Source organism: Meleagris gallopavo, chromosome 3 (genome assembly GCF_905368555.1).
Source record: "Meleagris gallopavo chromosome 3, MGAL_WU_HG_1.1, whole genome shotgun sequence".
In the NCBI taxonomy this organism is placed as follows: Eukaryota; Metazoa; Chordata; class Aves; order Galliformes; family Phasianidae; genus Meleagris; species Meleagris gallopavo.
In genome coordinates, this window is record NC_139406.1 from 3,633,484 (window position 1) to 3,755,379 (window position 121,896).

The window sequence follows — 121,896 nt, forward strand, 5'->3', positions numbered from 1 at the left end:
AGACAGAAGAAAAAAGCCAAACTGGCAGCTCTTTGAGGACACCTTTCTGACTGCACTAGAGCTCTCCATCCCACAGGACAAGAAATTAAGTGAAGGAGGCAAGAAATCAGAATGGCTGATCAATGATCCAGTGGTCGAACTGAGGTATAAGAGTGACACGTACAGGTAATGGAAGCAGAGATGTGTGGCCTGGGAAGAATACAGGGATGCTGTATAGATGTGTAGAGATCGGGTCAGGAAAGCCAATGTATGGAACTGAAATTTTACACTGGTTGTGAAAAATAACAAGAAGGGATTCCACAGGTACATTGGTCAGAAGAGACCGGCCAAGGAGATTGTCCCCCCTGTGATAAATGAAAAGGGAGAACTGACTACAACAGACATGGAAAAGGCTGAGGTACTGAGCAAGTTATTTGCATCTATTTTCACTGGCAGGCAGGCTTCCCAGAGACCAACTCATGAGACTGAATGTGTACATCTCTGCTGTGTCAGACTACATGCATCCCAGCATCTTGGAGGAACTTGCTGATGTGGTTGCCAAGCCACTCACCATCAAATTTGAAAAGTCAGGCAAAGTCCCCAGTGACTGGAAAAATGGAAATATCCTTCCCATTTTTTAGAAGGGGAGACAGGAAGACCTGGGGAACTACATGCTAGTGAACCTCATCTTTGTGACTGGGAAGATCATCCTGGAAAATCCTCCTGAAAGCACATGTGAGATGAGGAGGTTATCCAAGACAGCCAGCATAACTTCACCAAGGGAAGATTGTGCCTAATCAGTCTGGTGGCCTTCTGTGACAGTGATGGCATTGGTGGATCAAGGAAGGACAACTGATGTTGTCTACCTGGACTTCTGCAAGACCTTTGATATGGTCCCACAGCACATCCTTATCTCTAAATTGGACCCTCAATATAATCCTCTAGTGTTAGGGTGAAAGTGGTACTGCTGTATCTTCAGGTACTGGTGCAGCTCCTGGGAACCCTTAAATACAAGCCATTCTCTGCAGCTTGCTTGCCTTAACAGTCAGAGATCATATATGCAGCTCACTGAGGTGTGTGCAAAGCAATAAATATGCTGACAACTAAGCTAGTGAGCTAGGGAAGCTGCTGACATGGTACAAGGCCAAGTGTGCCTTTGTGCCACACTACAGGCTGCTGTGGTAGAAGAAGGTGAGAAGAGAGGGGAACACCAGGCACTGTTTGGATTTATCTTCCAGCTGAATATTGGTACAAGTTGACTGCTTGTCAGAAAGGCTTACATTTGTTTCTAGTCATGCATGGCTATGAAATACAGAAATCCTGGAAATGAAATGAATTATGTAGTGCCTTCACCAGTATAATCTAGTGTAGTGTTGTGTGACTTGCTGGTTTCAATAAATGTGAAGCTTTATGTGCAATCAGTCCTTCCAAGCTCAGTTGAGAAAAGTCTAAGATCTTGATTTCCGTAAGCGTTATGGTCCTCAGATAATCTCAAATAGTGTTGACCAAGCACCCTGATAGCCCCTGCTTGCCTGTAGGAGCAGGTCAGCAGCTGAGGTGCCCTGATCTAGGAGGCCATGTGCCCTTCTGTGAGGTGCCCTCAACTTGCAGATGCCCAGCCAAGGTAGCCATGAGAAGGTGGATAGAGCACGAGCAAATTAAACTTCAAAGCCCACAGTCAGGCTAGCTTGTCGTCTTTCCTTTTGACCCTAGTGGTTCAGATATTAAGCTGATAAAGATCTTCCTAGAAAGAAAAGGCCCTTCTGTGTTTTCCATCACCCAACAGTGCTGGCAGGAGCTATATTCTACAACACTGTACTGTAATCTGAATCGGGACTGAAGTGCGTCAGCAGACAGCATATGGTATGTTTATTATTCTACTCTTCACAGCCCTGCCTGTGGGGAAAGGGAAATGTTGGGGTTTAGATCAACCACTGGACCAGTAGGCAGCACTGATAAGTGACATGTCATCACTGCACAGTAACTACTGCTTTATAGCTTAGATAGTGGTCTAAGCTATATATCACCAGAAATGTATATACTTCAGGCAAAAAATGTTTTAGGGATATGTTTTTTTATATAAGAAATTACTTAACATTATTAGTTAATCAAACACTCTGTTTATTTCTTTAGGCTTGTAAAACTCATACAAGCCAAGTACATAAATGTAGTAATTCTTTTCTGCTATTATTTTTAGCAACAAGAAGTTTTACTTCTACACTTAACTTTTGGTACGTGCATGTATTTCAGAAGGAGTTAGGTGGAAGGAAAATTTGTACTGGATCTAAGTTCTTATTATTCTCTTTACTGTACTGTATCTTGCTTCACTGAATATCCTCCTAAAGCGGTGGTTTCTGGCCTTGTTGGCTGCTGGTAGCAATAAATACTGAAGGGTTCATCTGCCATCCCTCCATACAAGCAGGGCTGATTGCAGAAAGTCCTGCACCTGTGAGCATCACCAGAGGCACCCTGTGTGCCAGATGATCACTGCTGCTGCATGAGCACAAGGAGGTCTGAGTGATCCTCATTCCAGGGGCGTGATGGAGCCCACTCTTCTTCCCCAGGGAGCTGCACTTATCTTCCCATGAAGTTCCTGGCTCTCTCCGGGCCTCTCTGGCTTATAGATTTAAACTTGAAACTACTGACTTTATAAATTGAGAGCGAGAGTCTTCTGATCTTACTTGTAACTCTACTTACTTGTAAATCTACTTTCTGAAGTATCATAGCTACCATACCCTGCAGGGAAAATTGAACCTGAAACTCCTACGTAGGCCTATATCTGCACACAGACACCCGGCTCGTCATTTGCATGGCTGAGGTCAGTGGCAGATGCAAGTGGCTTCACCAGAGCACTCCTAAAGTACTCAGCACCTCCTGCTTATGGGGACACTGTTGTGCTGGAAGCACGGTTTGGCTCCTGAGGACCCAGAGTGGCAGAAGAGTTCCTGGCCTGCCCCCTCATCGTCCTCTGTCCTGACCAAGTCATGCAGTTGGAAAGTTGAAGGTTTCATACGCCCACTTGTGCAGACTCATCCCAGGAGTCAGGCAGGGTTTGCTCCCTCCCACATGCTTTTGCTATGCAGCCTCGGCCCTACATCCCCTTCACCCTCAATTCCTGTGCTGCCAGGTGGAGAAACTGTGACTGAGGGAGATGCTGGGCCATGAGGCTGGAGCAGGGTGGTGACAGCAGCCTACCCAAGGCACTACTCCGGAGCATGCTGGTGCTGGGTTTGTTCCCACAGGTGTGCTGAAGTGTAGCTGATCTCAACCCACACTGCTGACCCCTGAGCTGCACCTCTGTGCCTCTGCTCTCTCTGGCAGCTCTGCTGAGGGGCCCTGTACTGCACACTGCTGTGGGTAGAAAGCACAGGAGAACCTCGATCAACCAACCAACGGATGCGTGCTCAGTGTAGGATCATTATCTCATTAGGGCTAATCCATTTTATAGGATAAAACATACATGAAAAAATGAAAAAAATAAAAGGTTGCTAGGATAGTGAGAGGAGTGGGCTGGATCAGCACAGCCCAGGCAGAAGCCTTGGAAAAGGTCTAGGGAGGTAGGAAAGATCCATGTGGAGTTTCCTGCAAAGAAATCATTCAAGAAATCGGGCAGAGGCAGCAAGTATGTGATGACTGTGTTGCTCTGCTTGGGTGGGGGGAGCCACCGCCTGGGAAAGCAGCCCAGCCTGGGGACTTGGAGGGGAGGAAAAAGAGAAGGCTCAGTTTGGATCAGTCTGATTCAAGATAATATGTGGTTTGTATTTTCTAAGCAGAAAGCTAAAAATTAAAAAAATAAAAAAAGTAATGTTGGAGGAAATGTCATTTTTCCCATTAGAAACCAAAACAAACCAGACCATAAAAACCCCAAGCCTTGCAGTTAAAAAGCCAAGCACTGACATCTTTTCTGGTGAGGCACAGAGAACTCTGCTCTCCCTCGGTACCATGAAACCAGTGTGACTGGGATGTCCCCTGGCTGGACAAGGCCAACACTGTGCTGAGTTCCAGGACTCCAATATGGGCATCCTTTGGCAGGTGAGGTTTCACATTCAGCACTCAGCCTTTGGCACCACAGCCAGCTGCCCCAGCAGTATATGTAAAGTCATAGAATCAAAGAATCATAGGGGGGTGGAAGGGACCTCTAGAGATTATCGAGTTCAACCCCTCTGCTCAATCAACCTCCTTATAGTAAGTTGTACAGGAAAGCATCCAGGCAGACTTGTAGGGCATTCACAGCTGGGCAGACTGAACGACAGCCCTTGGGTTGGCTCAGTCTGGATGCCCTGGAACAGGGCTTGGATGGCTCTATCTCTGGCACTGCTCCCTGCCTGACTTTATGTTATTTCCAGTCCAGAGGCCCTGGGCCAGTGATGCTGGAAGGAGATTGGGTACAGGAGCTGTGGGTGTGAAATCAGTTCAGAAGAAGCACTGGAAACTGATGCTGACGGCATTTTTGAAAACTTTTTCCCTGTGTTATTATAAAAAAAATAAAGGATTTCCTAAAATGACTGAAAATGAATTTGCCACATCTGCAAATAATGGCTTGTGGGTTGCCTGTATCTGCAAGTTCGTAGGAATAACTACGGTCAGCAACTTTCTGGTTTAAATGACAAAAGCCCATGTGCCCACAGGCTGTGGTAAGTGCCAGGTATACCACCAGTCGCCTTAAATCCAAATGCTCAACCATTGAATTGTTTAAGCTCCATGAGCTTGCACTCTCTTTGGCAAAAAAAAAGAGTTGTTTTTGGAACTGAGAATGGTTTGTAATTAAAGCCAACAGTATGAGAATCTGTAACTGATCTGCACTGAACAAATTATTTGGCTACCTGAAGAAAATCAAAACCTTCTAATTTTTTTGGAAAGAGGCTCAAAAGATTAAATAAGAAATATATTAACTTGCTGAGAAAGAGGACACAATGCAGGCAAATTAAAGAAGGCAAATGTAATGAGTGTATGCAAAAGTGGGGAAAATAGGACTAGCTTCAGTTTGATAAAAAGTCCATTCAGTGATCATGGCATAAAATTAGACCATTGTTAAAAGAAGCTGTTATAGATACTAAGAAGATCTTACGCTGTTGACCTTGACACTCCACAGTCATGTGCTTGATGAGAGAGATTTTGTTTTATTTTTACTGAAACAATTTTCACAGATTTACAGTGATGATTGCAATTAAAATACACACACATGGTGAAGGAGAGCTCAGGCAATGCTTCAAGGCAGTGAAGTTCTTTCCAAGAAATTTAACTCCTTGAAATTTGCCATTTTCAGCTGTAAAGAAAATGTCAGAGGCATGACTCCAGGAAGGGTATTCAGTCAAACAGTACCAGATGGGTGTGTGGGATTCACCTTATGCTTTGGTTATGAATGAAAGTAGTCAGCAAGGGGTTTGCTATAAACTCTTTTCGCTTGAAGAAAAGGGCAAGATGTGGTTAATGCAGCAGTGCTTGGGCCTGCTGTGTTTTGACGAGGAGATTTGTTGAAATGAGAGGAAGCTCACAGGAAGCCAGGTAGCACAATGACTGAAGTATGTTGCTCAAATGAATTCAGCATGTGACCAGACATTTTGCTCTGGTATAAAGGATGCCACTGTCTCTGGAAGATATAAAGAATGTGTGACAGCATTTTCAGTATTTTCCTTTTTCCAGGAACCTCATCAACAACAAGGCTTATGCTGTCCACATGAGGAGTAATATCAGTATTTCCAACCCGCAAACAGGGAAGCAGAGAATTCTGACTGATGTCTAAGGAGTTGGGCTGTGTCTGGGTTCGAAGAGGTTTGGAGCATATGTCTCTCCTTAAGGGAGGAGGGATTCAGCAGTGGACTCACTGAAGCCCGGTGTGATAGTGAGCAACGTGTGTCACCCTATACTCACAGGAAAACAAATGCAAGACAGAGGAAGGCCCTTGTTCATCAAAGACTTAAATAAACATTTGTGTCTTCTCTCATGGTGTGGAAGGGAATTCAGGGAGTGTCACCCATCACACTTGTCACACGCACCTCTAAACAAGACATCCCTCTCTGCCCGTCTGTGAGCAGCCCTCCCTCCAGCCTAACCAAAATGTCTCTTGAATGTGCTGCATTGAAGAATGCAGATCCAAAGCCTACCCTTAGCAACCCACACATTTCAGAAATAGTTCAAGGGAGAGCAAAAGAAATTATTGTACAAAGAGTCTACATAGATGCAAGTAATTTGCTGCATAAGGTAGCTTGTTTTACCACTTAAAATTCATCAGAGCGCTGTAAGAATTATCTATGGCAAAAGTCTTTTTGAACATGACTGTAAGGGCTGTGCTTATATTCAAAGCATTGTGGCTTTTTGGTTTTGCTTTGTTTTCAAAAGGGGTCAGTGAAAAGTGTTTTCATAAATTGAGAACAACAACCATAACACACGTTTGAAAACAAGATAGTCTCATACAGGAAATATTTTTGCTTTCATTTTATTTTATGAATACATATACAAGAGATGCATAATCTTCCATTATCCAGGCTTAAAGGTAACAGGGTTTTTTTTGTTTGTTTTGTTTTTTATATAGGTTAAAGAGGAAAAATAAAAATAAGGGTGAAGGAGATGCAACATATCCAAACCATACAATTGAAAGCCTTTCTAAAATTACTGCTGAAATGCAAACATGATGGAGGATGTGTCTGTGTTTGTCCTGTACCAAAAAAGCCTCACCCACGGTATTTATGCACATGAAAAAAAAAAGCTTTGGCATAACCAGAGAGTCCTCCATGCACACTTTGTCAACAATTTTGAAACACTGAAATAATAAAATCTGATAATTATATCATATATCAATTTCTTTCCTTGGCAGCAATGTCTTTAAATGCAGGGGGGAATAAAGAAGAGTCTGTTGACAAGAGACTTTTCTTCCATATTAAGATGATTATATTAGCAGGATGCAGAAGGATGCTTCACATAGAAGAGATGGATTTATATGTTCATATATATGTATATAACGTAAAAATGCATATTTTATATGAGAAAGGAAGATTTGTCAAGATAACGTAAAATGAACCACTCTAAGACTAGCTTCCAGCAAAACATTTTGCTTTATTGGATCTATTTTCTAGCTACAAGTCAAGCTGACGTCTGTCAAGCTTTTTACTTTTCATATGGCAGTCTATAAGAAATGTTTCATGCAATGTCTACAGTGGTAAATACAGGGTAAATAACTGGGATTAAACAGGTGAGCAGTAACAGACTATTATAAGGACCAATAACAGCATATTATGTACATATAGCCATATTATATTCTCATGTCTTCACAGTAATGTGCAAATATGACAAATATGGCTTTCTTTTTTTTTTAATAAAGAAAGTAAGACATAATTATGCAGAATAATGTTTTAAAATGCTTAATAGGGTTTCACCTTTTTGTGAAACCTGTTCCATCTTTACTGTGTCGCGGTTAATGAGTCACCTCAGCACGGAGGTGTAGTTCAGGCCTAGTTCCAGAAGGGGGCACAGATTCCTAAGGCACAATATTAATGTTAAACATTTTTAATTTAAGTCATGCTATTTTATTTATTTTTACTTTTTGGTTATACGAAATAATAGGTTGTTGCTGTTTATATAATAAGCAGTTGATTGTAAAAAATACAATGTTGAAGGCTACACTACATGCCTATCTGTAGCTTCAGAAATATTAGCTAATCTGAAAACACACTATACAGCGCTGCATATTAAACCCTTGTGGTTTTTTGGTAATATTCTTTTTCATACATGTAGCAGAGAATTATAAGGCTTCTGCGGAATAATAACATTATAACTGAACAAATATTTTACACTCTTCCATACTGCTATTTACAGTTACTTTAACTCATAATTTGCCATTTGGTAAATAACGTGTATTTTGTATGCATCCTCCTTGCCTATGTAAAGTGCTTGCTTAACTGCATGAGGAAAGAAAATGCATACCTGCTTTAGGTTCAACAAACCCTCAAAAGAAGTAGCGGAAATATTTGTTGTGGATCTGAAATGCATTATCAGAAATTGAAATTATTGCTAAACTCAGTGCCCTGACCAGGCAATCATCTATATTATTTGTCATATATAAATATATGCATATATACTAGTATGTATGTACATGCATACACATTCATCTATCATGTAATAGATAGATTTCAATTTTTTGTCCATCAACCTTTTTTATTTTGTGCTATTCAACTCACTTGTGCTACGACTGAAGCCAGATTAAAATTAAAACCTTAACATGCTACTACTAACAATCCTATGATTCATTAGCACATAAAGACAATATGCTAAAGAAAGCTGAGATGATGACGAATGAAAAGAATTTGAAATGCACTGAGAATAAGGCAATAAGATATACATTACAACAAAGAAAATGCAAAGAAATCCTGGAATTCATAACCACATCTTGCTGGATAGGGATTTCACTCCCTACTTTGCTGCACAGTCTTAAGCATCTTTACAATGTCACTCCCAGAATGCAAGCTCTACATCTCTACCTACCAACACTTTTAATGGTAGCAAATTCAAAGCTTATTTAAAATGCCCTGATGCCACAACCTGGTAAAATAAGGCACTTCCAGGGCTCTATTCCAGTGGAGCCATGCTGAAAAGATCAGCACTGGGAAGAAGCACTCAAGGGTTTGCTGAGTTTTCTAGTTTTGTCCCATGAAACGAGCAGTCTTGGAGTATACTCCCTCCTTTTTCTTTTGAGATGATTTTCTTTAAAGCTATTTCATCAGCTGAAGTTGAGGAACTACTTCTTTGCAAGCAAGAGGTAAATCTTCAGTTCCTGACATTCAGTAACGTGGAAGATCAGAGTGCTACCAGGTTAACATCTTCAGTATTTTCGGAGTCTCTGCACTCGAGCTGACATGCCAGCTAAGTCAAAAGTGTGTGGATTTCATAGTAGGCCCGTATGGAAAGCTATGAATGGACATTGGTGCTGGAAAGGTCATTCCTTATAATTTCATTTACTGCAAAGAAAGAACACAGGAAAAAATGACTCAGTTAGCATCACAATGCTGCAGGAGCAGAACTGCCCTGCAAACCTGCATCCACTTGATAGTTTCAGTGCAGTTCTGAACATTAAGCAAAAACTTGATAGTTTCAGTGCAGTTCTGAACATTAAGCAAAACATCACGAGATAGCTAGTAAAGGCTGATCACAGTGCAAAACAGCAAGATTAACCAAGGTTATTGACATGCTAAATACTCAGTAACACCAGACATCACAAGAACAGCAGCATCCTAGATCCTTGATTGCACCAAACATATTTAACATTTTCAATCACTTACATTTCCTCTAGAATTGGCTCTGAAAAATAAAGAGAACCACAGGAAATCACAGAATCGTAAGAGCCCTTTGGAATGTATGTTAGACAATGTATGTGCTAATGGCACAAAGCTGCCAGCTGAACTGGGCATTTGAGCAGCAATGCCTAGGTAGGATACCATTTCACATGCTGATTTTTTTTTTTTACTGTAGGCCGGCATTAAAAAAAGAGAGAAAAGAAACTCATGTGCTCCCCCATTCCCCATAGCTGATAACGTCTGTAAATGCATAAACTCCTTTCATAGTGCCCAGCACACATGGACATACAGTCCTTGCTCCCATCTGCACAGACAGGTAGGAGGAGCGAGCACATTAAAACCCTTGGCAAGAGTTAGAGAAGAGATTAAACGACGTCCACTACCACAGCATCAAACAGTCAAACTGCATCTCTGATAAAGTGATGTTTTCTTTATTCACGAGCCTTCTTTCATTCTTTTCTCCCTCCCCTGTTGTCATCAAGCAATACAGTTTCCCACACTCACATTATTTCCATTTATCAGCTTGTGATTTTTGGCAGATGGACAGGAAATGACAGAACCTGGCAAAGGTCGTCTACAGTGGACTACACAACATCCCTTTTATTTCCACCCCACCTTCCTGCAGCGACTGCCGCCACCTGATTTACATGAAGATAGAGCAAATGCCATCAGCCACGCTATCACTGCTTCTGAGTGAGAGATGCTGGGAGTGGGAAACACATGCTCACGTCATGGAAGTGCCACGGAAAAGCCCAAGTTTTCCTTTGCCTGTGGGCTGCTGTTCACAGCCATCCAGATAACTCCATGTGTTTACTGGAAAAGACCGAGCCCGCCTAAAACCAACTTCCTGAAACGAGTGGTCGGTTTTTATTTTTTATATGCATATGCTTTTTTTTTCTTTAGACCTATTGCCTATTTTGTAATTTTAGCACATGAATCAATCAGGATTAATGTCACAGGTCCTGGCCAATGCAACCACTTCTGCCAGTGCCATACTTAAGAAAGAAATATCAGTTGCATTTGTAACTAACTACATATTTCTGGCAGCAGACTAAGCGCAGCATGGAAATGAGATGTAAAGGCAAAGTAGTTCATGAGAGTGTTGTAGGGTTTATCTTTAGTATTTCTGAACAAGGGAAACAAATTTAAGCAACCAGCCATTCTGTGTGACAAAGACTGCCCTGCCATCTGAACACAGCAAGAAATGCTACTCCATTTACGTGCTGCAAGGCGTTGGGCAACTTCCTGAACTGAATCTCTACCTTGAATGCAGACAGTGCACATTTTCTCTGGGACAGTTCTTCCATGATGCTTTTGTAAAGATAGATTCTTTGATAAACTTCTCAAACTAGCACTGGGTACAGAGCAAAACTCACAGTGGTATCTTTGTGCCGAGTGCAACGATGAAAACAAATCCTCATATGGGTCAGTCAATATTACATTTTTTCCTAACTTTGCTATTCAGGGCAATTATCAGACGTTAGATAGCAAATCTTCACAATGTTTCTATACAGTGTGAAAGTAAGTATCACAACTGTGAGGACAGGGAGGTGGAGAAACAGAGGTGATCACGACCACAGTGTTTGCATTCAGGTATCTCAAATCTCAGGCTAAATGCTTAGACATAAGCTGGGGTGCTCTAGATTTGTTCAATAAAATTCTCACATATAATATCCCCCAGCCTAACAGCACAAGATTCTCCCCATTAAAATTTAGAAAAAGCAACTTGGTGACACAAACACCTAAAAGCTAGAAGTCCATCACCAAAACCAGCTTAGGCCCTTAGAGGCAGCCTTTCCAGCCCTCAGATGAATCTTCTGTCACTCAAGCCCTGCAGACATGACTTACTCTAGAGGTGACATGACTGTTCATCTGGGAGCCCACCTGCTTTGGTTCATTGCTCATGCCCTCTTCAGCTCTCAGCAGCCAGATAAAGCTGTCACCAACTGGTAATTTAGTCATTGACCTCAACAGGATACAGATCGGATCTTTGGTTTTATCGTGCATTCTTATTATATACTTCCTAACAGGTAAATTTTTGCTATGTTGATGAGTAAGTCAAGTTTGGTATTCTCACACAACAACATCTGTCAACTTTTCAACATCAGTCACTACAAAATGACAGCGCTGAACTGAAGTGTAGCCATTGCCACCAAATCTCACAGAGTCAAATTAGCTATGAGTATGCTCAACATCAGCTTCATCCATGTCGGCTCACAGATAGCAGGGCTCAGACACAGGTCACTGCTATTTCTTCCCTTTTACCCACCATTGTGCTTAAGATGCAAAAATTCCCGATAGTGAAATGGAAACAAAGTCACAGAGATAGACAAGGTGCAAGCCCCAAGTGGGGGGACAGGTAACTCAGCAGAGCAGCTGATAGTGTAGAGGCAGACTGCGCACAGAGAGTGCTAAACACAAGAGCTGAAAGGGGAAGTGCGCCTAGAGCGGGCTTCCCCAAGCTGCCCACCAAGGCACCTGAAGCTGGAAGGAAATGCCTCCAGAGATGGGGAGCCTACAGAACAGGCAGCAGGCACGCGTGGGCTGTGCATTGGGTGAAGCTCTCTGGGCTCAGCTTGAGACATGAAACCTGTCTGCTCTAGCACTCACATGAAGATGCTCCACTCTCACTCCAGGTCCGACAGACAGAAGTTGGGCCGAAAATGCAGTTTAGTCAAAGTAACATGCAAATTTGGATGACATTCCTCAAATGGTTTCAGTTTAGACATAGAAGTGTCTTCAACATTTTTTAATTTTGAATTTCTGGAAAATTTACTTCTTTTATACTCCAAATTATATTAACCCTGCTGGATGTTAAGGGAAATATTTTATTTGGAAATTCTGTGATTGAAAGACTGATTTTTTGAAACATCCTGTATGTCCATCTGGTCTGTATTTGACAACTGCTAGAAGTCCATTATTCAGGAACCAGACATGCCTCCAGTGATGCTTTCTTTAACACCCTTACACCTCCTGACTGCTGGAGGGCTTCAGGAGCAAGAGGAGCTCTGGGTCTTTATTTCTTAGGAAGTTAGATGGACTTTCTTCCATGAAATCCTCTAATAGTCTTCCAAGGCTGACCTGGCCTTCTTGGTTTCCTGCAGCAATGGGCTCAGGGGGATCCCGTTGAAGGATGTGTTGATGGAAAATGTACTTCTTCTTGTTTTAAATTTGCTTCTTGATAGTATCGTTCATATGCCATGTGAACAAGTTGGTCACTTCCTGTTTGGCAGTGCCTTTGCCATCCATCACTTCCTTTCCCTATAGTATCCTCAGGGCTCTGCTTGGTCCTGTAGGACCAAGAACTAAGAAAGGTAAAGTATGCTGTTGTTACAGAGAAAGTAATTTATATTTTTCCCTTTGCTCCCACATTACTAACAAAATGTTTATTAAAAAATATCCTTGCCTTGAATGATCTAGTTTTGGCTTACAAACCTGTTACTACAACAGGATTGTGTGTGAGACACAGAACAATAGCATTCAGTGTAAGCAACATGTTGGCCTGGGTTTGAATTTCTTTTCTAAAGCAAGTGCTGGTCTTTGATTCAGCAGCTGCTTGGATACATTCATATCTGTAGTACCATTCCAAGACTAGTTGTGTTTTTCAATGAGTGCAACATTTTTCAAAAAAAAAGGTAGCAAAGTTTTTACACTCATTTTTAAAACATAAACTGAGTATTCATAATCCTCAGTGTTATTCTTGGCGGAGAAAATGGGCATTGTTGCTTTTGTCACTAAAACCTACAGTTCCCCACAATGCTTTCCCTCAACTGATATTTTCCATCATCATGTTCAGCTTTTCCACTGATATGAACTCAAGAAGTAATAGTGCTGAGAAATGCAGGTAACATGTGACCTCTCTACCTGTCAAGGCGTCTGAAAGCGGAACCTTTCCTTTTCTAAACAGCAGATGCCACAGTAGCAGGATGTGGTGAGCTGTTACACCACATTTTAGTTTAATAGGGAGGATTTTTTTTCTTGTGTTTAATTTCTCTTTAAAATGCCCTTGCAATGGAAACTTTTGCTTCACTAATTAGCAAAATCAGTGCCTTATCGATGCAACAGTTCGGGTTCCTGCACTAAACAGGACAACCAGATATATCTATACGTGGATTCTATCGACTGGAAAAAGTTCAAATTTCTACAGACTTCTGCTCTCCTTCTATCTGATGACTAATTTCCCTATAGGTAGCATTATGGCTTCTTGTTTTAATAACTGCTCCTTTGAGACCCAGTTCTGCCTTCCATCTCAGATATTGATCCCACTGAAAACAAAGAAGTTACAAGGTCAGAGAGGCAAGAAGTGGAGAGAAGCTACAAATGGTGAGCTCTTTGGGGGTATACAAAGATGAGAGTCTGGAAGACTTAGCCATGTGTCATTTAATACTCCTAAAGGTAAATCTTTCCAGGAGTCTGAAAAAAAAAACGAAAGGTGAGCTGAGAGACAGGGTTGAAACCACAATTATAAAGAAATGCACCTACAGTTTTGGGAGGGAATGTTGGCACTCTGAAAACATATTCTATCTCTGCCCACATTGCTAATGGTGATAATCCCTATGGCTGCACTCTTGAGCTTCTGCTGTGAAGTTACCAATATTCTTACATGGAAATGGATCTACTAGGCAAACACCAGTGAGTGGGCCATGGCACAGGTGTTCCTCTTCCACACTTTGGAGGACAGTGTGGCAGAACTGGCCTCTACCGCACGATCCTGAGGAGTAGTCTATGCTCCAGTCTGACCTTCCTGCAGCTCCTCTTGCCAGGCAAATTAAAGCCAAATTTAAACAAGAAGCAGGTCCTTTGTTAACTGTCTGAAATACAAACGTGCTCTCTATTCACAGCTTTTCTTGCAAAACCAAAAAACAAACAAACAAAAAAAGCACACCTTTTAAGTAATCTTGAGAGCCTTCTGAAAGCGAAACTCTGATGCTATTATGGATCTTCCTCTTTCACCCATTATTTTTCTCTCCTTTCTTAATTAAAGCTCTTATGTCTGGTCAGCAGAAGCCTCAGACTGCTCACACATCACACCCCAAAGACTCTGGAAATCAGTGACCATCTTTTTGTTGACTTCAGTCCACTTCTGCAATGTCCCAGAGAGGTTTGGACAATGAGTATGGGTAACGGTGCTGAGGCTGTAAACGCACAGAGTTCTTTGCAAGATGCATTTTTTTTTTCAATGACATCAATGCACAAGTATAGATTAATGACTGGGATGCAGTATGACAAACTAAATGGAGTCCTGGGGTCTTCTTTTGTCTGCTGCAAAAGGAGATACAGACTGATAATTTTAATACAGTCCTGTGTGAAGACACAGCCAGGTTGACTCCACTCCCATGGACTCATTCACACTGCACAAGTGTGAATGTTTCAAGTTGCTGGCCTTGCTGCAAGCCATGTGTACTGCCATCCTCATGTCTGCCTCCTGCCCATACTGCACAGGACTCATCCAGAGACTGTCAGGTCACTGGGAGAAGAAAGAAGTCCAGTGGAGGTTTCCAAAGGAAAAACTCGAGGGCTCGTATTCATCGGGAGAGTTTCTGCTGTTCTCCACATCTCCCTGGGCAACCCGTTCCAGCACCACACCACCACTCTTTCAGTAAAAAAACTTACCCCTGATATCTGATCTAAATCTCCCTTCCTTTAGTTTAAAACCATTCCCCCTTGTCCTATTCACTGTCTACCAATTTTAGTTTCTCACTGGTGGGAACAGCCAAGGCACCTCCACAACTGACAGACCAACTTCTCCTCGTTACTTCTTGCCCACCTGTGACCACTGTAGACCACTGTCTCCACGATGGCACAGAACTGAAGCAAAAGGTTCAGAATAATGTAATGCTCTCTCACCAAAAAGGAACAAAAAGTGACCTGCTCTGCTCTGACTGATGCACTTGTCATGGAAAATACAAATAATACCAGCTGCATCTTTCAAGATACATGTGTGAAAAGCCTATGTGAATAATACTCTTCATTACTCAAGTGGGCAGAACTAAGCAGCCAATGCAGTGCCATGTTTGAACTCCATGGCCTGGCTCTGGTCAAACTGCATATCTATGTCTCACATTTGAACAATCTTCAGAAAAGAGGTGCAGTCCAGACAGCAAAACTAATTTTTGTCTTTCAACAGAATCTATAACTGTTAGTCAAGCTTTACAACTACAGAGGCTCCCAGGCCAGTGATCTTCATGTACTACTTTGCACAGTGCAAACATACTCCTGAGTGCTTTGCCTCCAATGGTTCATTGGCCACAAGCGTCTTAGAGAAAGAACCTTGTTTTCCTCTCCATTAAGCACAGCTCTGAACACGCTGTCACTATGCAGCATATGAACGGTTATACAGAAACAACTCTGGAGGGAGTTTAGGAGTGTGACATTAACATAATGCTACCTGTAGCACAGTATGGCATTCACTTTGATGTCTTCAATTACTGCCCTCAGATTTTTCCACAAATGATGACACACCTTGCTTCATCAGGTTTCTGTGCTTTTGTAAGCCATTTATTTCAGACCAAATGCCAAATATTAGCATCACTCAAGAGGAATTCAAATTCACTAAAGAATCCAGATCACATGAGTAAAATCCTAGTTTTTATCTGGGTCCCTACTTTCCCTTTACTAATAAGCCTCTCTGACGCACAAAAGTTGCAACACAGAATACAGACATATTACTTAAGTCATTGAAAAAAAGAGAGTTGTCTTAAATAACTAATATTTTCAAATCTACTATTATGCTAAGAATTAAAGACAAATTCTTAAGACGCCAGTTTGCAATGCAAAACTATAGATCGTGTTGAAGGTTACTGAATTAAAACTGAAACAAAACAAGTCCTGTGAAGCTATGGAAAATATAACTTTACATGTTCCATAAGAAGTCAGATCTTGTGTTATCTCAGGTGTCCTGGATGTGTTAAAACCTTAAACTTATTTTTATCTGTTTAATCATAATAAACTATCACCACAAGCCATGCTATTTTTGGAGACTGAGAATGGGACAGTGGAGCAAGTGAGTGACAACAAGTAGCACGTTTTTTATAAAATGTGATCCTCCCATACGAATGTAGGCTTGACAGGATGCAGGGTTTTGTGCTTAACAGCCAATAACATGGAGCCATTATCCTACCTGCTCTGTCCTTTGCCTCGTTTATTTCAGTAGCTCCAATCTCCCGTAGCTACTGTTCTGTGGAGGGGTAAGGATCCTCCCTGCAGTGTGGTGACAACACTTGTGGCAGAGTCTGACTGTGGCTCTTGATTGTGGCTCAGACTAAACGAATCTCATCAGACTGCACACTGGGAATGGATTGTTCATCCCTCCCATAAGCAACCCTGCCAATGTTCTGCACCTCCTGTTCTGCATACACTTAGGGCTGAATCCCTGGCTGCTGGTAACTAACACAGGAATCAGCAGAGAGGCAGTGATTCTCAGAACAGTGGGTTCCAAACCTTATATTGTTTTTAAGGCAGTGCTCACATTTAGCATTTAAGCCAAAGAATCTAAGTCTACAGGGAATTTCTCAGTAGCTCTCACTGAGTCTATCCTTGAGCTGCTGGGCTGCACAGGGGTGCAGGACTAGCCCTGCTATGGTACAAGCTGCATTTGACACACACATGCACGTATGAGGGAAGGGCTGGGCAACAGACCACATTTTAACCAAAATTATGTGTTTACGTTCCTAAAAGCATCTGTAAGGGAAACAAAACAGACGTGTTTTACATTTTACGCAAAATTTCCACACAACAGAAGAACTATGCAAATACTACCTAAGACAGCCAAAACCTGAGGTCACTATTGTGGAAGCTTTGTGGGTATGAGAGGGAAGAAGAAGGAAGAGCAGACACTGTTTTGCTAGAAACAACAGAAATTTGCCCCTCTTGTGTGAAACACAATGATACGAACTCACTGTCATGATCAGTGTTACTTTCCAGTTTAGTGCCCAGCAGTAAAATAATACTGTCAGATGCTGGTGCTCAAAACTCACGAATCACGCCCTGAAGCATGACAAGAGCGCATACAAAATCGAGAGAAATTGAAAGCAATTCTTCATTTGCCTGTTCTTAGCCTCCAGTCATCTCAGGCAGCATCTGTCAACCTCAAACACAGCAAAAGGAAACTTCCTTTTCTTTTTACTCTCATATTTCTGATCCCATCCCATGATGGTACCACCCAACTGGCAGACAACTGAGCTGAGGGCTGCACTCAAGACTGTGCAATCAGAGCATACCAGGGCTGGAAGAACAAGGCTGAATCCAGCTGGTGGTCCCAAAGATGGCAAATGGAGAAGGGGCAGCAGGTCAGGAGCAAGCTGTGATGCCCCAAGCCTGGCGCAGGAATTGTCTACCAGGGAAGCTCCCTGCAGGGTGGGGGATCTCCAACATGCGTGGATCAGCCCTCAGTGCTGGCCTGGAACATGCTGCTGTGAGTTGCACATGAAGCTTATGCCACTTGGCTTGAGAGAAACAGTGAGGCTGCTGACACACTCCAGCACCTGGAGACACTTCACTCGCCATTTCTGGATCGATTTATCATTTCTAGCATTTCCATTTTACATCTAAGTTATGCTCTGGGAAAAATACTTTCAGTCTAGTTTACAGAGCTTATCAAGAAATCTCCTACCTCGGTGCTACAAAGACAGCTGAGGACAGTTATGCTAAGAAAAGAATGGACCTTTATTTCCAGGTTTCAGTAGGAAGGGTTTTCTCCGAATTTAGAAGAAATGACAGATTAGCTGTAGAAAAAAAATCTGGAGGTACAGTAGGAAAATGGGGAGCAAGAAAGAATCCAAAATCTCATTTCAGAGTTTTAAAAAGCCTAATAAGACTGAATTTCCATATTGATTATACAATTATAAATCTTTATAGAAGCTTTTCAGCATTGCACATGAGCAATTCATCAAAGCATATTAGGTGCCAGAAAAGTTGCATTCAATATAAAGGGGTCATTAAGTTTCTTGTAATTGCACATTACTGAAACTTTCATTAGTTCTAAATCAAATAAATGGGATTAGCACATATGCTCTTAAATTGACTTTATAGAATAATACTGTGGACCCTTGTGATCATTTGGAATCTTCCAAAGTAAGCCACTTTGCACTACTGTTTGCAAAAAAATCCCCAGCTCATGTTCAAATAAAGCAAAGAAATAATAACTGGAGGGAAGAATGACACCTTGGGGTTGTGCACGGGCACTTGCTGAGCACCCCTTTTTTTCCACTGCAGAGAATCACTGAAAGAGTCGGCTCTTTTTTCACTGAATCAGCCTCCAAGTCTGATGGACATCAGTCAGTGGGAGAAGCATTGAGCCTCAATACTGGAAGTGTCCTGGCAACAGGTTAAAAGATAGACTGTCTGGTCTGATTCTGAGTAATGAGGGTATTGGGTTTTTCAGGAACTGGACTCTGCTTGTCCCATTATCATCACCGTCATCAGCACCTTTTTCCTTTATAACCCTTTTCATCAGCAAACCTCAAGATGCACCCAGAGCAGAAAAGATCAATGTGAAGATGAAAGACCAATGTCAATATCATTATTTTTACCTTTTAGCAAAGTGGGTACCAATGCAGGGACAATGCTAGGGTGCTCTATGATCTATGATGTGTCTGTGTGCTTCTTTGGGGGCAATGGGAAATGTTGTGAGCCCAGACTGGGTCACATTCCCACACAGGCCTGCTACAAAGGCTGAGCTTTGTTTTCACAGGGCTTTTTGCTCAGAAGATACAATGATGGATGTGATGTGACTCACTGAGCAGCCACACTGCTGATGGGAGATGAAGGCTGGGTGGGGCTGACAACATTTTTAAGACCAAGATGTGTCTGTCAGCTTTACACCTCACTAGCTACACTAGGAGAAGACCTTTTCTTCATAAATTTTCCAGTTTCTCTGGGAGGGTTTGAGCCAACAGTTGATTCCAGAGATCTATACTTGAGGCCTTTTGATGCAAGCAGAGCCAAAGAGCAAAACTAAACGTTCCTGAGCTGCAGTGAGTAACCACCAGCAAGGTGTTATGAGGTGTTCTGCCCAGCACAGGAGGCACAGCAATGAAAGCCACCACATTTAGGCAGCTGCTGAACTCTCATACTGCTTGGATGCTAACACTGCCTATAGCAAGCAGCTTAAATTAGAGCAGCTGGAAGAATACTCTTATTTACACGTGGTCCCAGTGTGACAGAGCTGCAAATATGGCAAAACATACTTTCTTCTCCTCCTCTCTCCCACACACTACGTTAAGCTACAGAATTGTTCTTCAGAATGGATTGATAGAGCATGGTCAACAGACAGGCACAGCTGCAGGAGTGCAATAAGAATCACAGGTGCATTCCCAGGGAAGGAGAAACTCTTCCCCCTTGCAGCTTGATTCGTGCCACAAAAGCTGCATTGAGCTCAGTGCTCACCACTAGAGAGGACCTCAGCACTCAGCTGTGGGCCTGCAGATGTGAAATATTTGGCTAAGCATTCAGACACAATGTTGTGACAGGAGCCTGCAAGGACCTGAGCTTGCTCAGGTCACCCTTCAGTCTCTGGGCTTAGGCTGGTGGCCTCGCACAGTAAGGGGCATTTAACTGATGTAACAAAAGGAAAAAAGTTAACTGCAACAAAGGTTTGGATGAAAGGCTGTGCAAGCTGATTGCTGCTCATTCTGCACAGCAGCCTTTCCAATGCACCACACCTTTCGTAAAACAGTTACATGAAACAAATGATTATCTCCAGTAGCCTCCATCCACACACATTTCTGAAATACTTTCATTCCAAACTGTTTTGAGAGGAAACATTATAAAGAATGGAAACCTGGCATTCAATCGGATGGAAACCTCTGTTTCCATTTTACAGAATAGGAAAAAAAAAAAACAAAAAACAAAAAACAAACAGAAAAAAAACACTATAGAAAGAATACCTAACATTAACTGCTAAGTAGGGAGATAAAAGATAACTTGAGGCTGGTGTCGGGGAGCACTCTGAGGCTGCATGCATATACCTGCATTTGGACAAGCTTCTGAAGGGTGGGTCAGAGCTGTGTTTGCCACATAAACATCTGGTTAGAAACTGGAGTTTGACAGACAAAAATTCTGTTTTCTTAAAAACTCACAAAATAAATACTTTTTTTTTCTTTTTCTTTTCTTTTTCTTTTCTTTTTCTTTTCTTTCCCTTTTCTTTTTCTTTTCCTTTTTTTTTTTTTTTTCTTCCCCAAAGCATGGATGAAAGGCTTCTCTGGTCAAGACACAGAGCAAATATTTACAGGTACTGGGGAGACACCATTTCCTCCCTTTAGGCTTCAAACTAGTGTCTGCCACATAATTTCATCCATTCAATGATTTTTTCTTTCCAGCCATCTGCCAAGAGGAAATAACTTTGCTGTATTGGGAGTCTGGGAATCCTAGAAAACAATCTTAAATCCATAAAATAATAGAAGTGCAGTTTTACTGAGCTGTTCAATTCTATTCTGATTTTTATTACAATGTCAACAAGAGTTTAATTTGTTTTAAAGTTTAGGTTCTTAAATCTGAGTGATATACAGTAGTTTACGGCTTGCTGGCAACAGCTACTGTGGAAAAAAAAAAAAAAGGAAAGTGCATATAAAGGCAGTTCTAAGTTTGACATTGTGAAAGCAGGGAGCAGTGCCAAGAGCAGCAAACAGCATGGCTTTCCCAATCCTGGCTGGCTTTAGGGACTGCTTGCTATTGACATCAGTCGCTATGGGATACATTTCCCTGCTCTAACAAATTTCATCTGGAGACTGTAATTAAAAAAGAAATGTCTCAAAGTGTAATTTCTTTCCCTAAAACATTTACAGATGTTAACTAGATTGCTAATGGTGTGAGATGTCTGTGGGCAGAAATCTTCCTCCTTATCTGCTGTGTCAGAGAAGATTTCTTTATTAAAACCAGTCGTGAAGGTAGTGTTTTATCTGTGTGTGTCACTGTGGGTGGGGTGGTAGTGGTAGTGGTGGTCGTTTTTTTAAGCCCCTTGCTGAACTGAAGGCTTAGGATGTGTTTTTTTCTTTATCATTTCTTCTTTTTTTTTTTTCTTCTTCTTCTTTTTTTTATTATTTGGAAGTCATTTCCAAAGTTAGCCTGATGGAAAAGTGAAGGTACTCAAAGTGGCTAGCCTAGCAGCCGTCTTTGCCTAGCAGCTAAGAATTATCCTATCTGAGCTTTGCAATTATAATAATAATAGTAGCTGTAATAATAATAATAGTAGGTGACGTAAGTTTCTTGCTCCAGTGACTTTTCATCAGTCCCTTTGGCGGGTACTTCTTCCTAAGCACTGCTAAAAGCACTTATGGGAGCACACCAGACAAAGGGGAAACCACGAGCGGGGGAACACAGGGGTGGCTGAGCAATAAGGATGCAGCTCCTTGGGAGCAAGAGGTTTCTCCAGCAGTGAAGGCAGGTGCTGCCCATGTATCAGCTGCACCCCTGTGCATGCTGTGTGCCTGCTGGGCTGCACGAGGGACCTGTCCCTTCCCAGCACCTCATAGAAAGTGATGTAGGCACACACAGCCCAGGCATGGCTGGCTGCTCAGGCCTTCCTCCTGCACTCCCCGCTTGTTTATTTATTTATTTATTTCTGTTACTGGCTTTGATTGGAGCCAGAGCCTTGGGTAAATCAGAGGAATTTCTAGATTTTTCTGAGTGCTGTGAGCTCTTGCTGTTTTCCGGTACCTACTTCCTGCCATATCTAAAATAACAGCAGCTGCATGGGCCTGATAGAGAAGTGCTCCAGGGGACAAATTCTCACAAATGGGGTGGGAAAGAAAAAAAAAAAAAAAAAAAAAAAAAAGAGAGACAGTTATTAGGGAGCTGATAACATGCACAGCCAGCATCAGATTCGTCGTTAAGAGTCGATAGTACTGTAGGCTGTGGATGTTGCTGTCAGAACAAAACAATCCCTGTAAAATGGTCATGGGAATGATAAGTCTCCATGTTTACCGGGATAACAGAGGTAGCTTTACGCCACTTGTCCTATTGTATGGAGTATCGGGCCTCGATTAGCTAATGTCTCCGAGGGCCAGATAAGCCAGGATGAATGACCTGTGCTAGAAGCTTTCATGCTTTCTCTTTGTCATGGCTATCTATGGATAGCTGCTATAGAAAGCCTTGCACACATAAAGAAAGCCCCCACATCAGAGACAAACATTACAGAAAATGGAAAACTGTTGAAATTATCCAGTTTTCCACAGAGAATGTATGGTATGGCGTTGTCATTGTTTCATGATGGACTGCAGCACAAATGAGTGCAGCAAATCAGGAGGCCTCCATACTGGCACAAATTGACCTGTTCTACAATGCACAAATCTAAAGAGGACTCCTGGCCTCAGCAACACTGTCAAAGTTTGGGCAGAACTTTTAGACCATGTGCCAGATATTGTTGTGAAACGATTCTTAGTAACTGCTTACTCCAGGATAGAAATGTCTCTTTCCTACTGGTATAAAGGGGGATAGAAACAGGTGTGGTGCATGCATCCCAAATATACCCTATATTACACCCTGTTTAGCATAGGAGCACAGCTCTCTCTGAGATCCCTTCAGTTTACGCCATGTAACCAACACAAACATTGCTTTAAATACTAGCACACCCAAATAACCAAGAAGAGCCCAGTAAGGGTTTCTGAAACCTCTGCAAGTCAGTCACGTTACACGATACAAATAGCATTTCATATTATTGTATCACTGTTCACTTTTGCATTTTAATGTAATAAAATCTTTTATAGTTGCTCTGTGAACTATAATTTGTGTATGCAACAACTTTGGGGCCCTTACATTTTGACCCAGTATTAGAATTTTCCATGTATATGTTGGTTTTTGTGTTTTTTTTTTCTTTCTACATAGGTCTTTTTAAAGAACATTCAATGATAGGTTATCTTGTCTGAAAATAGGAGTTTGATCCAAAAAGCACAGAAGAATTTCTACTGACTTAATTGTCTTTGCACTGGACCCTTACTAAACACAGGCAGACATGTGAAGTAGGTCTACAGAAATACAGGGTACAGGTCTGAAGGCCTGGCAGGAAAGAATCACACACTGCAATGCAAATGTGCCATTTTGCTGATTATCCCTTAACAATCACTTAAATCACAGAATCGTAGAACCACCAAGGTTGGAAAAGACCTCCAGGATCATCTGCCCCTACTGTCCATCTACATTAAATAACTGTTTTCATGTTGACATGAAAAAAAAAGAAAATAGATTAGTTCTCTTCTTTTTGCAGGAATTTTGAATCACATGCAATTTCTGATGTCAGGAGACCTACTTCTGAATCTCAAGAAGTACTTCTGATTTGCAAGAAGGCAGCTTTTCTGTTGTTACTTCACTGTGTTGGCTTTAATGCATGCACACACTGGTGCACTTTAATCATAGAGCCCTGCAGGTTCTAAATCATCTCTCTCAGTCTAAAAGTCTTTCTTTCACTTGCTTGAGTGCACAGTTCAACTGCCAATTTTTATTTGTTAAAATGATGTTCTGCTACATAGTTCTCCCCTTCCCTACAAGAGGCTCCTTAAAACACAATCTCTGGTTCATGTTTTGTTAGTAACAATTAGAATTACACAAAGTGGCCAAGTTTAGACACAGCAGACAACTCTTTCTAGCCTGAACTCATAAAGCCTGAATCTATTACAAACATTTTTTTACCAAAGAAACACAGTCAACGATACAAGAAAGTGACTTTGCATTTCAAATGAAATACAAAAACTTAGAAATGATGAGGTTCTGCTGAATTCTGTTTTAAAAACTGTTACGGCTATGCTACGTATATGTAGCATACATGTACATTATACGAGTATATATATATATGAGTACATTAATGGCAAACTTGTTAAGGAATTTGGGAATAGGATTAACAAACTAGGTTAGACTAGATCACAAAAAGAGATCAATCAATCATGATTTTCAGCTTTTGTGCAAGAAAGGGCAACTACAGAGAAGGTCAGAGACAGCCTCAAGAACAGCATTACAATTATTTACTGACACAAGACTGGAAAAAACAACACATAGCTTCAAGTAATGCAACTTGGACTAAAATCTTTTGGAAAAGCCCTACCTCTTCTTATTCTACAAACCAGAATTTGTTATTGGTATACCATGAAATATATGACATTCATTCATACAAATTAATTTCCTTTAGTGATTTCCACTGGCATATGAGAAAAAAATATAAGCCTGTAATGGAAAGAAAAAAGCTACACAGAAATGTCTGCTTGTACTTAAAAGTGAAGTAATCTCAAGTGAGCAGGTAGCTAGAACCATCTCTGCAGCTAGACCATTCATTCTTAAGTATTAGTTATGAAAGGTAGAAATCAGCGCAGATGCGCTGCATCTCAATGAATAAATGCTGATTTACTGTAGTCCTCTCTATCAAGAGTAACTGAAAGTTTTCCCTTGAAAATGAAAAGCTAAGATTTTCATTTGCAGGAGCAATGTGCAATTCAGATATCTTTTCCATTTTCTGAGAGCTATTCATACTCAGACAATTGAAAGAATTCTTGCAATCATTTAAGGTGTGGGGTTTTTTACTTGTTGAGGTGCTTCTCCTCAGTAAGAGCTTTTCATACAACATTTAATGTCTTTGAATAATTTTCTGAACACTGATAATTCAGAAAAGAGGCACAGGAAGGCAGTGACCAACACTGTTCAGGGAACAGTGCACCACAGAAAGCATGAGACAGCCTCATTTGAAGTCATGTTAATCTGTCAGCTGCTCCCTGAAACCAGCTCTCAACTGACAGCACAAAAATCACATTGATGATCGTTGCAGAAATCCGGATTTCTTTACCAGGGACGCCATAGATTTTGCCACTGAAACATGTGTATTGCTGGTGATGTCTACCTAACTGACTAGAAATTAAGGTCACAGCTCCCAGGATTAGATAAAGACAGTCTTGTCCCTACCACTTTCCTGACTAAAATACAAGAGAGTAAGTTTCTGTTTCAAATTTCAAAAGCAGACTTTTTTTTTTTTTTTTCTTCTGAATATTCATTTAACAACCAAAGAAATGGTCCATCCATTCGAAGTTTTCTTAAAGGGGAATCTTGCAGCTTTATCAAAAGTCCATTTACTTGTCATACTCTATCATAATAAAATGTGTCCGACTACCTAGTCTGTTTTACACGGGCAGGCCCTGTTGCAGTAAACTAGATCACAAGGACAAAAGGTGCATTTTGCAGCAGCCAGCAGGATGGAGACCTCAGACACTAGACCTTAATAATCAACAGAAAACTTCTGGATCAACACTTGGTTACTGCTCTGTTTAAAATGGCGATGCTCCCCATAATGAAACCCAATGGTAGGGATGAGATGAGAGAGGAATTTTCTCTTTTAGTTGAGTAGATTATTGTTATTTTTTTTAAGCATATGAGTGATTTTGGTCTGGAAACACAATTTTTTGATGAGATGCCATTCAGTCCAGGTGTTTTTCCCAAGTTAATATTAAATATAGCTCTGGAAAATTCAGCAGATGTTTCAATTTTTTTCTAGATCCAAACTTTAATTTTTTATTTTTTGCTACTACTTTTTCTTTATTGAAGTAGTTGACTCTAATTGATTCTTTAATGTGGTAATTCATAATGTGTTTTGAATCTCCTGTTAATTTACTTGCAACTTTGCTATTATTTCCTGTGATTTAACACATCCTGTTTTAGAATGTCCATCAAAGTTGATGGAAAATTTTTTCATGGCATTTGGATCACATCCTGACTGTAATTTTAATGCCATCTTTCTAAAGTTCCAAAGTAAGGGGATTTCCTGTTTTATTCTTCAATCATATAACCTTGAAAACGAACTTTTAACAATCCTTCCCTGCCTTGTCAAAGGCCAATCACTTCTAGCAATATTATTTTCTCTACATAATTTCTATTGGGGAAGAGACAATGAAAAATTCTTTCTCAAATTTTTTTCTGATTTTTTCAAGAACGCCCTGTTATATTGTAAAGAAGTTTTAATATAAAAGATTCTCACCAAGTTTAGGTGGTGTGACTGTATTACTCAAAGAGTACTCACCATCCCCTTATTTTTTAACATATTTTTGAGGATCTGTGGGCTTCCTGCAGGACCTCTCTCCATTCAATGGTAATTCTGAAGCTGTCTCCCTGGCAATAAAGCACAGAGATAACTCCCATGGAAATGCCCCAATGGAGCTGCCCCTATGCAGTGCAGTAGCCTCACTGCAGATCAGTATCGACATCAGACTGCTGCTTCATGAATGTTTTTTTTTAGGTCTCATTTAACCTGCTTAAGGTTAATGCTTATTTCATCATCTCCTTTCATTTTTCTCTACTGTTAAATTATTTTGGGGCAAAATGGAGCATTCTTTAAATATACTTCCATATGGCTATTACTACTCATTTCTACTATTTCAGTTTTAGACAAACTTTTCTCACACCCACACTCACCATTTCTCCTCTTCTTCCAAAATCCATCTTTTCTCTTTTTTTTTTTCCTTGAATGAGCATGCTGTATTCAACTTTCCTCTCACTTCTCTTTTTCTCAAGCCTTCTTTTGTTCTAGTTATGTCACCAAGTAGTTTCGCAGACAGACTTTACGTCTGAAACTTTCAAATATGTGCTAACCTTTTCACAGCGTCATGAGAAAGCTTCCCTTTTTTGTGTGTGTTCCCCACGTAAATGTATATACATTGCCTTTGTTGCAAAAGATGCTTTCACATTACCGTGTCCTTCCAAAACCTTATTCCTCAACATCATCACAGCTGGTTCATCATTAGTACTTTAGTTTACCACATTTGAGACTCTGAATACCATGAACCCAAAGACATACCATTATAAGGGGAAGCTGCCTGGACAAGTTGTTAAGGCTTATGCAGATGCACTGAGGTGAAAGCCCTCAAGCAACTAGCTGAGTCCAAGTGCAGCCTGGAATGTGGTGGAACACAGCTAGGACTGGAAAAAAAGCCAACTAGGAGACAGGAGCTCATCCTGATCAGTTGCTTCAGTTTACAAAAAGAATAGCTGAATAACAAACATTTAAATGCCTGAAAATCATTCATCAACAGTGACAACTACAGCTCAGAAGCTTGCAACAGCATGGAGCCAGATTTCAGAGCTGCAGAGGGCAACTCAGTTCAGAAACTGAGCACAATGGAAGTCCCACAGAATGGGCTTCTCCTCTTGACCTCATGTTCCTAAGAAGTCTTACTTAATAGACACCTGTATGAGTGTCTCTCAGCCAACTCTTATGGACTCTCAGCCAATGCACCTTAAAGTAGAATTAGTATACTACGTGTTATATCACACTACTTACGCATGCAGGTTGCTCCAAAAGTAATTTCTCCTATTTATTTCCATGGAAACTACAACAGATATAGGAAGCACAATAACACTATTTGATAGAGCAAACTCTCACCTACAAAACACTTTTTCAACATAGTCATCACCATTAGCTATGCATTTTCACCACAGCCTGCATGCTGCACTCATAAAAAACGTGCACCTGCAGAGGTGACCCACTGTAGCTGTCACCACTGCTGAAATGCACCACCCCCATCTCACTGTGCTCATGTCTTCTGTTTGGTCTGCATAAACATTCAGCAGGCGTTGATGAGTGTCCACGGTGCAATTTTTTCCAGGTGGAGGAATTCAGTGACATACTTCAGGCTTCATACACACTTCCATGTCAGACGCCATTTTGTCTGACTGCCCCTCTGCTGTTGTCTGTCACACAGCAACAAACTGTAATGAAATACTGGCAGGAAGGCTCAACCTCTCCTACCATACCACCACCATCTGCCTTTAACACTGTGGGTCAACCTAATAAAATAGCAGGCATTACTTTCAGAGAAGCTCGTTGTATATATGCACACATACATACATTATGTGTTTGTTTATGGATTTGCATATACAGGATAGGCATGAAGTTTAAATATGTTGCATTTTCGCATTTTTGGAGGCTTCACTCATGACCCCAAAAGGCTTTTTTTCTATTTCTTAAGTAGTTTGCACAAGAATTTATTCACAAGATGGCAATGTAATACATATTTTCCCTGAAGCACTAGAAAAAGAGCTGACTGCTGCTCCCAGCGTATGAAAATTGGTTAGTTATATCTATTCTAATATCTATCCTGGAACCACAAAGATATCACAACAGGTATGAAATGGAATAAATCTTTAGCCTTAGCTCCCACAGAAGGCTAACATCAAGAAAAATCTGGACAGCAAAGACATGAAGAGTAAATTCCCACATGAACGCAGAAGGCTAAAACTAAGTAGAAGAAAATAACATTTGGGCAAAGGCAAGATGAGAGGAATGTTCTTCTACAAACATGATGCTTGGAAACACAAGTCATAACTACATAAAGATGAAAGAATTTAATCCACTAAATGTGGACTTTAACGGCCTGTATAATTGCTTCCCAAGATCATTCAAATGCACATATTCTTGTGCTTAGGGCCAATACAGTCGAGGATTTTTTATGTACTTTCAGGACCATCTCACTTCCTGATACTTGTCTTGTAGTAGACTTGAAAGTATGGAAAATGCAGAAGGCCAACCAACCAAGCCAAGAACAGGGCTGGGCCAGTTTTCTGGTTTGCAGACAAACCCAACCAAACTGATTAACAAGTAATAAGTCCGCAGTTTCCTTATTTCTTACTTACCAATAGTTTCTGAATATTTTCAATGTTTAAACTTCACAGGCCTTTTCAGTTACAGAGGAGGAGGAGGGGGACGTTTTGAGGGTCTGTTTTTTTCCATAAGCTTCCTCCCAGTCCAGTGATAAGCCTGATGTGGAAAGCACGTTCCCTCTTTGGTTGCAATCGACACTAGCCCCTCAGAGAGGAAAAAAGATCAGGAGCCAGGTTATCAAACAGCCCATTCTTGACAGTGATGGTCAAGCTATGTGCCCACAGTTGTCCAGCAGATGCAGATGACACAACTGACCATGCTGCACATGAATCTCCTAGAAAAATTTCCTTCTCTGCATGTCTATCTGCGACCAGATTGCAATGAATACAGCTATTATGCATTTTAACTACCAGCCATATGCCTGGTCCTGTTCCCAATAAACCCAAAGGGAACAGTGTTATTGACTTAAGTGGGAGCAGAGGCAGGCCCTCTGCCACTCTGCAGTCTAGCAACATTACAGCTTGCTAACACACAGCCAAGAGCACTGTACGTGAAGTCAGTGAGTTTGCTCATGAGAGCACTTCCTCTGACACGTATATGTTTTCTGGGCTAAGTAAGAGAGTTGCTTCAGCCCAAGTCTTCTATTTGCAGCAGAGGTCTCTATGATACTCTCCATGTAGAAGAGGGATTTTATAAAGCAACTTCCTCAGCATTGTTTTGCCAGGAGGGATTCAGGACATGAGAGCACGGAGGCCATCCATGAGCCACACAGCCACACCTGGCCAGCTAACACTGCACAGCTCAGCAGAACTGTTTCAAACAAACAACATATTCCTAAAATGAATTGCATTGGAACAAAGCTTTCTCAAGAAGCTTGTGCTTCTGCAAGCCACATATTTTCCTTGGCGCTCCTCCAGGCTTAAAAGCAGATGTAAATGTTACAGAGGCTCAGATACAGCAACTTCTTCTCCCCTGATCGCCAAGGAAAACTTGCAGAAAATAACCCACGAAACCTTTACCATTTGAAACAGCAATGCCAACAGCCATTACGATTGAAATAGGAGAATGGAACAGACATGGAAGTGGGGGGCAGTTTTTTCCCCAGTTAATTACACTGTGACTACAAGTGTGAAGTTGGCATTCATTAAACAGAGGCAGTGTAATGCTTCATGACCTGTACAGTGAACAATATGAAACACGTGATGTGAAGGCATGCATGCAGATGCACATCAAACAGAGGCTGGCTGAACTCTGAGCACCAGAAATCCTCTGGGGTATCAAAACAATGCAAAGCATGACCTAGTGATTTCTACAGCTTTCCTATCACTTTACCACCTCTTGGTCCCAACTTCTGTGCCTCCTTAAGTGTCTACAATCACTGAATGAAGGTGGAGGCACTCAGGACTTCCCTGCAGAAGCTAGATCTGTCTTGAAAGCTCAAGAATCAAGGGCCTGCCTGGGTATCTAAGCGCTGGTGATAGAAGAAAAAGTTCATTGGTAGATTGCATAGGTACTGCAATTAGAGGCAGTCAGATCTGCTCTGAGAGTCTTCCAGGACTGGATGTGACACCTAGTCTGATCACCAGCTCCTTTGGGGACTTCCTTTTGGCGAGCCTCTAGGGAGACTCAATTCACTTAAACTCGCTGAGGGCAGCGAAACTTCCTTCCTAGTCCAGGAGTGTGGTGTGGTTTTGTGTAACAGGACACCCCTCAAATTCAGACTCACAAGTCCACCAGCGATCTGACACTAACAAATTACTTCAGTCCTCCCTTACTCATCGTGCACAACCGAAGTCCCGAATGTTAACAACTCAGCATGTTTTATCACAGTAGCATGTACACTTTCAATCATCATTAGAAGTGAGGAGGGTCTTGGGGCAGGCAGCAGGCCAGATTAAGTAAAACTTTCCATGAGGACAGCTATTTGTTTTTTCCCAAAACTGCTACTCTAGGCCAAGAAGGAGGGAAAAGCTCACGCAAGCCAGACTGAAGTGTAGACAGTGTTACTGGACTTTGCAGACTACCTGCATGTTGCTCTAATGACATCTGGACTACTGAAAATCACAGAGTGCACTCAGGAGTTTTCAAAAGCATAACTGTGGCAGCAGCAGACTAAACTTAATGCCTTAAGAGCCAATCACTTTAATCATGACGCTGAGATGTATGAAAAAGGATACATTTCAGCAAAAGAATAATTCTGTCTGCTATAGTTCCTGTTCAAATAAACTATATCACCAAACCACGTGCATTTGAAGAATACAGAGGAATAATAAGAAAAAGAAAAAAAAGAACATATGGTCTAGGGGCAAAAAAATTTCATATATACAGTATAGGAGATATATGGACTTGTCAGACATCTAACAGTTCAACACTCTGTAAGCAATTCATGGGAATGACATTAGCAATAGCTCATATTACGTCCAGGAGTTACAGCTTTTACTGCAAAAGTTATTTTTAAAAGAGTCATGTTTAAAATGAAATGACTGGCAGGGCTGCAGCTTTCAGTAACACTTTACCTGTGGTTTTGCCACTTTTACATACTTATTGGGGGCTTAATGCTCCCAATTTACCTTTTCAGAGTAAAATAAAAGTTGCAATGAGTGCATTCATTGGCACGGCACTATAAAACTCACAGCTGTGCAAAGACAATCACAAGAACAAAAGCCTCCTTGTTTTAAAAAAGATGATGATATGGTTTTTTTGATACTTTCTGTTAGCCGTGTATATAAACATCAGATATCTTCGTTTATGGTTATGTATATTCATCTACCTACATGAAGATTTATAGTTCAGATCAAGTGAAGATCAGGATAGCGACTTTTATAAATGTGTCTGTGTGGAGTGGAGGAGGCTGACTTAATATACAAAACTTCAGACAAGCAATCTGTCTTTCAGATATTGTTATTCCAGCTCTGGCATTTACATGGGACCTGGGGCATTCTGGAAAAGAGTTTTTTAAACTGAGGGTGAAATTCTGGTCCCACTACAGTCAGTGGAAGCTTGCTGCTGCCTTCAAATGGCTGGGACTTCATCTCAAAATTGGGTAGAAGTTGAAGAAGCCAAGGCCTTCTTCAGCTTCTTAACTCAAATGTCCCTTTATTAAAAAATCCTCCAGGTCGCTGTTTCACTTTTCATTAAAAATTGCTTTTGTAAAGTTTTATGCATTCATATAGCAAGTTCAGATCAAAGCACGGACCCAGATATCTGCTGAGAACATAAATAATACACCTTTTTCCTGTTGGTACCAATGTGTTTCCCACTAGCTTTTTAGAAATACTTCATTTTCATCTGTAATGAAAACTAATTTCTTTGATGTTTCTAATGGCAGGAAATAATTTCACAATTGATTATCATTCTGCTGCAGGTAAAAATGCCATAGCTTTTGGGAGTGCCAGTTACAACCCAAAAAATGTTTCTTGGCATTAACAAACCTAATTGAACTCTCCATCCTGGTGAAATAAAAAGATTTGGAGATTCTGTGTTACACCCAGACTACACTTGATCCAGGAAAGGGAAATGGGGATAAGGTAGATGATTTCAAGTCACCTTTAGCATCCCCTGTTGTGAGCCTGGCTGGTCCCCAAGCTGCCTGAACATCCTGAAAGCTTGTGAACATAGCTCCATCACTTTTGGCTTGGAATTTCTCTGACCACTAAGAAAAGTAATCAAAATTTGAAAAAATTCTTTGAGTTTCCCCAGACAACAGAAAAGGAGTAGGATTATTTCAAAAACAGACTGTCACAGCTTTTGACTCAGGTCCCTGTTAGAGGGCTAGTGAGAGGAGCTACTCAAAAGTGAGATACAAATTAAGGTAAATTTTCACATCCCCTTGAGATAATGATTGGTTCCAGGGACTAGGGAGAGTTCTCATCAGCTCACACTTTCCTCAAACTGGCTCTCTCTTTTGGCAATGTCAATTCTGCTTTATCCCTCCAAAGGCTGTACAGCACTTTAGACTCATTGACCCCCCCCAGAATGTTTACTCTTAAAAGCAATTATCTGCATGTATCTGTACTGAAGATGTCCTACAGGTAGACAAATCAGACTGCTTGTCTGCCTAAGGATTTTCCATGGGGTGTACCACCCTACACATCCAGCACTGCTCCCAGGTTAGATCTGTAAGGGGAAAATCATGTAATCTTTGCTGTCTAGAGCAAGGACAACATAGGCACATGGAGACAGTGTTAGCACTGGAGTGGTCTGCCAGGGTGCCGCAGCATGCTGCAGGCTGCTGCAAGAACTCCTGGCAAGGAGGACAGGAGACATCTCTTCTATTGCAAAGAACCAGAAGAGGAACAGCACGAGGCATAAATGTCACATTTCAGCTCCTTCATCAGACCATGCTTTTAAACAGCACATCAAATCTTGCTGTGAAAGCAGCAGCAGGAGTCAGCCATAATCTTTGTTTGGAGGTTGAACTCATAATTATTTGAAATGAGTGCTGGTATACAAGCCAGATAGTTTTCAATATCAAGAGCATAGCCATAATATATCAGGTATCACTTTATGGGGTGAGTCTGAAATACGTTATACGTTTTGAATCATATATGCACATATTGAAATGGACAGTGCATTTAATGAGTAACCCAGGTGGCTACTGTAGGTTTTGATTTAAAACAAGATTGCCAAGACCAAAGCTTACTTGCCAAAATGGAAATCTCTTTGGGTGCTCCCTTTATATCAGTTCAGCTGCCCACCATTACAGAAGCAGAGAAGTGTTATGTACAGGATATATATTATATATACTCACTGACTGTTTTTTTCCATCTTTACACTCCAGTATAGATGGTCTATATTTGGAGTTACTCCAGACCACAAAGAATGAGTATTGCTTTGATCCCATAAACTGAAACCAAAAAATTTCAGTTTATACCTGTTCCAAGATTGCTACATATATATTAGTTACATAAATTAAACCTCTCCAGATTTTTTTTTTCTAGGAAAACAAAGCAACCAAAACTTTACCAAATATCATCTGGCATAGCCAGTTAGATATTTCATTTGTCCAGTAGTCCCATAAGTATGTCAGACATCTGTATCTCACACTTTTCGTAAGTACTTTCAAGTAAAACTGGAGGTATTAAGTAGTTACAAGACACTACGAATATTTATTTATTTATGGAATTAAGCTTTGCAAATTTAATTTTTAGTGTCACCTCAACACTGCATTACTTTTAATCTACCTTAAGGATGAGGGAAAGAGTTGATATATTTAGAGTAATATGGAAGGAAAGCAGTGAAGTGAAGCATCTGACATCACTCTAGCTCTCGTAGTGACATCAGGTACAAATATTTAGAAAAACTGAAAGTAATTTAAATTATGCTATATAATTTAAAGATGGATACAACTGAATAATCAACAGTGGTGATGCTTTAAAAAAGAAAATCAGGCACATGTAAAATCCATTCTCCCTCTGAACAGTGCCTTATTCCACAATTAGTACCAGAGGTACTGATCAGACAGCCCCAGGCTCAAAGGCACTGCACACATGGGGTACATATCTCACTGAACATCAACTACTGGGACACCAACTGCAATCATATAAGTTTCTAGGCAGTCCCCACAGTGGCCAAACTGTCCTTTGAGACTGTGTCAGGAAGGCAAGACATCAGCCTTTCATAAGTAGGGGGTGAGCATGATATGGGGATTTTTTTGCTGAGACAGGATGAGCCGATTAGATATTTGCTGGGGAAGATAAAATGACATCAGATGTGGCTGCAAGGCACTCTAGACTATGGGTGTCTGCCACCCAGTGTGGCCCTACTGCAAAAGGCTTCCTGCACGTCTGATGGGCTGGACCCATCCAATGCAGTTCAGTGAGCTGATCCAATGGAAAACTGTGTAGATTTTGCTATTCTTGTAGAGATAATTTTCTATTAGCCTGTTCTGCTGCTACACAATTAATTGATATTACTCAAGGGAAGCAGCAAGAGCATGTGGCCTAGATGGACTGATGCAACCCTTTCCAGGGAGAGCCTATAAGTTAATCAGATTAATTGTAATGTGAAAACATTATCTGCACAGGTTGTTCTTAGGTTGCTTCCATGAATGCATAGATGTAAACTGGCTTTGAGCCTGACATACAGTTTTGTGCTTCTGTGCTGTGTCTGAGGTATGTCAGTGTCCTGACCAGCACATATCCCACAAGATGTGGTTCCAACCTCCAGCTCCTCTGCTGCACAGTTCCTTTCTCAGACCCAACATACAGATGAACAAGAAGACAGTAGTACTCTTTTCCTGACATCATCAAAGGCAAGGCACAGAGCGGATGGCCTTTTCTTTAGGCAGTGAGACAGACGAGTAACAGTAAGCTCATGTGGACAAGGCTGCATCAGTCTGTGACAGACCTAAACATCAGCTTAGTCACAGAAAAGGTAGGTCCTCTAGCTACCATTTCTGATTACCCATCGAGAGAACTGCTATTGCTTAAGTTTTTGAAAAAACATACATTATTCTATCTTCTGTTATATATCGTTGCCCTGTTACATCTACATATTATTTTCTTGGCTTATAGCTCTTGTGGTCGGCCATGGAATGATTTTGATAACCTGATGGATACCAAAGGGAAATATATCCGAATTTGGTGAGCTGAATAGATCCTCAAAGTCAACTTTAAGTATCAGTGCAGATGTACATGGTGGTTTCTACAATTACTTCTGTCTGTCTGTCAAATGACTGGTATGCATGTGTGTCCAGAAGAGAGAATGGAACAGAAATGGGTAAGGACTAAGCCGTTTCTGCTTTGTCAGAGAGAATGAACGTTGCTAAAAAAAATTAAAACTTCTGTTCCAAAGCTGTTCTGCAGTAAAGCTCCTGTGTTCCTTCAGGAGAGAGCTGAAGTAGATACGATTGATAAGCTCTGCTTTCCACATCTGAGCTGCAGTCCAGTTCCTCCAGCAGAGATGAGACAAAGGTGGACTTGGTAATGCTGTCACAGAAGTGCTTGCTGGATTGTGGAGAGGTAAAGCAGAAAGACTATCCATTCTTTGTGCTTTTCTAGAAAGACAGCTATAGACTAGCCTTATAGAAATAACTTCCAGTTTCAAAACCAAAATCCAGGCACGATTTTCTGTTCTGGTTTGTGTACACTTCTTGTTTGGTTTGTTGAAAATTTTACTCTTCACAGTGCAGATATGTGGTGAAAAATGTACAGTATATGAAGATAACATTGTGTCAAATAATGTGTTGTGCAACTGAACTCCTAATTAGGGAAATTCCTCAGACCTGTCTATCATGTAATCAATAACAACTTCTGCTGCTAAAAATGATTTTCCTTTTGAAAATCAAAAGACTGCTCCTAAAGCTCCAAAACATTCATTTATAATCCTAATTCGGTGAGTATCATGCTGTTTAAAATAAAAATTGTGTTTTTTTTGTTTTTTTTTTCTTTAAATTCTCCCTGAAAGACAGTTGCATTCAGAGGTTCCTTGGAACTAATTGGTTTCAATGCAGCCATTTCAAAAGCATTTCTTTTTCAAATAGCATGGCATGGCATGTTATATAAAGTTATACGGCTATTGGAAGGGAACTCACATACTGCATTAAGGTGAGGGTTCAGAATACTTCTGGGATACTTAGCAGCATGTGCTAAATCACAGTTCAGTGAGGTCACATAATCAAATTCCAGATTACCCCTTTTATTATGCTCAGCTAATAAATCTTCGGAAGCTGGAGTCTGACAAGTTCATCGCAGCATTTTAATATTTCAGTGGTGCATGTAGAATATATATGCATAGAAAATCTTACAAAAAAAAAAAAAAAGAAAAAAGCAGCAAGTCCTCAATAAGAATAAGAATGGAAGAAAAAGAAGTAATATCAGATGCCACCAGACTGAAAAGTTACGCTGAAAGATGTGTCACTATTTTTAATTTAAATTTTCACAACTGAAAGAGAGCAGTTTATCATTTAGTTCCAGTGAGAAGATTTGTGTATCAGAAATTTTACTTCATTATGGACAGAACAATGTTAAATATGTTTTCACTGCAGTTTCATGAGTCACTGACATAGGCATAAGCCAAGACCATACAGTTAAGATTATTGCAGTGTAGCTGTTGGTCATGCAGCCAGCTCTATGGTAACTGATAGCATTAAAGGCTTAGATAATATGGTTTCATTATTGCAAGTGAAACTGAGAACCTTTTTCCATATAGAAACAAACCGAGCAAAACTCAGTGTAATTCCACCAGGCTGTTAATCATACTTTTTTTTTTCCACCCGAATTCAAAAGGAGGAGGAAGTTAAGGGAACTCACTGATAGAGCAACATGGTTGAATGCAAACCTCTACGCTGTGGAAGACTTACCATCATCCAGGTACATCTGGTCCAATTCCTCAGGTTCTCGCTTGATCGTTACAGGAATAGGGGCCAAATTATGATTACTTTCCTCATGCAACTCTGGCAATGACAGTGGTTGGGTTGTTGGAGACTCATTTCTGTGAACCTTCGGCAGTTGCTGCTGCTGTTGACCCATTATGGATGAGTGAGTTGGACTGCAGGACTGCAAATAGGTTGGCTCTTGGGTAACAGATGGAACTGGAGAAGAGGGACTGTTGGGATAGAGTGTTTGTTGATAACCAAGGGGACAGCTACTGCTCAGATGTTGACTCACCTGCGGCTGCAGCATGATGTGAGATGATTGCTCGGGGGAGCTTGGGTGCACAACTATAGACCTTGGCACTTCCTGTATGGTGGGGACACCTCCAGCGGGCTGCTGAAGTCCGAGGTGACTGTGGCCGGGGTTGGGGATGCACTTGTAAGGAGAGGATGAAAGGTCGTGCAGCTTGGGGCTTGCGTTGGGAGAGGGTGACATCACCGTGTTCCTCTGCTGACAGGAGGCGAAGCCAGCCATGAGGCACGAACCAGGATCAGGGGGCATCATGATCTGCTGGTTGTAGTATGGTTTAGAGAGAGGGCTTAAGCCTTGGTTCATTGGTCCACAGGTTTGAGCAGGCTCATAGTCATCTGTGGGTTCTGTTTTTATAATTGGAACTGTTAAAAGAAAAAAGTTTTAAATAAACATGAGCTGCATATTGGTATGATCAAGTTGGCTTGTGGCTAGGATACCCTTTGCAAAACAAACAACGTCTTGAATAAGACTCTGTGTGTCTTTTGCCTAGTTCTCCCACCCTATAAAAAAAAATGAATGAGTCATCAGCACAAGAAAGTCACAGCTGGTTTTAATATTGAAAAGGACTATTTTCTTTGGACTCTCCTCCAGCACTAATGTGCTATAAAAATCTATTTGCAAATAGCTGTGCTTCAGTGGAAGCTTTGGACCCAAGGGCTCCATGTATTTGTAGTAATCAAAGCAAGAATTTTAACTTGGACATACTACTGCATTTCTACGGCTACTGATGGCCCATTTGATAAATGTCTGCCCATTTGGTAAACTGGTGCATAATAAGGTAGAAATGGAGCTTCAGAGTTTAGCAAAAGCAAAACTGCAAAGAAAAAAGACAAAGTACTATGTACAATAGATTTTCAATTATAAAGATATTTTTGAAAGAGTAGAATTTGATTTGTTTAGTTTTTACACAATTGTATGCAATCTTGCTAAAAAACGAGTGTAAAATACTCAAGAAGTCACATCCAACTTTTTGTGATTCTAAGTTGGATACAAGTCCCTAATGCCAGCTCCTAAAAGGTGTTAACTCAGTCTCTGGATACCAAGAAATACTGATTCCTGTTCTACATCTCTGCTTGCTCTATCTACTGTCTCAAAAGAAGTCCTAATTGAGCTGTTAAACCATGACATTGAAATGGCACCAGCTCATGGATAGAATGACTCAGTGAGTATCAATCCAGTCATGAAAAATACAAAGCTGCTTTCTCAAGTCAGAGGAAAGATCTTCCTTAAATCAGCGTGCCTTTTTCACATCAGCTATCTGTTTCAAATCAGAGAGGTGCATTTCCTGCTTCTCCCATAACACATGCAGTATATAGGTAAAAGATGCCTACTTTCTCTGTCAGGAAAATTATAAACAATAGGGCCAAGTCAGTATGTAGATGCATTTCTTCTAGTCAGATGAAACTATAAGACATAAAACAACTGACTTTGGATGCCTGGTGGCATTTAATCTTCTTTCTCAAAAGAGATCCACAGAACAGCCATAGCTTAAATGGACTGTTGGAAATGTATGGTGACACCAGAGAATGTCTGTTATACTAGGATAACAAACCTGTTGTGGCACAAAGTTACTAATGAAACATGTTCGTACAGCTCAGCTCAGAGCACATGCTTGTCATGAGTGTTTCTCTGTCTTTATATGCATGTTTTTTACTAACATCTTTGTAGGTCACTCTGAAAGCAATGCCTGCTATTTATTTCCATGGAAACTACAACAGGTACAAAAAGCACAATAACAATATATGATAGAGCAAATTCTCAGCTACAAAATGCTTTTTAAGCACAGTCATCACCATTAGCTGTGCATTTTCACTAGTCATAACAAGATCCTGCTTGTTGTGCTCATAGAAGTCTGCACCAGCAGAGGTGACCCACTGTTCCTGTCACCACTGCTGAAATGCATCACCCCCCACCTCATTGCGTTTGCATCTATTGTTTAGTCTCTATAAACATACAGCAAGCGTTGATGAACGTCAAAGGGTGCAATTTTTTCCTCATGGAGGAATCCAGTGACACACCTTTGCTTCATGTGCACTTCCAGGTCAAATGCCATTCTGTCAGACTGACCCTCTGCTGCCATCTGTCACACGGCAACAAAATGCAATGGAATACTGTCAGGAAGGTTCACCCTCTGCTGCCATACCACCACCATCCACCTCTGACGTCATGAGCCAACCTAATAAAATAGGAGGCATTATTTTCAGAGCCACCCTTATATTCTCCAATCATTTGTTTCTATATTCGTGTATTAGTCTTTTCAACCCATCAAAATGTATGTGTGAGTGTGTGTACCTAAAATATCTTTTCTGATGCTCACAAATTTTGCTGCTAGTGGATGCAGTTCACTACCCTTGTTTTACAGCCCCCCAGGCTCTTGTTAAGTTTTGCCCTTTTATGTTCTTTTATATATAGATGCTTGCAACACTTGTTTCAAGATTTCCATCACCCCTAGTAAAAACATCTCTATATATGTATCAAATGCAAAGGTGCCACTCAGGATGAATGTACTGAGGATAACGGACTGTCATTGGAATCCTCATAATCTTATTTTCATCTGCTTGCGTGCTGTACGCTGGCTAGCACCACTACTAATACACTTGGTTACAGAGAAGCAGAATCCAGGTTTGGAGACAGCTTTATGAAACCAGTATCACACCCTTTATGAAAATGCAAGACCAAAGAAACGCACCTAGATAAATATAGCAGCACAGATATTGTAAGAAAATACCTTTAACAAGTTCCTGAGCTAGCAAATATTCTCATATGTTTTATATTAGGTTCACTGTACTAGCACTAACCACAGCACAGCTGGAAATATGATGGTTGTTGAACACTGAATTTTCCCAATATATCACTGTTATAGAAACACCTGTGCTAAATAATTCCAAGCTCAACCACTGGCAATTCAACTGCAATAAACCCTGGTGCTGTCTGACTTGTTATAACCCAGGGAAGGATTATAGCCCTGGTGGCACACAGGGCTGAAGGGAGGAGGCTTTATGGTTCCTGATCTCAGGCTGGTTTTTGTTGTAGCCCTTCACAGTACATCTTTGCTACTTGGCTCACCAGACACTTTTTGTCACTGCACTTTTGGTATTTTTCTATATAAAACCAGTGCCATGGAGTCAAATGAACGATTGTGAACATCAAAAATTTGTGCATTAAGTTTTTTTATCTCACTACTCCGAAATACAGCTGCCACAAGCAATAGTCCACAACTGCTAAGTACTGCTTTGCACTAGGCAACAGAACTGTGTGCAAGGGGCTATTCCAGACCTATTAGTCCCCAAATTCTTGAAGGTGGTGACAGTAACCAAAAGTAAGTTCTGTAAATTCAGAGGCAAAACAGAGACTGGCATTAATTACAGGCACCAGCCACAGTAAGTCACAATAGCTTGGTCTCTGACAGTACTTTGGTAGGGGGAATGAAGGGGGACGTTTCATTTGACATCTGTTTACCTTGTCCTCTTGTATTGCTCTGAACTGATAATCTTGAACTCAGTTATTTCATGTACCTTGAAGCAAGTTTCTGCAAATGAACAGATACTGCCTGCAGCTAAGCTTAGAGCAGTCTGAGCTAACTCAGTCAAACCGTCTCCATTGCCTTTTTTTGTGTTTTTCAAGATAGGTTTCTTGTGCTAGACTAAGTACTGCTCTGAAAAACAACAACAGCAAAAGTATTAATTCTGAAATGGCAAACGGGTTTGTATCTGGCTTTTCATTGCTTTGAAGTTTGTGTAGATAACACTGAAGAGCGAATGCAGGGATCATACCATTTTGGGACAGCAGCAACTCACTACGCTTCAGAAGAGTGTAAACATCTTTATGAGGTACCAGTTAGCAAAAGAAGACTCTGCAGGACTTTTTTTTTCCCTGTAGAAACCATTACTAATGACACAGATGATCTGGAATCAAACATTCAAAGGTGAGTATGTCAGCAGAAATGTAAGATCCTAACACTTTCCCTTCTGAGCAGACTTTAGCTACTGTATTTCACATGAATAACTATTACTTAACTTACGGGCAACAGAAATGCCACTGTTCCCTGCCTTGCTCCCTTTGTGGAGGCTGAGAACCTTAGCTGGGGGAATAGTTGGAGCAGCTGTGGATACAGCCCTTACAACTCCACCTGAGCTATCACAGCATCTTCCTCTAGGTGGAATTGGGTGGATTCCTTCCAAGCAGGCAGGAACAATTACAGCCATTATTGGCTTAGCATTACCACCTTCCTACTGACTCATGTTTGATTGACTGCACACCTTTACAGATCTGAGCTAGAAGTGTTTTCATTCTCAAACACATCCCTTTGGAAGCACAGTACACTAAGTGCCATGAAGCATATGTCACTCACATTTGCACTGTCACTCACCTGCAGAAGTGATGCACTTCACGCAGGGAGATGTGATGTGATACACAGAGTACCTTTAATTTTCTCAGAATTAATATTTAACAGAGAACAGTAGTAGCCTGACTAACATATAGCTCAAAGACTTCAAATTAGTCATCATCTTAAATGACTTGGTAAGAACCTGCCAGCTCAAAGACCTGCTGCTAGTCACACGGCAGGCCTGGGCTGGCACTTAACTGAAGAGCCCCACAGCTGTTCAGAATCTGCAAGCACTTTTAGAAGAAACTCAACTATTTCTATGATTCAGTAGAGCCATAACGAAGGACCATAAGCTTTCTGTCTTAAAGCTATGCGCTGGTGCAGAGATAACACCCAGTTTTGCAGACTCTCAGCTGACTAGAATGAAGAATTGTGACTGAATTTGCCAATAATAAATTTCAGCAATGATGTCAGAATTTGTGAAACTGTAAACAGAAAGACGATGCACAGTTTCTACATAAACTCAAAAGAATGCCATTCACTTCAGAGACCCAATTGAAGAATCAGGCCCTTGCTATAAACAGGAAAAATGTCTGTAAACTTGGCTGGTACGCTTAATTTTGAAATGCTTCTTACTTCATAATGCTTAAGGTCAGATGACAGATGATTTTAAATTTTCCTCAATTTTGAATATTAAAATAAGACAGAACTCAAAGTTCTAAATTAGTCTCATAAGCGACTTAATCTGTGCTAATTGGTTTTAAATGGTTCAATAATGCCTTCTTAGGCTCCGGACTTGTGTCATTATGTCATCTAATTTAATACGAAGTTCTAAGAACCGCATGTTGGCAGCAGACCCAGCTATAAATCAAAGCTACCTCCAATTCTTACTCAGAGAGACCAGGGTTATGACATCATACCGGGGCACCGGGCTGAAGACAATGGCCCTCTGTTTGGGTCTGAATGTGAGAAAAATATTTCAGCCAGTTCTACAAACCTGTGTTTAAATGAAAGGCTTTTCTAGCAGGTAAAATGCTAATACATCAAGCCTTGAAGAAAAATAATAAATCATGGACATTCAGTAAATGGAGTCAGAAAGTGCTTGAATATAAATTACATATATTTTTGACAATTCTAACAAGCCCATTTGCTTTTATGCTTTGGCAGTCCAGATGGGTTTTTAAATTTTTTTGGGGGGTGCTATTAAAATATGCGAACTGAGAAAATATAAGCATATAAATTAAACAGATGTTTGTCCTGATTAACATTAAACTAACAAATCCCCATTTCCATGTAGTATTATCAATGCAGGCATTTATGGCACTATAGCACATTTGTTTTGCCCTCAGTTTGACTGAACATATCAAACAGAATAGTCACTTTTCATGCTGCAGACTGTGATTATCTCTAAAGGTAAGGATTTTGGTTAGCATACAAAAATCAGAACACTACTTTTTTCATCATGCATTTCTTCAAATTATGGAATAAATATCTACATGATTGCTAAGAATTTGGGACAAGACTTCAGAAGAGCATCGAGGAATTAGATGGTCCAAATCTCTACTATTGAGCTGAGATCTGAACTGCCATTTCTGCCCCCACAAACTTCCTTTGTAAGTCAGTTTTGATGGAGGCAGTACATCCTCTTGACGTTCCTCAGGAGAAGCTGCTTCAATTAACACAAATACTACTGTTCCTCTGCTACTGGCTGACTGAAGGCATGCATATCTCCATGTGCATCTTAAATGCTCTGCATTTGTGCAAGACAAAATCATGGCAGTTGTGGCAACACTGGCTTAAGTGGAGAAGGGACCTCCCTCCATGTTCTGATTCTGGTCTGGTGCTGGGGAGAGGCAATGGGCTGGCTACCTCAGAAACTATAATCTCATTGTTCTGTAGCATCAGAGCAGCAGTAGGCCAGCAGAGTCTGCCAGCCTGTCTGCAGCCCTGGCAATCTCAGTGATGGAGGACTGGACGTTAAGGCCCAGGGATCTTCTGGGACAGCCCCTGTGAGGGTCTTTGCAGATACTGTCTGTGAACTGGATGTATATCCCTAGGCATCAATTCAACCAAAATGTTTTTTAAAGGTCAAGCTAGTATGAGACCTTTGTTTTTCAGTCCATAAAGCCAGTGCACAGTGTGTCAGAAACAAAGGGACCTGTAGGCAGGACGTGTGCATTTGCAGGTTTTTTCTACGTAAGTATCTGAATTCACTCACCCTTTCTTGATCATATGTTAATAAAGAATCCCACAGACCTTCACTGAGCTATCACACACTGATCACACAACTGTGGCCTCGTTCCCTGTGTGTGGTTGCAGGGGTGGAGCTATAGAAGTTCTCATGGGTGAGATCTCCTGGGCATTTTATCTGTGTGCTACCCTGGGAGCATGTTCTGCCTCTCCAGAAGAGCATTGGCCAAGCCACACTACTGCTCTTCCTGCTCGAAATACATGAGCTGGATGTCCTGTCTTACTTTGCCTAGACAAAATGGGGTTTCCAGTGAGGCCAAATTAAAGATTTTAAAAACTTTACCACCAAAAAAGCACAAATATACATCATTATACCTAGCACAGAGAAGTTTATAAAATTATCTGAAGGAAATGTTGTAAGAAATAAGAGAAGGAAATCTTTTCTTAGCACGTGTAGTTCATTAAATCTTCTTCTACATTATCTGACAGAAAGATACACTTTCTCAGTGAGCAAGTGGCACACAGGGAAGCACTGAGCTCTCACACTGGCTCAACCTGCCAGTGCCCACTCTACCATCTGCTGCTACCTTGCCCTATACCAAAATGCGGGTTGCCAGAATGTAGCTGCTCAGCGCCAGTGCTGTGTGCCCAATCAGCCCTGCTGCATGCAAGCACCAGCCCCGCTGCTGCAGGGCAAGCCGGCTCAGCAGTGGAGAGAGCAGGCAGGCTGGTGAGTGAACCACGGGGCTGTGGGAGCACGGAGGGGTGAGGTGTGGGGTGATGCTGCTCTGGAATGCTTCTCCTGTTGTGTTCCCTGCCACACAGCGCTGCTCTCAGACTCACTGGGCAGCTGTAGGGAGGGAGCATGGCTCTGCCGTTGACAAGCTTTTCTGCTGCTTACTGGGAAAACTGCCTCTAACAGATCTGCCTGTCCTCTTTGGTTTTACATGTATATATTTTTATGTGAACAAATGCATGTGTATAGTTTTGTACAGTAATAGCATCCAGGTAGATGGGAACATGGAAGTCTGCCTATAAACTTGGACAGTGCCATTATCTGATTAGAAAGTGCTTTCCTGGTAACTCAATTACCAAATGCTTTTCAACAGCTGTTAAACTATTAGGCTGTTCAATGTGTATTTATGAAACAGAACATTTTGCTTGGTTGTATACACTGTAAACCAAAGTGAGAGGGGAGGATGGTAGGTAGAGGGCAGTTGATTTTTATGTTAGCACAAAAGACAAGAAATGCATTAGATTTCTTTCAAGAGAAAAGGGAAATATTCTTATTCCTTTTCTATTTCTTTATTAAACCCTGAAATGATGAAAAGAATAAATCAAGTAAAACTATCTTTTCTTCCTCTAAAGAAAAAGCAAGACCTGTGAAAGAAGCTACAACTTTACTTGCTACTTCTTTTTTAAAGGCAAAGTACTGATGTTCTTGAATCTCTTTGGACTCCTTGCCTGTATGAAACTGCTGCAGTTGAGATACTATGGCTTGACCTGTTGGGATGCTGTTTGAAAACCACGGTTTTAATCCAGATGCCCGACTGAATTAGATTTCTCTTTTAGATACAAGATGAGATTTCTCAAGATCTCTTAAGATTGTACCTCTTTATGGCAAATATTCCTCTCTGATGCAGGGTGAAGATGATTCAGATTAATGAGTGAAAACTAACACCAGAGATTCTACCTGCAGTATTCCTGCTGACAGGAGTCTCAGCTCTCCCATGTTGTCCCACATGCCTCCAGCATGATACGATACTTGGCCTCGTGGAACACCTTAAGATGGAGCCTTTACAGTACACACCTTGACTGCACTGGTAGGAGACTTATATGTCATTTCTGCCAGGCATGTTAAAATTCACTGGAGCAAAATCTTTTCAGCTTGACAACAAGGCATGGCGTTACACCACCAGTGCTGGCATTGCTTCTGCTCTCCTGACAAGGAGATGAAGCAGGGAGGGCAGGGGCTGTGGGCGGAGTTCTGCAAAGGCAGCAGTGGGGCACAACCAGGCATTTCAACAACTCCTGTCCCCTAGCAACTGTGTGGGAGGCACTGTGGGGACATGCTGGCAGGAGGGCATCCTCACTGCCCAAATTCTAGTTAACTGGCTCACAAAACTCCATTTGTACACTGTAAATGTTTCTGTGCTTCTAGACCTCTCCTCAGCTCTCGCAGAACTTGGGGGCCCAGCAGTGAGGGGCTTGAAGGACTTCTGTCCTGCTCAGCTTTTCTCCCCCAGACCATGCTGTGCAGCCTGGTCAGAGGACTGGCTCTTGCCCCATGCTCTGCATTTTTGCTCTCCTGGAGAGTAGTTTGGGCCTGGCTGACCTCAGCCATCTTGGCTCTGATACGCTCTTTGTTTTCAGGGAGTGATGCAGTCCCTCCCACAGCTGGCAAAACACATCGTTCCCATGTATTTCACCTACAGCAACAGTGTGGACCATATCTCCTTTAGGATCAATCACTGGGCTAGATTAATTATGGTGATCAGCCAGTTGAGGACAACAAAAATAGCTATCTCTGGTAATCCAGCCCATATAATTCTAAACCTAATTCTCCCTTACACCAGTTTTACCTTTTGGCTTTTAAGCTGAATTGAAGATCCTAAAGCCCGATGCTTGCTAATGTGTACATGTAAAATCACTGGGAAGTAAGGAAGGGATCCCTTAAAATACTCCTGTAGAGGGATTTGGCAGTCAGAACCACGAATCAGAATGATGGGGAATATTTGAAAAGTGGGGGTCCTGCCTGAGGACAACCTTATGTGCTGGAACTTAACTATTCTGAGTGATTGTTTTGGTTGTGACAAAGTGTGATGGTCAGACATACTCAATGGCATCTATATAGTGCATGTCCATCCCTGCCCTTATCAGGGGCATCACAGCAGGTAATGCTCCTTCTTGGTCTTCCACAGAGAGGCAAAGTTCATCTTTAGTTAAGGATCAAGGTGACTGCATCTGCAGGTCAGATGCACCTGGCTGGGCTCTGCCTGATGGTCAGGACAGACAATCACCCAGACAAAGCATGGGCAGCTTCAAAATGAGCAACTGGAGAAGTATTTGACAGAGTAATGCTGGAGCGAATGAGGGGAACACAAATGTCTCTCCTCCGCTGCCACCATGGACCTTGCTCTCCTGCTGGAATGGAGTAGCAAGGCCGATTGGCCTGGTGATGATGAATGTAGCTATCCTCTTAAATGGAAACAAGACTCTAACAAAATCTTGCCTGCTTTTTGTTTCTCTGTTAAATGTCAAAAGTAGCAATCAGTCATCTAGCAGCCAAAATGAAATAAACTTAACAGCACATACTGTAAAAATGAGCAACCATGATTCATATTTTCACCTTAAAAAAAAATAAAAAATAAATCCCTCGTGGCCAACCCCCCCCCCCTTCCCTTCCTGCTCTGCGCAGGCTTTGCAGTGATCCAGCTGTTCCCTGGGCTCAACAAAAGGACTTGCAGCAGGCCTGGCTCCGCTGCACTCGCTTGTCCGGCGCAGATCCAAACCAGGTCTGCGTGTGATGCGCACCTCCTCACTTTCACGCCTCCTTTCTTGCTTCTCATTTTCACTTCCTCGTTTTCATTCTCCAGCCAGTCTGCCTACAAGATGCTAGGAAGGGTCAGTGCCTGTGCTGCTCAGGGTTCTCAGTGGTGGGCATCCACTCCTCCCCACCAAGCTCTGGAGTTCACATGAGCCCCACGCCTTGGTCAGCAGCATTGCTCCATTCTTTTTCACTCCTCTCCTCATGCTTTCTCCTGCCTCACTGCCTCACTGCAGCACAAAAGCATTCCTCCTTGCAGCGGCTGTCACACATCCTGCAGCTTGTGATCCTTTCACAACCCAGCCCTGCTTTCCCTTCCTTCCCCAGCCACCCCCTTTGTATGGCATTTTTGAAGACCGTGGCTAGGTAAATAATTTTGCCAGCTTTGATATCATAATTGAGCAAATACTCAGAGCTGAGAGGTCTTGGTAAACGATCACTAAAAAGTGTGCTCATTGTCACATTAGAGCAGCAATGCTTTGCATCCTCATTGTATTGTTTTCTGCTAATGTGACCAACATGGTGTTGTCACTTAGAAAGTGAGCTGTGGGCGGAAGAAGTGAGGTTAAACAGAGGCACATCTGCTAAATGTAATCACTAGAAAACTGCTGAATATCTCATCTATAGCACACTCAAGAGATAATTTTAGAGTTGAGGCAGGAAGTTAGTAAGATGCTGACAAAAATGTGCAGTGGGCACCGCTCACCATTTTCAGAAGCACACTAAGAACCTTCTTCGCTTTCCCACTGCTGGGTGGCAAACAATAACAAGGCGCATCCAGTCACCACAAGCAGACTCTTGGCACAGCTCAGCACACATGCATCCAGAGAACCTCTGCTGCTACCAAGCCCCTAGTCTAAGAAGCCAGACTTTCATACGTAAGATTCCACCCCAGCTTATGGAGCTGCTGGCACAGAAGTAAGTTTCAGAAAAGCTAGTTGTAAAAGTAAAGGCTATGCTCTTGAAAATCTGGTCCTACAGATGGCAAAACACATACCAAAGTAAAAACTGCAAGCAAAGCAACACCGTTGTAATAAATACTAGAAGTAGTGGATTGATTTTTTTTTAATAATGATTTGAAAATTAAGAAGCCTGACAGAAACAGAAACTGGAAATGCTTTATCATCTACACTTTGCAAAAGCTAATTTTTCATTCCAATGAACAAAACACATCAACTTGCTTTTTTTCCCATGTATTAAATTTTTCCTGGACAAACTAGCCTGTCTTTGCTTTGTCAAATACAATCACTATCTGTCTGAATAAAATACAAAGAAAACTGTTAACTCCTTTGTAGTATCTGTATAGTATTTGTCAGATAACAGAATCACAGAGAGCATTAGCATCTATCTGCAAAAAATAAGTTTTTGAACAAGTTTCCTCTGTTTTGATGTACCTACTTAAAAGATATCTGAAAAAAAAACCCCAAAAACAAAACAAAACAAAAAAAAAACCAACAGAGATTCAACTCTTATCATTCAGTGAATTATTTAAAATCTTCTGCAGTCTTGCATCTGTGCTGGAGAACTCCTTCAGCTTTCTTAGCAGATGAAAGCACAGGATTTTGAACCACAGCATACATATCAGATAGTGTGCTTCTTCATCTTCTGGTTATACTTCAAATGCTACCACTTAAGTCTAGCGATTTCAGAAGAATATTCCTCCTGTTTGAGAGGCATATATATGCCATTAGCATGATCAGTTCACATAATAAAAATGATACAGTCATAAACATGAGGGAAAAAACAGCATTTTTCTAGAAGTTCAATAATGGCATTCTGAAATGTTCTGCTGTGCATAGTAGAGTCAACAGAACACAGAGCTACAGCACTGGAGGGATTCTAAGGTAGAATATCCAAGTATTTGTACTTCGTGCTTTGTGCAGGTTTCTGACTGCAGTGCCTGGTTCTGAGCCTTGCTCCTCATATTTTAATGGGACGAGGCAGTGCAAGACACGTTACTTACCATATGAGCTGTGGGGATTCACCTGTGCCAGAATGGTAAGGAAACAACTTTTATTTCTGTGCCAGGCATGCCTGGGGAGTGGTCTGGAGAACATAAAGCTTGAAGGCTCCAGGACAAAACTGATATGCAATTGCTCTATAATATGATGCATAATAGTGAAACACTACTAAAAAAATGATACTGCAGCCACTTATGTACAATACAGGCACATACAGGACTGGGGATAGTTCAAATTCAGCAGAACTGGACCCGTAATTCAAAATTTCAATGAAAAGTGGATTACAAGTACTCAGGTTTACACTCTGTCCCCAACCAAAGACTTAAGCTGGCCCCCTCCCCAGACCTAATCTCTTACTTTTGAAGCCTCTACTATGTTTTGTTTTGGTTTCGAAACTTTTCATTTATGGAACAGTAAGATTTTCATTTATGGGATATTTCTTTTCTCTGAGGCAGGAACTTGTTTTCACCAAGTAAGCTTCTGCTCTACAAAACCTTTAAGTGCAGTCCTGCCATATCTCCGCAGCACAGGAGAAGCCTCATGGCAGTGAAACCATAGCAATCTGCTGGAGAGGGCAGTTTGTGCTGCCTGCGTGTCACAGAGCTGTACTCCAAGGAGACACTCCAGGACCATCCTCTGGGGGTAGGATGAGTGACGTCACATGTCCCTGGATCCACTGGCTGTTTTCTCCTAGGGAATGAGGAGAAACAGGAGCTACAGGAAAGCAAAACTATCACTCTGCAGTCTGGGTGGCAGCCACACAGTGAGTCCCTAGCTCTTCACATCCCACTGGCTGCAACTGCCTGCACTCGCACAAAGCCACTCCAGGAGTGTGGCCATGGGATTTGCACAATACCTGGGCTATATGCATCCATTTTGCTTTGGCACAGTTCAATTGGGCTGTAAAATATATCTAATGTGTATCATGCGGTTTTGACAAAATCCCCAATGCAGAAAAACCTGCAGAATTATGGCAAGCAATTAAATGTTAGCACTTTGACTAAAGCACTGAATGAGAAGCTTACAGCAGAACATCTATGTGTTTAAAATCACATTTTATACTTGATGATCCACTTTGACATTTGCTTGTCAAAAAACTATATCAACTATATTTGTGGAATTTATTTAAATAAGAGTCAGAGTGTTACCTGGACAAAAATACTGCTTCATTTTTTTGTACCTAAATCACACAGTGGTGGTTGACTCAAACATCATTTTCTTAATGAGCAGAACTTTGTTTCTTTTATAATGCCTTGAAACTTTAAAATGATATAGTAACTGAAATCAAATAAAGCAGAATATCCTAAAAATCATTGCTAAAAGCACAGCAACTCAAGAGACTGATTTAGTCATTGTGACTGATTCTTGACTATGCAGTCAAGCTGATCACATAATCTTTAAAAGGCACAATAGAAACAATTACTATCAACACAGGGCAAAATCAGTTACAATACAGCTAAATAAATAAATAAGTAAATATTTACTTATTCTGATGATTACATTCAGTCTTACCACTGTCATGAGAGTTTGTAAAGAACGTAAGATATTTTTCAACTACTTATGTGTACATATGCATATATGGAAAGGGAATGTCAATGTCAGCAGGCAACCAAACAGGAACGGAAAAAGTTAAATTTGCTATTCAATACTAGCTTCCATTTCCTCTGCTCTGAATTTATATTTGTTCCTTCAGGTTTCTCTGCACTGAAATGAAAAGATTTCACAGGAATTCAAATCAGTACAGCAGGCTAAATATGACTCCCCATGTTTTCAACAATTTCCATAACTAAAGATGTCTTCAGAATAAAGCCTAAGCTGGGTCTCTGTTGCCTATCACTAGGTAGCTATTCCCACCACTTCACATCAAACGAAATATCAAATGTTTCAACCACGTATTGGTGATACCTTAAACCAACTCTAATACACAATACTTTTCCCATGGTTTAGAATAAAATGTTTAAAGAAGTCCTATGTAAATGCTAGAGAAGAAAGATGGTGCTTAATAAGCAGCAACTTTCGTAGTATCATAGAATCATACACTTGTTTGAATTAGAAGGGACCTTTAAAAGCCATCTAGTCCAATTCCTTTGCAATGAACAGGAGCATTCACTGCTAGATCAGGTTGCTCAGAGCCTGGTCCAGCCTGACTTCGAATGTCTCCAGGGACCAGACATTCACCACCTCTGTGGGCAACCTGTGCCAGTGCTTCACCACTCTTGATGTAATATAACTTATTCGTTATATCCAGTCAAAATCTCCCTTCTTCTATTTTGAAACCATTTCCCCTTCTCCTATCACAACAAACCTGCTACAGAGTTTGTCTCCTTCTTTCTTATAGCCCCCTTTTTATCAAAAGGCTGCTTTTAGTTCTACCCAGAGCCTTCTCTTCTCCAGGCAGAACAGACCCAGTTCTCTTAGCCTGTCCTCACAGGGGAGATGTTCCATCCCTTGGCTCACTTTTGGGCCCTACTCTGGATGCATTCCAACAGGTCTGTGTCTTTCATGTACTGATGACTCCACATGTGGACACAGAACTCCAGGTGAGGCCTCACCAGCACAGAGTAGAGGGGCAGGCACCTCCCTCAACCTGCTGCTCACGCATCTTTTGATGCAGCCCAGGGTACAGCTGGCTTTCTGGGCTGCGAGGGCATATGGCCAGTACTCCAGTATCCACCAGTACTCACAAGTCCTTTTCAACAGGGTTGTGCTCATCTCTTTTGCCTCCAGTTTATTGGTAGTGGGGGTTGCCTTGATCCAGGTACCAGACCTAGCACTTGCATTTGTTGAACCTCATGAGGTTCTCCTGAGTCCGCTGCTCAAGCCTGTCTGGGTCTCTCTAGATGGCATCCTGTCCCTTGTGCATGACAGGCTGATGGCTGGACTTGATGATCTTTTAGGTCTTTTCCAAGTGAGAAGCTTCTATGTATCTGAAATACTTATGATGGTAACCTGGGTATCATCGCAGTACCTTTTGGCCTTTACAACAGATTTTAGTTGTTGAAAAGTGCCGTGCAAGAGAATAACAACTCTTTTCAACTTAAGAAATGAGAAGTCTTTAAATATACACAGATGTACCCACTGAGGATGAAATTTGCATAAGTAGGCTGATTCGGTGAAGCATAACTACTCAGCACATATGCAATAAGCAGTCAGTTGCCCATGTCAGGTTTCTTGTATTCTTATTTTAAAGTCCTGATAAAAGTCTGGAGTGTATGAAAACTAACCAGATGAAATTCCAAATATGCATTTTATGGCATTTCATCTGCAAAAAGTTGGCAGGTCTCTTCAAGACACGTGGCATGATCTAAGGATTGTTTTGTGGGAATTACTCTGACAGAGACTATTTTCATCGTAAAGTCTACAAAAAGCAAAAACCCAATCATTTTTCTCATTCCACTCACTTCCAGAACAACAAAAACAAAACCATCACCCTTTTCCCCAAAAAAGTGCTTTCAGATAAGAACCATTTCAAATTAAAAGAAATAACCTAAATTTGCTCTAATACAAGCCTACTTAGAATTCAGCTAGCATGAATATTTTATTGTCACTTTGTAGTTACCAATAAAATCTTCCAAAAATAAATTGGCATATTTGTTTCTAAGCATTTCTGCATGAAGCATTTTTACAGAGCGCTCTGATCTCCATACACACTGCATTTTTCACTGCTGCCCAAGGGTGGGACCATTGCGTAGCACTACTTCTACCCTGAGACAGCTGTGTAAAGGATGACTTGATGAGAAATGCCCACCTCCAGCTGAGCCCAACACACTATAATGGTGTGATGCAAATTCAGACCTAGTACTCAAATCCAATGTACCATCTGGGGCCAAAAGTCAGACTGAGGGGTGTCAGCATCCCAGCAGAGAACTCAGCAGGTTCACAATTTGTGGGTACACATGTCAGTTTGTGCAGGAGTTTGTTAGCTCCAAAAAGCAGAAGATTCCTTGTATCAACATGTCTCTGCCACCAATTAAAATAATCTGCAGAAGCCTCTTAGGCAGGCAATAGAGAGAAAGGCAACCCTTGTGGTCTCTTCCTCACTTTTAATGTCAGGTATGCCTGCAAGTTACTCGGCATGCTAAAGAATTATCAGTGCCATGTATTTTTCTAAGCAACCCTTGTTATCTCTTGTTTTTACTAACAGATAATAAGGAACATATTTTATTACCATTAGCAGGAAGATAGGTGAAAAGCTGGTACTGGCTTCTCTTTCTCTTTCCATTGCAGACATAGAAGTTGACCTGAACAGGGCTGGTAATTCTCTGATTGCGGAAAGGTGGTATCTCAACCACCAATGAATTCTGCAAAAACAAATAAATCAGAAAGTCAGGGCGTGATTAAGGCAGATGAATTGTACAGTAATATTTATACGTTAACTCCAAGAAGACTGGTCTCCCAAGGAGAACTGCATTCTCCCCATGGAACTGGTGGGTTTCATGCACAGGGATGCCTCCTGCTGCCCACAGTGTCCTTTGTGTGGACAATCACTACAGCTCCTTCCAGCTCTGAGCCATGCAGCATAAGCACCCAACACTGGAGGGCAGGACAGGCACCCTTGATATGGGGATGAGATGCTGTGAAGGACTTGGCTTTAGACTGGTCTGCAAAGCTAAGGGGGCACATTTAACAGCATGCTAGTTTTCAGAAGTCCTTTCCTCTGCCTCCCTGTCCAGGGCTGTCAAGTTTGTGAAGGACATTGCAGTGGATGAGACACAGGCTGACCAGGTTCCTGTTTGATGCCTTTACCATACACAGATTAGCACAGGAGGTCACCTGGGACATCTGCCATACACAGACTGCAGTGGCATACTTCTGGAGGAGGGCTGAGAAGAGCCTCACAGGTGAAGTCAAGCAGTTCAAAATCAGTAGAACAAAACATGATCCAAACAAAAGGATTTTATGATTGGAAATATGAAATATTAGCATGGCTCAGGTCTTTATAGGTTCACTAGCCATCAGCTCTTTCCTTTACACAAAAATTTGGGCCCAAAATCAAGCTATGGTCTCAAGTGTGGCAGTAGAAAGAACAAACACTCACTGGCATGGCAGGCTGTCCTTAGTATATCCTGCTCTAATATAACTTCCTTTGAAAGGAGAATTAGGACAAGGATATAATTATTCTTGCAAATACACTTGTAAATATACAAGTATTTACATTTTTCAAAATGAAATGTATTTGGTGTTTTTTTAACTAACACCTCAGGAAGTTTTAAGTATGCTAATTTCTGTGGGTGGGAGATCTTTCAAGAACATCTCATTCTACAGCAAGGAGCTCTGAAGATCATGCAGATGATCTTCCACTGTCATAAAACAAGTGCTCCGGCATGGGGCTGGGGAGACTTGGCTGCTAGGGCATCGGCTTCCACAAATGCACAGCATAATCTGCTGTGATCATCAAAACCTCTCTGACACTTTGATGGAATAAAAGGGAATGGTAATCTTAACATTTGGCCTGTTTTCAGATGAGGTCTTTCAAATTGTGTGCCTGCCTGTCTCCAGTAGGTTCACAGCTAACAAACTATAGCATATTGCTACAGAAGTAAGATAGTTGCCATAATTCCCATTTATAGTCATGGCTGAATGAGCCACAGTTCTCCAACCCCGAGTTTGGTCTCCTGTGAGAGGACTCAGATTTCGTCTGCTGAAGGTATAGGAAAGCCAGGGAAAATGATCAGAAATTGTTTTGGGAGCAGAGAGGAGAACCAACCCAGCAAGACAGAAGATGAGCAGACAGGGCTGGCCCATCCTGGGCAATGAAAAAATATTTTCCAAATGGTCTCTTCTACTTTTGGGACAGCTTCCAATAAAGGCTTTTTACTCCATGCTCCCATTAAAGAAAGATTTCCAGAAGGGGAGGCCCAAGTACTTGTTCTGTTTCAGTGGGGAGACACACTGCCAAAGCCTTGGAAATCCCTCTTTAGTAACAGTGCTAGAGAAGGCAATATATGTTTTTCATCTCGATGTTAAAATATTTAAGGCAGACTTACTGGCTTGCACATTTCTTTGTCAGTTTTGGCTTCCATTTCCCACACATGGTGACCATCTAAAAGACAAAAGAAAAAGATATCGAGTTCTGTCCTTTTTTTCTTCTCCCAAGCCTAAAAAAGAAGGACTTTTCAAAGGATCTCTTTGATGGAAGGGGCATTGCATATATGAAAAACAGCTCTCAGAACACATATCCCAAGCTTTGCCCAACTAGGAAGCCATCTGGGTAACCCGCTATGGAAGCCCATTTATTCTCTTGGGAGCATACCATAATCTACAATACAGCATACTGTGATGTGGGAAAGCCACTGAGATGTTGTTCTGTCACTAATTTGAACAGTATGTGAAACTTTTCTACAAGTTACTTTCCCAAACATTTCTGTTTGGGAATACTGTTACCTGTAAGTTCTTTTGATCACTGTCTATGGAGTCAGTCGTGTTCAACATTAATATTAAACAAAACAAAAATATAGCATTAAGAAAGCTCCTCAGCCATCGAATATTTCATTTTATTATATTCCTAGTCTGGCTTGACATATTTTTGCTGCTTGGAACAAACAGCAAGACAATGCACTGGGAGATGTAGCTTCTATGCAGCATCTAGGTCCTGAAGAGGTCCACTCTATAGTTTGCCATAGCTGTTTTGAGTGGTGTGTCGGGTACTCTTAATTCAATGCATTCATATTTTCAAGCAAAAATGAACTTAAGCCACATCAGTTTCTACTGAGTACCTGCCTATTGGAATAAATTGGTTTTGTCTGGTCTCTTTTTTCTGTGCTTGACACAGAAGTACTTGGTCAGTAGGAGGTTATTTCCTTTTCCCTTGTGGCTTCAAGATGCAACGGAGAAATTTGAAACAAACAAACAAACAAACAAACAAACATGTAGGGTTTCCACTCTGCAAGCCTAGAAAAAAAACAGACGTGTACAAAAGGCCACAAGCAGACTGCTGTCTAAGTTCAGCAGGAGGGACACATGCAGCTTAACGAGTCCCACCACTGTCAGATGTCACTGGACTCAATGGAAAATCAGACCTTCTGTTATCTCTTTTGTGTATTTATTGCAGCATCAGGACATACAAATGCAAATATCAGCTATTTTGAACTTCATCACATAGATGTGCGCTTGCCTTAGAAAAGCAGCTCTTAGCAAGGTAGAAGAGTGAATGCACTTTCTCTTCTCTCTTCACTTTCATGGCCAGGATGGAGGTGACGCATTTAGAACTGTCTGATTTATTACAAATGTCTGTAAATAGTATTTTTGTGTACAGCTGTCCTACTGTGAAAGGAATGTTACTGAGGAACTAGCACTGGCAATTGTTTTCACATCCAAAACCAATTCTTTTTAACGTATGGAAAGAAGTGCAACGTGAAAGCTGCAACACAAATAGCACAGTGGATTTGGCAGGTATTTCTGTAGGAAACAATTAGCAGATCTACCCTTCGTTTCTTCCTACATTTTAAACCATGACACTGGAAAAGGAATCCCTTTAATCGGCACTGCCACATTTGGGTTGGGAAGAGAAGGCTCAGCCAAACCATGCTCAAATCTCCTTAGCAAAGGCTTTAGGAGTGCCAGCACTGAAGCAGAGTTCTCTGGAAGACAGGTGATCACAATTTATCCAACAGATGCTTCCCCCAAGCTGTCAGTAGAAAAAGCTGACCAATATTCTGCAAGCCATGACATACCTGTTGGCTGGGAGCGGGCTCCTCTACCTCCCTCTCCCTCTCTACATAGAGCCTGCAGCCCCTCACTTCCTCCCCACCCAGTTAATCAATCAGTTGGAAAGGTGACACAACATGGACGCTTATCACACATTCTGCAAAGGCTAGGAACTTTGGCTTTGTAAGGGTTTTTCTGTTGTTGGGTTGTTTTTTTTTTTTCTTTCTTTCTTAAATCTAAGGTGTCCAGACTAGTAGTTAATGTGTTCCATTTACCTTCGTAAATGTATTACATTACTTCAGTCTTTTTGCAGTGTTTAATTTCTGCTTTGAGAGACAAATGATCTGATTCAGATTTCTGGTTTTTATTTCCTGCCAATACTTCAGTAAAATTCAAAATGACTCCAACTATCGCTAATCTTTCAATTACTTCATGCAGCAGTGCCTTTATGTGCTTTTGAAATTTTTATGATGACAAAGAGAGTTTGTTCAGAAATATTTTAAATGCTGTAAGCTAAACTATTAGGAAAATAAAAATCCAGAGCCGTGGTTTGTCTCTGGAAGCTGGTTAAGAACAATACAGTTTTTGCTCCAATAAATTCTCTTGAGACTTTGCAGATCATTGCTGCTTGACGACTGCAGGGAAGGTGAAGAGAGAGAAGGAGTAGGGAATAGACAACTCATTAACAGCTAGTGACATTTAATTTAACAAAAACACACAGAGGAAAAATTGTTATGAAGCAGAGACTCAAAAAAAAAGAAAAAAAAAAAGAAAAAAAAAAGACAATTCCTCATATTACGTCTGGTAAACCAAGAGGGAAATCTCAACGCCCACGGACTGGGATCAGCTCCAGGAGGGAAACCTTAGACCACTACGTCAACCTCTTACAGTAAACATGTTTTGCAGGTTTATACAGTTCAGCTGAAATTTTTTAAAAAGAGAAATTAATAGTGGCTCTGGAACGGTTTGTGGGAGCTCAAAGCACCAGGAAAATCTGCCTCCACCAGAGAAAACTGCATTGCCCCTAGTGCCACGTGTGCTGAGGACCCTCAGAGGCAGGCGGGATACCGTCTCCCATCAGTGTGCTTGAGGAGTGAGGGCTGCTCAACCACAAAAGTTTCCATTGTACGCCTGCCACATCTGCAGCAGCCTGGTTCAGAGCCCAAGGCAACTCCCTCCTGGCTGCTGGCCAACCAAAGTACACCAGAGCAATTTATACCTTTCCAAAATGCAAATAATTCAAATTACAGACATAACACAAAGCTGAAGCAGACACATTTCAGGCATTCCCGTTAAAGTTTACTCTCTGGAATTACTGTACCCAAATGGGCAGTCGTTATATGGGGAAGGGGGAGGTAGAAGGAGGTAGGAGAGGAAGGAGAGGAGGAGGCAAGTAGGAAAAGAGAGAAGGGAGAAAAAGGCTTTTCCAAAGGTCTTATTTCATTCTCTCTCCCTTTGCTACTTACTTTTACCAAGTAATAAGAAGTGTCTTCTCCAAACCAAATGTCTGGCTTTGTTTTGGTGTTTTAGGATTTATATTGCAATGTTTTCAACTGAAAGACTTCCCTTTATATAGCTAAAAAGTCAAGGTATTCGTTCAGGTTTGTTTGTTTGCTTGTTTGTTTAGGTTCTTTTCTTTGTTTGATTTACAGAAGGAAAGGAAAACCAAACAGCTGCACACAGAATCAGAGGGAAAAAAGCCCTGCTGAGTAACCAGCAGAGAGCCCCTCTCCCACGATGCCAAAAGCAGCTGATTTGACAAACCAGGACTCCATCAGGGACTCAAGCCATGGGCTTGAAGGAGCTCTGAATCCCTCTTCTTCTGAACAGGCAGCACAAAGAGTGCAGCACATGAAGCCCCATCTCACAAGAGCTCTCTGACTGTGCCCACCTGACCCGGGTTTGGCACAGAGCTGTGCTCCATTCACAGATGGCCATCAGCACTGTTGGCAGCTGAAGACATTGAGTTTTGTCAGAAAGCCTCATGTTTAAAGACCCATCACTGCGCTGTGCTGGTATTTATAGCAGTCTCTGCTTTGGGTGTACTTCACCATGATTCATTTTTTTCAGCACTCAGAGCACCTGGGATTATGAATGATGAAATGCTGTGAACCTACCATGTTACTTGGGCTGGATTTTCAGCTCTGCAAAATACAAACATCCAATTTTGAAACGGAGCAGCTCAACGATGAATGGGTCTTTGTAGTCTGCTCTTATCAAGTGCCCACTCCAGTGTTAAAGGAAACTGCGCAAAACTCCAGAAGTAAAAATACTCTAATTCATTAGGGAATTCCCTGCAGTATGAGTCACTGAACGGCTTCCCCACCACACCCAGCTAAAAGATTTCCACATAAAAATGCACTGTAGGAGCTTGTTTTAACACAGAAGCAGCATGAAAAAAGTAGTGTAAACTCACACATAAAACCTAGCAGACCGCAACATATGTACGAGGGCTGCTCTGAAAGTAATGCCTTCTATTTTATTATGTTGGCCCATAACGTCCGAGGCAGATCTTGGCGGTATGGTAGGAGCGACTGAACCTTCCCGCCAATATTCTGTTCTATTTTGTTGCTGTGTGACAGATGGCAGCAGAGAGGCAGTCTGACAAAATGACGCCTGACATGGAAATGCGCATGGAGCAAAGATGTGTCATTGAATTCCTCCTGCGTAAAAAAATGGCAGCCACTGACATTCATCAATGCTTGCTGAACGTTTTTGGGGATCAAATAGTGGATGCGAGCACAGTGAGGTGGTGGGTGGTGTGTTTCAACAGTGGTGACAGCACCCTGAAAGACAACCCATGTTCCAGATGACCATGCACAGCTGTCACACCATGAAAAGAAGTGTCTCAATCAGCTCATCTGTGCGAATCATCAAATCACAGAATGGCCTGGGTTGAAAAGGATCTCAAAGATCATCTAGTTTCAACCCTCCTGCCATGAGCAGGGTCACCAATCACCAGACCAGGCTGCCCAGAGCAACCAACCAGGCAACTGTGTGCAGAACTGAATATTGACTTCAGTGTGTTGCAAACAATGGTGCCAGTGCTGGAATATCACAAAGTTTGCAAATGCTCACACAGGAACAGAAAGAACAGCATATGCGAGTTTGTCAGGAACTAATGAACCAGTCTGAGGCTGAAAGTGACAGTTTCTTGCATCACATAGTTACTGGTGATGAGATATGGTGTCTCCACTAAGAGCTGGAGTCGAAACATGAGTCCATGGAGTGGTGATATGTGAATTCCCCATGGAAGAAGAAGTCCAAGCCATCAGCAGGTGATGTGCACTGTCTTTTGGAAAGGGGCTCTGACTGCTACATCATGACACTGACTAAGCTGAAGGCTCAAATTTCCAGAATCATTCCAGAGAAGATGACAACCTTTTTCATGCAACATAACACCAGGTTCCGTACCAGTTTGAAGAGCACGGAACACACTGCCAGTCGTGGCTGGACTGTCCTACCACACCCACCATATAATCCAGATTTGGAGCCTTTTGACTTCTACCTGCTTCGACTCCCATCTGACTTCCATCAGATGGACTGTGTGAGCATTTTCCAAGTAGTGACACCATCACAGCAGCTGTGAAACAGTGGGTAACCTCTGCTGGCACAGATTTTTACAAGTATGCCATGCAGGCTCTTGTTCATCACTGGCAAAAATGCATAGCTAGTGCTGGTGATTAAGTTGAAAAACAGCATTTTGTAGGTGAAAATCTGCTCTGCCAAATAGTGTAACTGTGCTCTTTGTTGTAGCTTCCATGGAAATAAATAGGAGGCATTACTTTCAGAGCAACCTACAGTACATAGGTTCTTCACAAAACAACCACACAGTCAAACAGCTGTAAAGACTTTTCAAAGAAATCTTGTACTGTCTTCTACTTCTCACTGCCCATCAGGAAGGCTGGGTTTCCAAGGGTTTACAAAACTGATTTACCTTCTTTTCTCCAGGGAACTGTAAGAATAGTGCCAAAGGTTTGCAAGCTCACAATAGTCAAGTCGCCAGTATAACTTTCATTACAGGCTGAGAGATGATAGAAAGGGAAAACGATATACAAAACCAAAACAAAACTCCAAGCCCTGAAACCTGGGAGTGTGTAACATGCATATCTGGCAACTAATTACACCTTGGATCAATGAAATGGGCATATAGGCAGAGTTGTGATGTATTTAAGCTATCTTCATTACAGTGGGTTAAAACAGTCTATACTCTTTAGCAGCACTGTGTTCATTTGAGATACAAGAAGAGTAGACATCACCTGGGATTTCACTGCCTATACACAGTGTACATCTTATATTCTTTCAGCCTAAAGCTCAACAGTTTGATTGTGCTGGCTGGACTGTAAATCTGTATTTACATTCATATATTGCAAGTAAGACAGTGAAACTAACTCTATACTCCCAAAGGAATCCACTCCTTGATTAATGTGCTGTGAGACTACCCTAAACAATAGTGCCTATATTACATACCAGATTACTTTAACATATTCAGAACAGGTAGGACACAGATGCAATGGAAAACGCTCTGCAAAGTCTGTCTACCTTTGTATTCAACTACATTAGCACATATTCAGCTCCTTTAGCACTGAAGGATTTGTAAAGTTTTAATTTGCCAACCTCTTTTTCCCTCAGATGTACCCTCCTGGCTCTGAGACTACTGATCCATGAATATGTCCAGAAGGAAAGGATGGGCCTCCAGTGAGAAAAGAAGATGAAAACTAAGGTGAAGTCCTGTCATTCAGACAGTCATTCAGCTTTGTGTGAAGATGCAATCGACTTCCATGCATGAGGCAGGTTAGACCAGGTCTGTGCTTGGGCTGAGGCTTAGAGGCAAAGGCAGCCACTCTGATTTTCATGTATTTTATTTCCCTCTTCCTTGCCAGGAAGATCCCAATTACTTTTCTTACCTCTTCTCTCAGCCTACTGTCTCACTATATTGATCCCATAGTTTGGTTCCCTATCCAGAACCAGTCTGTGCAGCAAGGCTCATGCAGAACTTGCCTAATTATAAAGCTGCTGTCTGTGTTTGTGTCCCCTTACAAGCATTTGCAGCATATGGATTTTGTGCATTCCTTCAGCCATACATTTCTGCAGTCTTGAACTTATATATAAATATTATGTATACTTATGTGAGTCTGTCATGCATGTGATGCTTTAAGTTCCTTTTTCTCTCTTTTTTACACTACAATTTAATTGCAATTTACATTACAATAAAAGTGTCACGCAGCGACCTTGTGATAAAAACGCAGTACAAATTGTACCTAACAGTGCATTGGTATCTGTGCCATACATGAACTTCCTATCTGTCTGGTGCCATACATGAACTTCCTATCTGTCTGGTTCCTATCTGTCCCCTCAAAAGTTGAGGGAATCACTTTGCCTAAATAGCACACTTTTTGCTGCTTTTGCCACAGTATGTCTAACAGACTTAATTATTCTGAGTTCAAGTGTTTTGAAAACAAGAGTAATTTTAGTCCAGGTAATTAAAAGGAGGCACTGCGCTGAAAACAGACTGATTAAGGCTCATTTTGAGCCAAAACCATCTGAAATGACCTGCCAGATCCTATTTTCAGCAGAATGGAGACTGGTTACACAATTTGTGCTCTCTGGCACCTCCCTCTATTTAAATTGATCTTGGTCTGAGGGTTTTATTTAAAAACTCTCACTAATTCCAGGCTTAATACACTCAACTTACCAGTAAAACTGCAGCTTGACATGCCTACAAAATTTCTCTAGAGCAAGCACAGAGAACCAAGCCCACCCACCCATCATCAGTCCTGCATTCTATCTTTGGTTACAGTTCTCTTATCTCCTTTTCTTCAGAATTTTACTTTCCTCTGGGAACCTCTAGTAGTCAGAACTTGGGTCTCTGCAGCTAAAAGTAAATAGAATAATCCTGGCCCATTTTCTTCAGTTTCATCTTCTACCTTGTATTTTTTCAAAGACTTTCAAAGTAAAAAACCTCACACCCAGTTTCAGCCAAATTCTTAATTTTCTCTCCAAGAACAGTTATTTTGTTCTACCTCTTCTATGTTTGATGCCAACACCACCACTTGTACTGTAGCTCTCAGACCTGTAACACTTGAAGCGACCTTCCACTACTACATCCTTCTCATCTTGTAGATAAACATTTGGTTCAAATGTTTTCAATTCTACCCTCTTGTTTGTTTTTAAGACACAAGCTCTACATTTTATCTATGTGGCCACAACTTCTCATTTTCCAGAGACACACCATTATGGCAACTTATCATGACTTTGTTAGCAGAGTTCAAACAGTACATTTCTGAATGGCACTTTGATTTTTCTATCTCACTGTCTCCATTGTGTCCCTTATCTAGTTTCTCCTGTTCAAAAAGACTAGGCTCAATCATAGAGCTGTAATAACTGTGGAGAATTTGTGTTGCTGTAATGTGATGATGGGACAAGGTGTAGAGTGTCCAGTTTTGTTGTTGTGATGATATTACGTGTGAATCTATGATCCTGTTATTTAATATACATAATAATCCCTGATTATCTGCCTTGATATCAGCTTTCTTGCAACAAGGCACACTTTGGAAATGTCTCAGCACTATTCCTCTCTAAATATCATTGTACTTCCTTTCACATTGCTCTTGGAGGTGCAATTTTATTCCTTCAGCAGATCTAAAAAGACAGGCTATTCGTCTTCCACTTCTCTTCCCTTTTCTTTCTGTGATGTCTACTTCAGACATGAATCAACTCTTAATGACCAGTCAGGGAAGTAACAGGAGATAATGAATTGTGCTCTAGCAGAAGATGCAGACAATCAGTGTTGGCAGTGGGGCACTACAAGGTTGACCCCTGTGGGAAAAGGCCAGCGGTTGCCACACGTGGAAATAGCCAATTCAAGCTTGGCTCTGCAGTGGACCCAATGTTGGCCAAAGTTGAGCCAAACAGTGATGCTGATGGCATCTCTGTGATAACATACTTAAGAAAGGATAAAAAGCACTGTGCAGCAGCTTTGAGGAGCAAGAAAAATGCAAAAGAAACAATCCTATAGAGAGCAGGTCCAGAAAAGGAGGGGGAGGAAGTGCTCCCAGTGCCAGATCAGAGATTTCCTTGCTGTCCATGGAGAATACCATGCTGAAGCAGCTTGTCCTATTGCAGTCCATGGAGAATAATGGCAGAGCAGATGCTCCCAACACAGGCTATGGATTTGCTCTGAAGGAAGCTGCAAGCCCAAGGAGAGCTCATGCAGATGCAGGCTCCTGGCAAGAGCTTCAGCCTGTGAAAGGAGGTGCCCAGGCTGGAGCAGTCTTTTCTTGAAGGACTGTACCCTGTAGAAAGGAACCATTTTGAAGAACTGCAGTCCATGACAAGTGCTGGAGCAGTTCATGAAGGACTGTCTTCTGTGAGAGGGACCCTATGCTGGAGGAAAGGGAAGTGTAAGGAGGAAGGAGCAGAAGACATGAAGTATTATGTCTTGACAGCAACTCTCATTCCACATCCCTCTAAGCTGCATAGGTGGGAAAGAGGTAGAAGAGCCAGCAGAGAAGCTGAGTATGGGTGATTTCCCTGTCTTTATCTTGACCCATGATGTTTGTCATCTTGTTTTCTCCCAGTCCTGCTGAGGAAGAGGAGTGAGGGAGCAGCACAGTGGGAGTCTGGCAGCCAACCAAGGTAAACACCCCTTTTCTCTCCTATCTTTGGGCACTAATTGCTTCATTAGACTGTGGACTTTAAGGGCTGTGAACTCCTGTATATTTGGAGGGTACTGCTGGAACAGTAATAACTAGCTGAAATCTTGTGCTAGTTATAAATGGTCATAGACAAAGCTTTGATTGAATAGATGCAGCTGCTTGAAGCCACTCAGTTTGGCAATGACATGAAAGAATAAACTTCAAGCATCCATAGCTTCTGTAATAATTGAAAATTCACAGAATTGCTCAGACAAATTACTTTGAACTAGAGACTGGACGCTTATTCCTTGTTTCTCTGCTGTGCACAATAAATATCCCTGATTGATTCATCTTGTTCTTAACTGCAAGAGTAACTCCCAGGATGAGGCTTGCTGCCGCTGATACCATCTCATGCATATGGCTGCTGTCCCACTCTATCTTTGCCATTCCCTATGCTAAACAGCCAGGAAAAACTGAAACGTGCTGACATTTCCTACAAGCTGCATCATGGTGTCTGCGTGTGCGTGAAAGGGTTCCACCATCAAATGACTCTGCCATTTGATGATACTACTCGCTCAAGGATATCTGTTTCTGAGCAACGGCCAGAAACCCCTTCAGCTATCAATACATCTCCAGGAAGCAGGTTCAAATGACCTTCACATGAACTCCATGCTTCCAACTTGTATGCCTTTGAAATTTCCAGTTTATCTAGTTTCCAGAATTTTAAACCTCGCTGCACATGAGTCAGAGCATAACTGCTCACTGCCAACTGGAACATGTGTCCCGAACTTGGAAAAACAGATAGATAGAGACCAAATTATGTATTATCTGTCCATCTGACTAGAGGGGAAAGGGAGTTTTGTCACTTGCTTATTTATTATGTGAGCTACAATATGATTACCAGTGGGAAACTTGACCCCTTTTTGGCCAGTTGCCCCCTAAACTGTGACTGCTACTGGCAATGGAAAGAGCAATGGAAAGATTGCTGAGAATGTAAGATCTTTTACCAAATGGAATTCTGCCAAGACTCAGGTCACCCGTCTCCCCATCACATCACATCACGTCAAAACAGACTCCAAGCCCTGAGCTCCAGAGTACAGCTGAGTCAAACTCCAAAGCCCACATGCTTCCCCAACGCATCCGTTCCATCCACATGCTACTCAAGTGTTTTGGAACATACAATTTTCCAGAACTTTCCGTAAGTTCTCTGGAACTTAAAATACTGCACTTGAGTGTCTACTATGCAATGAAGTAACTTTTTCTCCCGCAGTGTACAGGAACTAGAGCTGAATTTCTCAGCATCCTTCCAAGAGTTTGAACTGACATTTGCACCTTAAAGCAGCAACTGATTGATTATAATCTTTGCTACAGATGGTGAAAATCGAGAGGAACAAAAAGCCTGTGACATGCTTCAATGGACACTTAAATTCATCCAGCTTTCTTCTTTTCCATATTGCATTTTCTCTGTGCAAACATTTGGCTGACCAAACTTGACAACTCTTTCAACATAAAGGAAACTTCAGGTTTTCCTATTTGATATAGTTACAGAAAAGAGAGATTTTCTTTGGCATATACACTAAAAATTTGGTGATCTCACCCAGCTATCTCTCATCTGCTCCAGCATAGCTATTATCATGCTACATCAGTGTCTTAATGATCTAAGAGCGCAACCTGTTCCAGCAGCAAAGACAAACAGTTTTGACAGAAAAATTCATTTAACATAATAAAAATGATACTACAATGAACAGTTTGAAGCTAAATCTGAAAAACTGTTTAACTCTTTGAAAATGCCCATAAACAGGAGAAAATAATTGGAGGAAATGTTGCTTAGGTGGTGTTTACTTCTCCATCTTCCATGAACTTGAGTTTCAAATGCTTCAGGCACAATAGCTGGGGATATTATGTAATTAGGTTACAGGTGCTAGGATCACTGTTGATTTGAAGGCAGAATAATCAGCAACATGTTCAAAGCCACAGAAGTCCATAAGCCTGGAGTTACTAAGAGATGTAGTGCTACAAATAGTGAACTCTATTATGCCCACTAAAGAGAGTGATGCGTCTTCAGGGTTGCATACATACAAGACAAAAAGGCTGTCAAATTTAACAGCACAGAATCAGAATTTCAAAGTCAGTGTTATCTGAAAATCTGATCCTATGACAAAGCTGGGTGTTACATTTCTGCCTTTCTGTTCTTTAAAACTCTTGCCTTGAGCTCTGGTCACTAAGCACAAAACCAAATAAGTGAGTTTGGAGCTCTAACTTAAAGAGTGGAATCTCAATTGAATGATAACCAGTAATAATACACTAAATATCCAGTTCTTCCTATATATCAAAACTTGCTAATAATGAGGATTTCAGTCATTTTAACCTGATCTCTGAAATATGTCTCGACTTGGACAAATCAAGGGAGTCCAGAAATACTTGAGCTAGCTCTAGTGCCAAACGTATTCTAGCTACAGGAGCAAGGAGAGATTTTTGGTCTAACTGGATAAGTTAACTCCTTCAAATCATAGTGCAAGACTTTCCAAATCCTAAAACACCTTGTGCAACTCTACAATATCCTAGAAGGAAGGACATGGGTATATGCCAAGAAGATAAACCTCTATCTTCACTGTGCTTCGGTGCTTGCAATACTACTTGTGTCTCATTAGTAAATTTTCACTTGTCAATTACAATAAACATTTCTGTGAACTGAGTTATAGAGAGACTTAAACATCACTAATCATGCTCTGATACACAAGGAGACAAAAGTCTGGTTGTTTCTGTTAGGTTCTTTGTGCTTTTTTATGTTCTCATAAAGGTAACTCTTGTTACCTTTCAAAAATAGCTTTGTAAATAAATAATGTTTGTAGACATTGTTATAAGAGAAAAAAAAAGAAGGTAACTTCCAGATATATAGTCTTTAAAAACTCTTCAAACATCTCTGCATTTTCTTAACTTCCCTGAAGGTTTTTGTTGCCTGGTACATTCACACAACCTAGAAACTACATAAAAAGATTAACAAATGTAAGTTAATAACTCAGTGTCTTTTAATATAGATCCAGATCACAATCTAAGCTTTTCCAGATGAGTGTGTTAGGAAGAAAGCATTTTGCTGATCTTAGTCAAATACTTCCTTGCATAGCTAACATCAACTTCATTTCATCAGCTTTCATAACCAAAATGCACACCCTGCCTCCACAGTGAACACCAGCACAGAGCATCAAGTGTCCTTGTTTCTAGGATGCTGCAGATATCTATACTCATATTTCAGAAAGTACTGATGCTTCTGATGAAAACAGATTTCTGCAGTGTCCTAAATCTAGCACCCAGCAAGCGTGACACACAGACTCACAAGACACTTGAAAATTAGGAAGAGAAACCTATGACTATAAGGACAGAAACTGAAAGAAGGTAATTATTAGTGTAATATGCAAGAGAGAAGTATATTGTGAGATCCTTCTGTCAAAGTAAATGCTGAATTTAAAAGAGTAAATTTCTCAATGTTCATTCAGCATTTACATCTTAACTATCCCTAAGTTTCTTGGATGGTTGCTTTATGCCATCAATAATCATTGGAAAACACGGTCTGATGTGCAAGCAATAAAACACTGAATAAAATCCTCTGAAATAAAGTCTCATTTCAACACATGAGAATTTTTTTCTGGTCCTGCAGCAAGCTTGAGCTAGCTTCAGTCTACTTCTGAAAAGATCCATTGTTTATCCAAAGAGGTGCCCTCTGCCTCAGCACCACGCCGTATCACAAGGGGTTCTTCCAGATGGGGTCCTCACAGCCCTGCTTTCACAGTCCTTTCAGCAAACCTTCACCCTGCAGCTGACTAGTTCCTCCTCTGTGTTGCACTGCTGCAAAGAATCTTTTGCTCCTGTTCATACACTCCGTGGCTGAAAAGAAGCCAGTAAAGGGTTAAGCTGAAAATACCATGTCCTGCCTCCCCGGTTCAAAGATTGATTTGATCATTCTTCAGGGATTCCCTCTTGTATGAGTCACAGTTAAGACAGACTCCCTACGCAAGGAGGCCAGGATAATGCCATTCCTCCAGAGATTACAACAGCTGAGGGCTAGCCCTGAAGACGGAGAGCTTGGGACTCATGCTTGGAAAAACATTCAGCATACCACAATGCACTCAGCAGACTTAAAGAAATTATTCAGACAGAAGGAAAAAAACCACAGAAGCCAAACACAACGTGTTCTCAAACTCTCTGCGTTAACCAATTAAGTATGCAGACTAGCATAAATTAGACAAGCACACGGAGGCTGCCTCCTGGCTTGGGGACTCTGCCTGAATAAAGACTGAAAACATGAACTCATGTAGTATAGTGTTTAAATTTCAAATAAAGGATATTTTCCCTTTATAGAGTGCAATTATTCCTGTGATCTGTTACTTTGTAATAGATGTATTTGGCTGTTACTCACTAGGAACGTGATTAACATTTTGAATTCAAAAACAAAAACAGCAACAGTGGCAAAACTAATGAATGTCTCCAGCTAATCACAAAAGTTCATAACTAACTTTCTAAGAGAAGGAGAAACTATGCTGGTGTTCCTTCTCTTGACCTACTTTTACATACATGCAGTAGCTGAGAGGGAAACACTGCTTGCTGATTTTCAAAAGCAAAGGCTGGGAATGCATTTTTATTTCATATAATACACAGTGACCTTGCTCAAAAAATGAGCTGAGACAATCTGTCACTAAAGACAATGATGCACTAGACTTGCTTGTTTTAAATGCATCAAGCTGTGTTACACAAAGTAGCACACAACTCAGAGTCCATAGAAATTGCCCTGGATTTGCTGGCAAAATTCTGAGCCATTCCTAGTGACATAATTGCCTTACAAATCAGCAGCTGGGCAGTTGAGAAATTATTGCAGGCTAGGTGTTCCAGGCAATGCTTTTAAACTATAAAGGCTCATCCCCATAGTGTCCTCCCATGTGGCAGTACTGCCTTGCAATCGCACCAAATCTCCTGTGATAGCACTAAAATGAAGCAGGGAGTCTCAAATCAGATCTTTTAGTAAATTAGTAATCATACTGATTACTCTTCAATGGCAACAGCTCACTGACTGACTCCTACAGCACTTCCGTCCGCTCTGCACCCAGAAGTCAGAGAGCAGGGGGACCTCTGGCGATGTCTTCATGTAGAGGAGACACTCCTGCATGGGTCCATCCTACCAATCCATACACCCAAGCAGGGTTTTCCAGAGTGACAGGCCTTTAGATCATTTAATTCCTCACCAGAAGACTCAGTGTACAACTATAGACTCCTTCATTTCTCATGATTTTTCAAAAATGTTGCATATATAATTTTTTCTTGATCTCCATGTTGTTTTTGTATTCTGCCTTTGTGCAGCCTCCAATTCCTTTTGCTTGAGGGAGGTATCTGTCTGGCTAGACAGAGCAAGGCTGGCCTTGTTTTGTACTTTTGTAATTTAAGTCAATATAGTGAGCATCCTGCTTTGTCCAAATCCACACTGTGGTACCTGCTAGTGAGCAAGGAGCATTTCCATTATAGTTCTCTGGTACAGGATAGTTCAGAAATTTTTCACAGTCAGTAAAGGCACTAACCCAATTTTGTAAAGGGAATGAAGTTTAAATATGAAGTACACAGAACTACTCTTCTGTCTCATTCCTCTATACTCAGATTTTTATGCTGCAATATTGCCCTTTCTTTTTTTTTTTTCAATTTAAACTTCCTGAAGAAGCCAAAAGGGCATCCTGCTCGCTCCCTGAGTGCAGTGTGGCACCTGGGACTGCACGAAGGGCTCAGGATTGCTCTGCCTCAGCTTGATGCTTACTTTTGGTGACTTAAAGTGTGATGGGAACCTTCAGGAAAGCCCCACACTTGTCCCCTGGGAGCCTGCAGGTGCTATAGTGGGGGGAGGAAGCTCTCGTGCCTCCTCAGCCCTTTCCCCACCGGGGCTCCCCTTCCTACTGCTCTGCTGACACCACCAGGGCTGGCCTGAGGAGCGCCCAAGATGCTTGAAAGTGCAGGGGGGGTTCAGCCGGCAGCTGAGGAATCCATGGCTTGAGTCAGTGCCACGGAAACCCTTTCCAAAACAAGACTCCAAGCTATCCTTAACTATCTCATTTCAGAGCCTGACTTTGACTCATAGCCCTGCTCCCACTCCACCATGCAGGCGTTACAAGGAATGCCACTGCGGGCCTCCAGTGCTCTCCCTCTGTTGCACTGCTGCAGAAACAGCCTCACTGCTGCCTGCCTGTGTCTACAGCTGCTGCAGCACGAGGCCTCAACACAGACCTCTCTCACAGCTTAACCCAGAAATGTGGAAAACATACTATGCACAGAGGAAAATGTGATTATGGGGATGATGCTATCACCATTTGGCCAGGATTTTGTAACAGGGGGAAGAAGGCAGACACGAGTCTAAATTGAAAAGACATACCTGGTGCTTTCTCCAAAAAGATGACTTTTGAGTCTTGCAGAAAGTTATGGCCGGTCAGAATCATCTTTTTCCCTCCAGTAACAGGAAAGCTGTCAGTACTTTGCTTCTCCACCAGAGGCAGTTCTTGGGCAGATCTCTGAGCTGGAGAGGTATATAAAAGACAAAAAAAAAAAAAAAAAGCAACCACAAACACACAAAAATAAATAAATATTACATTAGCAAGGGACCTAATACTTGCAATCCTTACTCTCATAAGATAAGCTGAGTTTGATATAAAAACAAGGAACAGTCAGAAGATTTGTAGGAAACACAGTTTCTAAGTGCTTTTGTCATAAACAATACTCTTATCAAATACAGTGGCACAGATTCAAAAAGCTCACAAAAAAACCCTGGATGCTTAAGTTTAAAACTCAGCTTGATCTGTACTATGCCAAAAAGAATTTAGAGAAATTTGTTTATTTAGAGTAACTTCTCCAAGAGACAAAATAATAGTTCCTCGCATATATGCCACACATTTACAAGGCATACTTGAGAACAAGATCATCCACATCCAAACTACATCACTGTCACAACAGCCATAGTTGCAAACTGACTTTTATCAGTAGCTACGAGCCTCACAATCCAGCAAAAGTTCACGGTTTAGAAAGCATATTTCCACCAACACCTGAGTGCCAAAGCACATGTGGACTCATACAAACAGAAACCGTGTTCTCGTGGCAAATATTTTATCATCTGAACTGCGACATGGAGTGAGCATGGCTGAACTTCAAGGGATGATGTGACATTTTATCCAGATTACATGGTTACTCCTGGTGTCACATGCACTAAGAGATGCATGAAGTTTTTGGCACCAGCTTATTTCACATTCTGCACTGGAAATAACACTAGCACTCTTTTTTCCCTCCTGTTTTCCATTCCTTTGAGGAGGCATGTACCACGCTTTTGCTCATTACACGGTACTTAAAATTGCAAGTCACAGATATAAATCCAAGTGGCTTCATATTTAGTGGCCTCTTGAACTTGGCACATTTGGATGGACTGTTCAGGATGCATTCAAACTTTGGCCTTATCATGCTACATAGCAACTGAAAATGTCTCATCAGCTACAGCAAGGAACAGGATAAAACCATGGCTCCTTTTTTTTGCTTCTTCCTTTTTTTCTTGATGTTTATTAACCTAGAGTGTTTTCAAAAAAGGAATGGGGAAAATTATCCATCTCACGCATATCCTGGAGAGAAGATACGGCCTTATGTCAGTCTACCTGTTATAGGTATGGAGGCTCTGCTACTCTTCATAATAACATTGGAATACCTTAATATAACCTCCTTCCCACCGTCACCACTTGTTTGTTTATTTAAATGAATGACTATGAAGGAAGAAGGCTGTAACTATTGGTATAACAGCACTGCTCTTTCCTATAAAGCTTGCTTCTCTTGTAGACTCAGACTACCAGAATGGCAGCAGTGCTGCCCTGCAAAAAAGGATGTAGTACTAATACTGGTCTTAAAGTCTGTCACTGATGACACTGCTTTTGCAAGAGGAATGCGGGGATGCTCTTTCCCGGAGCTTTGCTATTAACAATCCCTAGAAAAATACGAATACCAAGCAACTTGAGCCATGGTGTCACCTCTAGTGTATTGCTAGCCCTTCATCAAAGCTTTCAGGTCCTGTTTGCTGACTTTTTGCTTTATGCTGGGGAGAGAGAGTGACTAGGACACCATAACTGCTTTCCAAAACTCTTACAGTTGTCACCTGTATGATAGGAAGTCACCAAAAAAACCCAAATCTTGCCAATTCCAGGCCTACTGTTAGCTTAGCAGTACTCTATTTTTGTTCTAAGTGCGTTCTTCCCTATAAAGGGATAGAAGCACAAAGCTACACTTTTTTTTTCTACAGCAAAGGTATTTTGTCATCAATAAAACCATGCATTTTTGCAAAATAGAGCAAGGTTCACTGGCTAGACAAGTACAGCAGAACAAGTGTTTAGCATGTTGGTGGACAAACGCTGCATGTTCAGTGACACAAGAGCTAGCAAGTGAAAGATATCTGTTTCTACTTACAGCACTCGATAGGGTTGGAGGCTACTTGCAAAGAGAGGGTCCTCCCGTTGGACTGTGGGATGTGGACTCGGAAGACCAGTCGCACACGTGTGTTCTTCCGCCCAATGTCTGTTTCTCCCTTCCGCAGCTCAATGTCAGAGTTTCTGAGCTTTAATATTCCAGCACAGTCAATGCTACCCAAAAGGGAACACAGAGCAATTCAATTCATTTCAAGCAGAATTCAGAAGGACACAAGAGTGCAGTTTCTTCTCTGTCTCCTGTACATCTTCTGTGTCATACACAGCCTCATGACCAAGCTAAACACATCAGACTTCATCCACAAGTAGCTCAATTCAGGCTATTGGTGGTAACACATAGCAGCTAAACTTGAGCACACAAACCTAGGCTGTTACTCCAATTGCCAGAGGAAGAAAATGTAAAAGATCCTCCCATCCCAACACACCGTGAAAGGATGGAGCTTACAGACTAGCTGAAGTGCAAAGAAATGGACTAAAGGAGTCCAGAGGACAGGACATGACTGCACACTGTGTTACTAACTTAGAATGCAGGTATAGTAACAATTTCACATGTTATGGCTAATTCGGATAAAAATATTCAATGATTTTTGTTCTAGAGCAAAGTCCTGACAATACTCATTATTGAGTGTAGTTCTCACAAAGTCAGACCCACTCTCAATGTGCTTCTATATGAGTGAATTTGTAAGAGTCGTAAGCTGAAGTGAGCTGAAGCTTTGCAAGAAAAAAATAAAATAAACTCAAGGTTTCCCCTCTACATTAGAGAAAAATGTGCTGTTTGTCAGAAAGAACTCCTGCTATTTCTGACCTCTCTCACTCCTATTTTTCAATTTTGGTTTTCTTGTGAATGAGTCAGAATTTCTGTCAAAGCAAATTCCAACAGAGAAAGTTCACAGAACAAAAGATAAATAAACATACACGCTCAAAAATCCACTGCAAAAATACCTCTGCTTTGGTTAAGACTACAAAGTCTGCACTGCAGTTTATTCTGGGCACTGGTCTCTGGCATGCATTTTATTATACTAAATACATATAGTTTAATTTTATTTTGAATTAAAGAGTTTAATTCCTCCTCCAGACCTTTGAAGCTCAGTTCTGAAGCAAACTGCAAATAAAAACTATGGCAGCCTGGTTTTGACCTGCATTTTTTTTGAAGTATAGATTTCAGAGTAACAAAAATACCTTTGCTGGTATGATCAAAGAAACTAATGAACATATTAATGCTTCTTAATGAAGCATATTAGCAGAGGAAGTCATAAGAATTAAGAAATATTTGTACGTATGTCAAAATTTTATGCAATAATCCATATGACAGAGAAGAAATGATGTGCATCTCACTATTGCCTCTTTCATAGCAAGACTTGTAAAACAAAACAAAAAAAACCTCAACAATTGGTTCAGACTCTGTAAGGTACAGAGGAGCACAAATCAGGCTTGTAAAATCACAGATATTAACACTTGAAATCGATAGTAGTAGTTATATATGTGCAAAGTTAAAATATGCTAATAAGCTTCATTGCTTCATTATACAAAAGCCAAATACACAAAGTATTTGTGAGAAAAGTCCTTGGCTTTAAATTTCAGTTCATTGTTAGCCTACATGAGGTTTTAGAGCACTGACATACAAGGCTTATATAAGCCAAAGCACTGTTTGTGGTTCTTGGGAGAACTCTACTATGATCTGGCATATGTGTCATGAAAATACTCAGTTTGGTTCCAGAACTGCGTGACTACCTTTATTCTATAGGGAAAGATGATAGAAACAGTATTAATGTTCCCGTATGGCAAAAAATATCATTCAAACTGGGTAACAGAAGAACCAAGAAATATTTTCTGTGTACGAAGTGATGACATTTCAATAACCTCAATGGAATTGTGCCAGCTTCCAGTGACAGAAAATGGGGCCACTAATTTTGCATGCTCGTCACGACTTAACACAGTGAAGTGACAGAGGTCCTCAGATCTTGAGTGATGATCCTCATCCCAGCCGGCAGTGCAGTTAACCACATTCTAGTTCTTCTATTTACATGATGCACTCCAGCACATGTTGCACATGACATTGCAAACCAGCTTCTAATAACTGCTATATACAGAAGGGCTTCAAGTGTCCGATACCGTTTTTCACTTCATTAAGGTGAAGAAAACAGTGTATGAATAACCAGGAGTAAAATCAAGGTTTTTTAAAGTTCCCTGGGATTTCCCATGGTCTTTGTTGTGGTGGGGCCTGCTTTCTTTTTGTCTGTTTATTTACTTGTCTTTTCTGTCTCCCTATAAATACACACAAACCTGCACACAACCATGTATACATATATGTACACATGCACATTAATACATCAGTAGATGCACATACAAATTCCTCCCAGGGCAGCTGATTTGGAGAAGGGTTAGCATCATTGAATAAGGGTTGAAGAAGGGAGTGGATTAAATCATACTGAGGGTCTTGCTTATGTCACATACACAGCTTGATACTGGATTCCTTATACACAATCCTGTAATGAAATTTACCATTAACACTCAGATTCCTATTAATTCAGAAGTTGTAAGGTGTGGGTGCTTTCTTTCCTGCACGGAAAAACTCATTCCAGTTTAGTAACTGCATTCTGTAAGTTTTAACTCCTTCCCTAAAAATTTTGCTTCTAAACAAATGCCATTGTAAAATGTGGATTTTTATTAGATAAGAACTAAGAATGGTTTTGTTTGTCATGAGAAAGGCTAGGTTACTTGGAAATGTCCTCTAGAAGAGGTTCCATTGACATCCAAAGATAAATTTTAATAGGCCCTGTTCCTTGTGCTAGCACATACAGGAGTAAGAGGTGTCATATTTAGAAACTAAATGCAGGAGCTGAGGTAGGAGATATTTAGAGCTTGGTAACCGAGACACTTATTTTAAATGGCAAATAAGCACATTGGCTGAAACTCTAGAATGAAAGCAATCAGTTGTCATAAATATTTGCAAAGTTCATTTTGTTGTTAAGCTGATGAGAGGCAGTTTGTGCTAGTGAAGTTGTGAAAACTTACTACTACTGAGTTAAAAAAAAAAAACAGAATAAGGAAAATAGTATACAAGAAAAAAAAAAATAATCACAAAACAGAAGAAATTAAGTGGGAAGACCAAGAGGAAACTGCTAAGCAGTCAGGGATAGTGTCTGGGTCTTACGTTGCTCTCATGTTGTTCTCTGGAAGAAGTGGGATTTCCAAGACTTTGGTGTTGGAAAGTATTGTTTCGTGGCTGGTGGTGGAAACAGTCTTCCCAGTGATTCGATGAACCTGGTAGAAAGCATGGGGTCGCAGCAGGCGGTCGTCTGCAGTCCCAATGAACAGCTGTAGCGTCAGGGGCTCGCTTTCTAAGTAACCATGGAGCTGGCAAGAGAACAGAAAACGCCCACTGAGCACCACGGACATAAACTGCTAGGAATCAATTAAATTTTTATAAGCAGGAGAGCCTAATTCAAGGAAAGAACTTGTGACAGGTGCTATGTGTTAAGTTTCCCCCTTCAATTTTTCCTGTAACGTAATATTGGTACAATAAAAAGGTGCACTCAGAAAATGTCTCATTATCTCGGAGGACCTGAGGCATTTTAGATGAGGTGAACTTTTGTGCACTCTTGCTATGTCCACAGAAATCTTTGCGTAAATTCTGTCGCAGAGTTTGGCAAAAAAAACCACAAAACAACACAGTCAAATGTTCATCTGCAGTACTGAGGGTAGCAATGGTAAGGGGGTTTTGCGTGTGGAAAAGAGCATAGATGATCCACCCCTAAGCTTCCTGGGTTCCACATGTGGAGGATGTGGAGGACACTTCCTCTCACTGATTTTTATGCCAATAAAAACTGGAACAGAATGGAGACAGATCATGTGTACATAACTCGATGCTCACCATGTGTGCAAATTCTTCTTAGAATTGCACAGAAATCTCAATGAAGCTACTTGGCCTGACTTGAGCCTCATTCGTGTTACAGTGACAACTGTGATGCCAACAAGAGTTATTTCTACTACATGTCAAAGCAGTAGTGCCTACCCTCAATACTGTTGCTCTGAAGCAGCCACCTAGAGTTTATGCCAGTGCAAAGCCCAGTCTGCCAAGGGAGAGCAGACAGCACATGAGTGAGCCGCATGCATCCCACTCCTCTGTCATCAGCAGCCCTCTGCTCTAAAGCACGAGGCCTCACAGCTCTGTGTGCTGCTCAGTATTTAAGGTGAGGCCAGCCTAAACACTCTGTGAAAAACAAGAATACAACAGATGCTGCCAGGTAGAGGCTGTCTTCAAGCAGACACAAACTGAGCTCCCTATCTGCCAGTTTGGCTCACCTGGCTAACTTTTCATCTTCAGACTACAAGGGTCTTCAAGATCAGCCCTGGCTGCAGAAAAGCCCAGGATGAGCAAGCTCAGCGAGCCCAACAGCCTGGCAGATGAGGGGTACACTGAGTAGCAGGGAAATAATTGAATTGAGTACATCGGCTTCAATGCCTGGCAAAAACTAGCAGGTAACAGGCAAGACAGAGCTCCTGGCTCATACTGCCATGCCATGCAAAGGGATCTTGCTGCTGCATGCAGAATGTGTCCCAGGCAGGCAGAGAGGTTTTGCAGTTTCCTCTCCCCACACCTCCTGACTGACCTCAGTGTGCCTGCCACACCATCACTACAGCCCAGGCAGCTATACCCTTTGTAGTGAACCATGGCACAGAGCTCACAGTACAGAAGCACTCACAAGCAAGCTCAGGGACTGTGCCTGCCACAGGCCCCAACCACTTCTGTTGCCCACACCCATGCTGAGTCAATCCCAGCCACGTGGGCATAGCAGTCCCACAGTCCCCTTGCTCTTCCATCTCTCATCACTCTACCATTTCTTCATGCTACCACCTGATGCTGGGAAACAAGCCCTCAGAATAACTCTCTTCCACCTGAGAGCTGTGAAGCCCTGCACTGTGAGTAGGGAGGATGTGGCAGCTGCAGGAGAGAGGAGCATGAACCAGGTGGGCAGTTACAGGAGGTATGTAGTGCTGAGGAAACGTTCTCACTGTTATAGGTATACTTTCCTCTGCTAATGATTCAAGTGGGAGAGACCAGGCTTTCTGGAGGTGTACAGCATCACTACACCATCACTAACTCAGACAGATCCGTTTTATGCCATTGATTACATCTTGGTGAGCAGGAACAATTTTAATTTATGGAGTAGGAAAATGCAAACAAAGCTACTTCCCTACAGCTTTTTATTTATTTTTCCACAGAAGATTTGCTGGGTGGGCCTCTCCCACGATCCTACATCAAGCAGGAGGATCTGCTGCCATTCCTTTAATGTGTGTAGCTCTTTGTGGAGGAGGCTGGAGGCTCTGATGCTTTCATTAACTCCTCCACATCTCTTCCCTGTCTCCAATACAGGCAGTGTCAGAATGGTGGAAACAGAAAAGCAGATCTCAGCCTCAGCTCTCACAGAGGTTCTATGGACTGTGTCTTTCAGTTCAGTTGCCAGCCTCAGAGCCAGGAGCAGCAGGTGACAGGCTGCTTCTCTGCCGGGTCACAAGCAAAAAGTGGCAGTGACTTTCTAATTTGCTGCTCGAATAACTTCAAGAAGCTGCATTTCCAAGATTTCAGTGGGAAACCTTAAAAAAAAAGGTGTTTTTCTCCAACAGGAGTTTGAAACATGCCTGCCATGAGGCTCAGCTTTGTCATACTGCAGCAGTCCTCAGCTCTCCTGCCTCTGACCCCACCATCAGCCATCTCTGTAGCCACTGCCTGTACCAAAACAGCGTACTTCCCCTTTCATGACAAGGTAGTTCTCAAAACACGTGGCTCCTATGTCTGGCAGCAGAAAGATTCTCAACACTAAGATCTGTGCTATAGTGCAAAAACAGAATTTTCTGGTTTTAAGTCCCAGCCCGTAGAGATGCAGTCTGAGCAGCTCGTGTGCTCCCAGCACAGCTGGCGACCACAGGGAAGCCACCGTCTCACTCAGCACATCTCTGTCCCCGCGTGCCTTGCGGCCATAGCTGTTTACTACTGCCACAGACTTGAGTAGGGCTAGCAGAGTGACCTGGATTCAGCCCGGACTGATCTCACGCTACGTCAACATCTCTAGAGCCTCAGCATTGAGGCCATGGTGACGGAGGAGACATGGGGTACTGCTGGGTATTTTCGATCGTGAGCGTAACGCAGGTTCACAGAGGAAAACGTAATAAAGTGTGACACACGAACCGATTAAATTTCTACAGGAAGCTGCTGGAAGAAAAATCTACGTAGCTATGCATTACCAGCAGTGACTTCTCCAGCTTGTTACGGAGGGTGCTTTTTATGGAGTGTGTAAAATTAAAACAAACCCATATTGAATTACAAGGCTGCTTAAAAAGTAAAAATAGACCAGCAAGTAACTTAAACCTCAATTCGTCAAAAGCAAAATCACACACTGAGATAACCATGTGTTTTACTGAATCAGGGCGAATGGGTCAAAAAATCTTAGTCTTGCATTGGGTTCTGCCATTTCAGGCTTTATCCTTAAATCAGAACTTAGCTACTGCTGTACCTCATAACCTACTTGTGAGTCTCAGACGGTACTTTTCCCACAGGTTTTTTACCAGGAATCAACCTAAAATGCAAAGCCTCACCTTTGCATCCCTGCCTTCCCACAAGAAGAGTTTAAATGCTGGAAAATAAATATTAAGATATCAGATGCATGTTCTGCATTGTTCTTTAAACTGTGTCATCTTCAAACTAGATTTATGATTGTATTTCTTTTTTTTTAAGGTCCTGTTGTACAGCTCTGCTGGGCTTCACTAAGCCGTGAGCTTTCTCTGGATACATCACATATTGTTAATCATGCATTCTCTGGGAGCTCTTCCTCATCTGGTAGTTCTGAATCTGAAGAGAGACAGTGCTCAGCATGATGAACAAAGATGAGATTTCAAGGGAATGGAAGTGTCAAAAACATCCAGGAAGATAAGGTTGCTAGTCCAGTTACTATACAGTTGATTTTGCAGCCACCAACACAGGCAAAATCCTTATTCAACTGTAAGTTTTGTGCTCTGCAGTAGAAGGCTTCAGATCTCAAATACGTATTTCCCTTTGTGTTTTCCTCAATGCATCATATTTGTTACTTTCACATCATGTGACTTATATTCCAATAGAAGCAATAACAGACAACAGTGCAAGGATTAACATTTGAAGGGGCACATACTGTTGACTAAATTTAGGCCGTTCTCCCAACATACAATTTCTGTGACAGATAATACTGAACTTTGGAAGAGTTTTTGGTATGCTGTAGATGTCTGGAAAACAGGCAAGATTCCGCACACTTTCAGCAGGTACAGCAAGAATACTCTGTGCCTCCCTCAAAATGTAGAAGTGTGACATTACTGTCACATCATCCAGAAGAACGAAAAGGGGAGCACTGGCACTACAGGAAGAGCTGTAGTACTCCGGGCTATTACATTTGTCAACAGGTGAAGGAAACAGAAAACAAGGTGAACGTGAAAGGGGAAGGGGTAAAGGGGAACTGAGTATTTCTATTAGTTAGGAAAGATTTCACACATTCACATACACGCATATTTTCCATGCATGCTCTGGAATACTGTACTTGGTATAAAGATTCTGTTTCCTGGCATGCAACACGGGATGCGTGCGTCAGACACCCTATTTTTATCTTTTTCTCTGTGTAACACAGTCCCAAAGCTGAAGCTCTTCTCATAATACCTCAGTGGCTGAGTACGGGTGACAAAGGCTGCTCTCAGCTGTAGGGTTCATAAAAAAGGATGTGCCTTTCCTATCAAGCATGCTTTGCTTGGCAGTACCTACATCCAGATGGAAAGAACCATACATTCCCCTGATGTGAAAGTGTAAAGGGACGTCGCTCCAACTAAGGATCGGATGCACACAGTTATTGAATGAGCTGTTCTTCCCCAGTAAAGGTGAGAATACAGCAGCCACCTGTTTTAATACAAAGTAGAGATGCAGGACAAACTTGAGTATGTAGATAAGACCACTGTGGTCAGTGTCACTGGTTTTGAAGGGAAAGTAGGTCATGTTCTCCTGTTCTGACTGACCATTGACTAACCTGCTCTTTTCCTTTTTGAGCAACGCTGTAAAAATATTTGAACTCATCTCCAAAGACATTTGCATATATATTGTCTGAAGCTGCTAAGATCAAAATCAGACTTTAATTGTGGGCCTGTTTTACACTCCTCTCATTCTATCAAAAGCAATGCAGTCACCAGTAATTAACAACCAGAACAGGACTGATCACAGTTAAGCTCTTCATCATCTTACATCATCTTACGCAAGAGTGAGAGAAGACTGCACCGCCTGAGTGACTGCTGCACCACAGCAAGCTTTCTCTGGAATTCCTAAACCTCTCTGTCATCGTTTTCACAACACCATCTCTCACCAACACCTCTTGGCTCTCATTAGTAAATTGCTGCTCATCTTGATGCATGGTGCCAAAGCAAATCCCAGCCTTTCCCTTGGAGTGCACAACGTGGAATGGGCTTATTGTTCCAGCACGTCCAGGCAGTGTGGTGCTGAATGCCAGGAGGTGTTCCTCTGACAGCCAGCAAATCCCAAGGAAAACAGAACCATTTCTCCCAAGCAGCAAACATCTGACTGCAAGGTAGCACCTGATTTAGATATACATCAATCACAAGCTGAGGTTTATCACAAACATGAGCATACCCAACCACAGGGTGTTCCTGTTGTATCCGAACACAGTGCCTGGTACATATCTACAAAATTTGGCAACCAGAATTGAACAGACCTGAAAACGATAAGCAGAAGAAGCTGGAGTGTTTTTAACATAAACATTAGAAAAACACAAAACCTCTCCAAGCTCAGTGAGGCTACTGAATTTTGAGGAATTTTTTCAGATGTTGTGTCCCATATCTCAAATGCTATTTCAGAAACAATGGTTATCCTAGAGACTGAAAAGAAAACTTCTACTATTTAAGTTAGGACATTTATTTTAAGAAAGGCAGCTGAAATATCCTGTGTGCTTCCGTCAAAGTACTTTGTGCTTTTGGCATGCTGAATTATCTGTCGAAATGCTCAGAAAACTACCTGTCATAACAATAAGCTCTCTGTGCCTGGAAAGGCTCCCAGAGGCCGCTGAAAGAATGGTCCCATTCCGGTGGGAGCCAAGGAGGCCATCATGGCCAGACACACCAGCCAGGTGTATATGGAATGACTTTTCAGTGTACTTGCAGGGAGTTCTGCAAAAAGACCACAGGCACACCAGTGCTTCATTTTTGCAGGCAACTAAACCAAGACATTCCCCAGACTCTAACTCTGTAAATACGTTAAATGAGTGCTGCTGCTGATTTAGGGCTTAGCTCATTCCAATGTTTTTAGGACACCCACTAATATCAATGTGGGGCACAACCAGGGACTTCATATCCATCCTCTAAACTAGTCAGGAGCTTGTGCTTGATACTGTCCAGGCTATCAAGTGCTGTGTCCTTCATGACAATGATGTGCAAAAATCCATATGTAACACCTGTATCAGCAATAAATTTGTAAATGTGCGTGCCTGTTCTTTGTACATTTAATACATAATCAAGTCTCTGTGAAAACAAACACATCTATACCTCTAAAAATAATAAGAAAAATATCTACCTTTTTTTCATCTCTTCTTGTGCCCCATCCCTGGAGGCATTCAAGGCCAGGCTGGATGTGGCTCTGGGCAGCCTGGTCTGCTGGTTGGCGACCCTGCACATAGCAGGGCTTTGAAACCAGATGATCATTGTGGTCCTTTTCAACCCAGGCCTTTCTATGATTCGATGATTCTTCTCCAGCTATGCCACTGATGGCCATACTGCTTGCACTCAGCAGTGCTTTACACATCTGTCTGTCTCACTCTTATTTCAGAACTCTTCAAGGAATAATCTGTGCTTGAGTATTAGTCTGGAGAGAATCATTAGCAAGAATAAACACTCAGTCTGATGAAGGGGGCTTCTTTTGCTTATTCTCTCATCAGTGATTTGGAATGTAATTGCTAAACGCTTTCAAAACAGGAAAATGTGATAAAATGTAAAATCTATAGAATAGTGAAATCTTTGAAGTAATCCTGCTGGTCTATTCAAGCTAGAGCTTCAAGAACTCCACAAAATAGCTTTATTGCAATCTTTCTCAATGAGTAGGTTTTTGTTGTTGTTGTTGTTGTTTTTTATGGTAACTGCACGTGATGAATGGTAAAAGAAAACTGCTGCGGTCCCTGCCTCATAGTAGGCTCTTTTATCCCAGTTTCTTTCCAGCTTTAGCTCCTCAAGTGGAGATGTTTCATCCACTGCTGTACTACTTGAGCGCCCTCTATTCATTTTAGGGCTCCAGCCCAGAACAGTGCAGGCTACTGCAGCCCAAAGCACACCTAGGACTAGAAGTAGCACAATGCAAGAGGCAATCTCACTTGTTGACTAACAAGACAGGCTCCCCTTCTCTTTGCTGGGAACCAGGAGAGCAAGAGAGCTTGCCAATTCTTTGATTAGGTGCAAAGCCCAGGTCCAGACCACATGTCAGTGTGGATGCAAATCAGAGGTGCTAAACTGGGGCCACTCGGATGCTCTTGTACACTGTTTTCTCTAGTGAGAGCACAAGGCAAAAAAAGGGAGTGTCTTATTTAAAACATTAGAGCAGAAGAACTTCAGTAAAACAAGAAGAAGAAGAAGAAAAAACACCAGGAACCAAAACAGCTGAGCTGTTCTCTGAGAGCTCTCTGGTCACTGTAGCTTCTCTGAATTTCATCTGACGCGGTTGGCCAGATTGAGCGTATAATTTATGCCCTGTATGACATAACATCTATGCTACTCTCCACAGTCCCTCACTCACTTCACATAAAAATGTAACAGAAATTCCTACAGTTTTTGTGCTGCTTTCAAGATTTATTTTTCCTTTCTGAAAATCTATTTTCCTTGGATTCACTCAAACTCTGCTTTAAGATCCAAATGTAGTTAAGAGTTGGTTCACAAATAAAAATAAGATGGCTTGTTCCTGCAAAGAGCTAAGCCTAGGCAGAGAGTGAGAGCTGGATGGAAGAAGGAGTGAATGAAAAGCAGCAGGAGTGTGTTTTATGTGGCACTTTCTAGTGCTGCCACTTGGACTTAAATTCAACAGTGCAGCAAAAGAGCAGCTGTTCACATCATGATGAGTAAAGATCTATATAAAACTTCCAGCTGCAAATACGCTGTGAGGAATTATTAATCTTAATGTAATAGAGATGCTGTATACTCAGTCACTGGCTCACAAGTCATTTCTGTCTCCATCCAGGGAAAAACAGCCTTCGTGGCTGCTGGTTCCCATAACAGCCATGAGATCTCCTTCTCTAAACAGCCACAAGATGCTGCTCCCTATTTCTAGGAAAGCTATTCCTCAAAAACAGGTGTTCTTGCTAATGATTCTCTCCAGACAAACACTCAAGAACCAACCCAGTTCACAATCCTCAAAACATCATAATCATTATATTTATGAGGATGATGTCCATCACAGTAACTAACAGGTACCTTGTGCACTGGACTGCTGGGACATCATTAATCTTGCACCCAGCACAGAGCAGGTAGCAGAAGGCAATCTTCTACCATGAAATCAAGATGCCCCTTCCCTAATCACAGCTGTTCCCTGACCTGCTTTCAGGTGATCAAAGGCAGCCAGCAACTCTGAGCCATATCACAACCCATCTCCAAGAGAGCATCACCCAACTGTACAGCTCTGATCTCTTAAAACCTCAGCACAGCTCTCTCAGGGGAGGGCTATGAATGTTGTCCTCTGTGGAGGGAGGGAAACCAAGCCCAGGCTGCCCGCCTAAATCAAGTTTTCCTTCTCCTCAACAGCCTTGTGCTTCCCTGTGGTGGCTGCAGCTGGCCCTGTGCTCTGCCTTCCATCCTAGGCAGCCTGTGTACAAATTGCAGTTTGCCATTTATGCACCGTTCCTATGCAGAAAGCTCACCCTTATGTGCTACCACAGGCCTTCCTGGGATCCCCAGGTGTGTGATACATGCTGCGAGGAGGAAGAGCATTAGACACTCTCTGCTGATGTCTTGTGGAGGATGCTAGCATCCATCGCAGTGACAGCACCACGGTACCCTGAGTAACCATCAGCAACTTCTCCAAATGCCTCACTGTCACCTGGTGGCCTACAAGCACTGCAGTGCCTCCAACTTCAGGGGTAATGGGTAGCCCAGCTACACCTGGGGATTATCTGCTGAAGGATCAAAGCTTTTTACTGCACACCAAAGTGAATCTTGGTTGGACAGGGGCAACACACTTCTAGGCAGAATACCTCTGAGGTTCACGAACACCAATGGGACAGTATTAGACTAGAAGTTATTACCTTTTGCCTCTATTTTTACACCTGTTCCAATGATATTTATTTAAACTACCACTGAAGGCAGAAAGCTAGGGCTATGCTTAAAGGCGTTATCTCCATAAATATTTGAAGAACTATAAATACTGAGCCATATTAATAATCTGAATATTGGACTATGTGTTTTGTTGCCATACAAATTAGGATAAATAGTCTTTTGATTTTTAATTTCTCACTGTGTGATCACTGATTTCCAACAGCTCCTTTAAAAAGACAAAATTATTCTTATGTAAGACTTCATACTGTTTAGTTAGCAATAGAATTAAAGACCGCAGCAGAGAGCAGGATCTAAAAATGAAAACTCAGTGCCAGAAGCAGACAAAGCATGTTGTGCAACAACAGTTGCATGTCCCATGTTGGACACAGTATAATTAGACAGTCCATGAGTTAAGCCCAGACTGTCTTCTCTGTTTAGGGAAAAGAAAGAGCTGGAAAGGAGGCTTTGCGATGGTCTGAAATAAACCTTCTTGCTCCTTCTGTGAGTAACATGAATATTGACGGCTTCCCAGTTTCACAGCACCTCCATCCCTTTTATTTATGTACAAGTGAGTTAATGAAGGAAAGCATTTTTAACAAATTATAAAAGTGTAGAGTGAGGATGGCTTCGACAACAAAGAGGCAGAGAGCTGGTCACAGAGTTATGGAATTCTCTGCTAGTTTTTGCTTCATCAGATACGGATACATATGAGATTAGAGACAAAATTTCTTAACAAGTTTTTGCATATTTGGAGCCTGCTCTATGTTTAACCAATTTCTGCTTCATCCTTCTTAAAAAGCAGCATCTGTGCTATGTGGTAGAGTAACTCCTTCTTCACTGTGAAAGGTGCAGCACTTCCCAATCCTCTGACTCTAATCCTTGTAATCCTCTAATTTACACTTCCATTCCTTGATAAATAGAACAGACTAATGCAGCTCTCTTGTTCTTTGGAGTCAGAAGAGTGCTGTTTACAAGCACATACTCTTCAAGGCAGGTTCTGCTTCCATTTTTTTAATCCCCCAAAAGGTACCAAAGTGTTGTCACTGCACACACAACATTCATAAAGGTGCTGTTTGTGGCTCCTATCTTAAAGCAGAAATGGCAACATGTTTTGCACTTTTGGTTCTGTTCTCCTTCCACAAGCCACCTTTGATCCAATTGGTCCTAGAGCTCTAATTACTCTGAACTTTTATCTGAGAGCATGCCTTCCACAGAAAGCATCTTAATGGAGCAATAAAAATAGGCCAGGTATATTTTATGTCTCAGCTTCAAGGTTTTGACCTCCAAAACAGTCTGGTTAAAATGTGAAAAATTCTGAGATTGGATTCCACACTGTGAGCTGTTTGAGAGCAATGGTGATACCACTGATTAATGTCACCTGTTTTACAAAAAAACAAAACAAAACAAACAAAACAAAACAAACAAACAAAAAAGCCTTCTGACATTTGCACCTTTATTAGAAACAAAGTAGTCTTTAGGTCTTTTAATTTTGCTAAAAGCAGAATTTTAGAATGGATACTACAGCAGATCAGATTGTCTAACTAGCACAGCGTGAGCAGCTCTGCCCAACAGACCACCAGGGCTAAAATAAACTGAAAGGTCTGTGATCTTTAACATCAAGTAAATCAAATAGGTAGAAGAAAGTCTTATGACACACCTTCTCAAGACCTGTGGACAGTTTTCAAGCAGTCATTCTAAATACCCATGTTGACTAGAATTATTTGGCAACAACTGTTGCACTAGAATTTCTCTCAAATATTGACAAGCACAGACCACAGCCCTGTTCAAAGCTAATAAGATATATATAAGATAAATAAAACATTGTAAATATTAATGACTGAACTTGCAAATAAAAGCTTTTCAGAAGAGATTATTTGCTGCCTTAAATGGATGACACTTCAGTTGATGTAGTAGGATGTCCTTACATGAATGGGATTTGCAGAGGACACTGAGGGTACACCATCTTCTCAAAGGGAGTCACAATGAGTACCAGTGACCAGCACCTATGCTTTTACACCAAACTAGGACTGTATTCAGATCAATTTGTTGAAGTTAAACATGGCTCTGTTAAGTCTCAAGCCTGAGATAGGAACACCAATGTCTCAAAAGCCATCAGTCCTCCCCACCATTCTCAAACCTAACTTGGGTATCTCAGTTAAGAAGTAAATCTTAGTCCTGGCTAACTGATAAGACTGTAAAGCCTGCTAGGCCCAGTGATACCTAATTATATATAACACATCAAGCCAAAAATAAACAAGGGAAAGTTGGGTGATTCATGCCACCTTAACTAACATCTACAGGCTGGACAACCATGAGGAGTAAGTAGTTAATCGTGACTGCCTTCACAGCCAGCAAAAAGAAATTTGCACTCTGAAGGCGTGACTTACCTGAGCTACTTCAGATGTTCTCACCAGAATAAAATTAATAGCTCCCTAAACTCTATAATGACAAGCTTTCCCCTGATGACAGAGAAAAACTAAAGCAATTAGCTCACTTGAAGACATCAACGCGTAGCCAAATAAAACTGAAACACAGAACTGCCCTGCAACCGACCTGGGGCACAGTTCAAAGCACGAGTCTCTCACAAACCCTGGCAATACTGGAAGAAAGATGCACCGCACCTAACCTGAAGAGACATCCAGAATACTTTCTGTGAGAACATTCCCACAGTGGCACAGTCTGCTACAGACATGATGTTTTGCACTTCACTGTCACGCATTTTGAGCATTCGCTCATAACTTTTCATGGCAGTGGTACAGGACCATCAACTTGGACCACAGAATGGCTAAGGTTGGAAGGAACCTCCGCAGGAAATCTAGTCCAACTCCATGCTCAAGCACAGACACCCAAAGCAAGTTACCCAGGACCACGTCCAGACAGTCTTTGAAGGAGACTCCAGGACTGCTCTGGTATAGCAATTCAGTGTTCAGTCACTGTGCTCAGTAAATAAAGTGCTTCTTGGTGTTCAGGGGCACCTTTTGTGTTGCACTTTGTGCACACCACCTCTTGTCCTGTCACTGGGCAACACTGAAAACAGCCTGCATCTATATTTATTGCACCCGCACTTCAAGTATTTGTGAGGGTAAGCCCCTTCTTAGTCTTCTCTTCTCCAGGCTGAATGTCCCAGCTCTCTCAGCCTTTCCTCATAGTGAGATGCTCCATTCAGTCCCTTCAACATTTTCATGGCCCTTTGTTGGACCCTCTCCAGTAGCTCCTGTACTGTGGAATCCAGAACTGGATACAGTGCTTCACGTGTGGCCTCATTAGAGCTGAGCAGGAGGAGAAGAATCACCTCCCTTGACCTGCTGTCAATACATAATGTAGACCAGAATACTTCTGCATTGGTTTCTTTGGCAAGGTCACCCTGCTAGCTCATGCTCAATTTGGTGTTCACCAGGCCCTACCAAGCTGCTTTCCAGCTGCACAGCAGCCAGAACATCCTGGTGCCTAGGATTGTTCTTCCCCAGGTGCAGGATTATGTACTTCCCCTCGTTTAACTTCACGAGGTATCAGTCAGTCCACTTCTTCAGCCTGTCCAGGTCACTCTGTATGGCAACACATCTCTATGATGTATTAGCCACTCCTCCAGTTTCACATCATCTGCATACTTGCTGAAGGTACACTCTGTCCCATCATCCAGATCATTAATGAAGATGCTGAACAAGACTGAACCCAGTACTGATCCCTGGTCTTCACCATTAGTTACTGGCCTCTAAATAAACTGCACCACTGTTCACTACCCTCTGGGCCACTCAGGCAGTTTTCGATTCATTTAACTGCCTGCTCATCCAGCCCAATCAGCCCATAACTCAACAGTTTGTCTGAGGATCTTAAGGGTGACACTGTCAATGGCCTTGCTGAAGTCCAGCTGAACACCATCCACTGCTGTCCTCTCATCTCATCTATCAGGACACCCATTTCATCGTGGAACCTTGTCAGGTTGGTCAAGGATGACTTCTTGGTGAAGTCATGACTACAGCTGATGACTTCTCCTTCTTGTGCCCACAAATGGTTTCCATGATTAGCTGCTCTATCACCTTCCCAGAGACTGGCGTATAGTTGCCTTTGTCTTTTTTCTTGCTCTCCTTGAAGATAGGTCTGATGTGCTTTCCTCCCATCTTAGGATAATTCTACCTGCTGCCATGATCAATCAAGTCATAGGAGCCATGTCTCCATGACCCCAACAAGACCATCTCCCTGCAACTGTACGAACAACTCTAACTCATCACATTTGTTCCTGTGTTACTGTGTTCATTAACTAGTATACAGGCACTTCAGACAGGCATCACAGCTAGTTGAGTTCCTAGAGAGAGTTAGGGGATTTTGCTACTATGCCTGTAGGCACCTCCTTGATTACATGCAATCTTTGGTAGTCCCTCCACAGTATATATGATGCGGTTCCTCGAACAGTGGTACTTTGCAACCCTCTGCACTCCCAGAGAGAAATACCAAAGCCAGCATGATCAGTGCTTCAGTTCCTCCACTCAGATTTCCGCAGGCCTCAGCAGCAACACATGGCTGGCACCAGGTGGTCACATGTACCAGCTTCACCTTCAGCCTCACTCTCTGCTCCTTCCCCATGGATGAGATGGGACTGATAAAACAGCCCTCCCTCAGATAGGAGGTACTCATCTGCGGGGTAAACTCACTCATCTACAAAGACTGCAGTGGTCCCACTCATTCCAGCAGTGCTCCAGATCTTACATCTGGAGCACAGCAGAAATTCTGGAGTAGCTTCAAGCACATTTTGTGTGTCTTGCTGTTGCTTTTATTTTGTGTGTGGTTTTATATTAAATTAAAACTTACATTACATACCTTATACAACAGGGCAAAAACCATTTGCTAACAACTCAAGAGATGGGAAGCTGAAGGTCAAATTTAATCATATTTTAGTTTATTGTACTCAAGACTGGAGGAAGAATTCTTTTACTCATTAGATTAATTCCTTAAAAACATCTGCTCTTAGCTACTAGGATTCTAAGTTAATGCTGGCCTGTGACTAGAGCAACTATATGTGTAAAATCCATTTGACTGAGAGCTTCAGGAGCTTTATTTACATTAGCAAAATTGCAGAGCCATAGCTTACTGTCAGCATCACCACTGTGTTGTTTTGCTGTTTGGAAAAAGCTCTCAAACGTGCATCCATTTCAGCTACTGTTCTTGTGCTGGCAGTAGGGCTATGTGAGCTCACTTATTTCAAGGTTTTCCTCGCAACCGAGAGGGATTAGGAAATGGGGCTTTGATGTGTTCAGGACATGTGCTTGACATTACTTGTATACCTAGACGCTGGCACATGTGCCTGCAAGTTGTGGTCTGAATTGTTTGTCCCTGTCAGCTCATATTTTCAGCTATGGGTGGAGTTTGTGTAAAATTCTACTACTACATGCCATTTTATATTCAGCTAATAATCTACAATCTATATTCAGTAACTATATTTGGTTCTACATTCAGGAATATTTTATTATCGTAGAATATGAAATGCAACACACAAGGCCTGTGTGATGAAAACATCATCATCACAGTAGAGGAAGCTGAATACTAAAGTTACAGCCATTTGGAAAATATTTGCAGAATTTTAAAGGATTATTGATCAATAAATGCCATCCCTAAATGTAAAAAAGAATATATACCCATTCCAAGTCACTTTATGATTTCCTGCAAATATGAGTAGATATTTACTTATTTTGTATAGCTTTCAAAGCATTCTGTGATGACAGGTGCTATCTAAATATCTAAATAGTGTTACACACACAAACAAGCCCGCATGGTGTTGCGTTCTGTTTTAACCAAACAAAATACTCATCTGTGGCACAGGAGATACAAGATGTTAAAGCACTGAGCTCTGCAAAGAGTGGCAGCATTTTGTTTGCTTCCTCCCCCCAGCAAGTGTTATCTTCTGGGGTCTTATCCAAGGTGGAAAAACTGATCTGACCCATCCCAGTTACCCTTCTTCAGCACTTCATTTGGCTTTTAGACATGCTATTCCTCTTCAAGTCAATGAGTTTTACTGCTAAATCTAACCTGAATGCACTGCCAATTTTCTCCGGTCTTTTTCTTCTAGAAATGAAGGCACTCGATACATATACAGCAGTGAAACTGTATTAAAAGCCACAGCAGGTGGAGAATAATACAGCCCAGGGAAATTTTTTTGACTCTACTCACTATCAAAGCTATGCACAAAGCACACCAAGGCACAGTAAATAAAGACATTTCACACAGGCAAGCACGAAATCTTCCAAAACAAAGAAAATTAAATTATCTTTCAACTAAAGAGCACACTGCAATGAAACACTAAATGAGCAATTCTAATTAAAAACATGCTGCGAATCTCTTACTTTCCACCAAGAAAAAAAAATCACACCAGTGTTTATGCATGTATAGCCACTCTCTAAAACCAGTCAAGCAGCTTTCAAGCCAAACAATGCAAGACACAGCATCTCAGTTCTACAAAACATATTGAAACTATTTCCAGAGCAGTCGTGACAACAACATGCTAGGCGAGGATCTCCGGGGAGGGGGTGGCTCCCTGGTGCTGCCCACTGTATTTGGCACAGGGCTAGCAGCACCCGTGCAGCATCCTATCCCCCACCCCATAGCCAGCAACCTCCCAGTGTATGCAGCCCTGTGTACCAATGCTTGCTTTGGCAGTGGTTAGTCTCATCCAAAACACAGCTTGTAAACAAAGCCTTATGTACCCACATGCATACGCAGGAGAGTTGAAGAGCTGGTAGTCCTGGCCTCAGGCAAGCATGGGCAGCTGCTGCGCAAGCTCTTCCACGCAGCTCTGTTCGAGCCTCCTAATCCCTACATGCTGCAATCATCTCAGGCTCAGATCCCTCTCATGGCAGTGCTAAATCAAGCCACAGCCTCAGATGAACACGCTGAGATGGGAATGAAAAGTCCAGGCTAACTCTTTGCCTCTAAGCAGGGTTAGAGTTTCACGTACAGCTCAGTTCTGAGCAGCTCTCCAGAAATGAAACGCAATCCCTCTTCCAACCCATTTCCTTCTATTTATTTACCTTTTCGCAGAGCCACAATACGCTGTGGGCTTCCTAGACACTAGCCACTGTCCTTTCATGGGCAGAGAGCCAATGGGATAGAAATGAATGGCTTGTTATGTACAGCAAAGACGGATAACCTGTGCAGAACATGTATGATATGCTGATACTGCTATTCTGATGCAGGCACAGAAACAGGAACCGGCTAAATATAGCAGACTTCAGTGGCTGATCTAAATTACAGACTTAAACAATATGAAGAAAGGTGCAGCTCTCCCAAAGACAGAGAAAAGTAACGGGAAGATTTTGCTAAGTGAGGAGAATTTTGGTCATAGTATCATTATTCCTGAATTGCTATCAGGACAGTTAAAGCTTCAGAGACACAGAGACCTCATGCAGAAATGTTTACAGACAGGTGAAAGTCAGCATAATGATGGAAGATAATGATGGAAGAATGAAAGATGAGATCATCCCAGAGAATCCCTAAATCAAAAGGATTGGGGAAAAGGAAGATCCAGGTAACAGCTTTCACCTGAAAACCACCAGAAGGAAAAAGGCACACGTGGGGTGAGCCCTGAAAATGATATCCAAAGGAATATCCTTTAAGAAGGAAAAACTATTAAACATCCTGAAAACCATCAAAGAGGCCTGCAAGGGCAGAGCACAGATTCTGCAGCCTGAGCTCTTTTTTCATGCTGTTTCCAGGCAGCTAGCAGTCTCCCATGCTCATGTATGATACCCAGCCTCTTGTAGCTCCAGTGCAAAGCAGTGTTAAGTGTCTTAATCCACATTTTGCAGCTGAGTAATGTGGGTGACAAGAAATAACAACGCCACTTTATGAACGTAGACTTGTTTGTTAGAAAACTCAAGCTCACGTTAAACCTTTAATCTTACTTTATTAAAATTTAAGGATGCACTTATGTTCTCTGCCTCACTGTAACAGAAAGATCACTTTTCTCAGTCTTGTTTGCATTTTTTCTCTTACTTTTCACAGAACTGTATTTTTGCACAAGTATGATTTCAAGTGGCAAGGGAGGATGGTTCTCTCCAGTGAGACAGATGGGATTTTCCCCATTAACATCAGTGAGATTAGCTTTTGGTGGTGACACTATATTACCAACGTAACAAAGAACAAAACTTGTTGAAGGGGACTTGGCTGTAGGTAACTGAAATGTTGAGGAACTCCCAAAAGTGTAGCATTGCCATGCCTGTAAGTGCTGTTTACTTTTATTGCGGCTCCAGTTGAAACTCGTGGTGTAGACTTTTAATCCTTAATGTACATTATGTCTGCATGCAAACCACAAGCAGGAGTTTCTCTGTTTTATTGGGTACTGAAACATTAAAAACAGGTGTTTAAAATGCATATTACAAATCTGTCTGCAACCTGTAATAATTTTGGTACATGCAAGTAAATTGATCACTAGTGTATTTCAATTGTTTTAGTGAAAATATACAACTGCTAAATTATTTCTTAAACATGTGGAGAGAGAGAAAGTTTATTTGATTTTGCTCCACTGACAGCAGACAACATACTCCACTTCTGTATATTTATATAGCAGATGCTGTAATGGATCATCTCTTTCATGGCATGTATCAAAGAACATCTCTTGAGCTATTCTTCACGGGGAAAGTCGAGATAAACCCCTGCTCATCATGAAAGCTGCAATGTACTTCTAGAGAGCAACAGAGTAATTTGACACCATATTTTCCACCGATTCAGTCTGTTAGTTGGAACAATGACTGATTAAAATGGAAAATCTACACTATTACCACATATAGCGACACTCCAGATTATAAGGTATAGTACAGATGTGATTTCACTCTTCTTACATACAAAAATTAGAGAGTATAGACCAGAAATTATTCCAAAGTAGTTACCCTGATGTGAAAGTGATCTAAAATATGAGCTGGCCCCACAATACCTTCATGCAGAATGCACTCAATATAATTTTTGTGGTGTTCTGTGTAATTTGGAGTACTAAGAAGGAAAATAAATTGTTTGCCCTGAGATATTACTTTTAGGAATAGAGGACAGATGTCTAGTTGCTGAAGCAGACTTGTAAAAAATTAATCACTTGCCTCATACAGGTTAGCAGTATTTGGCAGGCAGGTTAGCACAGCTCATAATGAAGCATCTGGCTTTTGGTAGAGCTGCATTTGAATTTTAACTGTGTTTTGTTTCAGCTTTTGGGCCCATATAAACGTGCAATAATCTGACAAGTCTGGAGCGGATTTGCTGATTGATAACATTGGTGTAGATCTTCTAAATTGCAACGAAAACTGCAGTCAACTGAATTAGTAACTGTGCCTCAAGCTCAGCTCAGTGTCTGGGTGACCACTGCTGAACCTCCCTACAAAGTCATTTTAAACCCAGTCCTCAATCTCTCACCCATTCAAATTATTTTCTTAAAATCAGCTAAATTAACTACAATAAGCAACTCCTAAGCACATACTTATATAAGAGAGAAGAATATCCTTTGCTTCACAATCACAACCGACTCAAGCCATCACTTTTTGGCAGCACGCACATTCTAAGCACAGCATACAAGAGAAAAATTTCATCAACAATCTCCTCGAGCACTAAGAACTGCAGCCCCTTCCATTGAGCTGCTCTGTTGTGCTGGTTTCACAAAAACAGGATCAAATATCCTGCTAGTTCTATTGGTTTTGTTCCTCTTTTTTTTTTTTTTTTTAATGTTTTAAACAAAATATTAAAAACTATTTTTTTTTTCAAGTTATACTTGTATATTTTATAAAGGCTGCTCCAAAAGTAATGCCTCCTGTTTTATTAAGTTGGCCCATGAGGCAGATGTTGGTGGTATGGCAACAGAGGCTGAACCTTCCCACTGACACTCCGTTACATGTTGTTGCTGTGTGACAGATGGCAGCAGAGTCTGACGAAATGAGGTCTGATTGTGGACGTGTGTATGGAGCAAAGATGTGTCACTGAATTCCTCCACATGGAAAAAAGGGCACCGACTGACATTCATTGACACCTGCTGAACATTCATGCAGACCAAAGAGTGGATGTGAGAACAGCGAGGCAGTGGGTGGTGCACTTCAGCAGTGATGACAGCAACACTGGGTCAACTTCTATGGTGCAGATGTTTATGAGCATGGCATGCAGGCTCTTGTTAATGGCTGGTGAAAATGCACAGCTAATGGTGGCGACTATGTAGAAAAATAGTGTTCTGTAGGTGAGAATTTTCTCTGTCAAATAGTGTTATTGTGCTCTTTGCATCTGCTGTAGTTTCCATGGAAATAAATAGGAGGCATTACTTTCAGAGCAACTTATGTATACACAGCCTAAGACGTTTCCTCTTCACCCAGTGTGGCAAACCAAAAGGTTGGACACCCATGTATAACCATTTTTTAAAAAGAACACTTTAAAAAAGAACAGGTCACACTGCAGGCTCCTGGGCTCTACTACACCTCAAAAGTGAGCACAAAGAAAGGAATTTGGGAGTTCTGCAAGTGCATTTGCAGCACCCTTAGCAGCAGTAACACAAATGCCCAGTTTGTGTCGGTATTTTCCAAATGCACTGCTGTGAGGAAATTGCCTATGTCAGCCATTGGTTATATTCAATTTCTTTTGTTTCTGTCTTCATTGACTGCTACCCACTGGAGGACAGTTGCACACCCACAAAAACACTTTCACCTTGTTTTGCTATGTAGAGAACAGAGAGGGGACAGATTTCTTATTTTTTGTTTGTTATCTTTAGATCTGACCACTTGTGATAAAGGGGAATGGCAACTTCTAGAAAGAAAATTCAGCAGTGGAGCATGAGACATGGCATTTACAACTTTTAGCAAGGGCTATGCAATATTAAACAGGTGAGAAGGAGGGATGGAAAGGAAGGACAAGAAAAAAACACAGCACTCAAACAGTCAAGATTGAGTCCTGATTCTTCCCTGGTGAGCAGCAATACATTTTTTTAAAGTAATGCTTCCAAAATAATGATAAATCACCCTTTCAGACAGCATTCAAAAAAAATCTTATATGTTGCAAGCATTTCATTGATGTAGCATGACAGATGAGGACAATGTGAATGAGGCAAAAGAAAATGAAGACTACCACTTTTATGCTCAATTTTTCTTGGCCTTACAAAGACTTGCATCACATTGTTTCCAGACTTTTAGAGTATGTGAGCTGTTCATCATCAAAAGCCATCAGACAAAGGGAACAGAATCGTTCTGTGAGATAAAGTTGACTCTTCTGCTTCTTTGCTAGGTCTAACCAGGATGGAAAATATTCATTCATCCATGCAAAAGAGGTACCATGAAACAGCAACGACACAGTTTGCATCTTATCAGTAACTGCCAGAGGACAGTGAGAAGATGTCACAGAATGAAAGAAACATAGAATATCCTGAATCGGAAGGGACATACAAGGATAACTGAGTCCAACTCCTGGCTCCACAGAGCACCACACAAAATTCAAATCCTACGTCTGAGAACACTGTCCAAACACTTCTTGAACTACATGAAAAAAAGAAGACTCAAAGGTGCTGAGTTGCAAACTCTCTTCATCCACAGTAAGAGGCAGAGGCCATTCCAAGCACACGGCTGGCCTTCAAACACCATCACTAAACCGTGCTTTTGGAGCTGCCAGTGAGTCTGAACTGAAGGCAAACCCAGCAAGCTCTTCTAAATCCTTCAGGCTGGAAAACCAGATTAAATATCTTGTCATCCAAACAGTCAGGATATGTCCTACAGCATCAGCCAGGCTGAGCATGGGTGAGGCACCATTTTAAAAGGAGAGTGGAGTGCATCACCCGAGTGCTGGCTGGTGGAAATTTTGTTTATTCACTTGGAAAGGGCTGATGCTCTAAACATCAGAGGCCTGTCCCCAAGATCACTCATAAATCAGACTTGAAGTTGCATTTTCAGGGTTATTAAATTCTCATTGGCTAACAGCAACACTCTTTTCAGAGTGGCTCCCTTCTGGACTTGGCCTTTCCTAGGTAAGCCATAAGCTACCTATATGGAAGTGCCCTGTGGGACCAAGCTTTATATGAAATACCAACAAAGAGAAACTCCCTTCTTCCCAAAATATCATCTTCTAATGATGAAAAGCTGCAGTAAAAAACTTTCAGTGGGCTTTCTTCCATTTGTTGGATTTATAGAAGCAATAACAGCTTTAAAACATCTGCCATATCATTCTACTTTTCAGTTTTGATTATCTGTCTGCTAGTTTGAGGTTAGTGTTAACTATACAGATGCAAGAAGTGAGAAAGCCATTCTGCTTAGATTTATTCTTATGAAGAATAAGGCTGTCCAAAGTAAGGCAATAAAACATAGGCTCCTTTTTGATTTGTTGTATGGTCGCATGGCTTCGTGCTATTAGTTGCAACCTGGCTAACAGGTGCTTGGTAGTGTCTTTATATTCTCACATAAGAAAGGATCATATTTCCATCTGGATAATAGGGTGACACTGTCTTCTATAAAGAAGTTAAAAACAGCACAGAACGGAAGTCCACTGTGGTACAACAAACTAAATCTTCTTTTACTAAAAAGAATATGGCTTTTCTCTGCTCTGACCAGTGAACAGTGGTAAAGGGAAAATGGTTAACACGATTTTTTCCACATCCACTCCTCTTGGTCAGGCATCAGGCTGCCAGGAGCTGAATCAACCACGGACTGTTCTTCCTCCAGCTCCCTTGACTCACCCAGAAACAGTGTGACCCTGCCTCTTAAAAACAAACTCACGTTGTTTTGAGTCCCCTACCAAGAAAACACTTATGCACGCTCTCCAGGTATATGAGACATCCCATACTGTGTGCTTAAAAATGAAGCACAAGCTCACCACAAGCTCACTGCATTGCTGGGAAGGACTTGCCCTGTTCTGCCTAGAAGAGCCTTTATCCCTTCATCTCTTTCCTGTCATCAACTGCAAACACCACTTTCCAGTCCTTTCCTTTAGCTGTTAATTTCTCTCTTTCTCCCATACTGTTTGTGTAACTGCACAGCTCTATTACCTCATGCTGTCAACTATTTGTGAAGCATTATGTGTGATGCAGTGCTACATGAGGCTGTGGGGTTCAAACATAATACCCCAGTTTGAAGGCATTTGCAGCTCACTGGACTGACTACAGCCCCCTGAAGTTACAATGGTTTGATACTCTGTAAAGGGTTTGTGCAAGATATTCATAGTTCTTGGGTCTAGAAGCTGAAAGGACTCAGATGGGTGCCCGTGATAGCCAGCAGCTGGACTTCTGCAAGGCCTTTGATAAGGTCCAGCTTCACATTCATATCTCCAAATTGCAGATATATGGATTTGAAGGGTGAACTACTTGGTGGATAAAGAATTGATTGAATGATCACAGCAAGAGACTTCATGTACAGGTGAAGGCCAGTGAAAAAAATCATAGAATCATCAAGAGGTTGGAAAGGACCTACAAGATCACCTAGTCCAACCATCCTCCAACCATTGCTACCACAAGCACTAAACCATATCTCGTAGCTCCTTATCCAGACACCTTTTGAACACTGCCAGGGACGGCGACTCCACCACCTTCTGTGCAGCCATTCCAGTGCCACCCCAGAGGAGGTGGATGCCCCTTTTCTGGAGTTGTTCAAGGCGAGGTTGAATGGGGCCCTGGGGAAACTGGTCTAGCGGATGGCAGTCCTGCCCATGGCAGAGGGCTGGAACTAGATAATCTTCAAGATCTCTTCCAATCGAAGCCAGTCCATGACAAGACAAATCTTTCACTTCCGTATTTATTTATTTTAACCTACAAAATTAGCGACTTTAGGCTTTTCATCTGTTCATGGGCTCAGATCAAATTATATACTGGAGCACACAAACCACAGGCAGCATGTGGCATCCCACTACAGAACACATGATACAGCAAAAGGCACAGCAACGTTCACTGTATCTTCAGTATTAACACATTTTTTCCAATAAGAACAGAAATCCAGGCCAATGCTAGGTATCTAGATAACAACAACAACAAAAAAAAACCAGAAATACCCACCCCTACAAATCATTTTCTCCCCCTTTCCTGACTGATTTATTTATCTCATATTGAGATTGAACGAGGAGAAAATTCCTGGCATATTTTATATTAAAAAAATAAATAAACCATAATCATAACTTTTGAATGTGCTTATTTGACTATTCTGTGAATTTTTTTCTTTCACCTTTTACTCCAGTCTCCTATGGGAGTAATTCATAAGCTTTAATTAAACATTCTTGAGTATTTGGACTTTATCTCACAGATATACCACACCCTGCTTGTAAAAATTCCATCTCAAGCAGCCGAAGTACTTGACTTATCCCTAGGAGGAGTTATTAATTAGACTAACTGCAGACCATATATTTATAATTTGGTGCCACCACTTCCCATGAATCCCAAGCTTTTATCTGCATATTACTTACCTGCAGCTAAAACAGAATCATACCTGGCTGGAATGTAACCCCCATCTTGTGCAACTGTTCATTGCCACTTTTAAAATGAAGAATGGATGACAGGTCCAAATGGAAGAAATATTTAAGATGTTTAAAGAATTTTTTTAAAATAGTCAGGCTAGCAGGCCTGATTTCACTCCCAGAGTGGTCAGACCCCCAGGTCTAACTAGCCTCACCTGACACCGTGCGATGCTTGCAGCCCACTGGGGCACTGGCTGGACACTGACTTAGAAAGGGAGAGTACCCCAGTCTGAAATCACCAGAGGAAATTACAAGCAACAAAATACTTCCACAGGCCAGCGGATAAAAGCTAGTGCCAGCCATGAGCTCACCAGCATCGCTCCCCAGCACCCCTCGTTTGGCAGTGCTCTGCAGCATTTTTAGCTTCCTAGGTGAGCCAGCTCCCCTCACTCTCAAAATGCTTAGCAATCAAGAACTAGGTTCAGGGCTGCTGCGGCAGCCAAACATCCACACAGGCATGGGGAAAACGTGTGAGAGGGGAATATCATGCTACAGGACTCAGCGAAAGCACTCATGGGCAACTTTATGCTCCTAAGCGCAGAAAGGAGGGTGCAGCCATCCCTCAGAGAAACATCCAAAGGAAATCCTGCTGGCATGAAACAGACTGGGAGACAGCCCGCAAGAGTCCCCTGTAAGCAAGCCCTAGGCAGCTGATGGAGAGATGGCAAAAGCAAGTGTCACTTCCCAGCAGCAGGTCGGGACAGGACTGTGCCACTTCAGGCAGCCCACAGAGCCTGCCAGGCTTGTTGCTACTGTGGGTCAGTAGTAGTCCTCACCTGAGGGCAAGCGTGGAAGCTTGGACTCCTTTCCGTGTAACTGAATTGAGTAAAACCCCTGACTCAAACACTTGTGGCACTTGGAAATGTGTTGGTCCAGAGCTGCATTTCACAGCTTCAATCAGTCGCGGAATTATCAGAAGTTACTCCCTAGATTACCTCCTCTTCCTTTCTTTGCAAGCATTTTCTTTCTTTTTTTTTTTTTTTTTTTTTTTTTTTACATTCATCCATCCATTTCTGGTCTGAATCAGAAGCTGTTAAGTTTTTCCTAAAACAGCTAATTCTGGCTGGGATGACAATGTCGGTATGGAGGAGCTTTCTCTGGCCTTCTTTTTAATTTTTCTCTTTTCGTAGAAAAAGATGTTCAGGTTGTAGTAAAAATACAAAAAAGTACATTAATCTTTATTGAACTGGTAGAGCCAGCTCGGACTGGCTGCTTCCTCCCTTTTCCCTTAATGCCTATGAACAGCTTCCTCCCCTCTCCTCTTTTCGGACGCTGTGTTTGAAAGCTGCACGCACACTCCCTGCAGGCTGGGACAGAGGATGATAGGGGAAACGTCTGGATGCACTTAGTCCAATTAAGTGTTGGCATCACATTCAGTCTTCCTGAAGAGCACGTAGGAAACTGTAAATGTCAGGCAGGCCACTGTGAATTGATGTATCCCCATTTACATTTCCTTGCATCGAGCCACAGACAGAGTAGGTATTAATTGTCATCAAGTGCACTGTCACAAAACCCTCTTTAATATAATTCACAAGTGTTCTGCTAAAACCTTTAGTCTTTCAGCAGATCACTTCCATAATCCCATGTCACTGATGGGTTTTGGCAGAGATGAAGAGCAAACTGTGTTTGCTGCTGACAACTCTGCCACACTTTCCGTTTTTAGCTGCCACACCAGTACACAAAATCTGTAATGGCACTCCCTGCTGAATGTCATTCCGAACTGGCAGCATTCCTCCGAGCTGTGTGCTTGCTGAGAGAGCTTTAACGCAAACAAACAGACACACACGGGCCCTGCAGATCACCCTTGTGCCACCCGGCCTTTCCTAACACCGCTCCTCTGACAGGAAGACTTGTGGCATAAAGCCAAGCTGAACGCAGAGCCAGCTTGTGCCTCACTCCCACAGACGGTGCCATGACATCCGTGGGGCCTGCTGCGCCAGGGTAGTGGAAATACCTGGGCTCCCCTGCACGGAGATTCCCATCCCAGTCAGGGAGCACTCATAAGTTAACTCTGGGGTAAGAAAGCAGCCATGGGGGAGGGACAAGTACAGCTAGCTCTCTCCCACTTCTTTCTTTTTTTTTTTCTAAACAACTAAATCTTGTTCTTCCTGCTCCTGAGAAAACTCCTTTAAAAATGAATGAGACTAGTCATGTAACTGAATTAAGGGTCAGCTTACAGTGTTATTAAATTAAATGCTTTTATATACAGTAACTGAAGAGCTTGGTAGAATTCATGAAACTGGATTCAGACTTCCCTCAGATATTTTCCAAAGTGGCTAGAAGGGTTTAAGGATCTAAACAGAACAAACTCATAAAACCATGCTTTGCACACTGCAATATCTAAACCAGCGACATGCTTCCACATTGCTGCTATGGCTTTGCCCTCCAACATGTGTTCACAGCTCTGATTAGATCCAACCACAAATTCAGGACTAAATGTACTGACATACGTCCCCAGCTGATTCCAGTATAAACTGCATGTCTGGAATCTGACTGCTCAGACAGGTCCATGGTCACAGCATTCCAGCTATACATCTCCAACTTGTGTACTGATGCACAAAAAAGCAAGAACGCATTTGTGCCACATTCACATTGCTAAGACTGCTGAGTGAACAGTGAGGAGAAGGAAAGGAAGAGAACAAACAGATGCTATTGCCTTATCTGCAATAAAAGCTTGATCCATTAAGTTTAAAATATGTAAAATACACTCCACATGCATGCTCACACACAGTAATCTCTGAGGATGTGAAAAACCTCCTATCACTTATAACACTTTTCAGATTTGGAGAATACATGGTGCTAATCACAGAGTGCCAAGACAAACAACCTGTGCTTCCACTGCACATTTTGGTACCTGTACAATGGGGTGGCCCCCAGCAGATGCCTTCACAGCCCCTCGACTGCCTTCTGTCTCATAATGAGCTCGGTGGTGGGATTTAGGCTGTACTTCAATACGCAGTTCATAAGGTCCTGAGTGAGATGGCAGCTGCCAATCAAGGGCAGGCAGGGATGGGCTATAATGGAAAGGAAAAAATATTAAAAATTAGCATCAAGTACAATATCACAAACCACAAGCGTCCAGCACTATTACTTTAAAGACTATGTTTCACAGTTCATCCTTCACCATCTTACATTCAAATTTTCACCAAAATGGATAACACCATGACATGAGTAATTTGGGAAGTAATGATTATTTTATGAAGACTTATGGGTTGAACATAGTTGATAGCCCAGATGCTATCTAGTTTGTAAATAAAATGGGAAAACATTAAGAGGTGGCTTACAAACATCTTAATATATTAATTCTTGCATCAAAAGGTAGGCAGAAAGATGGAGAGGAATTTAGAGGAGAATATTTCAGCTGTGAAAGACAATGCCAAACCAGTTCTGGAGAAGTTATACATTTAATTAATCCAATAGATTTAAGCAAATCTGCATAGCAATAACAAGAAGGCCATTTCCCAGCCTTCCTGCAAACAAGAGAACATCTCACAGGGTCTCAAAGCAAAGCCGGTCTCTCACACCACAGGGAAGCAAGACCCGAAGTCAAAACGTGGTTACAAATCCTACCAATGATGACGCACGAGCCAGAAGAAAATCCAGCTCACTCTTCCGGCTCTGTATTGACTCAGCAATTACTAAAATATTAAGGACTCATTACTATCACAAAAGCAAGCAGAACTGACAGTATGCAATAGTGAGGGAGCGTCATTCTTAGAAACCCACATCCAGAGTAAAACCACACTTGAAAATATTGGCAGGAGAGCTGAGCTGCAAGAAATGCCACACAGATGCTCTGGGGAAAATGAGAAAGAAATGAACAAATATCGTTGAAAAAGTACACAAACGTATTGATCTTAAAACCAAAGCATGAGCTTCATGAGCTGGAGCCCAGTCAGAGGCCAGCTGGCTGGGATGTAGCAGCTCCCTACCCTGCCCTCGGGCCCTGGTGCCAATGTGGTATGAGCAGCGTGACAATGACCACAGGAAGCTGGCTGGGAGGGAGAGGATGCAGCAGAGCTTCTGTGCTGGGCGCATTTATTGCAGGCACGTATCCATTTCATTTCATTTTGTAATGTTTATCCAGTACTTATCACCAGCATATTTCATTTGTATCTGCTGGAGCACAAGTGCGTGTGCACTCATGGGACTTAAGGTGGTGCCAAGATTTTCAACATTATCTTCTTCACTGCCTATAAATTTGCCTTTATTATTTACCTCAAGTTTGAGTAACTTGAATGCCTATGGACAAGCACTACATGCATTACAGAAATCCCCAAACAACTTGATTGTCTACGAACAAGCACTACGTGCATTACAGAAATCCCCAACCTCTGTAACAAAATTTCTGTAAATGGTGGCTGCTTTACACTCAGTCAGTCATTATCTCACAGCTAACACTTTCCACATACTCCATCTGTGTCACTGCAGCCAGACATGCTGCTTTGTTGGCGAGAGAAAGCCGGAGCCTCTGAGGGCCCACTGGAGACACTACATCCCAGACGTACGCACACTCCAAGCTTCCTGCTGCTCTGCTCTCCAGCCTTGCCCCAGAACAGACAGGGCCCACCTCAGGGACAAGGAGATGGGTGTTTTGACTCAAGTCCTGCTCCTAGTGCTCAAGGCACTAAGAATGAACAATTTGCGCAGGCAAGCTTTTAGGTAGGCAACAAATGGTGTCTAGGAGAGGCACTAGCACTTCTTGCATGCTCTTCTGCTACTGGATGCACAGCAAAAGAGCTAAGAGCCAACTAAAAATTGTAGGCAATTGGCCACTGTTAAAGCCACTCTTCCTTGTCTAGTGCTGTAGGTACACATTCTTTAGTCTGAAAATCTCTAAAAAAAAAAATCTGGACAAGCCACATTTGAGTAATGACGACTGACAAGGCATGGAGCAAAACAGCTGTATCTCTCCTGGTGATGATCACCATACATTTTAAAACAGATGTTTCTGATTTTAAGTAAATTCTCACTTCACTGACTTTTTTTTCTTTTTTTTTCTTCTGAAAACACAACATCTATCCAATTAAAAAAACATTAGCATAACATTAAAAAGGCCTGCTCTAACTGGCAGCATGTAGCCCACAAGAGCAGACAGATATTTTTTACAATTTAGGGAACCATGTAATAGTTCCATGACTAATTAGACCTTTTAAAATAACCAACGCAACACACTTTCAAATTAGCATCTGAAAATGTCAGTATAATTAATTTATGATTTTCATGTTTTCAAATAAAGCATGAAAATAAAAATACGTTTGCTGCTAGTCTGCAATCTATCATCAAAATTCCAAACTACCACCTGACCAGTTATAAATTGACAATTAATGACAGTTTTCCTGATAAAGGAAGCAGAGTGATGCATTTGACAGTGTCACTGGCTGGGGCTGTAAGAGCTATTTCCTATGTTAGGTTATCTTCACCACGCACTTAATTTCCTGCAGCTAAATGTGGTTAAAGAAAAAAATCACCTAGCAAACTGTGTAGTGGTAAACTGAAATCTAGTTGCTGCAAGCAGACTTTATCAATTTGAAAACTACTTCAACTAGCAAGTATCACATGGAAGGGAGATGAGCCGCTCCACTAACAAGGGGAGAGAAAGAGAAAGAAAAGATCTTCATATCAATTATACATTGGTGTATTTCCCTCTGATTGAATTTTCCACCAACTGAAAATCTGTCCCATTCCATTCTACATCATAATAAATCTTCCAGCATTCGTTCAAAATGTTGTAAAGAGAGATGATTGTTTCAAGGCAGGTTCACAAAACCTGGTGTGAGACTGTAAAAAACTTGCTCAATGTAACTACGTCCTACATAAATCAGATTACAAAACAGATGAATTGTGATTTATTTTGCATACGCCAGATACACAACATGATTAAATCATAAACAGATTATCGAGTCTGGCTGACTTCTGCCTTTAGCAGAAAGATTTATCAAGTTACAGGGTAGGAAAAGAAAAGATATTAGGCAGCACACTGGAATATTGGCAGAGAGGAAACAAAGCCAAAAACTTCTATTAAACTTTGCAAAGGTGTGTAAGCCTTATTTTGATGGTTGTGCATTTGGGAATTAAACTGACACTACACTTTCACCGCATAAGCTACTAAATGTGCAAGGTCACTTGCAAAACTCTCGAAAGCATTTTTGCTCTTGGCTACGCAGTTCTACAAAGGGCTCTGGAACAACTGTTGGTCTTGAAAAGAAATGAATCCTGCTCCTTCACCAGGTGCCACAGCACAAAGTCATATACTCAAGACAGTAGTATGACAGCAGTAGAAGCTGCTGCCCAAGGAGCAAAGTGGAAAGTGCTTTTCAGCAGCTCAAGTAAAGCAAGTGACGTAGCCGTGTGGCTGAGACTTGATGCCTTCCACTGAACTCCTTTAGAAACAAAGGCATAAGCCAGAGAAACCACAGGGCTGCTGAACCTTCTAACATGCTGCTAAGTTTGTCCCTGCTTCAACTGTACACCAAATGCAAATGTGGTTATGATTTATTGCTTATTACATGTCTCATGTTAAAATGGATGGCTGTTTAAAATTCTTGCATGCTTTTCAGAAGCGTAAGAAAACAGCGCAGGTCCCACCGACTTGTGGTCTGAGACATATATTTGCTTTATATTTCACCTCTGAGAGGATTTTTTTTTTTTTTTTTTAAATTTCCTCTCTGACAATTGAGCAACCTGGCTGTGAGCTGTTAAAACAAATGCTGCATCCCACCCCAGACTTGGCTGTGCCTTACTGGCATGCAGAGCAATTTGCTTCACTGTGGAGTCTGTGCAGAGCTTTGGCATTCCTCACACTGAGCTCCAAGAGCAGAAGTCATCATCATGCTCATGGACAGATAATACACAACACAACCATCCTGAAAGATAAGATTCAGAGACAGATTTGCGTAGGAAGTGCTTCATTTGTTGACTTGGGTTTAGAGACAGAGCAAGAACCTAGTGCCACGGGAATGGCAGCAGCAAGTGGCTCACGTTGCATCTCTGCTTGTTCTGAATTTAGTATCACAGGGTGCTGAAATGAGCTTGTGAGGGCAAACCATTAATAAGGAGCTCGCAGGGCTGTCTAAATGAACTGAGAAGCAGTCAGAAGAAAGTGCTGGAAAGATTTAAATCAAACAAACAAAATGTTTTACTGAGATGAGTTTGCAAGCAGACCTACACAACTAAAAATTGGTGCCACATGGTGGCAGACTCAACTTGTTGGAGCTTGAAGATGCCTCTATGCAGCATGAATAGAGCAGGGAAGAGGAAAAGCCTGGATAGGTTCTCCCCTGCCCCCTCTCTCTGCCCCCCAGTTAACACCAGCTAGCCCTGGGAACTGGTTACCAGCACTTGGCCAAAAGTCTCTGTCTTACTGGGCCATGCCCTGACAGCTCAGCATTTGCCTTGTCTGAAGAATTTCCTCTGGTTTGCAATAAACACAAAAGCTTGCCATAAATACACAGTTCAGCAAATCTGATGTTGCTGTGCTTGTGATGGTCCTTCTCCACCTTCAGAAACACCAATTTTGTGGGAGATTCAAATTCTCCCAAGTAAAGTTATCCTTTCTCTTATCAGCTAGACCAAAATATCTATTTAAGCAAAAACAAGAATATCCAAAGGTCCATAAATCAAAAGAATAATAAGGAAAAAAAAAAAAAAAAAAAAAAAGCACATTAAACCCATATTTTTTTAAGTAAATCATACAATTTGGGACTTCAGTGAATCATTTGGAATGCTTGAGTTTAATACTGTCACAGTCACAAAAGTGGACTAAAAAAAATTAACAAATAATGAACAAGTCCAGTGACACAAATAAAAGCAAAATGTGCTTTTGAAACTGGTAGACAGATACCCAGCCACACATTCTCTATATGCAAGTCACAGACTCCATATGTAAAACTACATGTCTCTCTCTGTTCAAGAAGTTATATGTATTATTTTTCAGGCTGAAAAAAAAAAAAAGATTGCAGTGAAAAAAGTTGTGGATTTCAGCTGTTTAAAAAAAAGAAAAAAATACAAAAACATACAGTAGGGAGCTTTTATAAGCCACCTGGAACTGCCTGTCTATTCCTGGAAGCTCCTTTTGGTGGTAGACCTCATACATGCCATACATCTGACCAGCAAACCCAACCGTTTCTCTCCTCCCCTTTCCCCACTACACTACTTCTGAAGAAAATTAAAATGTTACATGCCAACACACTTCTTGTTAAACTGATTAAAGCATATAGAGAAGCTGTTACTTTTCAGTGAATAAGAAGTTGTGTTAGTTAATGAGAGTAGCTAAATAGGGAGATGTAAAAAGATGTAAGATACTCAAAAATCTGGCATTTTCGTGAGTACCAATCCTTTCTGCTAAAGTAAATAGTGATTTGGGATATGCAAATGAGTGGGTAAGAAATAAAAAGCAGAATCTTAATTTTGGAAAGAGTCCCAAATACTGTGTTGTTGGTTCTGGTCTCATATCCAAAAGGAAGTCAAGCTGTGTAATTCCACGTTGCTTTTGACATTTTTGCCTGTGAGAGGCTCTCAATCACAGAGTAAGAAGAACTGATATAATGGTATCAGAGAAAAGAAAGCAATTGTTTCAGGGATGTTTAAAGAAAGTACAGAGTATTGCCTGCCTGTACAACAAATGGCAGATGACAAAATGTTTCTCCTGGTACACAGAGGTCTGGAAGAGGTATGATTGCCATTGCCACCTCACGGTTGGCTCTGAAGCTTCCCATGTAAATCTCTGCTTGGTCTGTCAATGTTTTCTACATCCAAAGCCTTGGACCCAAGACAACGAGTTGCAGCTCACGAATGGAGACAAAGCCCAGTGCCAACTCCATGGCAGCCCTTGGATCTGCCCTCCCATTCTCCCTCCCCACTCAGCACCTGCGTGCCAACTGCCATGCCGCAATCCAGCTGCATGCTGGTAGCCCTTCCTGGAGGCCTGTCAGCCAAAGCCTGCTCTCAAGAGCCCACAGCTGGCAATCTGGAATAAGTTTCTAAACTTATGAATTGCACAGTCCTCTTCAGAAATCAGAAGAAAGACGAAGATTGTATTTCCATTGAGCAATGCATTACTCCTACTCTGATTATTCCCTGTTTTTCTAGTACTTGGAAATACAAAAATTGATTGAGTTTTAATTGTGAGAAATAAAAAAATACATCAGTTCCAGACACAATATTAAAAAAAACACTCTTTCTTTTTTAGATTAATGCCTGCCATAAAAACATGGGTAAAGAGACATCCATTCAGCTGCTAAAGCCTATTCCCCCTGCTCTCAAATACAGGGGAGAGGAAGAGAAGGAGGGAAAGGCATCAGTTATTTTCCAAGGCACGCTTGCTTTTGATGAAAATGTTATGTGTATTCAGGAAGAGACTGAGGAGGTAATCAAATATGGTTATCTCAAAATCATTACAATTGGGTAGATTTTGGAGCCTGAGTTGTTTGTTGGAACCTACCCCTAAAGTCCCAGCAGTTGAAATAGAACAGATGTGTAAAATAACAGGAAAAAAATCCAGATCTGTTGTGACAAATTCTTAACCAATTTTTTTTGAAAGATTTAAAATAACATAGTTTCTGTTGCGTTGGCTGTGATCCTGTTGACGTCTGTGCTCAGTTGCCCAGCACTTTCATATACATAAAATTAGAGGTATTTTTGGTGGAAGGAAGCATGGTCAGTGTATCTGATTGGTAAAATTACTTAAAATCACATTTCGACAGTAACTTCCAACTGCCCTAGAGCACGAGTTAATGAGATCACATGGAAACATATTGCGAACCAGGAAACATATTTTATACGAGACCAAAACAGTGGAAAAAATGTTAAATACACAATGTAGTGGGGCTCCGTTTTGTACACTTCACCTTTCTTGTTTGTGTTAGCACACAGGAATGCTGGGTGCCTTCTGACTGACTACAACAAAGCACATAAGGGCGGCTCTCTGCAACAGAAAGATAAAAGCGTGTTTGGTCAAACTCTCGCATTGTTGCCCTTGAAGTCTTTGGCAAAAAACAGCCAGACACAAAAGCCAATGTCCTGTCATTCTGACAAACTTAAATTCCTTTATACCTGTGGAAGGAGAACACAAATGGCTCTTTTTAAATAGTAGAAGGCTCTGAGAGATTTGCTGGGACTGAAAAGTATCCACCCCAGTGCTCACTGCCAGGTGGCTCCAGCAGACCCAGTGAGATGCCCACATTTCCCAGTTCTGAGCTGGGCCAAGGCCCTGCAAGAAGTTTAGACGGTGCCGAGAAGAGAAGATGAGCAGTGATGAGGAAGGGGAAGGACAGCATTACACAGAATCACAGAATGAACCTTAGAATGGCTTGGGTTGGAAGGCACCTCAAGGATCATCTAGTCCCAGCTACCCTGTTGCAGACAGGCTTGCCAACCACTAGACTAAGTACTAGATCGGGTTGTCCAGGGTCCCATCCAGCCTGGCTCCAGGGACGGGACATCCACAACCTCTCTGGACAGCCTGTTCCAGCACCTCACCATCCTCTCTGTGAAAAACTTCCCTCTGACATCTATTCTAAATCTCCCCTCCTTTAGTTTAAAACCATTCCTCCTCATCCTATTACTATTTATACATGTAAAAAGTTGATTTCCCCCCTGTTTGTAATCTTCCTTTCAATTGTACTGGAACGTATTGAAAACGTAATGAGGTTTTCTTGTAGCCTTCTCTTCTCCAGACTGAACAAGCTGAGCTCCCTCAGCCTGTCTTCATAGGAGAGGTGCTCCAGCCCTCTGATCATCTTTGTGGCCCTCTTCTGGACCCTCTCCAAAAAAAAAAAAAAGAAAAAAAGCTCCACATCTTTCCTGCTTTGAGGGCCTCAGACTTGGATGCAGTATTCCAGGTGAGGCCTCAGAAGTGCAGATAATCACCTCCCTTGTCCGGCTGGCCACCTCTCTTCTGATTCAGACCAGGATACAATTGGCCTTTCAGGCTGCAATATGGTGTAACATGAAGTGCCACAAACTGCTCAACTTCAGTTTTTGGACACAGATCACATCAGAGAGGTGCTGGATGGAGAAAAATGAGTCTGGCAATGCTAAGAGCCAAGGACACTGCAGCTGTGTGTTCACTTCTTTAGTGCAGAGTCCTCTTATGATGAACAAATATGACAAGAATTATCAGCTTCCAGATGAAGTTTTCTTCTTTAAACAAAAAATGGAAGGGAAGGGAAGAAAAAAGAAAACCAGTGTCCAACACAGATTGGCAAGAAGTTTTCAGATAAAGTTTCAGATGAAGTAAATGCTGAAACAATGTGTAGAAGAACCACATTCCTATTCTGTTTGTATTCACAGTCTATAACAAACAAAATAATGGAAACATCTCTTATTCCTGCAACAAAAATGTATTTGGATACGATGAACCACTGAAGTAAAACCTCAGTTTGATGGTACCAAATTGACCTACTGCCTGACAAAATTCTGAATACCCCTGAATATCCTATTTCCACACTGGCTGGACTGGGGCCTGTTCCCATTCACAACCAACATACAATCAACTCCTGAAAAGGCCTTTTAATCTTTCAAGGGTTTACTCATGGTTGTGCCACACCAACAACAGAGGCAGCATCACGATACACATCTAAATGGAATGAGTCAGTGGGAAGATTTGACAGGAAGCAGATACGGGAAGGGGAAGGAGGAAAGAAAAGAATACAATAAAGGTATAAGCAGGATTGTCCTCCAAGCTGGGGCTGCTTACCTCATATAGGATGTAGGAGACAGAGACTTTGGTTTGGCCCACTGGTACGGATGCTGTGGCACAGACAAGTACTGCTCGCAGAAGTTTCCTTTCCTGATATGTTGAAAGCTAGAGAAGTCTTCTGGTGACAAGTCGGCAGTTGGCGATATGGTCCCATGATCCTCGCCAGCCGGTTCTGTTTTGAGAGTCATGGACGGGGTGTGGTCGATGGCAGTCTTCCTTGACTTGATGGGAATCCCGTCATTCATATCTATTGTGCTGTCGGTGGTGAGAGCATTTATGGCAGCCACAATGGCAGAGCTGGTATACTGGTTGGTGTTTCCTAGCCACGTCTCATCTGTAACACTCACTCGCGGTGAGTTTTGTGGTGAAGGCGTGGGGGAGTGATGTGGTGAGTAGGAGGCCTGCCGGCCATTGAGGCTGTACTTTCTCTTGTTGCAGGGAGACGGAGGCCTGGAGCTGCGAGCCCCCAGCCAGTTCTCTTCTGTGATGCTCGTCCTGGGAGATGTTGATGGTGAGTGCCTTGGAGAATTGAGCAAAGTGCAGGCCACCATGCCGCGCTGGTACCCCTCCTCTGTATCAGTGGTCTTTGGAGAGACGCACGGGGACTGCCACGGAGAGGTCTGGGGTGAAGTGTATGGATACGAATAGTTGGACTCGTAGGAAGACGCTTCAGAGTTGCAGCTTCTGGAAGACAAGCTACTAGCTGGGCTCAGGCAGGACGGGTCTCTGTATGCCTCAAGGTTTGGTAAGTTCAAAGTGGCAGTGGAAGGTGATCGCTTGGCATTTGGGATGGCCTCCTCAACCTCATCATGGAAAAACTGATTGTTGTTATGATGCAGTCCCATGTAAGAAGTGATTTCAATTCTGGGGCTCTCCAGAGCTGGAGCTCCATTAGGTCTGATGTTTGGAGGCAGGTAATAGTCAGAGGCCCCGCTGTCAATGTGTCCTCCGTATCCAGAAGGATGATTTGTTGATGGGACAACTGAAATGATGGGATTTGATGTCTGAAGGCCATGACATGGAGTTGACAATGAGGAATGCGCCACATTTAGAGGCAAGCCAGCATTTACGTTTGAAGATGTATAATTATAGTGTTCTGGAAAACAAACAAACAAACAAAAAAGAATGATATGAAGCGCTGTACATAAATACTCACTTAATAACATACCAAGCTGGAATGGAGGGACATGACAAAACACACAAGAGCACAGCACTGCTTGACAACCCAGCAGCATTAAGGGAGAAACTGATGACTGCATCTTTGAATACCCTACTAATTGAGCAGCACAAGACAAGCCATTTTGGGAGGAGAATTTACATGGACAGAGGTTGTCTCAAAGACACTTATGTAAACTTCAGAGCAAAAAAGGGTGCGTCAGCATTCAGGGACTGCAGTGCTGCCCAAGAGATGTGCTTTTATATAAGCGAGCTTTATTCCCTCCTTGAAAAGTTGGAGTACACAAAAAGCACAGAAAAAAAAAAGGAAAAAAAAGCAGAGGCAGACTATAATGAAGTCCGTGATGAAACGCATTCTACTAAAAAAATTATACACAACTGAAATTTCCATTACATTGAGTTTCCAACCGGTTCCAGTTAACTAGGTTTTTGGAACAAGACAGATCTACTGACCTGCTCTGGTTTCTGGGACCACTTATCCTCCCACCCAACTGACAGAGACCAGGTGAAAGATAAACACGGATGTCTTGCTACTCTGCGACAGATGAAATTCCACTGAAACTGCTGGTTCTTGCAGATGCCACACTTAAATGCTGCCAGGAGCATGCTCTGGGCCAATTGTCTAACTGTGTAACAGCTCTGAGTGCGTTAAAGAGATAGCACGATCACTGTGGAAAACCTGAAAAGTGAGATCACATCACAGACTTGTGCCGATCCAGCACAGCGGACCAGCCAGATCTCTGCATGCCTCCGTTTCTGCTGTGCTGTGTAGAACCAGCTCCTCAAAGTCGGTCCTTAAGGATCGTCCTCGCTTCAGCCCTCCATCGGCCTGCTGGCAGGCCCACCATCAGCATGTGCCAGCTCCTCTTCCCTGCTCTGAGGCCTCATACAGGTCACTCTCCGCCTCCCAGACACACCAGTGGGCTGTGCCTGGGCAGGTGGGCAGCTCTCAGTACTCTGACTGATACCCAAACAGGACTCAGCCCCTGTGCTTTCCTTCTGCCTCAGGGAGGCTCAGCCACCTCTATACTTGAGCCAGAGCCCCTCAGGCTGGTATCTCTTGCCATGCCAGAAAAAGATGGCAAACACTTTCTGTTAAGGATGAGGGCTGCTGAATTTGGGGGGTGGATAATGCTGTTCTGTAGGTCTGTAGGAAGAAGGCTGGACATAATCCCAGCTGCAGCTCCAAGCAGCCTTCTCCCAGCTTAGTCCTGGCAGCGGCACTTCCCCATATGACAGAGGGAAATTCTGTGTCCCCCAGCCAGAGCTGGCCTCCATGAGGAACTAGGCCTTGTTCCCTGTGGGAGGCAAGCTCCTGGTGTAGACCACTGCCCACTTCCCTGAGCAGAGGCCAAAGCTCTGCTAATTACCACAGCTGTTATTCCCAACACGAAATGCTCCCAGGAGCGCTGCGGATGCAAACGAGCCTCCAAGATGGTTATGCCAGCCAGCGCAGTCAGCTATTCTCTTTCTTTGTTTATCAGCTCAGCCGTCTCTGGTGTCATCCTCCAGCTATCCTGTGATCGCATTTCCCACTGGCAACGAATCCAAGACAAACAGCACTTACAAAAAATTAATGTGCTTTAGCAGTTTCACAGCTGCTCTGTGATGTTCCAGCTGATTTACACCAGGTCAGGTAATATTTACAAACAATGAGAAACAACGTATTTTCAACTCACTTTCTACTCTGCCATCAGAAACCAGTCACTTAGTGAGGAACCAGAACATGCCACAGATAAAGCTGGAACGTTCAAAACATGATAGAGCTTCACGTTACTATGGAACTATGGAAAAAGAGGTGCTCCTTTGACAAGGTTCCTCTGACTGCAGTAGTCAGGTGAGACAGAAGTCCACCTAGGGGATCGAAGATCTCTCTTTCCAAAATGAGTCACCTTTTCTTGCTGCCTTATTGCATGGCAGCACCGCCCACAGCCACCACAAATACCTCCTTGTCATTCTTAGTGAGAAAAAAACACTGAAGCAGTCAGACCCTTGCTGTTCCAGAAAGGAGCTCAGAGAAGGGGTCTAAGCCCCCAAGGCAGTTTCAGCCCCTTTCTACTTTCTCTGGCTTCAGAGGAAGGCACCTCACCAGCTACTGGGATGCCACCTGGCTCCTCCTGGAAACATCCCTGCATTGCTCTATTGCACAACTGGTACCCAGCACACAATCAGACACAGCAAGCAGATGCTCTGTGCCCACCAGGTGGGCTTCATATATCTGCTGCCTGCAGCATCAGCGTCGTAGTTATTGCAATTAATAAATAAATAAACAGTGATCACTATTACCTGAATGATAAGTATGGCATGTTAGAAAATCTAATGTATAGCTAAGGTAAAAATCAGACACTGAAGTCTTCTGGAGATCTGCAGCCCAGGCCAAACAGGCAATGTGTAGAAAGTATGCCCAACAAATATAAAAGCCCAAAAGCAAGATCTAGGAACAAGACCAAGTCCTTGGTTTGTTAGCTAAAAACCACCAGCCACAATTTCTGAAAAAGCATGTTCCCGTCCTCAATTTATGTTTTTACAATGCACATGGAGCACACACAGTCAGCAGTCATAACACACTGATGCTTTTCTCACCACGAAAAACCTTTGCACAAAAGCGAATAAGATGCACGGAAATAAAATGCCTGCCTCAAGTGGGAAGTGGCCACATAGGCACAAAGCTGCGGCACATAAAGCAGCAGCCCACGAGCAGCAGGGTGTTTTAGCAGCACCGATAGGGATGAAAAGAAGGTAAAGTTTTAGCACGGATGGTCTCTGCTCTCAGCGTGACCCTGACCCATGCTGCTCATGGGCACTAACTTGAGCTACTTGCTACAAAGACATTTTCAGTAGTTGACCCTAACATCCCAAGCCAAACATCAGCATCAGGCCGGCTAGTGCAAGTCCACAGTAATTTTGTTGCCATCATGCCCATACTTGCACTACGTTTAACTAGGACAAGAAACTGGATTCCTCCATTTGTAAGCACATCTTCACGTGTTACATTTCACTTTGTGACAACGTTAAAAAAAAAAAAAAAAATAATCAGACCTCTCTAGTTAATTTCACAGAGCATAGGCTTTATTTCTTTCTATAATTAGGCTGATCCTACAAATACTGGGCACCATCACAGTTTTTATTTATACTCTTTAAATAAGAGTGCTTAACGCCCTCAGCTCAAAGGGGCTTCAGAGAAGCAGAGGGCTGTGTTACACTGCAATACATTGAGTCCCATCTCGTTCTGTGCTGAAATTCATGCTTTCAGCACTGCCTCTTCTCACCAGGACTTTGACACTTCATCTGTCCAGACTCCTGCTCTTTCTAGGTGCATAATTTCTAGGAAATTACATCTGTAATGCCTGTGTGACACTTTTAAAACTTCATTTTCTAAAACTGAGAAGCTCCTTACAACCGTTTGGAATCTTAAGGCTTGCTGGAGTGCAGAGTGACAGGAGAGCACTGTGCACAGCTGTGTCCTAGCAGGCTGCAATACACAGGCAAGGATGTGAGAACCTGCCTCGATTTAAAGACAAAAGTTCTGGTGAGCTGAGAAACTGAGACGGCATCAAATCTCCTGCTTACACATGAGCTTTTTAGGGTGACCAGCTAGCACTGTAATTGTGACAGCCGGTCTCGGACCAGGAAACGACGACAGCTTTCTGCATGCGTCCGTTCCGGGCTCACTCACCTCGTTTCTACTTCAAGTACTGCTGAAAGTCACAGAACAGCAGCCGCGCAGAGGCTTGGCAGCGGCGACCCGCGACAAATCCAGGACCGTTATTTTGGTTTACAGATGACCTTCAGGCAACCCCGAGCCCAACCCGCTCCAGCTCACGGCGGGGAGGCTGTGAGCGGGCCCCGCGCTCCTATCTACCGCCCCGCATCCTCAAACCCCCGCGTCCGGCAGCCTGCGAGGACAACTCGGTCGCAACCTCAGAAAAACTGTCGGTGTTTGAAGAGCTCCGAACAATCCCGGAGTTTAAAAAACGCCTCTCCAGCCACCTCCCACGCGGCTCCCATCCGAGTCACAAGGGCACCGAAAGAGAAAGCGTCGGACGGCCGCGGGCACGATTCAGTTCGGCTCGCTTTCTTCCCGGCTGCGCGGGGCACGAGGACCGACCCCGCCGCTCCCCCCACCCCGGCCGGCGCACGCCGACTTCTCTCGGGAAGGACCCCCTCGGAAGAGCCGCCCCGCCCCGTCCCGTCCCGTCCCCGCCGGGACCGGCTGCCGCAGCATCGCTCCCTTCGGCGACGGGCTGCCCCCGCCGCCCCTCGCCGTGACCCACCTCCGCCTCCTTCCTCATCGCTGTGCTTGAACTCGAAGAGAAAATCAAAATCAAACTCCTGCTCGGCCTCCACGCCGGTCATGCCTTCCGCAACCCGCGACGACACCCGTCCCGTTCCGGCACCCTGCTGGCGGCGGCGCAGCCCCCGGCTCGCCCCCGTCGGGCCCGCCCCGTCGCACGGGGACACCTGCTGCCGCGGCTGGGCTCTCGCTCCGCGGCGCTGGGCTGGGCAGCCGGCACGGCGGCCCGGGCTGCGGCAGAGGTAATGTGAGCCCTGCCCGACGGGCGGCCTCGGATCTCGCTATCGCCGCCGCCGCCGCCTCTGATCCGCCTCCCTCGCTTTGTTGATGTTTCCGGGTCGATGCAAACCACCCCCTTTCCACTCCCCCCCCTCCGGCGTCGTGCGCTCCCGGCGCGGTCCGCACGCCGTGGGAACCCCTCCGAGCCCTCCCTGCGCCGGCACCGAGGGCAGCGGGGAGGCGGGCAGCTTTCACCTGTGGCTGTCCGAAGAAACGGTCATCGCCGCAGGTGCCAAGCCTCGGGGAGCCGCGGAGCAGCTGCCCCGGAGGAGCGGCGGGATACGCTGCGCTGCGCGAAGCCCGGGTCCTTCCTCCGAGGGTCCCACCGCTCCTCGTCTGCTAACGGGGAGGCTCCAAGCTTGCCTTATTATTATTATTTTTTTAAATCTTACTCCGTTGCAGCACCCACTAGTGCCAACTGCGATAAAAAGTGCGGCGTAGCAGTTCCCCACGCGTGCCGCGGACGGACGCGTCTCCGGGCCGAAGGGGACCCGCGGGGCCTCGCAAATGGACCCCCGCAAATGGCACCCCGCAAATGTCCCCCTGTAAATGGCCCCCCGCAAACGGCCCCCTGTAAATGGTCCCTCGCAAATGGCCTCCGCGGCGGTGCGGCGGTGCCCGTCCCGCAGCGCTGCTGCTCGCGGGGGCTGAGGTCAGCCTGCCAGGAGGACGCAGCGTCCACTTGTGTTCAGAAACGCGCGCCATTTAGAGCCCGTTCTGAAGGCTCCGATGTACAAACGACCTCCCCGACCCAGCAGCCGAGGCTTGCTGCCGCTGTGGAGCTCGCAGGATTCAAGGCCAGATTTCAAAAGGAATAGTTTTTAAAGCAGTTATGGAAACGGTATTCCCTTAATAAACCGAGGGAATACCATTTTCCAGGCTCACGGCTGAAATCTCCACTACAAAGTGCCAGGAAAACACACTTTTTTTCCATCCGAGGATCGTGCTTTTTCCCCTTCCCGCAGGGCCGGGCCGTACCGCAGCCCAAACGCGCCTCAGGCGGCTCGACGGCAGCCGGAGCTCATCGATGGGCAGCCCAGGGACCTCGGGGGAAGGCATATAGGCTGGGACAGAAGCGGGAGGTCGTCGGGCGGGCCGGGCCCAGGCGCCAAGCGCCACTTCCCCACGCGCTCGATGAGTCACCCGCGTGTGCAAAAGCCTCGGCAGCAGCGGTGCTCCTCCGCGTGGAGCTGCCGGGATGCGGAGCCGGGGACGAGTGGGACGTTACGCGTCACCCGCCCACGGCCTCGGCCCGACAGCGCGGACAGCCCGTGCCGCCCTGCCCGCGTGTGGTACCTGCACGTCGGTGACTTGTGCCACGCCGTGTACGGACCGTCTGACGGCCGGCTCCGTGAATATCGTTGCCATCAGTAAAATATTTTGATTGGCACCTTTCCCCTGGGGGAAGATGAAAGGTGCATAGAGAGGTAGAACGAAAGCGATGTGTCGGATGTGGGAACAGAAGGAAAGGTTAAGGCGCCGCTTAAAAGAAAAACCAAAACATTAATGCCATTCAAGTGGGCAGAGCGAAAGGAGCGAGCCTGAAACGCAGCCCCAAGCGTCCCCGTGGTGAACCTGGACGGCCCCAACGCCTCTGGCCTCAGAGCAGCCCCACCCCGCAGGCCCGATGGAGACTTGAAATGGCACGCAGCGTTAAGCCCCGGCCGTATGCTGGGCTCCGCAACCCGCAGAGTCCTAGGAAAAGAGTGGGGTTTGTGGGGCCCGCTCCTTCCGCTGGGACCTTTTGTTTGAGTTCCTTCCCAAGCTGATGTCAAATTGCCCGTTTTCTTTGACTGTCATCACTTGGCTATCAAGAGGCACCTCATTTTGCAAGCAGCGATCTTGACCTGTGGGGTTCCCTGACGTGTTTCCTGCATCAGGACACAGTTTTTGGCCTCATTCTCTCAGTCTCTTACAAAATACATCCACGTGGCAGAGAGTTACCGAGGAGGGCTGCTGACATTTTAACGCGGGCATCAGAAATACCAAAGGACTAAAGAGGGGGAACCTCTTTGACGGAAGACTTCACTACGTGCATAGCGTGAGCTGGTTCTGCGTGTACTTCCCACACGGGGGGACATTCACTGCCTAAAATCTTGAGTGCAGCCCTCGGGGTTCTGAGGGGGTAGCGGGGGGGGGGGGGGGGGGGGGAGGGAGGGCGAAGGAGACAAAAGCAAACGCCGTTGAGTTACAACAGTCATTAACTTCCTTCTGAAAATATGCCTGCCTGCTTCAAAAGTGGGGCTGCAGCTTCCGCCGCGCTCGTAGCTTTAGCATAGGCAGGGTCCCGTCACCCGAAAGGAACCCCTGCAGTGAAAACTTCCACGTTAAAAAAAAAAAAGAAAGAAAAAGAAGAAAGAAAAGTAAAAATAAACAAAAAGAGGGGTCCTGAGTGTCTGTGCAGCTTCCTGGGACCGATTCGGGGAAGAGCCGCGCTGTCCCCCAGCCAAGCTGCGGGATAAACCCCTCGCGCTTGGACGCGACCCAGCCCCAACTTCTTCCCAGCTTTCAGTCCCATAGGAGCGGAGGCGGCACCGGGTCGGGTCGGAGGCGGACTCGAGATCCCGGCAGCCCGGGGCGCGGCCCGAACCCTGTGGTCTCGAGGCGATGCGCAGGGAGCGTTTGCAGGATCCCCGGCGGCCTCCCCGCTCTGGCTCGAAAAGGCGACGTGCGAAAGCGTCGCCAGTGCGGTGCTGGGTAACGATGTTCCGGGGAGAGAAAAATGTTCCGACTGGCACAGGAGGTCGCAGTCGGTTCCCGCTCCGGCGGAACGCTGCCCCTGGCACAGAGACGTCCAGTCCGAACGAGCAACGACCGACAAAACCTTTCCCGAGCCCCACGCCCTCGTCCTTTCTCTCTAAAAACTTTGCCGGCGTGTTTGCATCGCGCTCTTTGCAGCGGGGTTACCGCGGGGCACCGCGAGTGGCAGCTCGGAGCCAGGGCAACGAGAACGGCTCTCCGCGGGGCCGGGACAACCGTGTCGGCGGGCCGGAGAGTGCCGCGGTGCGATGGGGAGGGCTCGGCGCTAGCGCGGCGCTGGCCCGGGCCCCTCTCGTGGGCGGCTACCTACCGATCCCTGAAAGAGAGCTGCGGTCACAGAGCACGTTCTGCCCTCCACCAAAGCGATGAGATCCGAGACTGCGGGGTGTTCCCCGGTCGTTTCCCCCCCGCCCCGATCGGACTCAACGCTCCCTGCGCCGTCCCCCGAGCCGGGCTCGGAGCTGGGTCCCGCGGGAGGCTCGCGGGAGCGGCGGCGCGGCCGAGCCGGCGCCGTGCGAGAGGCGAAGGAGACACCTATTGGCAAGCGGCCGCTGGCGAACCTCCGGCCCGCCGCGGGGAAACACCGGGGGACACCGCCGCCCGCCCGCCCTCCCGCCCGCCGCCCGTCGCGCGTTACCTTCCTCCGCCGCCTTCATGGTGCTGCCGAGCAGGCGGGCTCCGTGCTGCGGGGCCGCCGGCGGCCTTTCTCTCCCACTGGCTGCTGGATCCCGCGACGGCGGCGCGGCGGAGGCCGGCGGGGCAGCGCTTGGCATCCACCCGGCGGGACGGCGGAGCCCCGGCGCCTCGTCCTGGCCGCCCCCGGCCCCTCGGCGCCCGCCCGCGCCCCCCGCCCGCCTTCACGCCCCGGGGGCAGGGGCCGCGCCGCCCCCGACGCGGGAGCCGCAGCCGCGAAGGCACGGGAGCTCACCGCCACCGCCCCCCCGGGGCCGGGGCATGGAGAGGAGGGCGGTGTGCGTGGGGACTGGGAGGCACTGCCCGCGCCGGGGCGGCGGGGCCGGCGGGCGCCGCTCGGCTGCCGGGTGCCGCAGGAGGGGACGGGACGAGCGGGCGAGCGGAGCGGGGAAGTCTCGCTCTGACGCAGGGCTGCGCGCCCGGCGCCGCCTTTTTAAAGCTGGAAAACACCCCCCACCTCCCTTCCCCTCCCGGCCCCTCTCCCCGCCCCGGGATCGTGATGTCAGCCGGGCCTCGGCCCCGCCGCCGGCGGGCGGCCAGCGGGAGGCGGGCACCAGCGGGCACCGACGGCCTCGGCGGCCCCCTGTCCCCCGCCCGGTGCCACCGCCCGCGGATCCCCGGGGCCTTCCTGGGGGAGCGGGCGCGTCGGGGTCGCGGGAGTGGGGAGAGAGAGCCGGGGAGAGAAGGAGACGGGGGGGGGGGGGGGGAAAGGCGGCCCTGCATGCTGAAATCATTATGTAAAAAATCGCAGGCTTCCCCCGCTGTGGAAATTTGGAAAAGAGCATCAACTGGCAGGCAAGAGAGAGGAAAATCCCATTCTGCTAAATTACTAACAGACCCCGTGGACTCGGTTTCAGTCGCTTCGGATTTATTCTGATTATTTTATTTATTATTGTTCTGTAAATATCTCAGCAACGCAGTTGCATCTCATCACTTCGTAGCGGGGGAAGGAGAGGCTTCCAGCCTGCAGCGGCTCCTCCTCCCGCCTCCCGCCTCCGGGATGCCCCG

The 121,896-nt window shown here is 42.9% G+C and overlaps 1 protein-coding gene across 11 annotated transcripts; it reads right to left on the reverse strand.

Annotated features, from left to right (window-relative positions):
- Positions 1 to 6,399: 6,399 nt before the first annotated feature.
- Positions 6,400 to 121,325, reverse strand: NFATC1 (nuclear factor of activated T cells 1). Of its 11 annotated transcripts, XM_085220087.1 has the most exons (12): positions 120,833 to 121,325; positions 111,684 to 112,782; positions 102,840 to 102,999; positions 76,401 to 76,603; positions 73,230 to 73,402; positions 71,170 to 71,310; positions 55,470 to 55,525; positions 53,651 to 53,783; positions 37,440 to 37,819; positions 37,133 to 37,328; positions 28,863 to 29,034; positions 6,400 to 8,930 (listed from the first exon to the last, which is right to left on the reverse strand). In XM_085220087.1, the coding sequence occupies exons 1-11, from the start codon at positions 120,966 to 120,968 to the stop codon at positions 28,889 to 28,891; spliced, it is 2,823 nt and encodes a 940-aa protein (XP_085076213.1). In that variant the 5' UTR covers positions 120,969 to 121,325; the 3' UTR covers positions 6,400 to 8,930; positions 28,863 to 28,888. The 11 variants fall into 11 exon arrangements, with proteins under 11 accessions (XP_085076213.1, XP_085076209.1, XP_085076214.1 ...); XM_085220083.1 differs by having other exon boundaries at positions 37,133 to 37,819; XM_085220088.1 differs by lacking the exon at positions 120,833 to 121,325 and adding an exon at positions 120,506 to 120,644 and having other exon boundaries at positions 37,133 to 37,819.
- Between the last annotated feature and the right edge of the window lie 571 nt (positions 121,326 to 121,896).

What these genes read in the sequence shown, in the direction of transcription:
- NFATC1 (XM_085220083.1), bottom strand. Translation starts at nt 120,968, where the DNA reads ATGCCAAGCGCTGCCCCGCCGGCCTCCGCCGCGCCGCCGTCGCGGGAT. An exon ending in ACAAAGAAATGTGCAAGCCA is followed by an intron (nt 53,784 to 55,469) that starts GTAAGTCTGCCT and finishes TTGTTTTTGCAG; the next exon opens with AATTCATTGGTGGTTGAGAT. An exon ending in CACCTATCTTCCTGCTAATG is followed by an intron (nt 37,820 to 53,650) that starts GTAATAAAATAT and finishes TTCTTTTAACAG; the next exon opens with TTCCAATTATAAAAACAGAA.